Source organism: Eptesicus fuscus, chromosome 13 (genome assembly GCF_027574615.1).
Source record: "Eptesicus fuscus isolate TK198812 chromosome 13, DD_ASM_mEF_20220401, whole genome shotgun sequence".
Classification (NCBI taxonomy): Eukaryota; Metazoa; Chordata; class Mammalia; order Chiroptera; family Vespertilionidae; genus Eptesicus; species Eptesicus fuscus.
In genome coordinates, this window is record NC_072485.1 from 1,962,895 (window position 1) to 2,102,345 (window position 139,451).

General features: G+C 53.8%; 4 protein-coding genes across 7 annotated transcripts; all 4 read left to right on the top strand.

Annotated features, from left to right (window-relative positions):
- Positions 1-24,456: 24,456 nt before the first annotated feature.
- MPZL2 (myelin protein zero like 2) lies at positions 24,457-37,799 on the top strand. Of its 2 annotated transcripts, XM_054725596.1 has the most exons (6): positions 24,462-24,908; positions 26,337-26,503; positions 26,989-27,199; positions 31,315-31,462; positions 34,399-34,480; positions 36,547-36,612. In XM_054725596.1, the coding sequence occupies exons 1-5, from the start codon at positions 24,851-24,853 to the stop codon at positions 34,460-34,462; spliced, it is 648 nt and encodes a 215-aa protein (XP_054581571.1). In that variant the 5' UTR covers positions 24,462-24,850; the 3' UTR covers positions 34,463-34,480; positions 36,547-36,612. The 2 variants fall into 2 exon arrangements, with proteins under 2 accessions (XP_054581569.1, XP_054581571.1); XM_054725594.1 differs by lacking the exon at positions 31,315-31,462 and having other exon boundaries at positions 24,457-24,908; positions 36,547-37,799.
- Positions 37,800-40,695: 2,896 nt separating this feature from the next.
- On the top strand, positions 40,696-71,641 carry MPZL3 (myelin protein zero like 3). Its single transcript, XM_054725597.1, has 6 exons — positions 40,696-41,196; positions 51,357-51,523; positions 54,857-55,067; positions 59,842-60,007; positions 67,655-67,715; positions 71,539-71,641. The coding sequence occupies exons 1-6, from the start codon at positions 41,130-41,132 to the stop codon at positions 71,563-71,565; spliced, it is 699 nt and encodes a 232-aa protein (XP_054581572.1). The 5' UTR covers positions 40,696-41,129; the 3' UTR covers positions 71,566-71,641.
- JAML (junction adhesion molecule like) lies at positions 41,162-113,713 on the top strand. Of its 3 annotated transcripts, none has more exons than XM_054725593.1 (10): positions 41,162-41,196; positions 89,648-89,709; positions 93,831-93,985; positions 98,460-98,685; positions 102,172-102,284; positions 105,640-105,877; positions 108,508-108,646; positions 109,729-109,789; positions 111,147-111,230; positions 113,248-113,713. In XM_054725593.1, the coding sequence occupies exons 2-10, from the start codon at positions 89,655-89,657 to the stop codon at positions 113,329-113,331; spliced, it is 1,155 nt and encodes a 384-aa protein (XP_054581568.1). In that variant the 5' UTR covers positions 41,162-41,196; positions 89,648-89,654; the 3' UTR covers positions 113,332-113,713. The 3 variants fall into 3 exon arrangements, with proteins under 3 accessions (XP_054581568.1, XP_008148334.2, XP_054581567.1); XM_008150112.3 differs by lacking the exon at positions 41,162-41,196 and adding an exon at positions 74,561-74,959; XM_054725592.1 differs by lacking the exon at positions 41,162-41,196 and adding an exon at positions 88,475-88,532.
- Positions 113,714-127,178: 13,465 nt separating this feature from the next.
- Positions 127,179-136,776, top strand: SCN2B (sodium voltage-gated channel beta subunit 2). The gene is made up of 4 exons (XM_008150113.3): positions 127,179-127,257; positions 135,359-135,525; positions 135,728-135,938; positions 136,577-136,776. The coding sequence occupies exons 1-4, from the start codon at positions 127,188-127,190 to the stop codon at positions 136,774-136,776; spliced, it is 648 nt and encodes a 215-aa protein (XP_008148335.2). The 5' UTR covers positions 127,179-127,187.
- The last annotated feature ends 2,675 nt before the right edge of the window (positions 136,777-139,451 follow it).

The following is a 139,451-nucleotide window of genomic DNA, read 5'->3' on the forward strand; positions in this document are numbered from 1 at the left end:
AGGAATCCTGGGAGGAGTGCCTGGAGACCTGCTAGCTGGATGCCATTTAAAATCAGAATTACCACCATGTAATCATTTTCTGTCACATTCTTCTATTTTTTATATTTCTAGATTCTTTTTTTTTAAATTTCTTTATTGATTAAGGTGTCACATATTTGTCCTCATCCCCCCATTCCCATCCCCCACCCCTCCCCACGGATGCCCCCACACCCCTGTTTTCCTTAACCATTGGTTAGGCTCATATGCATGCACACAAGTCCCTTGGTTGATCTCTCCCCCCAACCCCCACCCTCTCCTACTCTCCCTCTGAGGCCCGACATGAGCGAGATCATGTGTCACTAGAAATACACTTATAAGAACCGAATGTGAGACGAGCAATAATAGTTATGCTGACAGGCAAATGAATCAGTCCGTAGTAAGTTTCTTTCTGGACCAACAGTTCTTTTGAGACCCAATTTCAATGTCCACCAGTTCCTTATGTGTACATGTCGGCACTGACTTTTCAGCTCTGGATGGTGGACAAATGGTGGTAATGCAGGTCCGACTCTCTCTGGTTTGGTCTCGCCCAGACGCAGGGGCGCGGCTTCACCCGGACCTGGGACCCAGCATCACCCAGGCCCCGGGGCGTGTGGCCTCACCCGGACCCAGGTGTGTGCGGTCTCACCCGGTCCCGGGATCCAGCCTCATCCGGACCCAGGGGCACGTGGCCTCACCCAGACCCAGGGGCGCGTGGCCTCTCCCAGACCCAGGGGCGCGTGGCCTCTGCCGGATCCAGGGGCGTGGCCTCGTGGGAAACCGTGAGAAGCAATCAGGTGTATGATCCAGCAACCTTGTTTTCCCCACTTAGCTGAAGCCTTTGTTTTACGTATTTAGGTTTGAACAATGTGGCAGGGTCAAGAGTGCAGTATGTTCTCAATAACAAGAATATAGATGAGAAAGTTAGCGGAGTGAGAAGTTCCGTATGTACTCAGGGTTCTGTTGAGGTGGAAAAAACACGCTGCCCGTGCCTTGACCTCTATGCTTGCATACGCTGCTTCTGCTTATATAAAGAGCTGAGAAAATAAACTCGCGGCGGCGGCTGCAGAATCAAGCTGCACGCCCTCCCGGAAACTAATGTGTCTGTGTTCCTTAATCCTCACCCCCCTTTTCAGGTACCGTTGAACTGCAGTGCCGGCAGGCTCCGGCATGGCCTCACCCGGACCCGGGACCCAGCCTCACCTGGATCCAGGGGCGCACGGCCTCACCCGGACCCGGGATCCAGCTTCACCCGGACCCGGGACCAGCCTCACCCGGATCCAGGGGCGCACAGCCTCACCCGGACCCGGGATCCAGCTTCACACGGACCCAGGGGCGCGCGGCCTCACCCGGACCCGGGATCCAGCTACACCCGGACTCAGGGGCACGTGGCCTCACCTGGACCCCGGGGCGCATGGCCTCTCCCTGACCCAGGGGTGCACGGCCTCACCCAGACCCAGGATCCAGCTTCGCCCGGACCCGGGATCCAGCTACACCCGGATCCGGGACCCAGCCTCACCCAGATCCAGGGGCACACGGCCTCACCCAGACCCAGGATCCAGCTTCACCTGAACCCAAGGGCACTTGGCCTCACCCGGACCCTGGTGTGTGCAGCCTCACCCGGACCCGGGACCCAGCCTCTCCCAGATCCAGGGGCACACGGCCTCACCCGGACCCGGGATCCAGCTACCCCCAGACCCAGGGGCACGTGGCCTTGCCCGGACCCATGGGCGCACGGCCTCGCCCGGATCCGGGGGTGTGTGGCCTCACCCGGCCCCGGGACCCAGCCTCACCCAGATCCAGGGGCACATGGCCTCACCCGGACCCGGGATCCAGCCTCACCCGGACCCAGGGGCACATGGCCTCACCCGGACCCTGGTGTGTGCGGCCTCACCTGGTCCCGGGATCCAACCTCACCCGGACCCAGGGGCGCGTGGCCTCTCCCGGACCCAGGGGTGTGGCCTCACCTGGACCCAGGGGCACGTGGCCTCACCCGGACCCAGGGGCTCACGGCCTCACCCGGATCCAGGGGCGCACGGCCTCACCCGGACCCGGGATCCCGCTACACCCAGACCCAGGGGCACGTGGCCTCACCTGGACTCAGGGGCGCATGGCCTCGCCCAGATCTGGGGGCGTGCGGCCTCACCCGGACCTGGGACCCAGCCTCACCCGGATCCAGGGGCACACGGCCTCACCCGGACCCGGGATCCCGCTACACCCGGACCCAGGGGCACGTGGCCTCACCCGGACCCAGGGGCGCACAGCCTCGCCCAGATCTGGGGGCATGCGGCCTCACCTGGACCTGGGACCCAGCCTCACCTGGATCCAGGGGCGCACGGCCTCACCCAGACCCAGGATCCAGCTTCACCCGGACCCAGGGTTGTGTGGCCCCGCCTGGACCCGGGACCCAGCTTCACCCAAACCCAGGGGCTCGTGGCCTTGCCCGGACCCGGGTTCCAGCTTCACCCAAACCCAGGGGCACGCGGCCTCACCCGGACCCAGGATCCAGCTTCACCTGAACCCAGGGGCACGTGGCCTCGCCCGGACCCAGGGGCACGCGGCCTCACCCGGACCCGGGACCCAGCCTCACCCTGACCCAGGGGCGTGTGGCCTCACCCGGACCCAGGGGTGCGTGGCCTTGCCCGGACCCAGGGGCGCGGCCTCACCCAGACCCGGGACCCAGCGGGGCCTCGTCTTCTTGATCCCAATTCCTGTCGGTCAATTTCCTCTCAGCAATTCCCTCGGCCATTTTCTCAAAGCTCTGGGGCGGCTGCCTCGGAACTTGCTAGGCGGCAGGCTCGGCTAAGCTCCAGTGTGCCCGGTGCGCAGCGGCAGGCTGGTCCGAGGTCACTGCGGCGGCACTTGGGTCTGCAGTGGCGACCAGTCGCCGGGCGAGCGCACCTGGATCCGGGACCCAGTGGGGCCTCGTCTTCCCGATCCCAACCCCCATCGGCCAGCTCCTTCCCAGCAATTCCTCTGGCCATTGTTCTGGATGGTGTCTGCTCTGCTTTCCAGCTATAGCCTCAAAATTGTTGTGGTAGGCAACAATCAGGTGTCTACCCTATGCCGCCATCCTGGTCCTCCAGTAGATTCTCAAGTAACCTTATAAATGTGGTTCTGAACACTGTGTCTTCCATTAGTTTACTTTCCTTCATCCCTTCTATTCGTGACCTGCTTCGGTGTCTCCACCTTTTGGCTGCCTCCCTATCGCTCAGCTTCCCCAATCTCCCTAGGTGGTCGCTCTTGATACCCCCCTTTGTGGGCTGAGTGCAAAGTCTTGGTGTTGTTAAGCCTTGATTGCTGTTGGTACACTGGGAGGATTTGACCTCCAGTCTAATTGGCTGTGAGGATCAGCTGTGTCTATGCCGGGAGACAGCCTTATTCAACTAGACTTGTAAAATTGTAAAAGCCTCTGTGCTCAGCTTGGATGGGGCGGAGTTACAGGGTGGAGCCTACAACCTTGGCTTCCTGTCAGCCCCGCCCTATGAGTTTCCTGTGTCTCAGTGTCCCTCTGTACTCCCTGCAAACACCTCTGAGAGAAAAGCGCCCTGGAGTTTCGCCCACTGCCAAACAATCTAGTCTCTCCCCCAATGAATCTGGACTCCCAGATTCTCTCCCGGAACTGGGTTTCAGTGTAGTTGGAACTGGGGCTCAGCGCAGTCTGGTGCTTTTGTCTCCTTCCCGCTAGGGCAATTCAGCGGCACAGGCAACAGTCCCTCCTCTGCGCACCTTCTCGTGCGCGCCTCTGGAGCTCTGCCTTTCGCCGCTCCTCTGTGCCTCCGCCCCACAGCCCAGATTCATTCCCCCAGCCTGCGCCTGGCTTCCCAGGGTTTCGCCCGGAACTGGGGTTCAGTGCAGTCGGAGCTGGGGTTCAGCGCAATCTGGAGCTTTTATCTCCTTCCTGCTAGAGAACGCCGGCCAGGCCGTCAGCTGCCCCTTCCTCTCCGGCTCCGTCCTCCCCGCACGCGCGCGCCCGTGTCTCCGCCTGTGTCTCCATACCTCAGGCTTTTACGGCTCCTCTGATTTTCCTTGTGGTTTTCTCTTTCCTTCTAGTTGTGGGCATTTCAGTCCGCCAGCTTTCCTGTGGTTCTGGATGATGTCCGTTTTGACTTTTAGTTGTATTTTTGAAATTGTTGTGCCAGGCTGTAGGTTAGGTGTTTAACCTATGCCGCCATCTTGGTTTCTCCTCTATATTTCTAGATTCTTATCTGGCTCTTCTTTCATTTGTCCCCCACCCCCTCAATTGGCAACCGAGGGGTGAGCCCTTTGCTACTGACCTCCATGACCTTGAACAAGTCACTGTCTCTCTGGGGTTCAGCACGCCCACGTGTACAGTATAGCGCGGGCCTGTCAGTGTTTCCTAAACCAGTTTCCATAGCAAACGCCGTGCACGACGGACTGTGGTTCCAGTGCCTGTGACCAGCGCGAGGCTCACACCACACGCCTCCTGCCACGCAATGCGCACACCCATGTGTTCGCGGCCCCGCTCAGCGAGTCTTCTGCTCACCGCCTTGGATATCGTGGCAACGGCAACTGACGTTTAACAGCTTTAAACACGCGCAGGTTTTGTGTTCATCTCCTGAGGACCAGTGACCGCTTCGGGTAACCTGCAGTCCACGCATTGAGAAGCACTGTCTCTAATTTGTTCAGTGAACAGAAAGTTCCAGAAAGATTAATAGGTGATGTATGTGTAAGCGACAACAACAACCCCCAAACGTGTCCCATGTTAACAGACTGTAGAAAAAACAAAGTAAGCATCTGTTTAACGTTATTGAACCTAGCCCTGCCCTGTGAGCATAAGGTCCTGTTTCCATTCAAAGCCTCCGCAGGCCGGAGGAGTGGCCTTCGTCCCAGTGCACTTGGGGCGTGTCAGGGCCACAGTCTCCGAGTTCTTGCAGTCGCTCTGTCCCTGGGAGCAGACAGCTGCTTCTGTGGAGGAGCAGACCCCATATTCTCCCGCCTGTGACGTGATCTCACACCTGCTCCTATGCAACCCTCTCTCCCGAGACCCTGCTGCAAACACGCAGAGAGGAGCCGGTGGAGTTGCAGTGTATCAAGAAGCCTGGACGGAAGCTGCGGCGGGGGAGAGCCGTGGCGGATGCGGATTTTGAGTCAGGGTCAGGTCTTGCCGCCCCTTGCCGGCATCCTGTGAGAGTGGCTGCAGCCCACCTTCCTCCAGCAGCTCAGGCCCGTTTCCAGAGGTAAGTGCACGCCTCACGATGTTTATGGAGCAAAGTATCTGCAGGTGTTGGAAAAGGCGAAGCTTTCCCCACCCAGCCTGGCACAGCGGGTTATCCGCCACCCCTCCTGCTGTCATAACCCAGCGAATGCTTGATGCAGCCACTTCTATTTATACCGAACCCTGCCATGTGTGTAAAACTCCCTACTACTGTCTATGAAAAAGGCAAAGCCTCCTTAGCATCGCTGAAAGTCCTATTGCTTCTCTTCCCCCTCATTTAAATTTCCATTCCTTTAGAGTATAAAGTTTCTCTTACATTAGAATTTAACTGAAAAGTCATGTAATACAATGGATACAAAAGAATCTAAACTTCAGATGAAACTAGACCACCAACTTACACCAGACACAAGAATAAACTCAAAAATGGATAAAAGACTTAAATAAATGTAAGGCATGGAATCATAAAACGCTTAGAAGAAAACATAGGCAGTGAAATCTCAGACATCTCATGTAGCAGAATTTTTGCTGTTACAGCTCATAGGGCAAAGGAAACTAAGGAGAAAATAAACAAATGGGACTACATCAAAATAAAAAGCTTCCGCACAGCAAAGAAACCACCATCAAAATGAAAAGGGAACCCACTAAATGGTAGAACATATTTGCCAATGATACATCTGATAAAGGGTTAATTTCCAAAATATATGAAGTACTCATACAACTCAACAAAAGGAAGACAAACAATCAATTAAAAAATGGGCAGGAGACTTGAATAGACATTTCTCCAAAGAGGACATACAGATGGCCAAGAGACACATGAAAACATGCTCAAAGTCACTGATCATCAGAGAGATGCAAATGAAAACCACAATGAGGTATCACCTCACACCTGTCAGAACGGCTACCAGCAACAACAAGTGCTGGTGAGGATGTGGAGAAAAGGGAACCCTTGTGCACTGCTGGTGGGAATGCAGACTGTGCAGCCATTACGAAAAACAGTACGGAGTTTCCTCAAAAAATTAAAAAATGGAACTGCCATTTGATCCAGTAATCCCACTTCTAGGAATATATCCTAAAACCCCCAAAACACCAATCAGAAAGAATATATGCACCCCTATGTTCATAGCAGCACAATTTACAATAGCTAAGATTTGGAAACAGCCTAAGTGCCCATTAGCAGATGAGTGGATTAAAAACCTGTGGTACATCTATACAATGGAATACTACGCTGCTATAAAAAAGAAGGCATTCTTACCATTTGCAACAGCATTGATGGAACTGGAGAGCATTATGCTAAGCGAAATAAGCCAGTCAGAAAAGATAAATATCACATGATCTCACTCATATGTGGGATATAATGATCAACATAATTTGATGAACAAGAATAGACCCAGAGACAAATGGCAGGGGAGTTGAGGGGGGTTAGAGATCAACCAAAGGACTTGTATGCATGCATATTAGCATAACCAATGGACACAGACACTGGGGCGTGGGGTCTTGCCCTCGGAGGTGGGAATGGCTGGGTGGGGGGTGTCAATTGGGGAAAAAAGGAGACATATGTAAAACTGTAGACAATAAAAAAAGAAAAGAAAGCTAAAGTAAAAAATATATATATATATATATATATATATATATATATATATATATAACCCGAAGCATGGAGGCATGAAACAGACTGACATACCATGATATGGGTGTGGGGGATGAGAAGAGATAAACCAAATAACTTATATACTTACATGCATAGCCCATGGACACGGGCAAGAGTGTCATGAAGACCTGGGAGTGGGGGTAGGGGCTGGGAGGAGGGGAGTAAAACGGGGGAGGGGGTAAGCAGAAGACATCTGTAACATTTTCAACAATAAAAAATAAACAACAACAACAAAAAAGAATCTAACCTTCAATAGCTCATTTCCTGCTGTTCCACCTCTTACAATCTAAGCTTGTTTTGTAGAGAATGGATCATAGATGTTAGAAATAAAGCCCAGCTATACCATTTCCTAGCTGTGTGACCTTGGGCAAGTTAGTAGATCTCCCAGCCTCATTTTTCTCATCTGTGAAATGGGAATGTTAATGAGGTGCTTTCTAAGGTGGCTGTGAGATCCTAGTGTAAAGATATTAAAGGCAAGTTCTAACACAGGGAAGTTATGCCATCGCCACACTGCACTCTCCTACGTGGAGTTCCTACAGCATTGTGCCGCTTCGTCCTGACTCTAGGCCCGGCCCGGCCGGCCGGAGTGCCCTTCCCTTTCGCCAACTGGTCTTCATTTCTCAGGAGCCGTTGTCTGTTTCCCCTTCCCAGAGAAGCCCTCCCTGTGCTCCAGCCAGAGTGTCCTGATGCTTGCACTGCCGCGTGTGCCCAGCAGGTGCTTTATCACTGCACATCAACCTGCATTGCGACTGCCTTTTTCTTTTTAGCCTGATCACTCTGTAAGGGCTAAGATATTATCTTAAAAAATATTTTTATTGGTTTTAGAGAGGAAGGGAGAGGGATAGACACATAGAAACATCAATGATGAGAGAGAATCATTGATCGGCTGCCTCCTGCACACCCCGCACTGGGGACCGAGCCTGCAACCCAGGCATGTGCCCTTGGCCAGAATGGAACCCGGGACCCTTCAGTCCGCAGGCCAATGCTTTATCCACTGAGCCAAACCAGCCAGGGCGAAGATATTATCTTTTTTTTTTTTTTTTTTACCCTTGACTTTCTGAGGGCAATGGCTGACACTTAGTAGTTGCTCAAAACTACTTTTAAAAAAACAAATGAGTAATAAGACACAGAAGGAACAAAATGGTAAGATTTTTGGCACAGTCTAAACCTTACTTTAGACACAATTTACAAGTATTTCCTCATCGAATCTTTTATTTTAGGAGAGATGCTGAAAAAGGATGCTTACTGTTAATTTAAGTTCCTTTTGCTTCAAAGGGCTCCTGGGATTGCGGAAGTGGCAGTGGCTGGGAGAGAAGGAAGGTCCTACTGGTCAGAGTGCAGTTAGGGCTGACTCTGGAGAAAAGTCTAATGAGGAGGAGAGGCTGGTGCTGTAGAAAGAGTTCGCGTTGGCTCTGCCGTTGACTTGGGAGCTAGGTAGGCCTGGCTTTGATTCTGACCATGTCCCTAGTGTGAGGTTTGATGGAGCAGTTGAATCGATACCCCTCCCCTGGGAACTGACCTTCAAGCCATTTCACTGTGGACCTTCCCTTTGGCTGAGACCACAGGTCACTTGCTGAGCCGCATTCCATTATGTCCCCTCTGGACCAGCACAGAGAATTCTCCGCCCAGAAAAGCCCATGAGAACTCCTTAAAAACCCCAGACTCCCATCACTGGGCTGCAGCCATCCAGGCTCAGCCACCCGGTGTGCAGATGAGCGAGCAAATTCGTTCCCAACGCTTAGGTAGGTAACGTCGAGAGTGCTGCTTGACTCCAAGTCCCAGACTATGGCTGATTTTCGTTCTCATTCCTGTTGCCAACCCTGTCAGGCCTCCTTTTTTTTTTCTTTTTTCAGATTTCTGCTCCTTCATCTCCTTGTCTCACTCTAGTTCTCATCTAACTGAAGTAGATGTGAACTCCCCTGGGAGGGGAAAAACCACTTTATTAACACACACACACACACACACACACACACACACACACACACACACACTCCCTCCATGTTTGGTCCCGTTTACCTTCACAGATGGCCATCCCTGGGCTGGTCCCGGGTAACATACAGTGTGGAAGGGGTACTAGTAATCATTACAGCAGGACAACAGGTGTGCTCCAGCACTGATGTGAGTGACCAGAATATTCTTAACCTCTTGTTAAGAATAATTTGTATCTTTTTTCTTGTCCACAAAGAAAGAGGACTGTTGCCCCTGTTCACTGGCTCATTTCTATATGGATTCTAACACGGTAAAACATTCCCTTTAAAACCAACAAACGAGCCCCAAACTAAAAAAATGTCTTCCTCCCTCCTTTTCGGCTCTGCCCTGCAGGTCCCCTCACAGGCTCTGCTATTTGGAGATGACTTCCTCCCACGCCCCTCCCCCTGCATCTCCTGACATGGCCTCTGCCTTCGTGACTTTTCTGGTGAAACTGCTCTCACCGAAATCGCCTAGTGAGAGATCTGGTGGAGACTCCCAGTCCTTGGTTTATGTGACTCTCTCAGCATTTGCTATTTTTTAGGGTGGCTCTTTTTTTAAAAAAAAAAATAAATCTTTATTGTTGAAATTATTACATACTAGAGGCCCGATGCACGAAGATTCGTGCAAGAATGGGACTTCCTTCCCCTGGCTGCTGGCACCTGCCTTCACTCTGGCCGGAGCTGCCTTTCTGCCTTCCCACGCTGCCCAGAGGCCCTGAGCGGCTGGGGCGGTGTGGAACACCTGCGTCATCGCCATGGTGATGACGCAAGCGTCCCGCCCCTGGCCGCTCTGCACCTGTGTATGCAAATTAACCCACTATCTTTGCTGGGTTAATTTGCATACTCACTCCTGATTGGCTGGTGGGCATCGCGAAGGTACGGTCAATTTGTATCTTTCTCTTTTATTAGTGTAGATGTCCCCTTTTTTCCCTCCATTGATCTCCTCCACCCCACCCCCACCTGCCCCAGGCCCTCACCACCCCACTGTCTGTGTCCATGGGCCATTCATAGATGCACACAAGGTCCTTGGTTGATTACCACCAGTCTCCTCCGCCTTCCCTCCGAGACTCCGCACTCTGCTCCATGCTTCCATGTCTCTGGGTCCACTCCGTTCATCAGTTTATTTTATTACTTAGATTCCTCATATGAGTGAGATCATGTGATACTTGTCTTTCACTGACTGGCTTATTTCACTTAGCATGATACTCTCCAGGTCCCTCCATGCTGTCTCAAAGGGTAAGAGATCCTTCTTTTTACTGCTGCATAGTATTCCATGGTGTAAATGTCCCACAGCTTTTTACCCACTCATCTTCTGATGGGCACTTGTTTCCAGATCTCAGCTATTGTAAATTGTGCTGCTATGAACATGGGGGTACATACATTCTTTCTGATTGGTGTTTCAGGTTTCTTAGGATATATTCCTAGAAGTGGGATCCCTGGGTCAAAGGGTAGTTCCATATTTAATTTTTTGAGAAACTCCATGCTGTTTTCCATAATGGCTGCACCAGTCTGCATTCCCACCAGCAGTGCACTAGGGTTCCCTTTTCTCCACATCCTCACCAGCAGTTTCACCAGAAAAGTCATTTGTTGATTTGTTGATGGTAACCATTCTGATAGGTGTGAGGTGATACCTCATTGTCATTTTAATTTGCATCTCTCTGAGGATCAGTGACTTTGAGTATTTTTTTCATATGTCTTTTGGCCATCTGTCTGTCCACTTTGGAGAAGTGTCTGTTTAGGTCCTTTGTCCATTTTTTATTTGGAGTGTTTAACTTCTTTTTGTTAAGCTGTATGAATTCCTTATATATTTTGGGTATTAACCCTTTATCAGATGTATCATTGGATGGCTCTTTTTTGAAATATCCTCTTCCCTTAGCTTTTCTTACACCATTCTCTCCTATTTTCTCTCCCCCCCCACCTCCCTTTCTTCTGGATACACTTATTCAGTTTCTCCAGGGATCTCCTTCTCTTCTCGTCCCTTAGTGCTGCTCAGCCTGTGGATTCTGCCCTTGGACCTTGTCCGTTCTTACTCTGCAGTGGTCCTGGAACATCTTATTTCTTCTCATTCCTTCTATGAGGGCTAAAGACCTCACACATGCCCCTGTAGGAAATCCCTACCCCTACTCCCCAAAGAGAAAATATTGTTATAGTTTTGCCTGCATTAGAACTTCATAAAAATGGAATCAAAGAGTACGTAGTACTTTACGTCTGGCTAATTTTGTTCAACTTATTCTTGAGATTCGTGTATGTGGTTGTGTGTATCAAGTCGGTTCCTTCTTGTGCTGAGCAGTCTCCTGCTGCATGACTGTTCCACAGAGTATTTACCCATTTTTTTTGGTCGATGGACCCCTGAGCTGTTTCCAGTTTGGGGATGTTATGAATAAAGCTCCTACAAAACTTCTCATACAAGTCTTTTTGTGCATATATTCCTTCACTTCTCTTGGGTAAATACCTAGGAGTGGAATTGTTAAGGTGGTTAGCTTTATATTTTCATATAAACTGCCAGACCTTTCCTAAAGTGGTCATGGGAACAGTTTTCAACATCCTAAGTATAACTATGAACAGCTAGATTTACTGAGCATTTTCTGTGGGCACTGAGCATAGAGCTTTATTTATTTATGCTCTCTTTATAAAAAATCTTTGAGGGAATTACAGATGTCCCCCCTTTTCCCTTCCATTATCCCCCTCCACCCAGTTCATGCCCCACCCCAGGCCTTTACCATCCTGTATGTGTCCATAGGAAATGCATATCTATATATATATAAAAGCCTAATCAACCAGCTGACTGTTCGATCATCCGACCAGTAGTTATGATGCACACTGACCACCAGGGGGCAGACGCTTAATGCAGGAGCAGAAACCACAGGCATGGAAACAGAACAGACTGATGAATCTCAGAGGGAAGGGGAAAGGGGGGAATGGTGGGGAGAGATTAACCAAAGATCTTATATGCATATTAGAGGCCTGGTGCATGGATTCGTGCACTGGTGGGGTCCCTTGGCCTGGCCTGTGCCCTCTCGCAATCCGGGACCCTTGGGTGATATAGCAGTGCTGAAGTGGCAGGCGGCCAGGGAGAAGCCCCAGCCAGGGCTGGGCACAGCTCTGCTGCTGCTCATCCCACCCCATTGCACCTGCCACTGCCACCGCAGCCATGAGCCTGGCTTCTGGCTGAGCAGTGCTCCTGCTGTGGGAGCGCACCGACCACCAGGGGGCAGCTCCTGCATTGAGTGTCTGCCCTCTGGTGGTCAGTGCGCATCATAGTGACCAGTCAACTGGTTGTTCCAGTCATTTGGTTGTAACGTCGCTTAGGCTTTCATATATACACTAGAGGCCCGATGCACGAAGATTCGTGCAAGAAGGGCCTTCCTTCCCCTGGGTGCTAGCACCACCTTTGCTCTGGCCGGAGCCGCCTTTTCCCTCCGGCCCGGAGCTGCCTTTCTGCCTTCCCACACTGCCCAGAGGTGCAGAGCGGCTGGGGTAGTGCGGAACGCCCTCGGCTGCTCGGCACCTGCGTATGCAAATTAACCTGCCAGCTTTCTTGGGTCAATTTGCATACTCACTCCTGATTGGCTAGTGGGCGTCATGAAGGTACGGTCAATTAGCATGTTACTCTTTTATTAGTGTAGATATTAGTGACCCGGTGCACGAAATCACACAGTCCCGCCCACCCGTGTGCGCCCTGCCCACCCGCTCGCCACCTCGCCTTGACACTCTAACCTCTCCACCTAGAGCTTGAGCGTGCTTGGCCCTGCCCCTGAACCTTCCGGCCTTTTCTGGCTGCTTCAAGCCCCACCCTTGGTCCTGCGAGTCACCTCAGGCTGGTCCCGCCTCCTCCGGGCGCCTTTCCACTTCTGCCCCATCTCTGGAGCAATGCAGCGGCTCTAACCTGTCATGGTGCCAGAGGAGAGCGTGGAAGCTTCCCGCCTGGTGCAGAGTTTTGAGCACTGCTTCCTGGCAGCTCACGCGCTGCGCTCCTTCCCCTGGCAGGTGGGCGGCGGGTGCGCTGAGTGCGAATGGTGGGTGGCAAAGGACTGGTGATGGGGGCGCTATGGGCTCTCACCCCAGCTTTCCCCACCACCGGTGGTCCCACCTCCTCCAGGCACCTCCCTGCTTCCACCCTGTCTCCGGAGCAATGCAGCGGCTCTGCCCCGCCGCATATGCAGGTTCCTGCTGAATCATTATGGCATGAGGGCGTCACAACCATTAGCATATTAGCTCTTTATTATATAGGACTAGAAGCCCAATGCACAAAGATTTGTGCTAGAATGGGCTTTCCTTTCCCTGGCTGCCTTTCCACTCTGGCCCAGCCCCTTTCTGCTCAGGCCCCGGAGTCGCCTCTTTCCGCTCCAGCCCCACCTTCCCACGAGGCCCTGAGAGACTGGGGGTGGGGCAGAATGCCTGTGTCATTGCCATGGCGCCCCGTCACTTGGTGCTTGTGTATGCAAATTAACTGCCATATTTGTTGGGTTAATTTGAATATCACTCATGATTGGCTGGTGGCATAGCAGAGGTATGGTCAATTTACATGTTTGTCTATTATTAGGTAAGATGATACTGGTTTGGTGGTGATGAACTCCTTTAGCTTTTTCTTGTCTAGGAAGCTCTTTATCTCACCTTCAATTCTAAATGATAGCTTTGTTGGGTAGAGTAATCTTGGTTGTAGGTCCTTGTTGGTCATCACTTTGACTATTTCTTGCCATTCCCTTCTGACCTGCAAAGTTTCTGTTGACAAATCAGCTGAGAGTCATATGGGTGCTTTCTTGAAGGTAACTAATTGCTTTTCTCTTGATGGTTTTAAGATTCTCTCTTTGTCTTTAACCCTTGGCATTTTAATTATGTGTCTTGGTGTGGGCCTCTTTGGGTTCCTCTTGTTTGGGACTCTCTGTGCTTCCTGGACTTGTAAGTCTATTTCTTTCACCAGGTAGGGGAAGCTTTCTGTCATTATTTCTTCAAATGGGTTTTCAATATCTTGCTCTCTCTTTCTTCTGGCATTTCCTTAATAGGAACGTTGTTATGCTTAAAGTTGTCCCAGAGGCTCCTTACACTAACTTCATGTTTTTGGATTATTTTTTTCTTTTTGCTCTTCTAATTGGGTGTTTTTGCTTCCTCATATTCCAAATTGTTGATTTGATTCTCAGAATCCTCTACTCTACTGTTGAATCCCTGTAAATTATTCTTTATTTCAGTTAGTGTATGCTTAATTTCTGACTGGTCTTTTTTCAAGTCTTTGACATTCTCACTAAGATCCTTGAAAGGCTCACTAAGTCCCTTGAAGCTCTCATTAAGGTCCTTGAGTAACCTTATGACCATGGTTTTGAACTCTGTATCCAGTAGTTGGCTTGCTTCCACTTCTTTCATTTGTGACATGTTTCTTTGTCTCCGCATTTGGCTGCTTCCTTGTGTTTGTTTGTATGTATTAGGTAGAGCTGCCATGTCTCCTGGAATTGGCAGAATGGCCTTATCTAGTAGGTGTCCTGTAGGACCCAGAGCCTCAGCCTCCCCAGTCACCTGAGCTGGGCACTCTAGGTGCACCCCTATGTGGACTGTGAGCAGTCTTGTTGTACTTGAGCCTAGATTACTGTTGGCGTCACTGGGAGGAATTGACCTCTGGGCCAATTGGCTTTGAGGACTAGCTGTGACTACAGTGGAAGAGCAGCTGTGCAGGAGACACCCCTGTGGAGCAGGACTTGCTTCATTGGGGCTTTGCTGCTTACTGAGTCTGCACCTTGAGTGTGTCACTGTGGATGTGTAGAGTTGTAATCTGGTATGGTCTGAAGCTGTCCACCAGGCACACTGGCTCTGGGGCTTCTGGGAGGTGCAAAGTCAGCCACTGCCTAGGGCCACCTGGCAGGAGCTACAGAGAGGTTTGCAGATGGCTGCTACTTGTATTGGGTTTGTAAAGACAGACTGGTGTTAATGCCCAGTCTTGGTCCTTTTATTGATAGGTTTGGGGCACACCTGCTGCTTGTTTGAAAGATTTTAGCAAACTCTGAAGCCTGAACCAGGCCATTCATATGGCAAAGCCACTGCAAACAGCTTGGGTGGGGCTGAAAATTGGATGGGATGGGGTCTCAGGGCAAGCAAACAGTGTGAGCCTGGCTGATGGAAAGTCAAATATGGCTGCCAGTTAGCCCTATGATGGGGGAGGCCCCAGCACAGGAACAATGACCCCTGTGAGCACCCCTGTCTGGGAGAAAGCTGCCCCTGAGTTCCTGCCACAATGCTAGACAATCCAGTTCCTCCTTGTATGTCCTGGATCCCCCAAAGCTGCCCGGCAGTGGAGCTCAGAAGGATTGGGTCTGAGTAAGTTTGTGTGCCAGCCCTTTAAGAGGAACACCTGGGTCTCCAGCAGCTTCCGTGTCCCTCAGCCACAAGCCCCACTGGTTTCACAGCCTGCAGTTACAGAGGCTTCTCTTCCAAGCTCTGGAACCCTGGGCTGGGGGTCTGGTATGGGGCTGGGACCCCTTGCTCCTCATGGGAGGCCTCTGAAGCTGAGATATCCCTCTCGATTAAAAAAACACCAACACGTGGGTGTCGGTCCAGCCCGTTCGGTGCCTCTGCCTCTCCTACCAGTCTTGGTGTGCTTTCTTCTTTACTTCTCTAGTTGTAGGGCTTCCATTCACCCAGCTTTTAGGCAGTTCTGAATGATGGTTGCTCTGTATTTTAGTTTGTAATTTTGATGTGGTTGTGGGAGGCAGTGAGTACCTGCCTTTATCTACACTGCCATCTTGGTTCTTCATAGAGCTTTATGTAAACACAGTATTTCACAGTGATTCTTGTATGACGCCTACTGGGCAGATGTTATTATTCTCATTTCACATGTGAGATAATTAGGGCACAGAGAATCACCTAACTGCCCAAGGTCAGTGTTCAAGCTTGGATTTGGATCTAAGCAGGTCAGACTACAGCTTCTGTGCCTCATGCCTCTTGGTATTTAGTAGAAAAAAAAAAAAAGAAGTGGCTAAATCAATGATTATCTCTCGTCATTGGTGTTTGTATCTCTCTCTACCTCTCCCTTCCTCTCTGGAATCAATAAAAATATATTTTAAAAAAAGTTGCTATTTCTTTTCTCAGGAAATGAATTACTTTCCTAAGAGTAAAAAGTGGTCATGGTAACCAGGAGATACTGTGTTCATCAATAAACACAGTATAAATGTAAACTCTCACCCATTGTGTAGAAATGGTCCATATGGTGAAGAGAAAGATAGGCAAATGCATCCATCAAGGCCCTTTACTCTCCTGGGAGACTCAAAGTTGCCTTCAAAGACACACCATCGCTCTGGCCCTTTAGATTAAAGCAGCTATTAGTCAGAGAAGCTGGTTAATAGGAGCCTGGTCTTTCCTCTAATTAGGAAGGAGCCGCAGGCTCTCTTGGATGGTATCTCAGCTGCAGTGAGGGGAGGTGGGACTGGCCCTCTCAGGTCTTCTAAGCATCAGAGCTCAGGCTCAGACCCAGACCTACTCTGGAGTATCTCTAGGAAACTTGAGACAAGGAGGAGGACCAAAGGGAACATACCTTTTTTTTGGGGTCCAAGAGCCACCTCTCATCTAGGACTGTAGCATCCTCACCTCCCTCTCTCATCTTTAAAAGGCTCTCTAAACCAGAGGAAGTGTTTGTGTTTTTTTTTAAGGAGGTATAAATAGGAATTGTTGGTAAGGGAAAACTGGGAATCTCTGAGTCTTTTGAAAACTTGTGTTAAGTTTCTACTTTCATTCTGGCTCCTAGGCCAGGAGCTCCATGACTTTCATTATCCCCCCTATTTCCCCTCAGGCTTAATGAGGACCCTCATCATCTGAGCCTTGCCTCTCTCTTCTGCCTCCTGGCCTGGCCCTCCTCCATATTGAGGGATTGCTTGGATGCCCCAGGGGACACCATATTCCCACCCATTTGTCCCAACAGGAATACCTTTGTTTCTCGTCTCTTTCCAGAATTCTTTTAAAAAAATATTTTTATTGATTTTAGAGAGGAAGGGAGAGGTAGAGATAGAAAAACCAATGATGAGAGAGAATCATTGATTGGCTGCCTCCTGCATGCCTCACACTGGGGATTGAGCCAGCAACCTGGGCATGTGCCCTGATTGGGAATTAAACCGTGATCTTTTGGTTCCTAGGTCAATGCTCAACCACTGAGCCACACCGGCTGGGCATCTTTCCAGAATTCTTTTTAAAAATATATATTTTATTGGTTTTTATAGAGAGGAAGGGAGAGGGATAGAGAGTCAGAAACATCGGTGAGAGAGAAACATTGATCAGCTGCCTCCTGCACACCTTCTACTGGGGATGTGCCTGCAACCAAGGTATATGCCCTTGACCGAAATCGAACCTGGGACCCTTCAGTCCGCAGGCCGACGCTCTATCCACTGAGCCAAACCAGTTAGGGCTCTTTCCAGAATTCTTATTGGTCCTTTAGGTTCAGTTCAAAGGTCACAAATGTGTTAATTATTTATTTACATACATACTTCACTTCCTCTTTAGATTCTGATCACCCCCACCAGGCAGAAATGTCTCATTCTACTTTACATGTCTAACCCAGCATATAACAACAATTTAATAAAACTTTTACTAGTAAGAAAGACATGGACAGAAACCTTTGAATAAACACACACTTTATTTGAACTACCCAAAGAGCTAAATTTACCTTGCTTCACAGAATGCCAATTTCGTCTTGTGGTGAGGAAACCACTTGTGCCTGGGATGTTGAGACGGCCATTTTTACAAATGATGATCCAGGCCCTCTGTCCTCTGTGTCTTCTGGGCCCCTGGGAGCCCCTCCTGGCCAAGGCCGGCATCTGCTAGGAATGTGTCAGGATATGTGTGGGCTGTTGGGACAGAGGGAGGAGCTTCACTCCCCCCCCCCCCCCCCCCCCCCCCGCTTTTAGTCTCTAGAATTCCTCTTCCTTTTCTTTCATTTGCCTAGACCAGTGATGGGCAACCTTTTGAGCTTGGTGTGTCAAACTTCGCCAAAAAACTGAGCATAACTCAGGTAGAGTGTCACTTTGAGGAAAAAACATTATTTCGCGATATTTCTAGTTTAAATAACATAAATGTATAATTGTTATATATAATTGTATTTAATAAACCAAAAACTAAATATTTAACTTACCTGCTTAGTGACTTCTTTGTTCATCCGTCAGTCGGTTTCTTTTGTTGGTCTTGATATTATTTAGCTTGTGTGGGGTGCCGTGAACTAAGATAAGTGAGGGGGAGGGGGAATTCTTTAACCTGCCTATTAGTGACTTTTTTGTTGCTGAATTTCATTGGCTAAATCTTCAATTGAAGGTTGGTATTTTGTACACTTCAGGCCCAAGCAAGCGCTACTAACTTCATCTGTCAATCTGTTTCTTTTGTTGGTTTTGATATTATTTAATGCTGAGAATAAGGCCTCACAAAAGTATGTAGAGGGAAAAATTGTGAGTAAAGCCATTGCTATATTTTTCAGGGTGCTTAAAGTGTCTGGTAGTCAGTTCCAGGCACTCCAAATTTCCTGTTCGTAGCGGCACTCCTCTTGATTCTCCAAGCGGCACCTTTCCAGATTCTCAAGCTTTGACCTCAAGTCGACAAACACCTGAGCCCAGATACTGTCTTGAAATTCTGCAAGTTGTATCTCCAAATCATCAATTTGCATCCATTGGAAACCATTTAATTCCAAACTACTGTAGACTACTACATCAGGATACTTAATTATTTTCATGGTCTGTTCTAGACTTCTAAATTGACTAAATCTATCACTAAACTGGTCAAGTAACGAGTCTAAAACATGCTGGTACTTCATATGCAAGAGTTCCATTTCATTTTGTACAGCTGCACTGGCCTTCTCAAAATACTTTGTTACTCGAGGAAAATACTTGTAAGTTTTAGTTTCTACATCTCGCTTGAAAATTTTAACTTTACTTTCAAAAGCTTTTATGTATCCAAACATAACGTCAATACTTTTGCCAAAACCTTGTAACTTTAAGTTCAGTTCATTAATATGAACAGAGAGATCTGTAAAAAACATCAGGGTGTTGACCCACTTATCATCATTAAGCTGAGGAAAGTTTCCCAGATCCTTATTGTCACGAAATACCTTAATTTCTTCAAAGCACTCCACAAAGCGCTCAAGAACTTTGCCTCGGCTCAGCCATCTTACATTATTGTACATCAGCAGTCCACTGTAGGTGGAATCAACCTCCAGTAAAAGTGCCGAAAATTCTCGCTTGTGAAGGGGGCGAGCAGCTATTAAATTAACTATTTTTGTAACAACTGACATTAAGTTGTTTAAGTCGGTGAATCCTGCCTTGGCACATAAAGCCTCCTGATGGATAATACAGTGAAAAGGCACAATCGGATGTCCAATAGCTTCTGTAAACAATTGGACAAATCCGACTTTTCCTCCCACCATATTTGGTGCCCCATCTGTCATCACTGACACAACTTTAGAGATATCAATGCTTAGGTCACAAAATGTTTGTATAACAACCTTACATATTTCGCTTCCTGATTTACTTGTTGACACTGATACTAACTTTATCAACTCTTCTCTCATTGTGAGACCATCAGAATATCGACCAATAATGGCCAACTGAGCATGTGATGTGACATCAGTAGTTTCATCAAGAGACATCGAAAAATATTTACACTTCCTTGTGTCTCTCTTTAATTGATGTTGTATGTTTGTGTTCAGTCTCATTATTCGGTCTTTTATGATATTTCTACTGAGTGGTAACTCAGATATTCTCTTAATAATTGCATCTTTATTCTGCATATCATGAAATAGAACTGGTGCACATCTTAGGAGAGTTTCTTTAATAAATTCTCCCTCACTGAGCGCTTTTCCATGCTGAGCTATAGAGTGAGCAATGCTCAAACTTGCAGATGTTAAATTTGTAGAGCCTTTCATAAATTTAAGGATGGAATTAGATTGGCTCTTATAAAGGTGTAGCTTCCTGGAAATGTATTCCTTCTTTTCATCCTCACTTTTTTCCAAGAGCTGGGAATGATTAGTTTCAAAATGTCTATTTATATTCCACGTTCTGCTTACTACCGTTTCAGTACATAGAACACAAAATGATCTGCCATTTTTTTCTATAAAGCCATACATCTCAGTCCATGTCTCTTGAAAGGGTTGGCCACTGCTACTACCACTTCCTTTACTTAACCTTAGTTTTTTATTTTTTGGGTTCTCCATCAGGGGGGCAGTGACAGAAGATAGAATTATAGATAGCTTGTTAGGCCTGCAGGCAATTAGGGGTTAACTAGCCTAACTAACCACAAAATGGTGCATATAACTGTCTTTTAGGAAAGGGCAGGGTTAATGAGCAGAAATAGGGGTTAATAAGGATGCACAACAGTAATAGTGGTGAAATGGAGTCTGCACTATGGAGCAAGATGGTGTTCCTTATGTGAATTAAAATGGCTGCCGCTATTTCTAATGGCGGAAAACGGCATCCATAGCACGCCACAAACCCTCGCCTCTCCCAGCCTCCCCATCACTTATCTCAGTAATGATGGATTAGAAATCCATGACACCCCAGAACAGTAGATAATGGTTGCTGTGGTTAACTGTTATTTGGTTACTGGTAATGGCAGGGCCCCCAGAGATGCGTCCCCCGCTGCGTTCCTCTGCTCCCTGCTCTGCCGGCGCAAGTGAGAGCAAAGATCCCAGCTTAACTGGAAGTCCCAGAACTAGACGCTCTGTGCCGGACTTCTGTTGTTTTGGCCTACAGACCTCCGGCACAGAGTGTCTAATAGGGGAGGATGAAACATTTGCGACTAGAGTCTAGTCGCAAATGTTTCATCCTCCGGAGCAGCAAATGTTTCATCCTCGGCATGCGGCCGCCTCAGCGGCCGCGTGTCATCACAAATGGCTACACGTGTCAGTGCTGACACGCATGTCATAGGTTCGCCATCACTGGCCTAGACACTAACTATAACCTAGGCCTTATCTGGAGGCCGCCAGTTGTTGTTTTTAACCTTTTGCACTCGGATGTCGAGTGTGACTCGACACGGTTAGCATCGAGATTAAAATTACTCTTTGAATGTATCAATAATTTGAAATATAAAAAAATCCAAATAAATAAGTTTGTATGAAAAGAAACTCCAGTTTTTTATTCTACTGCCGTGCTTTGTAAAATCTGGGGTATTTAAAAAATTAAATCCCGAGTAGAATAAAGGAATCGAGAAAAAAGCAAGTGAGTGCAAAGGGTTAAATAATTTTTATAAATATTTTATTTTAATAACGCTAATACAGGCAATGTCCATTGAAACCCATATCCCAAAAGTAGAAATAAAATGAAAAAGAGCAGTGTCCTGTTGCACACACGGCTGCACGAATAGCTGCTCTGCTAATGGAGTCAGAGCTGCTCTGGGACCTGCTGGCTGAGCTTTCCTTCCTCTGGCAATGCCTTCTCTTTAGTGAAGCGGCTTTGGGGTCAGTCTTTATCTCACCTGTCTGTCATCGGACTCCAACCTGATGCTCCTCTTCTTTTGGTCCAGACATTCAGATTTTTATTATTTTTTTAAAATCCTCACCCAAATATATTTTCCCATTGATTTTTCAGAAAGAGGGAAAGGCAGAGAGAAACATCAATGTGAGAGAAACACATCGATTGTTGCCTCCTGCACGTGTCCCGACCAGGGACTAGGTTGGGGAGGAGCCTGCAACTACATGCCCTTGAACAGAATCAACCCAGGACCCTTCGGTCTGCAGGCCGATGCTCTATCCTCTGAGCCACACCCGCTAGGGCGAGACCTTCAAATTTTAAAAGAAGCTTCAAGTCGAGGAAAGATAATTTTCCCAGAGTTCAGGTTTCTGGGAACTTCCCCTCCCACGGGAAGTCCCAGTCCTGAAGCGAAGTCACAGGCTGGACACCGGGGCTGTTAGACGCCATTGTGAACACTTGCATCCATTCACCTTATTTATCACAAGCCAGAAAGCACCCCATCCGCCCTGGGCACTTGCAGCACATTTCAAAAGGAGAGGGCAGCCCCAGCCAGTTTGGCCCAGTGGACAGAGCGTCGGCCTGTGGACTGAAGGGTCCCGGGTTCTAGTCCAGTCAAGGGCATGTGCCTCGGTTGCAGGCTCGATACCTGGTCCTGGTCAGGGCGCGTGGAGGAGGCAGCCGATCAATGTGTCTCTCTCACATCCATGTTTCTCTCTCTGCGTCTTTCCCCCTCCCTTGCACTCTCTCTAAAAATCAATGGAAAACTATCCTTGGGTGGGGATTAAAAAAAACAAAAAAAAAGGAGAGGGCGATGTGGAGGGGCTGAGGTGTGACCTCCCAAAGTCAGCACAATGAAAACAAACGCAATGCAGAATGGGTGCTGGAATGCCAATGACCAGGTGTTTTAAAGGGATGGGGGTGAGTTTTCAATTCCATTTTGAACACCACATTACAAAAGAACGATTTTTAACAACAAAAAGGGGGAAAATAAAATAAAACAAATACCTGCATCGTTGAATGAGCCCCTGTTTGCCCCGATGGACTTCAACCCCATCGTCCCGGCCACTGCTCGTCCTCCTGGGGCCTGATTACCAGCCGTCCCGGACCTTGTGGGGCCCTGAGCTTCCTGGGCGTGTGGTCCTTTTCACTCTGAAGTGACCCTCACTGCCCTCCCGTCCAAGGACTCCGAGTTGAATGTCCTCTCCTTCCTGCTCATCCCCAAGTCCTCAGGTGACGGTCTTGCCCCCCCCCCTCCCTCGTCAGACACGGTGGACCATATTTTTCGCTCCACCGGGGTCTCCCACAGGGGGCGGTCTCTTATAGGGGGTCTCCCACATCAGGAGTCTCCAACAGGGGATCTCCCACAGCAGCGGCCTCCCCGCCCGTGGGCAGAACCCAGCCGATGCCTCCACCTTTGATCCAAGCCCTGCTGACGGGCATCCTGGGACTCTTAGGGGCAAACCTCCTTTTTTTTTTTTTTAAATATATTTTATTGATTTTTTACAGAGAGGAAGGGAGAGGGACAGAGAGTCAGAAACATCGATGAGAGAGAAACATCAATCAGCTGCCTCTTGCACACCCCCTACTGGGGATGTGCCCGCAACCAAGGTACATGCCCTTGACCAGAATCGAACCTGGGACCTTTCAGTCCGCAGGCCGACGCTCTATCCACTGAGCCAAACCGGCTTCGGCCAAACCTCCTTTTTATGTCGTGTTTTCTCTACTTAGTCCCGCCCTTGGCCTCCTCCCTCCCCACCCAGGGAGGGAAACTGGGTGACTCAAGCCACTCCTGTTAACTGGAAGGAACTGGGCGTCGCTGGGCATGAGGCCAGGCGCTTGAACTCTGCTGCACCTGGGCCCCGGGCAGCTGCTGGCCCTCCTGGCAGGGCTGGCCGTGTCCCCAGGCGGCGGGCTACCTGGGGGGCGCTCTTCTGCTCGTGACAACAGGCAGTTTGTTCAGCTTCTGGCCCTGGTTCCTCTCCTGCTGCTTCTCGTGCCTCCCGCTGTGCTGGTAACCCGACCTCACGCACACTGGGCGGCTCCGACCTCACTCTCCCTCTCCTTCAGGACTGCCTTCCTGAGCGCTGACCGCCTGCAGGGGACCCCGTTCCCTTAACCCCTTTCTTTCGGGTCCTGGAGCTGAACTCCCGGCACCTCTCCACCAGGAAAGCTCTCTTTTGTCTGCTCCCTGTTGCAAAGGCCCCCGCACCCCGATGTTAGGGCGATCGCGGGCCTGGCAGCTGACAAAGGAGCCACACACTCACTGTTTTCAGAAAGCCTCCCCACCCGCCGGCTGCGGCCTGCATCCGGGCCGCCTGGGGCCCAGTCTCACAACCCACTCTTGTTTCTTCCCTCTCCTCCGCCCGCTGCGTTGCTCTCCTCTTTTGCTTCTCTTGTCTGCACTTTTGTACCCTTCCTCTCTCGGCAGAGTTTTCTCTTTCCTTCCCCTGTTTCAGCGTTTCCAGGCGGCCGCCCCTGCCTCCGCCTCCTGGCCTGTCTCCGTCCAGGATTTCACTCGCAGGGTTTGCAGAATCACTAGCGCTTGCAGGGCAATTGGTCTGCGCTGGGGAGACCCCTGGGCAAGCGGAGCCCACGCCTTCGCTGCAGGGAACCCTTGCTCTGCCTCCCTCTCCGCTGCTGCCAGGGCTGCTGACGGCCTCCTCGGCCTTTTTCTGGAGAGGGAGGCCTTGGCGCACCGGAGTCTCTACCTGAGCTTTCTCCCACCGCAGCTGCCCTAAAAGCGGCCGGGAACTGTGAGGCCCGAGGCAGGGACCGGTTGTGCCGGCTTTCCTGGAGAGTGCTCTGCTGGCTGCTCACGCAGACGGATTTTGTAAAAAGGGCACCAGGTTTAAGACGCCCAACAGCTCCAGGTTTGCTACCTATCGGCTGTGCAGTTTGGGCAAAACATTTCCCTCCGCTGGGCTCTTCCCGGCGAGCGGGAACACGCGGGGGGATCCGGAGATGCGGTAGAGCAGGGATGCCACCCCGCTTGTCTTTAAATGCCGCAAAGCAAACATGAAGGTTGGTTGGGCCAGTTTGTGCCAGGTGGGTCTCGGGGAAGCTGGGGGCAGCAAAGGTTCAGAGCTCTCAGGGACACCTTGGCCTCAGGCTGCGGGGTGCACGTAGGACTTTGCCCACAGGGCCTGAGCGGGGAGGTGCTTCGGGCGGGCCAATCCCTGCGAGTCAGTTTCGACACTCACTTCCCAGGCGAGCCCGCCGCTGCCTGTGCAAAGCGTGTGCAGGGGCCACGCCAAGGCAGCCTGGGGCACGGCAGCCGGGCACCACCTCCCCGGCCGCTTCCGAGGGCACCCGGAGGCCAGCGCCCAGAGGAGCCGAGCCGGAGAGCGAGGCTGCCGCTGTGGGGCTCTGTGCAGACTCGCTCAGGGGAGAGGGCGGAGGGAGGGGGGGGAGGCGCTGGGAGCGGAGGCCCCACCTTCCATTCCAGCAAAGTGCACCCGCGGAGCAGGGATGAGTCACAGGCGCGGGCGCTCGGGTTCCCACAGGTGAGGGGCTGCCTCGCTCCGGACAACGCAGGGCCCGCTCCGGGGTGGCCCTGGCAGGGGGCTGCCGCCCTCCGTCTGCCCGTCTGGCCTGGGGGCCAGGGCCGGGCTTCCTCATGTCCGGCCGGAGCCTCCCGCGCGCTGCGCTGCTCCTCCTGGGCATACAGCTCACAGGTAAGGGCCGGGGAGTGTGTGTGAGTGTGAGTGTGTGTGTGTGTGTGTGAGTGTGTGTGTGTGTGTGTGTGTGTGAGTGTGTGTGTGTGTGTGTGAGTGTGTGTGTGTGAGTGTGTGTGTGTGTGTGTGTGTGTGTGTGTGTGAGTGTGTGTGTGTGTGTGAGTGTGTGTGTGAGTGTGTGTGTGTGTGTGTGAGTGTGAGTGTGTGTGTGTGTGTGTGAGTGTGTGTGTGTGAGTGTGTGTGTGTGTGTGTGTGTGTGTGTGAGTGTGTGTGTGTGAGTGTGTGTGTGAGTGTGTGTGTGTGAGTGTGTGTGTGTGTGTGTGAGTGTGAGTGTGTGTGTGTGAGTGTGTGTGTGTGAGTGTGTGTGTGTGTGTGTGTGTGTGTGTGTGAGTGTGTGTGTGTGTGTGAGTGTGTGTGTGAGTGTGTGTGTGAGTGTGTGTGTGTGTGTGTGTGTGTGAGTGTGTGTGTGTGTGTGAGTGTGTGTGTGAGTGTGTGTGTGTGTGTGTGTGTGTGAGTGTGTGTGTGTGAGTGTGTGTGTGAGTGTGTGTGTGTGTGTGTGTGTGTGTGTGTTGGGGGGGTCCCTCAGCACCCCCTCGCCGCCCACCCCGTGAAGTGAGCGAGTTGTCTAGGAAGGAGCGGAGTTTTCTCTGGAGCTGAGCCGCAGAGGCAGTGGTTGGGGGTGGACTTGACTGAAACCCAAGTCGGTGGGCACTGGGGAGGAACTGCTTTTGGACAAACAGGTTTAGGTGTGTTTCGGCTGCCAGCGGCTCGGGCACAGAGAGGGTTTTCAAATCTCGGGTTACCAACCATTTTCCTGCGCTGCTTCACCTCCAGGCAGGCGGGGCTGGGGCGGATCTCGGCGGGGTCGGGTCTGGGCCGCCGCAGCCCTGGGGCAGCCGCCCGGCTACGGAGAGGCCCCCCCCCCCCCCCCCCGCGTCCTAAGCGTGGGTACCATGCGGGGGGAAGGCCGCGAGTGTGAAGCGTCAGGTCCAGGCGAGCATGAACCGGCTGGCCTTGAACTTGACTTCTGCAGAAGACATAGCAAGGGCCCCTCTGGACAACTCCCGGCTCAAGGACCGTCCCACACAGCGCATGCCGCTGCGCTCGAACCCTCGGCCAATGCATGCTCGGATCTGTTCAGACTTCTAGGTTTCTGCTTTCCTTCCGACTTGGGATGGTTGTAGTCTCTCCCAGCAGCTGAAGTGGGTGTCAGGCGGGGGGAGAGTGAGGGCGCCAGGAGGCTCAGGCGGGGCGTCTAGTTGTTCGCAGGTTGAGGGGAGGGCCCTGCCCGGCAGGCAGGTGGCGCAGATCAGGGCAGAGAGGCTGGGCGGCCTCTCAGCTCTGCCCGCCCGCTCCCGGGGACTTTGGTGCAGGCAGCTCTCTCTGCTCGGGCCCTGTTCACCCTCCTTCCTCCTTTTCCTGTCGCAGCTCTCGGGCCTGCAGCCGCCGTGGAGATTTACACGTCCCGGGTGCTGGAGGCGGTGAACGGCACAGACGTGCGGCTCAAGTGCACTTTCTCCAGCTTCGCCCCCGTGGGCGACGCTCTGACCGTGACCTGGAATTTCCGCCCGCAGGATGGGGGCTCGGAGCAGTTTGTAAGCAGATGCGCGGCATTTTCTCAGGGGCCCTGCGTTGGGAGAACACGCCAGTCTGTTTCTCTGGCCCGTCCTGTGTCTGTGTATTCTTTTATTTTTAAATATATCTTTATTGATTTCAGAGAGGGAGAGGGAGAGAGGGATAGAAGCATCAATAATGAGGGAGAATCAGTGATCGGCTGCCTCCTGCACACCCCCACTGGGGATCGAGCCTGCAACCCGGGCATGTGCCCTGACGGGGAATCAAACCCGGGACCCTTCGGTCTGCAGGCCGATGCTCTACCCATTGAGCCAAACTGGCTAGGGCTGGTTATGTATTCATTCGTTTTTTAGCAACGAGCACAGGTAGGGATGGGAAGCAGTTCTTGGGACAGAGGCCGCTGGCAGGGAGAGCCAGGAGCTCCTGCTGCGGGGCCGCGAGGCTGGCGGGGTCTCTTCTGCTCCCGCAGCCCCTGGCCCTGAGGAAGATCTTTGCTCCTTCCCAGGTTTTCTACTACCACATGGACCCCTTCAAACCCATGAGCGGACGGTTCAAGGACCGGGTGTTCTGGGACGGGAACCCGGAGCGGTACGACGCCTCCATCATGCTCTGGAAGCTGCGGTTCGATGACAACGGGACGTACACCTGCCAGGTGAAGAACCCGCCCGACGTGGACGGGCTCGTCGGGGAGATCCGGCTCAGTGTGGTGCAGACCGGTAGGTGCCGTGGGGAAGGGTCTGGGGAAGCCTGGGAGCTTGTAGAAAAGGGAGGGCAGCCCTAGCCGGTGTGGCTCCGTGGGTAGAGCGTTGGTCTGCGGACTGAAGGGTCCCAAGTTGGATTCCCGTCAGGGCACATGCCCGGGTTGCTGGCTCCATCCCCAGTGTGGGGCATGCAGGAGGCAGCCGGTCAATGATTCTCTCTCATCAATGATATTTCTATCTCTCCCTCTCCCTTCCTCTCTCTGAAATCAATAAAAATAAAGAAAATAAAAATAATTAAAAAAAAGAAAAGAGCGGGGCCATCTTTTGTGATGGCTGAAAGTGTAGAGGGAAGGATGAGCCCTTTTAATCTGGACGCTGTGGAGGGAGGTGAGGAATCCTGGCGTGAAAGACAAAGGCTTTGCTTGTGGGGAGAAACAGAAAGGAAAGCAAGGGGATCCAAGGAATGTGTTAGGAAATGGCATGAGGCTGGGAGGGAGAGGGAGCAACTCTGGTAAAAGGGTCACCGTGGTCTGTTCCTCCAGCCACTCCTTCCAGGAGGCGCAGTGAGTGCCTGCAGCCCCTGCCGGCCGCGGGCTGGGCCGCCGGCGCTGTCTCCTGGTCCTCACAGCCCCCCTCGCCGCAGACGCCAACCAGGGGCTCTCCTTTATGGAGCGGTGTCAGGGGCTGTGTGTATCTCATTTAATCTTCACATATCACATCAGTTCGTGTGTTCTTAGAGTCACCCCCACCCCCCATTTTCCTAACGGGGACACTGAGCTCACAGAGGTGAAGGCACCTGTCCAAAGGCATGCAGCTGATGGGCGGGGCATCTTTGGCTCCAGAATGATGCTCCCAACAGGGGTGTTGGCTACATGGTCTGCGTCCCATGTAGCCAGCCGCCAGCGGTGCAGGGCGACAGCAAAGACCACGGCACTGCAGCTGTAGACGCATCTCTTCCCTCCGGGAAACTGAGAGCAATATAGCGAGAGTTATGGCGAGGATAAACGAGGTAACAAATGTAAAAACTCCCAAACTCTGATTGTGCTGAAAATTATAGTAGTTACTGTGGACTGAGTGTTTATTACGTGGAGGCACAGCCTGGAACCATTTACATGAACAATTTTATTTTTAGTAAGAACTCAAGAAATGGATATTGTTATCTCTGTTTTATACATCGCGGAAACAGACACTCAAGGAAGTCAATCACCCCAATCGCACAGCCAGTGAGCGGGGGAGCTGCCATTTAACGGAGCTTTCCCTGCTGTGCGCTCCGAACGGACACACAGCACCGCTGCCCTGTAAAGTGGTGCGATCTCCTCCTCCCTCCCCAGCAGCGGCTCCCGGCCCTGAGAGGAGAGAGCTGGGGGCTGGAGAAGCAGTCTGAGTGCTGAGAGAAGTAATGCCCTATCTTTGGACCTCAGCTTCTTCATCTGCAAACCGAACAGATTAGGCAAGACACATGGTTCTTAAACACACGGGTCACTGCTCTGAGATCTATCGAAAGCCATGGCCTGCGTCCCACAGAGAATGTACACACACAGTATGCCGTGGACTCCAGGCTGGGAACCCCCGAGCTAGACATCTCTACTGTCCTTCCTGGTTCTGCGGGTTTATTGAGTTTTAAATCAGAAATCAAGCCCTAGCCGGTGTGGCTCAGTGGATGCAGCGTCGGGCTGTGGACCAAATGGTCCCAGGTTCGATTCCGGTCAAGGGCACGTACCTCGGCTGCAGGCTCCTCCCCGGCCTGGGATCGGTGTTTCCCTCCCATTGATATTTCCTCCTGTTCCCTCTCTAAAAATCAATGGGAAAATATCCTCAGTGAGGACTGAAAAGAGCGACCGAGACCCAGACGTCACAAACGCAAGCCTGGTTTGGGCCCTGGTTTAGGGCTCCCTCGGGCATCCTTCACCCACTCGACTGTCAGTCCTGTGCCACACGACGATGCTTCGGTCACAATGGACCACGTGTGCAGTGGCGGCCACACAATGACAACAGAGCCGAAAAGCTCCCATCCCCCGGTGGTGCTGTAGCCATTTCACATCACAGCACAGAGGTTGCAAAGAGCAAGGATGTGGTGCGATGGGGAACGACTTGAGCCTCAGTGTGAGGCCGACCCGAGGAGCTCCTGGCCGTGGCTCCTGAGGGATGGACGGACGGGGAGTGGCTGGATTGGCACAGCGGGCACGGCTGCAGAGGAGGCAGAGGACGGAAACTGCAGGGCAAGAATAAGACCCTCACGAAAAGCCACAGGGAAGCTGTAGCAGGAGCTTTTGCAGACCCCAATAAGCTCCTTCAAAAGGTGGAAAACATGGGCCTGGCGGGTGTGGCGGGTGCCTGGGTGTGGTCCCATGCATCAAAGGGTCACCGGTGTGATTCCCAAATCCCCAGGTTGCAGGCTTGACCCCTGGTGGTGGGCGTGCAGGAGGCAGCCGCTTGATGCTGCACTGTCCAATCGAAGTTTTTCCCTCTCCCTCCTCTCTCTCTAAAAATCAATAAACTATTCTTTTAAAACATTTTTTATTTTTTAAAAAATATTTTTATTGATTTCAGAGAGGAAGGGAGAGGGAGAGAGAGATAGAGAGACATCAATGATGAGAGTGAATCATTGATCAGCTGCCTTCTACACGCTCGATCTCCTACTGGGGATCAGAGCCTGCAACCCAGACAAAATCGAGCCGTGACCTCCTGGTTCATAGGTTGATGTTCAACCACGGAGCCACGCTGGCCGGGCTTTTATACCATACTAGAGGCCCGGTGCACGAAATTCGTGCATGGGGGTGGGGTGTCCCTCAGCCTGGCCTGCACCCTCTCCAATCTGGGACCCCTTGGGGGATGTCTGACTGCTGGTTTAGGCCTGATCCCACAGAGATAGGGCCTAAACAGGCAGTTGGACATCCCTTTCACAGTCCGGGACTGCTGGCTCCTAACCACTCACTTGCCTGCCTGCCTGATTGCCCCTAACCACTCTGCCTGCCGGCCTGCTCGCCCCAACATCCCCCCCTTGCTGGCCTACTCTCCTCTAACCGCCTCTGCTTCAGCCCCGCCACCATGGCTTTGTCTGGAAGGACATCCAGAAGATCTCCCGGTCTAATTAGCATATTACCCTTTTATTAGTATAGATTTTTATTGCACCTTTTCTATGTGTAGATATGTTTATATGCACAAATACCACCGTGTTACAACTGCCTATGGATTTCAGACAGTAACGTGCCAGCCAGGGCCGTAGCCTGGGAGCAGTGGGCTGCACAGACAGCCGCGGTGTGCAGCAGGCTCTGCCACCCGGTGTGTAAGGCTCCTAGGATGTCTGCACGGTGACAGCATTGCCTACCGAGGCCGTTCTCAGAAGGCGTCCCTGTTGTTAAAGATGCACGACTGTAGTCACTGCTTTACTCACCTGTCTTCCCAGGGGCGTGAGTTCCTTGAAGGTGATGTCTGTTTTTGGCTTGGTGTTTCCATCAGTGCCTGGAACATGGTAGGCCCTTCATACATCTGAATAAATGACTGACTGAATGGCAGAGGGACTGAGGGGGAAGGTTTGGGCCCTCGATGTGACTAGGTCAGCAATAATCTTACTCAACCGGCCCAGTGGCGCTCCCAAGGCTAGCGTGCATCGGTCACCTGCAGGATCTGCTAGAACAAACGCCAGGCCCCACCTGCAATTCAGTAGGTCTGGGGCGGGGCCTGGTCCTTTGTGTCTCAAAGTTCTGTTGCCGCTCCTCCAGGGACACGTCTGAGAACCACCGAAGGGGTATGTCTGGCTTTCCTGTGCTACTACAGTTGACAAGGTGACATGGTGGGTGAGCAAGTCCATCTAATGACAAAAGCACCTCCCGCCTGAGGCCTGGCTCAGTGGGTGAGCGTTGACCTCTGAACCAGGAGGTCATGGTTTGATTCTGGTCAAGGGCACATGCCCAGGTTGTGGGCTTGATCCCCAGTAGGGGTCATGCAGGAGGCAGCCAGTCAATGAGTCTCTCTCATCATTGATGTTTCTATCTCTCTCTCCCTCTCCCTTCTTCTCTGAAATCAATAAAAAAAATATTTAAAAAAATGCATCCCTATTGTATCTATAGCTGACATCACAATCCTCCTCTGCTAGAGAACCCTCACTGGACCGTTTTTTCTCTCCCCAGTGCGCTTCTCCGAGATCTACTTCCTGGCCCTGGCCATTGGCTCCGCCTGCGCCCTGATGGTCATCATAGTGATCGGGGTGGTCCTGTTCCAGCATTTCCGCAAACGGCGGTGGGCCGAGAGGGCCCACAAAGTCGTGGAGATCACCCCGTAAGGCTGGGCAGCCGGGGCCCTCTCCTCGCTCTCATTTAGGGTGGCGCTTGGCACTCACAGGGAGGCTGGTCACTGTGGAGCAGGCGCTCTGCCCTTTGAGTAAATCTTAGAGGAAAGGGTTCAGAGTCACAGGATGAGCACAATGGGGTGAGACTAGTGACTTTACAAAAGGACTCTTAGTTTTACAGACTTCATGATGGCCTTTCTTCATGATGGAGGATTTGATATTGAAATCTGTTTCATCAGATGGGTATGAAGTTTATCGGGGAGATCACTTAGTAAGTTATGTAATGTCTTATCACCGGGGTGTGCACCTGAAACTAATATAATAACATATAAGAAACTAAAATCTGTTAGATAAAGCTTTTTTAGAACACTCCTGTCATGGCCAGTGTGCTCAGTGGTTACAGTATAACCTGTGCACCTAAGGGTCCAGGGTTCAATTCCCGGTCAAGAGCATGTACCTGGGTTGCAGGTTCAATCCCTGGCCCTGGTCGGGGCACTTGTGGGAGGCAACTAGTTGATGTGTCTCTCTTAGATTCATGTTGTGGTTTTTTTTCTCTCTCTTCCCTTCCCTCCCTCCTTCCCTCCCTCCCTCCCTCCCTCCCTCCCTCTCTCCCTCCCTCCCTCCCTCCCTCCCTCCCTCCCTCCCTCCCTCCTTTCTTCCTTCCCTCCCTCTTCCACTCTCTCTAAAAAATCAATGAAAAAAATATCCTCGGGTGAGGATTAATCAAAACAGAAAAAAAAGAGAAAGAAAAAAAAGAATACTCCTTACCTTTAATGTACAGCATACATTTCTAAGAACCACTGGGCAGTCAGCAGGGTCACTATGAATCAGTACCTAGGGAAGTCAGTAGGGAAGTCAGCCATGCTGCTATTAGGTGCTCAATAAATATTTTTTACTGAGATAAAATTTACACACTATAAAATTCACCCTTTTAATATTCCATAGTCACCACTAATGCCAGAACATATTCATCATCCCCAAAGAAACGCCATACCCTCTTGCTGTCACTCCCTACGTCCCCCTCTCACCGGCCCCTGCCTACTCTGCTCTCTGTCTCTGTGGATTGGCCTGCTCTGGACATTTCCTATAAATAGAATCATACAACATGTGGCCTTTGTGTCTGGATTTTTTGACTTATTATAGTGTTAACAAAGTTCATCCATGTTATAGCATGTAGTAGCACTTCATTCCACTGTATGTATATATCACATTTTGTTTATCCATTCAATTGATGGACATTTAGGTTTTCTCTACTTTTTGGCTACTATGACTAATGCTGCTATGAGCATATGTCTATAAATTTATGTGTAGACATATGTTTTCTTTTTAAAAAAATTTAAATTCTTTATTGTTGAAAGTACTACACATGTCTCCTGTTTCCCCCAGTGACCTTTCCCCGCCACTCCCGCCTAGACATATGTTTCCATTCACCTAGGAGTGAAACTGCTCACATACTTGGTAACTCTATGTTTACCTTTTCCAGGTATTCCCAGACCATTTTCCAAAACAGCTGCACCAGGTTCCATCCCCACCAGCAATGTGTGAGGATCCCAGTTTGTTCGCATCATTGACAACACTTACTACTGTCTGTCCTTTTGATTATAGCCATAGCAGGTGTCACGTGGCTTCTCATTGAGGTGGTTTTTAAAATTTTTTACTTATTGATTTGACTGAGAGAGGAAGAAGAAGAGAGAAGATTTGTTGTTCCACTAATTTATGCATTCATTGGTTGCTTCTTGTATGTGTCTTGACTGGGGATTGAACTACCAACCTTGGTGTATAGGGAAGATGCTCTAACTGAGCTACCTGGTCAGGACTCATTGAGGTTTTGATTTGTATTTTCCTAAGGACTAGTGATGCTGAACATCTTTCCATGTATTTATTGGGCCATTTGTATATCTTTTTGGAGATATATCTATTCAAATGTTTTGCCTATTTAAAAATTGGGTTGTCTTTTTATTGTTGAGCTATAAGAGCTCTTTATATATTCTGGAATATCTAAAAGTGCTTTATTAGATGTATGATTTGCAATGATTTTCTCATTCTGTGGGTTGTCTTTTCACTTCCTTCATAGTGTCTTTTGAAGCACAAAAGTTTAAAATTTTGATGAAGTCCAATTTATCTATTTTTTTCTGTTGTTGCTTATGTTATCTAAGATACCATTGCTTACCCCAACATGATGAAGATTTGTGCTTATGTTTTCTTCTAAGAGTTTTACAGTTTTAGCTCTTACATTTAGGCCTTGGATTAATTTTGAGTTAATTTTTGTAGATGGCGTGAAGTTGGAGTCCAAATTCATTCCTTTGCGCAGGTTGCAGTTTTTTGGTACTCCCAGCACCATTTGCTTCTTTTCCTCGAGAAATATTTACTGAAATAAATAGAATTGATTTTAAGGAGCCTAATGAACTCACCTCTTGGGTTCTGGTTTAAACTGAATATAATGAATAAAGATGACTTCTAGGTCAACACAAAACTTTTTCTGTCTTCTTAAAATTTTTCAGTTACAATTTACTTTCAATATTATTTTGTATTGGTTTCAGGTGTGCAATGTAGTGGCTAGACAATCATATACTTTACCTCCCCTCAGACTTTTTCTATTTTGAATAAGGAGTAGAATTAGAGGTAAGACACTAATAGTAAACTAAGGTGTCTGCTTGAAATCCCTGGAGTTCCCTAATTATATGATTTCCTTCTACACATATTCCGGAAAGTGTCTGAGTTCAGATGCCCAGGGCCATGGGAGGCACTGAGTGTGAGAGGTTAGACGGCCTGGTGCCCTGGCTCTCTGGAAGCTGGGCTCTCTATCCAGGTGCATTTAATTTTCCCCCAAATGTGGGGAGGAGTGCCTTGCCTGAAGCTGTGTAGGATTCGCCTCCCTGGCTCTGGTCTTGTTGGCTTGACATTGGTTTCTGCTTCTTTCTTACAGAAAAGAAGAAGAAAGACTCAACCCAGAGAAGAAGGTCGCTGTTTACCTGGAAGACACAGACTAACGTTCCTCAGCCTCAGCGGTGAGGTCACGGATGGGCTCCTTTCTTTCCTCAGCTCTCTTGTCCACTCATCTCGAACGTGGGTCTCCCAGATGATTGATTGTTAAGTGTTTCCTATATGAAAGGAGAGGGGCTGGGTCAGGGAGGTGAAAGTCTGTTATGGATGGCTTCTCCTTTGAATGTGATTTGTGCAAAGTCTTAGGAAGCTAGGCTGTTAAAGCTGAGAGAATTCTAAGATTTGAGAATTCTTTATTTAAGAATAATAAATTAACTTTCAACATGTAAATAAAAATATTTTTATTGATTGGTTTGAGAGAGAGAGAGAGAGACAGACAGACAGACAGACAGACATCGGTGTGTGTCCTACTTATTTATGCCTCATTGGTTGACCCTTGAATGTGTTCTGACCGGGGATGAACCTGAAACCTTGGGGTCGGGATGACACTCTAACCAACTGAGCTACCAGCCAGGGCCTAATAAATATTGCTTTAAAAAAGATAGGCCCGATGTTTCAACACAACTATTCAATTCCTCTCATGTAGTTATCGGGACCATGAATCCAGTTTTAATAGTGTGTGATTTTGTTTTTCTAGTTTTCAGGCTTAAAACATAGGATGATTTATTTTTTTATATGATCAGAATTTCTTCTATTCTCTGAAGTAGGTCCACTATTATTATTTGTAAAAAGAGTCACATTTTTATAGCCTGAGACTCCAGTGAAAGTACCTTCAGGATCTATAAAACAGACTACGGAGAGAAACGATTCTATCATAAACCCAGAAAGACAAATTTGGTATCAGAGAGATTTTGCCAAAGGCTATTTTCTTTTTAAAATCAAGCAGCTTCTCCAACATGTGGGTCATGGAAAAAGATGGGGCTCTTTTATATTCAAAGAAATGTAACGAGGTAACAGTCAAGTGCAAAGTGTGGACCCCGGACTGGATGGAGCTAGTTTGAACAGACTAGTTGTAAAAAGATTTGGGGGACAATTGGAGTCTTGAATATGAAAAATTTGAATATGGATATTAGGAAATTATTAATTTTTATTAGGTATAATAAGGGTGTTGTGGTTATATAGGAAAATGTTCCTATTCTAAAAATCGGAATATTTGTCAGGGGAAAAATGTCAGCCAAAATAAAATTTAGGTAAGGCAAAATGCTTTAAGATTAGGTGATGGGTGAATGCCTGTCTTATCTACTTTTCTGTTTATTTGATTTTGCTTACAATTAAAGGAAGAGAGGGAGGGAGGGAGAGAGGGAGAGAGAGAAAATGTGTGTGTGAGTGAGTATAGATCACCAAGTGTCCACAGGGGTCAGCGGCCGTGAATTAAGGACACTGACTCTGAGAATAAGGGTCAGGAAACCTCTTTTAAACGTTAAATTAGGGGAGAATAAATACATTTAAGAATATTTTCATTCACAATGGGCAACAGGTCTATCAATATGTATGTACAGCAAACCCTCGATGTATCAGACTAATTCGGGCGAGGGGGTGTCCGCTAAAGCCCAAAGTCCCCTCCATAAGAACGCAGGTTTTCCGAATGCGTATGCTAAGAAATGGACAAGTAGATAGTTTTCCTGTTTTTACTTATGTAGACACTTGTGTAATTGGAATTATGTAGGAAAAGTTTAACTTCGCAGGTTTCTGTGGTAGTGCTGTAACTTTCCGTGTGTGCGGGTGGGCCTAGTGGATGCGGGCGCTGCTGTCCGGCGTGAGCGATGCCCGGTGACCGGGCCGCCCTGCCGCCGGCTGCCCGCAGGAGTTAAAGACGGGATTACAGGTGGCTGTGGCTGTGGCTGTGTGACACTTACTGGCGAAATCACAGTGTTGTTTCCAGCCTGTGGCCTACTCACGAGAATTTGTTAAAAATAACAGTGAATTGATAACAACAACAACAACAAACCTGTTAACTTAACTATAAGCAAAGCTCGGTTAAAAGCGTTCGAAGGTGAACAGGGTGTTCATTTTCCCACGTGACCGTGTGTTGGTGGAGGCTCGCAGAGCCGAGGGCTGGCTGCAGGCCACGGGCGGGTCCCGCGCCCCCTTCCTTCCCAGGGCATCGCCCACCGACACGTGTGTGTTTCAGGAGGCGGAGGAGCCCAGAGCAAGACCCCGGGGGAGCTGAAGTGGACGAAGCTTTCGCTGGCTCCTGTCGGGGTGACCTTTTCCGCCCAGCTCTGCACCTGACCCCAGACAACCGCCCGAGCCCCCGCCTCCCCGGCGGACCCCGCCCCAGCACCGCTCTGCGCGCTTCCTCTGCGGGAGCCCGTGCTGCTCCCTCCGTGAGAGCCAGTCGTTTCCGGGGCCGCCGGGGCCGGTGCCCGCGCAGCAGGTCCGTGCGGAAGCAGCCCGGGAAGGACGGCTGTGGGCACCGCTGGCGCGAATGGCAGACCGGCCGCTCGTCTACCGCGGCGTTTCCTCCGCACCCGTCCGTCCGTCCGTCCGTCCGTCCGGGAGCAGCGCTCCCGCTGCAGGAGCGGTCTTCACCCTCTGCTCCCCACGGAGCCCCCGTTTCCGCGGTGGCCGGGCAGGTGGTTTCCCTGGCTCCCCTGCAATCTGGGACCCGTCTTACTGTATGACCTTCCCTTCAACGTCCCTAGATGGTGGTTTCCCCCTTATTTTTGTCAACTGATGAGAAGTTTACCAGAGAGCAAGTCTAAATCACAGAGTCGCTAAGGGAAGGTTTCCTCAGTGCTGACAGGTGGACAGATGCCACCTTGTTCCTGTTTGTGGAAAACATTCAGCAGCGCAGGTCTTTCCTGAGCAGTGAGTGGCCGAGTCTCCTGCCCCCTCCCGCCTCTGGGATCTGCAACAACAGAGCAAAGTCTGTGCTCCTTCATTTGTGGCCGGGGATCATCTAGCAGTTAAATAGAAGAATTCTGAAATGGTATTTCATGACTTTAAAATTTAGAGCTGGTGAAAAAAGCCATCCCTAAATGGTGGTAATTTTGTTCATTGGTACACAAAGCTCTGAGAACTGGAAGAGATTACCTGCTTCTTTCTTTCTTTTTTAAAAATTCACTTGTTTTGGGGGAGAATTTGGTGTGGGGCAAAGAAATGCCAAAACTGACAGAATGAAATCAACTTTACTTTTTTTTCTCTTATACTAGCAGATAAAAGAAACGTTATAAGTGAGCTACGAAAAGAAGAGAGCTTTTTAAAAAGTGTCTAGTTTTCTGGTTTATTTCCAAACTTAAGCTATAGCAGCATTTATTCAAAAGACAGAAAACATCTAAAAGTTTAGGCCTCCCCCAAATCTTTACAAAATGATATGTTCAGTTTTCACTGACGGGGCTAAAGATGTTATTTCTTTTAATAAACTGGAATTTTCAAACAGATGATCTGTGTTTAAAGACACTGAATGAAAGGTGAAATGCGGTGGTGGGCAGGCAGGCTAAACAGCCATCTCAGACGGTGAATAAAGAAAAATGGAATTTCTTTAAGGAAAGGGGCTGGAGGTTTGGATGAACAGACTGTCAATCCAAAGGGGAGGGCTGCACAGCTCTGAGCCAAAGGGTACGGGGCCCATGACGGCAGCGAAAATGGACTCAGGACAGTGGAGCAAGGACGGCAGAGAAGCAGCAACAGGAGAGCCAGGCTGGGCTGCTTTGGCTCACCGGGAAGTCAGAGCAAAGGGGCCTGGAGACGGGTTCAGGGGGTGACCCGGGACCAGCTGGCACTGCCCATGCTCCCCTGGTGGCAAGTCTCATGAGGTGGGGACACGCGCCTGTGAGGGAATGGCGGGGTGTGCTCCTTGAGGGAGAGGGCACATGGGGTCCTTCATCCTGAGCATGTTTCTCTCTCCTGCAGGTGGGAGTCTGAGGGGCGGCCTCAGGGGAGGCCTTAATAGAATATTCATCAGCTTTCCAGGTGAGCTCTTTCAGGGTCATGGTCTCCGCTGATTGGTCGGCACCAGGGCCAGGGGTCATTGGTCAGTATAGCTGGACCTGAGGCGGCCACGGTGTCACTTGTCTGGTTTTGCTGCTTTTCTGGGCCTGGAGCTGAAATGCAACTGAGGCCTCGATGCTATCTCTAGGGAGGGAAGGTCAGGGGGTCTGAACGGCCTCTCCAGGCTGTGGAAGATCTGGGGTCAAACCGCAGGACCAGTGCTGTGCTGGGGCGGAGAGGTGACCCTGGGCGCGGTTCTTGTCCCCCAGCTTGGCCCCTGGCTGGGCATCTGGAGCTTTCTGCCCTGGTGACCGGGCCCTGCCCCTTCGCCCTCGCTCTGCTCATGCCTAACACTGAACTTTGATATGTTTTTCCCCAAGAGTTCTTAAAAAAAGGGTGTAATTTACATACAAACCTTGATTCACAAATACATTCCATACCTGTCTTGTTTTGCTCATTACACAAAGTAAAGTTTCAATACCCAGTTTTGAAACTAAAAATTAGATTTAGAGTCTATATTATTTTTAATTCACATTTTCTATTTTTCTCCATAATTCACCCTTTTAACATATAAACACTGGATGTTTCTTCAAACAGATGGCCCGGATGATGTCCCACAGTGTAATGAAAGAGTAGTTACAAACTCAGGGATGTGTTTCCAGCAAAACTTGTAGCTGTGTCATGGCCAAATACCCAGTTATTCATTGTCTTCTTCCTAAACAGAACTTCTGTGATTTATAATTTTCTCCTGCCTTGAACATTTATGTAAATAACCTTTAGCAATAAAGATTTATCAGTTGTACAATTGGCTTTATATACACATCTGAATTTTAAATAGCAGGTAACAGAAAACAGATGGATATGTACGGTATTTCATCTTCACTGAAAATTTTCTTACTGGCAGGCTGGAAGTTAGTAATGGGTAGAATTAATGTCTACTGGAGAAATAAACTGATAAGGAGTTTCACAGAATTTTCACATTGCCATGGAAAACTCAGAATCCGGCACAACAAGCTACTTAGTTTGGGGATTCTTTTGTGAGAAACACTCACCTGTCTGAATTCAAATAACAGACTTGGAGACAGAGGATGGCAAACAATGAGACTTTTAATGCGGTCTTGCAAGATCGGGTGTCTGGTTGAGCAGGCACACGGGAGCGTGGATCCCAGGCAGTGTATGCCTAGTCCGGGAGAGTCCCTACCCTGGCTGCTCATTGGCTGAGTACTACGGGGTCAACAGTTTCCCCGCCTTGCCTAGGTCTCATTGTCTCCTCCTGGATTATTTTAAAAATGGGCCGAGGCCTTTCCTAGTTGCCTCCACCTCCCCTTGTCTAGTTGTGGAGGGCGATCTTCCTGGAAATGTGCTGCTGGTCACGCACACAGTTCTTCTTTTTCTTTTTTGGTATATCTTATTGATTTAAGAGAGGGAGGGAGAGGGATAGAGAGTTAGGAACATCGGATGTGCCCGAAACCAAAGTACATGCCCTTGACCGGAATCGAACCTGGGATCCTTCAGTCCGCAGGCTGATGTTCTATCCACTGAGCCAAACCGGCCAGGGTGTATGCACAGTTCTTTGTGCTTATACCCTTTCCCCTCCTCCCTACATCCTTTGCCCCCCCTCCCCGCCACCCCGAAAATTCAGTAACCAACTGGCAACATGCTGTTAGTTTTCTGCTCTGAAAGTTGACTATGCTGGAGATGGGTCACAGAGGCCTGTTTCCTATACTTTCAAGGGCAGAGCATCATCTATTCCATTTGGGACCCTTTCACTACCTTCTTAAAGGTGAAAACACCAGTTTTCACATCTAGTAGACTCTCAGTCAGTGATGGCGAACCTATGACACATGTGTCAGCACTGACACGCGTAGCCATTTCTGACGACACGTGGCTGCTGAGGCGGCCGCATGCCGGGGATGAAACATTTGCTGCTCCTGAGGATGAAACATTTGCGAAATAATGTCTTTTCCTCAAAGTGACACACTACCCGAGTTAGGCTCAGTTTTTTGGCGAAGTTTGACACACCAGGCTCAAAAGGTTGCCCATCGCTGCTCTGATAGAGGAATGAGAGTTGAAAAATGGAAAGTTATGAAAATTCCCCAAATGCTGAACAGTTTGGCTCCCCTCTTGCTTTCATTCAATATCCTGAGATTCCAGGTTGGCTGGTGATGAAAGCAGGCGCCGGTCCGTTTCTCTTCATTGGAACGTGAGGCCATCTCTTCCTCTCACGGCAGCTGTGCGAACACATCACTCTTCCCCGGCCCAGGTATCCGCCCGGCGCCTCCGCTCTGCGCTGTGACGGTGTCACGGCCACGGCCAACAGCACCTGAACGCGCAGGTCCGGCAGGGGCTGGCCGCGATGACCCGCCCGCTCCGCCGAAGGACGGAGGCGCCCGCCCACCTCCAAGGCCCAGCAGCGGGTGTTGGCCCGGCCCCGTGACCCGCAGGCCCCGGGGACGGGGTTCACGGAAGCCGGTCCTGGGCGTTGGGAGGGGGAAGGTCCCGGACCCGGCGGAGGAGACGGTCCGGCCGCAGGACCCACAGCTCCAAGGAGCACGTTTCTCCCAGGCCGCAGCCCCCCCCCCCGCCCCCATTCCGGGCAGAGAAGCCACACAGCCTGGGGGGCACGCACTCGTGCGGGTGCGGTCCCGGGAGAGCCCTTCCCGAGCCGCTCGGAATCGCCATCTTAAGCGTTTCCGCCGCCACCTGCGGCGACGCCACTTCCGGTGTCACCTGCGCCGTCGCGGGAGGTAAACCAGGTGCGCTGCGCCGGGAGCCGCCGGGATGCAGCCGCCGGGAGCCGCGGGAGGCCGCGCCCCGCTCGTGCTGCTGGGCGTCCTGCTCCTCCGGGGTGAGCGGGGTGGGGGGGGCGTCCTGCTCCTCCGGGGTGAGCGGGGGGGCGGGGGGGGGGGGGGCGTCCTGCTCCTCCGGGGTGAGCGGGGGGCGGGGGGCGTCCTGCTCCTCCGGGGTGAGCGGGGGGGCGGGGGGCGTCCTGCTCCTCCGGGGTGAGCGGGGGGCGGGGGGCGGGGGGCGTCCTGCTCCTCCGGGGTGAGCGGGGGGCGGGGGGCGTCCTGCTCCTCCGGGGTGAGCGGGGGGGCGGGGGGCGTCCTGCTCCTCCGGGGTGAGCGCACGGAGCTGGGGGCGGGCGCGGGTCCGGTTCCGCGGGGGTCCCGGGGCAGGAAGGAAGCGGGACGTGGGGAGGATGCTCGCTCCCTGCGATCACCACCCCCTCGGCTGGTCCGCACTTTGGGGAGCCCGGGACTGACGGCTGGCCGGGCCGCGAGGGTTCGGGAGGCGCGAGGGGCCCGCGGGCCCGGTTAGGGCCCCCCGCCGTCTGGTGCGGGCTCGGCGGCTCGGAGGCTGCGGGGCTGCGGGCTGTGTTAGGCTTAGGCAGGGGCAGGCCTAGCGGTCAGGCGTTTGTCCCGGGTGTTGGGGAAGAAAAACACGACTTGGTAATTTATTTTTTGGGAGGTGATTATCAGAGCCCAGCACACAAAACATGTATTAGCTACAGGGAAGATGTGCTGTGATTTGGCTCTGTAACAGAGGCGCATTCTGTTGAGGAAAAGACTTTAGCATTTTAATAGCACATTTTTTAAATACAAGAAAGGACACATGGGTTCTGTTGGAAGCTTAATGTGTAGTATTAACTGATGTCAGAAGTACAGAATCCACACTGTGACATATTCTTAAAATTTGGGTAAGTTTTGCTTTCATGCAGTTCCCAAATTGCAGAAATTTCAACCCAGCTTAATTACCTAATTTTCAGTTGCAGTTATTGGTTGAATTTTGGAAAACATGTATGTGTGTATCTTTCTGGGAAATCCTGTTAGGAGAGCTGGCGGGACTGTTCCCATGGTGACATTCCCGGTGGGTAGGGGGACCTCCTGAGGGGACCTTAGCAAGAAGACTTAAGGCTGCTACAGGTGGGGAGTTTTCATTCGCTTGGTGAGTAATATTCCTGCTGCCAGCACACCCGGTCCCTCCCGCTGACGCTGTCATTAAAGTGACCAGTTTTTCAGCTAAATTATTTTGCAATAGAATACTTAGCTGCTAGTTATACCTCATGTCACTCCTCATATCCCAGACCCCTCCCCACAGAAACGTTCACATATTGTCACACTGAGATAAACAAAAGTAGAAGTGCTGGGTGGTTTCTTAAACTTGATGTCATTTCACATCTAGCCTGCATCAAATCTGGCAGGCCAAATAATTCAAACATTAGAAGTTGATTTTATGATCTGTGTACTTTATGAATTGATTTATCTTTTGCTTTTAAATATAAGTTGTTTTTTAAAAATAAATATTTCTATTGATTTCAGAGAGGAAGGGAGAGGGAGAGAGAGAGAGAAACACCAATGATGAGAGAGAATCACTGACCGGCTGCCACCTGCATAGCCCACACTGGGGATCGAGCCCACAATCCGGGCATGTGCCCTGACCGGGAATCGAACCGTGACCTCCTGGGCCATAGGTCAACGCTCAACCACTGAGCCATGCCAGCTGGGTTATAAATAAGTTCTTTTTGAGATACAATTCACATGCCATACAATTTGTCCATTTAAAGTGTACAATTTGGTGGCTTTTGGTATATTCAGAGTTGTACAATCATTTTGGCATCATTTTCATCACTCCGAAGAGAAATCCCATATCCATGAACAGCCACTCCCCTTCCCTCCCTTCCCCCCGCTCCTGGCATACGTCAGTCTGCTTTCTATTGCGGTGGATTTCCCTGTCTGGACATTTCAGAGCCACGAAATCCTATAATATGTGGATTTGTGAGTGTGTGTGTGTGTGTGTGTGTGTGTGACTGGCTTCTTTCAATGAGTGTGTTTTCAAGGTTCAGCCTTTAAAAACAATTCTTTGAATCTGCTATGTGATACCATGTTTCATACCATGTTTGTTTGTCTTTACTCTTCGAAGATAGGACCCGTTCTTTATTAGCGTGTTTGAATTCTCCCTAGGTTATAACGCAGTCCCGCTGTATCCGTTGTCTGAGTGCTATAAACCGTAGGCACCTAAGGTTCTCACACTCTCTCTTTTTCATTTAAGCGGGCAGTTTTATGAATCAAAGGCCGACAATGTATATTTTGGAAAACTGGGTGTACAAAATTGGGAGTTTGGTCATTTAAAAAATTTCTTCCATGTCTAAAATTACTTATGTTTAACTGTGATTTCCCTGCTTTGTTCCCAGATTAAAATTTTTAAAAAAAATTTATTGATTTTAGAGAGAGAGGAAGGGAGGGAAGAGAGAGAGAGAGAGAGAGTAGGGGAGAGGAAGAGAGAGAGAGAGAGAGAGAGAGAGAGAGAGAGAGAGAGTTGATTTTTGTATGTTCCCTGACTGGGGATTGAACCTGCAACCTCGATGTATGGGGACAACGCTCTAACCAACTGAGGTACCTGGCCAGGACAAAATTAAATCTTAAAAAAGCATGGAAGTTACTTAGAGATAGGGAGTGAGGAAAACTCCAGACATACAGAGGAACATATACAAGACATGGAAGCATTGAATAACTCTCCAAGCAAATTTTCTGAAACCAACCTTTACTGGGTTAGCTCAAAGCACACAGGCTGGCCAGACATCTCTGAGGTCAGCAGGGCGGTGCCCTGGGTCAGCTCCCACGGGCTCTCGGAGCCGGGGATGCGCATTTCATCCTAACAGCCTTCGGAGACTTCACCTTTGTAGCTGGGAATTAGCCATGGTGGGAATATTTTCTCACAGAAATTGTCAAACCCTACATATTTGATTTTTTTTCTTTTTAAACTATTTTTTATGAATTTCAGAAAGGAAGGGAAAGGGAGAGAGATAGAAACATCAATGATGAGAGAGTATCATTAATTGGCTGCCTCCTGCACGCCCCTCACTGGGGATCTAGCCTGCAACCCGGGCATGTATCTGACTGGGAATCGAACCGGGACCTCCTGGTTCATAGGTCAACACTCAACCACTGAGCCATGCTGGCCGGGCTTGAATTTTTTTTCTTCTAGCTGTTTACCAGCACACCTCTGGATGGAGTGATGGTTTTAATTGATCTGGGTCCTGCCCCCACCTCCCAGGCTGGGGGTGGGGTCAGCTGCTAGTTATACCTCATTTGCTCCTCTCACCTGATCCATTCACTTCTCCGTTCTGCTCTCTCCTCCCCCGAAGGCTGACCCTTTAGAGCCGTGGTCGGCAAACTGAGGCTTGAGAGCCACATGCGGCTCTTTGGCCCCTTGAGTGTGGCTCTTCCACAAAATACCACGGCCCCGGGCGAGTCTATTTTGAAGAAGTGGTATTAGAAGAAGTTTAAGTTTAAAAAACTTGGCTCTCAAAAGAAATGTCAATCGTCGTACTGTTGGTATTTGGCTCTGTGACTAATGAGTTTGCCGACCACTGCCTTAGAGCATCAGGCAGGCTCTCTTCCGTTGGCTTCCACGCAGGTCTGGTCACTGGGTGGCACTGGCAGGAGGTGAAAGTCATCTGCCCTGCTCCCTCCTTGCCGGGGTGCCCTGGCCCGTGTGGCCGAGGCCCTCCGTGGCGACAGCCCCTAGTAGGCGGCATAGTGCCATCTCCACCCGACGCTGGTGACACCGTGTCCCCCTTTCTTCCTTCAGGCTTGGGTGGCCAAGGGCTGTGCCTGCGTCGGCTTCCTTGACCCTTTGAAAAGTGGCCCATACGCGTTGCCAAGTCTCCGCTGCCTCTGCCTCTGTGTCCTGCCCGGGCCCTGTCTGTCTGATGGAGGCATTTCCCCCGGGGGCAGCGTGGGAAGGGTGGGCATCCGAAGCAGATCTGTATTGTTAGGAAGGATGAGGGGGTGGATCCACCTCGCAACACAGTGCATTCCACTCCATTTGAGACCCTGCGGTGGCGTATTCAGGGCTGTACCCAGTCACGCGGGCACTCGGAGGCCAGTGTGGCCCGCGATACAGGTTGGGTATCATTAGCCGACTGGCAGTTGTTGCATCTATAAAAGTGGGTGGGATTATCCAGGAACGGTGTTGTATGAAGAACGTGGGCTCAGGGTGGAGCTCTAAGGAACACCAGTATTTAAGGGGTGGGCAGGACAGGAAGAGCCTTAGAAAGAGATTTTATAAAAACGGTCAGAGACGCGGGTGTGTGTGTGTGTGTGTGTGTGTGTGTAACAATCAGTGTGGAGAGTTGGTTGGAGGAGACTAATGAGATTCTGGGTTGTAACTCTAACCCATATTCTTTGCTCTAATTCAAGGTTGGCACCCTTCTGTAAAGGACCGGAGAATGCATGGCTTAGGCTTTGTGGTCGCCTGCAGTAACCGCTCCGCTCTGCTGCAGCAGCGCTGGAGCCCGGGGCAGCGCGGCGATGAGCAGTGTGGTGTGTTTCTGTGGATGTTGTGGGCTGACGTGGCCCGTGAGCCATAGTTTGCTGACCCTGCCCTCAGCCAGCTACCCGCTTGACATTATCCCTGACATACATCCAAGGCACCTTGAACTTCTCCGAAATGAAACTCGTATTCTTTCCTTCCAAGCATGGCACTGTTCTAGTCTTCCCTGAGTGTCGTGAATGGCAACCCCAAGTCAGTAACCTGAGCGTCCCGGCACCTCTCTCTCTAGCATCCACGTCGGATCTGTCACCAGTTCTGGCTGATTTTACCTCGAAAGTGCCGCCTGCCCTGCCCCCTCCATGCCCACTGCCACCAGCGTCGTTCAGCTCCCAGATTCCTCATGGACTATTGCAGTGGACTCCTAAGTCATCTTCTCTTTCCTTGTGGCTCCTCCTCATTGTCTTCCCTGGAGCAATCTTACACATGCAGACCTTGTCACGTCTGCCATCGCTCAGTCCACACTCAACCATTTCCCATGGCTTCCCATTACTCTAAGAATAAGGACTCAATTTCTAAAGTCCTACATGATCTGCTTCCTGCCTACCTCCTAGCCTCATCTCACCTTTCTCTCTCCCGCCCTTTCTCTCTCTATCTCTCCCTCCCCCCGCTTTGTGTTAAGCCATACTGCCTGTATTTCAGTTCCCTGACGGACCGTGCTCCTTGGCACAGGACCTTTGCATATGCTGTGCCTTCTGCCTGGAACGCTCTCCCTCTCTTGCTTTATTACCCTTCAGAACTCATCTCAAAAGTAGCCTTTTCAGGGATGCCTGCATTTCAGGGATGCCTGCATTAGCCACTCCCTGCTCCCTACCACACGGGGATTTCCACAGCCACGCTCTTGTCTTTTCTTCATAGTACTCACCGAAGTTTGTCGTTATGATTTGATTAATGTGTTGAATTTCTGTATTTTAAGTTCCAAAACTGGGCGTGTGTTTATTTTGCTCACGTTTAATTTCTTGCTGAGAAAGTGGCACAAAACAGATGCTCAATAAATATATGTTAAAGGTTGAGCGAATGAATGAGAGAATTTGTCCTGGGAGCCGTGGGTAGAGAAGGTCAAGTAGTCCCTGCTGCCGAGAGCCGGTAAAACCAGGAGCGAAAAGTGCCTGTTAGAGTCTTCAGTTCCTGTGTTTGGCGGTTGTCAGACGTGATGCCCTTTGCCAGAAGCGGTAGGGGAGTGCGGCTTGGGCTTCTGGGGCCCAGAAGGGGATGGGATGGGGGAAAGGGAGATGGCAGGCGGAGAACCTGGCGTAGGAAGGAGAGAGCAGTAGTTGATAATGAATAGTGTTACAGGGGCAAGGAGAGATTATTATTGTTTTTGTTGTTATTTATTGGTTCGCTTGTTTTTCAAGATGAGAGAGACTCTGTGCTTAGAGGCTGAGGGAGAGAGCGCCTCTGCTGAAAGGGAGGCTGAAGGCGCTAGAGAGGGTCTTTCTGCCGGAGCAGGGCTTGGAGGGGAGACCAGGGCTGGCAGAGGAGCTGAGGTTCCGAGGAAAAGGGGAGTGGAAGCGAGGATGGATGCAGATGTGGGGAGGTGGTGGCTGGGCCGTTTGCACGGCCTGAAGTTTCTTGAAGAAGAGGAGACATTGTCTTCTGAGAGGGAGGGGTTTGTGGGCACACAGAGGGTGAGAGAGAAGGGCAGTTTGAAGAGTCAGACAGAGGAGCTGGCCAAGGCGGGTAAAAGGGCCTGTCCTCCATTCATGAGTTTCTGCGGTAACTGCCCTGGTGTGAGTTCCTCCCTCTGCACACCAGCCACAGGCGGAGTGGCCACGGAGTGCAGGGGCTGAGAACGTTGGAAACACTGTAAAATGGCCTTTCTCCCCAGAAGAAACTGTCGTTTGAACCAGTATGACCAGCGGCATATGCGCTCGAGTAGCCTTGTGTACTCAATGCAATGAGAACATTCAGAAACACGGTGAGCTGCATCCGGGAACTCGGGCGGCCGTCAGAGGGGGCTGCTGCTGGCCGGGTTTTGAAGGTCTGTGACCTTGAGTGATGGGGGCAGCCCAGGCAGCACGCGTAGGGTGGGGAGACCCTTCCAGACAAAGACAAGGCGCGAGGAGAATGGTACATTAGGAAATGGCAGGACATTCAGGGCCCGGAAAGGGGATGGATGGGTGGGTGGGCGGGTGGAGAAGCAAAGGTTTGGGTCAGATTGTCACTATTTGGATTTTGTTCTGTGGCCCGATAGAGGATTCTTGAAGGGTTTTGATGTTGGTGACATTTATTTTAATGATAAGAACTTCCATGGAAAGCTTCTGTTCCAGGTGCCGTGTTAGCGTCTCGTGGTTATCTTACTTGATCTCATTCACCCTCACCGCGATCCGCGAAGTGGGTCTTGTTATGATCCCCATCTGCCGGCTGAGGAAACGGGTGGAGCGGGGCCGGTGACTGACCCGGGCTTCCAGCTACGAGGTGGCTGGGCTGGCAGTGAAGCCAGACCTGTCTGATTCTGAATCCACACGTTAAAATGCTGCGTTTATGTTTAGAATAAAGGACTGGGGTCTGGGAGGGCGCAGTTTACCCATTTACTCCCACCTTTCATTTTCTCAGCTGCATCTTGAGTGATGAAAGGTGGCTCAGGAGTGAGGTCCCAGGAGAGAGCTGGGCGGAGGGATGGAGGCCTCCCAGCCGCACTGCATCCCAGAGGCATCGGCAAGGGCAGCCTGGCCGGCAGAGCGGATGCTGCGGACGCCCGTCGGCACAGTCATCGTTGGGCGGGTCAGAGTCTTAGCAGCGTTGTGAGCGCAGCCTGGTCTCCTCCTTCCGGAGGAATGTGCACGGGCTGGATTGTCTGGAGAGGAGCAGGGAGAAGGGCAGGCCCTGGCTGGCTGCTCCCACTCGGCCTCCGCCTCCGCCTGCCTGGGAGCTTGGGCAGGACAGAGGTGGCCGTGATGAGGAGCTCTGACGCGCTGAGGACTCGCTCTGGGTGGGTTGGGCTTCTCAGGCTGTACGTGTCTTAACTCATGAATTCCTCACCCGAGACAGAGCGAGGAACTGAAGCAGGAAAGTAACTTGCTTAAGGGCACAGGGCCAGCAAGTGACGGGCCGGGATGCGGCCCGCCGCTGCCCGGGGCGCTTGGCTTCGGGGTCGTGCGTGGGCTGCGGCGTCAGCCTCCTGCTCTGTGAGCCCACAGCCTGGGCCTTCGCCTAGAGAAGGAGGCAGGAGACAGCCCCAGCGGCTCGCTGTCCTCAGAACCGGTGCCCACGTGGGAGACCGAGTTCCACTCACTGTTCTCCGAATGCAGACGGGATTGGTCAAAAGAAAGGGCCAACTCTTGTGGGGGGTGGAGCTTCAGAGCTGGATATGTGAGGTGGTTTTGGAAAGAGTAAGTCTCTAGAGAATTTAAAAATGTTATCTTATTTTTACTTTAAAAATATATATTTTTATTGATGTCAGAGAGGAAGAGAGAGGGAGAGGGAGAGAAACATCAGTGATGAGAGAACAATCCATCTGCTGCCTCCTGCACGCCCCCTACTGGGGATCGAGCCCACAACCCAGCATGTGCCCTGACGGAGAATTGAACTGTGACTCCTGGTTTATTGACTTGAGAGAGACACATCAGTTAGTTGCCTCTCCCACTGGCCCCAACGGGGCCTGGGGAGCCTGCAACCAAGGTACCTGAGGAATTGAACCCACCACCCTTTGATCCGCAGGCTGACAACGCTAACCATTGGGCAACTGGCCAGGGCTTTTATTTTTACACTAGAGGCCCGATGCATGAAGATTCCTGCAAGAATGGGCCTTCCTTCCCCTGGCTGCCGGCTCCGCCTTCGCTCTGGCTGGAGCCACCTTTCCGCTCTGGCCTGGAGCTGCCTTTCCGCCTTCCCACGCTGCCCAGAGGCCCGGAGTGGCTGGGGTGGTGCGGAAAACCTGCGTTGTCACCATGGCGCCTGTGTATGCAAATTAACCCACCATCTTTGTTGGGTTAATTTGCATACTCACTCCTGATTGGCTGGTGGGTGTTGCGAAGGTATGGTCAATTAGCATGTTACTCTTTTATGAGTGTAGACTAGGGGCCCAGTGCATGAATTTGTGCACCTTGAAAGGAACTGTGGGTCGCAGTGGGCACAGGGGTGGGTCTCAGCCCATCCTCTGCACCCCTGCTCGGACCCTCCTGCCATGGCCCCCGGTCCCCTGTCTGCTGGCAGCCCTGCTCCCACTGCCACTGCTCCCACGTGCTGACGGTGCTGGCCCCGCTCATACCTGCTGACAGCGCGTAGCAATTGGGGCCGGTACCAGCAGCAGGTGTGAGCGGGGCTGGCGCTGTCAGTGGGTGAGTGGTGGCTGCTGTCCCGATCACCCCTCAGGAGCAGGGGGAGGTGGAGAAGACCTCAGGGGCAATCTGGGCCGGCAGCTGCTGCTCGCACTCGCTGATGGCACCAAGTGATCGGGACCAGCGCCGGGCGCCAGCAGCGGGTGTGAGTGGGGCAGGCAGCGGGTGTGAGCAGGGCTGGCACCGGCAGCAGGTGCGAGCGTCAGGTGGGACTGTGGCTCATGGGAGCAGAGAATTTTCAGTAACCACCAGAGACTCACCCCAATGACACTGACTGGCAGCCCGCCTTGGTCTGGCACCCCCACTCACCTGCTCCACCATCCCGCCGCAGCTGACGCCGGCCATGTTCTGTGCTCTGCTGCCTGCTGCCAATGCCCGCCATGTTCTGCACGTGCCCCCTCGTGGTCAGCACATGTCATAGTGACCGGTTGTTCGGTTGTTCGGTTGTTCTGCTGTTCAGTCTATTTGCATATTAGGGTTTTAGATTTTAGAATGATTAGGTGGTTTTGTTTTCCTCCCCCTGGTTTACTTTAAAATTTTTCTTTTCTTTAATATATTTTATTGATTTCAGAGAGGAAGGGAAAGGGAGAGAGAGATAGAAACATCAATGATGAGAGAGAATCATTGATTGGCTGCCTCCTACAGGCCCTCCCACTGGGGATCCAGCCCGCAACCCAAGCATGTACCCTTGACCAGAATCGAACCCGGGACCCTTCAGCCTGCAGGCTGACGCTCTATACACTAAGCCAAACCGGCTAGGGCTCCCTGGTTTACTTATAATGGATGTGTGAGTCATTAACCCGCTTTAAGACCGGAAGAACCAAAACAAAGCTAGATAGAACCTTAGGGCAGTTTTATATGATTTTTTTTAAACATACACACACACACACACACACACACACACACACACACACACCAAAACACAGTCCTGTTCTTTCCCATCCGCATCGTGCCGGTGGGTGAGGCAGTGGTAGCTGCAGGTGGCAGCCATGCTTCCGTGGGGCAGTCCCTCAGACCACAGCGGTGACACATTCCTGGAGGAGTGTGAGGCGTGTGTGAGGGGCGTGGGTGGTGGTGCCGCTCAGCCTGCTGTGGGCGGACCCACGGTTCGCACCAGTCCAGCCACACATCTGTGGTTGGGAAAACCAGCTTTTACATTTTACTCAGCATTCCTCCTACGATTTCATATTGTAAAAGGACAGAAATACTACCTGTGATGGATGCAGATGTCCATGCCCGGTCCCCCACCCCCTCCCGGGGGGGCTGGTATGGGCAGGTGTTCGTTGCAGTGGTGTTTATGAGAGCCTGAAAAATGATAAATAGCACGTTTATGTTGTTCGGTCCTCTGTGTGTTCCACATGAACACATTTCCGGTGTCTGGGCTTGCTTTGACCAGGTGTTCACACGGCCCTTACCTTGGAGATCAAAGTGGATGCACATGTCCGGGGTTACGTTGGAGAGAAGATCAAGCTGAAATGCATTTTCAAGTCGACGTCGTCTGTCACTGACAAGCTCACCATAGACTGGACCTACCGGCCCCCCGGCAGCAGCCGCACCGAGTCAGTAAGTGTGTGGCAAACAGATGTCCTCACGTCTCCTGTGCTCCACCGCTGGGGACCCTTTCATCCCAGTCCAGGCGCCCCTCCGCCGTCCGTCTCGGACTAGAGGATGTGTGTCAGCCGCCTGACCTTCACGGAGTCACGTGAGGCCGTTCGCTCTTCCTGCGAGAGCTCTGCAAATAAGCGATAGAAAAAGCTTGTCAGGAGTTGAGAGGAAATGTACTCAGTGGTCCCGCCAGGACCGGCGGGCGGGTAGAAAGGTTCTCTGGGTCCAGCCGCAGGCATCCTTCTCTGACAGCTGCTCACTTCCGCCGCCCAGGTGGCCGGTGGGCGGGTGTGCTCTGGACCTGTGCTCTGTGGATTCAGCGGGCCGCGCCCGTCGTGTAAACCTCAGCACTGATTTAGGTGGTTCCTTTGATGACTGACAGGTGCTGTCGGTGACAGATGGTCTGTCCATAGTAGAAGCAATATCCTTGTGTCACACATATAAACTGCATTTATGGTTCAGATCCCATGTGGATGTCTAATTGAAGGTGGCAGTGCTTAAAAAGCCCTTTCTCTTGCCCTGGCCAGTTTGGCTCAGTGGATAGAGCATCGGCCCTTGGACTGAAGGGTCACAGGTTCGATTCCGGTCAAGGGCACGTACTGCAGTTAAAGACTCCTCCCGGCCTGGGCCCTGGTCGGGGCATGTGCAGGAGGCAACCAATCGATGTGTCTCTCTCACAATGTTTCTCTCTGTCTTTTCCTCTCTCTCCCACTCTCTCTAAAAGATCAAAGGAAAAAATCCTCCGGTGAGGATTGCCAACAACAACCAAACAAACAAAACCCCCTTTCTTGTATGTTTCCAGCAGCATCCTCAGCTCAGGATAGCTGCTGTCCGAGTGTGGATGTCATAGCTGTGTTCAAGACCGTGCTTTTGGAAGTCCCTTTAATCTGCGTTCCTGTTTCCTTCATTGGGAAAACTTTCCGTTTGATTTTAACGTGTAGCTTTGCATTTTGTGTTAGGAGTCCTTGTTGAAAGGAAGCTCGGGGCTAGGCAGGTGAAGGAAACCAGGTTGTGTTCATGGTCCTTTTTTTCTTTAGACTTAAAATAGTTCACTTGATTTGAGTGGTTGGAAACTGTGGCTGGCCTTGTTTCTCTCTGCCCCCGGGGCCAAAAGTAGGACAGAAGAAGCAAGGGGGATTTTCTTGGGTCAGAAACCTCAGATGCTAACAGCAAGCGGTTCTCGTGTGGCACTTCCTGTGAGTGGGTCAGGAAGCCCGTTCACCAGCTCGGAGTTCCGGAGTTCCCGGCCTTTAAAGGCACACGAAGTGATGCTGCAGTTATGGGGTCGGTCGGGGTCCTGGCAGACTAACCAGGATTTGCACCTCAACTGAACTTGGAATCGAGGTCACATCCATCTCCAAGTGCACAGCAGGCCTTGTTTGGTCAGTAAGGAGTTTCAGACCCTTTCTTTTATGTTGATGCTGATCATCAGCAGCAAGCATTCTTTCTTTTAAATCCTCACCCAAGGGTATTTTTCTAGAAAGTGTAAGAGAGGGAAGGACAGAGAGAAATATGGAAACACATTGATTGGTTGCCTCCTGCATGCGCCCTGACCAGGGCCTGGGCTGGGGAGGAGCCTGCAACCGAGATTCGTGACCTTGCCCGGAATAGAGCCTGGGAGCCTTTGATCCGCAGGCTGACACTCTATCCACTGAGCCACACCAGCCAGGGCAGCAGTAGGCGTTCTCTGCGTCCCTTTGTGGAACACAAAGCACACATGTTCTTATTCATTAATGTCTGTATTTCCCACCGGACTGCAGACTCCATGAGAGCAGGGCCTGTGCTTCTGAGGCTCCCATTATCTCCTTTGGCGTAGCACACAGTAGGTGTGCAGTACGTAGTTGTTGGATGAATGCATGAACAAATGAACCCATAAGTGATTCAGCGTCTTCTTTGGGAAGTTGCTCTTCACAATTGGGCAGTGGTTCCAAAGTGGGGAGGTGCCAAGCAAGCAGAGAAGGGACGGCCGGACTCCCGCGTGAGACGATCGTGTGGTGTCGCAGGACCCGCCGGGCCACCAGCAGGCGCACGTAGGTGCTTTGCTGGGAAGCGTCCGGCCCCCCAGCAGCGGTGCTGTGACTCAGCGCACGTCTTATCCCCTGCCCCCGGCCCAGCGCAGGGCGGAGTGCTGATCATGCATCAGCCGGATGTTTGTTAACTGCCAAGATAGGTAACCTGAGAGAGGCCTGGTGATAGTATACCCGCCTGGTGATTTTGAAAATATACGAAAACCCCCTCTTTTTACTTGGTAGCCAGGTGCCTTTGATAACTCACTTAGTTTTTCTGTACTTGGCCTGTTTCCCTTTCTGTAAATCGGGAAGAATTACTAGTATACTTGCCCCAAATGTATGAGGCTCAAATGAGCAAATGCATAGGAGTCACTTGTAAACCCTACAGTGTTATAGGAATACTAGAGGCCCAGTGCATGAATTTGTGCACGGGTGGGGTCTGGCCTGCCCACCCCAATCGGGCAGATGGGGCCAGGCCGAGGGGGGTGTGGGTCGAGGGCGGCTGGCCGGCCCCATCCCCTGGTCGAACTCCCGGTCGAGGGGTCAATTTGCATGTTAGCTTTTTATTACATAGGATTAGATGCTACTTTAGAATAGGGTTTCTCAACTTTGGCACTGCTGCCATTCTGAGCTAGAGGATTTTTTGTGGTGTTGGCTGTTCTACGCATCATAGGATTGTATTTTATTTTTGTTTATAAGTATATTTTTTATTGATTTCAGAGAGGAAGGGAGAGGGAGAGGGAGAGAGAGATAGGAACATCAATGATGAGAGAGAATCATTGATTGGCTGCCTCCTGCACGCCCCACACTGGGGATTGAGCCTGCCATCCAGGCCTGTGCCCTGACCGGGAATCGAACTGTGACCTCCTGATTCATAGGTCGATGCTCAATCACTGAGCCACGCTGGACGGGCCATCGCAGGATTTTAGTAAGATCCTGGCCTCCATCCACTGGATGCAGCAGCACTCCCCGTTGTGACAAGCAGAACTGTCTCCAAACATTGCCCGGTGCCTCTGGGGCACGATCGCCCCGTGGAGAGCTCCTGCCTCAGGCCTTGAGGAGACGTAGAGGAGGCTGCAGAGTGAGGGTGGAGTCTTCGTCAGGCCTTCCTCTGTGCTCCTTGGCCCGTCTTGGAACCTGCAGGATGGAGGCAAACCAAGTATAAAACGGTGCTCAACGGAGAAGACCCCTGACACACGGATGTTTTACTTTAGACCTACTAAGCTTTCCGTTGTTGTGCGTTTTCCGAATTAACTGTTTCCCTCCTGTGCTGCTTTCTCAGATTTTCCACTACCAGTCCTTCCAGTACCCCAGCACCGCAGGCACGTTTCGCGACCGGATCTCCTGGGTCGGAGACGTGTACAAAGGGGACGCGTCCATAAGCATAAGCAACCCCACCACCAGGGACAACGGGACCTTCAGCTGCGCCGTGAAGAACCCCCCAGACGTGCACCATAACATTCCCGTGACGGAGCTCACAGTCACAGAGAGAGGTGAGCCTCCAGCCCCTGAGGGCTCACAGTCAGAGAGGGGTGATCCTCCAGCCCCTGAGGGCTCACAGTCAGAGAGGGGTGAGACTCCAGCCCCTGAGGGCTCACAGTCAGAGCGGGGTGAGACTCCAGCCCCTGAGGGCTCACAGTCAGAGAGGGGTGAGACTCCAGCCCCTGAGGGCTCACAGTCAGAGCGGGGTGAGACTCCAGCCCCTGAGGGCTCACAGTCAGAGAGGGGTGAGACTCCAGCCCCTGAGGGCTCACAGTCAGAGAGGGGTGAGCCTCCTCCAGCCCTTGAGGGCTCATAGTCAGAGAGGGGTGAGCTGCCAGCCCCTGAGGGCTCACAGTCAGAGAGGGGTGAGCCTCCTCCAGCCCCTGAGGGCTCACAGTCAGAGAGGGGTGAGCCTCCAGCCCCTGAGGGCTCACAGTCAGAGAGGGGTGATCCTCCAGCCCCTGAGGGCTCACAGTCAGAGAGGGGTGAGCCTCCTCCAGCCCCTGAGGGCTCACAGTCAGAGAGAGGTGAGCCTCCAGCCCCTGAGGGCTCACAGTCAGAGAGGGGTGAGCCTCCTCCAGCCCCTGAGGGCTCACAGTCAGAGAGAGGTGAGCCTCCTCCAGCCCCTGAGGGCTCACAGTCAGAGAGGGGTGAGCCTCCAGCCCCTGAGGGCTCACAGTCAGAGAGGGGTGATCCTCCAGCCCCTGAGGGCTCACAGTCAGAGAGGGGTGAGCCTCCTCCAGCCCCTGAGGGCTCACAGTCAGAGAGGGGTGAGCCTCCAGCCCCTGAGGGCTCACAGTCAGAGAGGGGTGAGCCTCCAGCCCCTGAGGGCTCACAGTCAGAGAGGGGTGATCCTCCAGCCCCTGAGGGCTCACAGTCAGAGAGGGGTGATCCTCCAGCCCCTGAGGGCTCACAGTCAGAGCGGGGTGAGCCTCCAGCCCCTGAGGGCTCACAGTCAGAGAGGGGTGAGCTGCCAGCCCCTGAGGGCTCACAGTCAGAGAGGGGTGATCCTCCAGCCCCTGAGGGCTCACAGTCAGAGAGAGGTGAGCCTCCAGCCCCTGAGGGCTCACAGTCAGAGAGAGGTGAGCCTCCAGCCCCTGAGGGCTCACAGTCAGAGAGAGGTGAGCCTCCAGCCCCTGAGGGCTCACAGTCAGAGAGAGGTGAGCCTCCTCCAGCCCCTGAGGGCTCACAGTCAGAGAGAGGTGAGCCTCCAGCCCCTGAGGGCTCACAGTCAGAGAGAGGTGAGCCTCCAGCCCCTGAGGGCTCACAGTCAGAGCGGGGTGAGCCTCCAGCCCCTGAGGGCTCACAGTCAGAGAGGGGTGAGCTGCCAGCCCCTGAGGGCTCACAGTCAGAGAGGGGTGAGCCTCCTCCAGCCCCTGAGGGCTCACAGTCAGAGAGAGGTGAGCCTCCAGCCCCTGAGGGCTCACAGTCAGAGAGAGGTGAGCCTCCAGCCCCTGAGGGCTCACAGTCAGAGAGAGGTGAGCCTCCTCCAGCCCCTGAGGGCTCACAGTCAGAGAGGGGTGAGCCTCCAGCCCCTGAGGGCTCACAGTCAGAGAGGGGTGAGCCTCCAGCCCCTGAGGGCTCACAGTCAGAGAGGGGTGAGCCTCCAGCCCCTGAGGGCTCACAGTCAGAGAGGGGTGAGCCTCCTCCAGCCCCTGAGGGCTCACAGTCAGAGAGAGGTGAGCCTCCAGCCCCTGAGGGCTCACAGTCAGAGAGAGGTGAGCCTCCAGCCCCTGAGGGCTCACAGTCAGAGAGAGGTGAGCCTCCAGCCCCTGAGGGCTCACAGTCAGAGAGAGGTGAGCCTCCAGCCCCTGAGGGCTCACAGTCAGAGAGAGGTGAGCCTCCAGCCCCTGAGGGCTCACAGTCAGAGAGAGGTGAGCCTCCAGCCCCTGAGGGCTCACAGTCAGAGAGAGGTGAGCCTCCTCCAGCCCCTGAGGGCTCACAGTCAGAGAGGGGTGAGCTGCCAGCCCCTGAGGGGGAGGGGCTGCCACTCTCGCTCTTGGGAGAGACCTGTGACAGCAAAGCCAACTGAATTTTCGATTTGGATGCACTTTTTAATCTTTATTCTGCAAACTGACGTTTTTCTTTTTCTTTTTTTTGTTAATCCTCACCCAAGGATATTTTCCCATTGATTTTTAGCGAGAGTGGAAGGGAGGGAGGGAGAGAGACAGAGAGAGAGAGAAACATTGATGTGAGAGAGACACATGGATTGGTTGAATCCAGCCTGCAGCCGAGGCATGTGCCCTTGACTGGAATTGAACCCGGGACCCTTCAGTCCGCGGCCGATGCCAAACTGAAGTTTTTCTTCAAACGTCATAGTTTCTCCATTTTCCTCTATTGTTTTTAGACTCAGGCGACCAGGGGTCTTGTGGACAATGCGGGACAAACCCTCTGCTAAAGGGAGGGTTGTTGTCCCTGTGAAGTGGAAGCCGCCTGGTTTCCCTAATGTGCTCACGCCCTCAGTGATGAGACAGTGTGCTTGCCTGGGTCTTGAAGAGGTCCCCCCACCCCAGTGATAGAGGGTCCCCCACCCCGTGGTGGAGGGTCCCCCGCCCCGTGATGGAGGGTCCCCCGCCCCGTGATGGAGGGTCCCCCCACCCCAGTGATGGAGGGTCCCCCGCCCCGTGATGGAGGGTCCCCCGCCCCGTGATGGAGGGTCCCCCCGCCCCGTGATGGAGGGTCCCCCGCCCCGTGATGGAGGGTCCCCCCACCCCAGTGATGGAGGGTCCCCCCACCCCAGTGATAGAGGGTCCCCCGCCCCGTGGTGGAGGGTCCCCCGCCCTGTGATGGAGGGTCCCCCCACCCCAGTGATGGAGGGTCCCCCCGCCCCGTGATGGAGGGTCCCCTGCCCCATGATGGAGGGTCCCCCCACCCCCGTGATAGAGGGTCCCCCGCCCTGTGATGGAGGGTCCCCCCGCCCCGTGATGGAGGGTCCCCCACCCCAGTGATGGAGGGTCCCCCCACCCCAGTGATGGAGGGTCCCCCGCCCCGTGATGGAGGGTCCCCCGCCCCATGATGGAGGGTCCCCCCACCCCAGTGATAGAGGGTCCCCCACCCCGTGATGGAGGGTACCCCCACCCCAGTGATGGAGGGTCCCCCCGCCCCGTGATGGAGGGTCCCCCGCCCCATGATGGAGGGTCCCCCCACCCCAGTGATAGAGGGTCCCCCGCCCCGTGATGGAGGGTCCCCCGCCCCGTGATGGAGGGTCCCCCGCCCTGTGATGGAGGGTCCCCCGCCCCGTGATGGAGGGTCCCCCCACCCCAGTGATAGAGGGTCCCCCGCCCCGTGATGGAGGGTCCCCCGCCCCGTGATGGAGGGTCCCCCCACCCCAGTGATGGAGGGCCCCCCGCCCCGTGATGGAGGGTCCCCCCACCCCAGTGATGGAGGGCCCCCCGCCCCGTGATGGAGGGTCCCCCCACCCCAGTGATGGAGGGCCCCCCCGCCCCGTGATGGAGGGTCCCCCCGCCCCGTGGTGGAGGGCCCCCTCGCCCTGTGATGGAGGGCCCCCCGCCCCGTGATGGAGGGTCCCCCCACCCCAGTGATGGAGGGTCCCCCCACCCCAGTGATGGAGGGTCCCCCGCCCCGTGGTGGAGGGTCCCCCGCCCCGTGGTGGAGGGTCCCCCCACCCCAGTGATGGAGGGTCCCCCGCCCCGTGGTGGAGGGTCCCCCCACCCCAGTGATGGAGGGTCCCCCGCCCCGTGGTGGAGGGTCCCCCGCCCCAGTGATGGAGGGTCCCCCGCCCCGTGGTGGAGGGTCCCCCGCCCCGTGGTGGAGGCAGCTCATGTCTGTGCTGTGAGGACCAGCAGTTGCCATTTGGTGGCCAGCAGAGCAGGCGAAGGACTCACCTTTTCACCCACCTTCCTCCTGGGACTAGTGAGGGGTCGTTCCAGCCCTTGGTTGGATTTGAACCAAAGACTTAGACAGGACTGCATCATTTTTTTGAAGACCATCACCCATAAATTTCCAAGACATGTGAGCACATTCCACTGGTGGAGGAGAAACTGGGGCGGTGTTTCTGGGAGACAGCCGCAGTGTAATCAGGGGTCTTGAAGGTGTGCACTCTTTCATCCGGAATTCCAGTTTAAGAAGTTATCTTAAAGGAACAGAGCTCAGCATGAAGGTTTAGGGACAAGGACGATCATGTAATGCATAGCTTCAGGGAATTGGGGGGACCTGAATGCCGAGCACTCGAGCACTGAGTCCTTCAACCACGCAGGGTGATAGACTGCTACGCAGCCGTTACAAAGGTCTCGCCCGGCCGGGGTGGCTCAGCAGTTGAACGTCAGCCTAGAAACCAAGAGGTCACCAGTTCGGTTCCTGGTCAGGGCACATGCCGGGTTGCAGGCTCAGTCCCCAGTGCAGGAGGCAGCCCATCGATGTTTCTTTCTCTCTCCCTTCTATCTCTAAAGATCAATAAAAAATATTTTTAAAAAGGGTCCGATCTGGAAGGAACCTCTAATGACATGAAAAGTACTTATGTAGTAAGTAAATAGGGGTTAGGAGTGATACGTAAAATACGACTCACACTTTTAAAAACATGCACCGTGCTCCCTGCTGCAGACCCTAGTCACGTGCTTACAAAGAAGATGGAGTGGGTGGGTGGCCAAGTGTTACTCTAGGTAGTAGGATTCCGGGTCAGTTTTTATCCTTTCTGCGTGTTTAGTTCTTACCTTTTTGTATGTTGAATCTATGCCTTTTGTAACGAGAAGAGATGTGAGAGCAAAAGTGAGACCCTTCTCCTGTCAAAGAAACATCTCTGCGGGGCTCCCCCCCTTCCCCCCCCAGGCTTCGGCACCATGCTGTCCTCCGTGGCCCTTCTTTCCATCCTCGTCTTCGTCCCCTCGGCGGTGGTGGCGCTGCTGCTGCTGGTGAGGATGGCGAGGAAGTCTGCGGGCCTGAGGAAGAGGGGCAGGCCTGGCTACAAGAAGTCCTCCATCGAGGTGTCAGATGAGTAAGTGCAGAATCCCACCCTCTCAGACCCCCGCCCGCCCTGCCTGTGGGTGGTCCCTGCCTTGTGGGTGGTGCCCCTGCCTTGTGGGTGGTGCCCCTGCCTTGTGGGTGGTGCCCCTGCCTTGTGGGTGGTCCCTGCCTGTGGGTGGTGCCCCCTGCCTTGTGGGTGGTGCCCCTGCCTTGTGGGTGGTGCCCCTGCCTTGTGGGTGGTCCCTGCCTGTGGGTGGTGCCCCCTGCCTTGTGGGTGGTGCCCCCTGCCTGTGGGTGGTGCCCCTGCCTTGTGGGTGGTGCCCCTGCCTTGTGGGTGGTGCCCGGTCCCTGCATCCGTGCTTTTCTTACTTCCAGGCTAGCTTAGTTCTGCTGGTGAAATGTCCTTTTTTTCCTTTTAAGTATATTTTTAATTGTTGATGGTATTACGGATCGCTCCCATTTCCCCCCTTCTCCCCTCCTCTCTTCCCCCCCCCCCCCCGGGTCTTCACCACCCTATGGCCGTGTCCATGGGCTACACGGGCTGTGCATTAGACATAAGTTCTTTGTCTCTCTCTCGCCCGCCCACATGGGGGTGGCAGCCTGTCCGTGCCCCTGCTTCGTCTCACTGGGCTGGTCCGTGCCCTTGTTCATTAGGTTCTGCAAGGAAGCGAGACCACGTGGTGTTTGTCTTCGCGGTTTGGCTTACGAAATCTCCTCTTTTCTTTCTTTTTTTTTTATTGTTTACAGTATTACAAATAGTAGTACATATGTCTCCTTCCCCCCCCCCCCGCCCCCATTGACCTTCCCCCCGCCTCCCCTACCCCCCCCCCCCGCACATGCCCTCACCCCTCCGCCCCCCAGTGTCTTGCGTCCGTTGGTTATGCTTATATGCATGCATACAAGCCCTTCAGTTGATCTCTTACCCCCCCACCCCAACAACTCCCCAGCCTTCCCGCTGTAGTTTGACAGTCTGTTCGATGTTTCTCTGCCTCTGTAGCTATTTTTGTTCACTAGGTTATAATGTTCTTTATTATCCATAAATGAGTGAGATCATGTGGTATTTATCTTTCTCCAACTGGCTTATTTCACTTAGCATTATGCTCTCCAGATCCATCCATGCTGCTGCAAATGGTAAGAATTCCTTCTTTCTTATAGCAGAGTAGTATTCCATTGTGTAGATGTACCACAGTTTTCTGATCCACTCATCTGCTGATGGGCACCTAGGCTATTTCCAAATCTTAGCTATGGTGAATTGTGCTGCTATGAACATAGGGGTGCAAATATCCTTTCTGATTGGTGTTTCTGGTTTCTTGGGATATATTCCTAGAAGTGAGATCACTGGGTCAAATGGGAGTTCCATTTTTAAATTTTTGAGGAAACTCCATACTGTTCTCCACAGTGGCTGCACCAGTCTGCATTCCCACCAGCAGTGCACGAGGGTTCCTTTTTCTCTGCATCCTCGCCAGCACTTGTCATTTGTTGATTTGTTGATGATTGCCATTCTGACAGCCATCTGCATCTCTCGGATAATTAGTGACTCTGAGCATGTTTTCACGTGTCTCTTGGCTTTCTGAATGTCCTCTTTCGAAAAGTGTCTACTTAGGTCCTTTGCCCATTTTTTGATTGGGTTGTTTATCTTCCTTTTGTTAAGTTGTATGAGTTCCCTGTAAATGTTGGAGATTAAACCCTTATAGGAGATAACATTGGCAAATATGTTCTCCCATGCAGTGGGCTTTCTTGTTGTTTTGTTGATGATTTCTCTTGCTGTGCAGAAGCTTTTTATTTTGATGTAGTCCCATTTGTTTATTTTCTCCTTAGTCTCCATTGCCCTAGGATCTGTGTCTGTAAAGATATTGCTACGACATATGTCTGCAATTTTGCTGCCTATGGAGTCTTGTAGAATTTTTATGGTTTCCCATCTTACATTCAAGTCCTTTAGCCATTTTGAGTTTGTTTTTGTATATGGTGTAAGTTGGTGATCTAGTTTCATTTTTTTGCATGTATCTGACTAGAATTCCCAGCATCATTTATTAAATAGGCTGTTTTGACTCCATTGTATGCTCTTGCCTCCTTTGTAAAATATTGAGTATAATGGCTTGGGTCCATTTCTGGGTCCTCTATTCTGTTCCATTGGTCTATATGTCTGTTCTTGTGCCAGTACCAGGCAGTTTTGAGAACCGTGGCTTGGTAATATAGTTTGATGTCTGGTATTGTGATCCCTCCAACTTTGTTCTTCTTTCTCAGGATTGCTGTGGCTATTTGGGGTCTTTTTTTGTTCCAGATGAATTTTTGGAGAGTTTTTTCTAGATCTTTGAAGTATGCTATTGGTGTTTTAATAGGTATTGCATTGATTCTGTAGATTGCTTTAGGTGGTATGGACATTTTAATGATGTTGATTCTACCAATCCATGAACATGGTAAGTTCTTCCATTTGTGTATGTCTTCCTCTATCTCTTTTTTCAATGTCTGAAGTTTTCTGAGTACAGGTCTTTTACGTCCTTGGTTAAGTTTATTCCTAAGTATCTTAATTTTTTTGGTGCAGTGGTAAATGGGATTTTTTTTTCATTTCTCTTTCTGTGAGTACATTATTGGTGTATAAAAAGGCCGTAGATTTCTGGGCATTAATTTTGTATACTGCTATATTGCCAAATTCATTTATTAGGTGTAGTAGTTTTTTGATGGAGTCTTTGGGGTTTTCTATGTATAGTATCATGTCATCTGTGAATAAGGACAGTTTTACTTCTTCTTTTCCAATTTGGATGCCTTTTATTTCTTCTTGTCTGATCGCTATGGCTAGTACTTCTAAACTTCTAATACTATGTTGAACTGGAGTGGGCATCCTTGTCTTGTTCCTGTTCTTAGGGGAAATGAGTTTAGTTTTTGCCCATTGAGTATGATGTTGGCTGTAGGTTTGTCATATAGGGCTTTTATAATGTTGAGGTATGATCCCTCTATTCCCACTTTACTGAGAGTTTTTATCAAGAAATGGTGTTGGATTTTGTCAAATGCTTTTTCTGCATCAATTGATATGATTATGTGATTTTTGTCTCAGTTTGTTTATGTGATGTATCACGTTTATTGATTTGTGGATATTGTACCATCCTTGCATCCCTGGTATAAATCCCACTTGGTCATGGTGTATGATCTTTCTAATGTATTGCTGAATCCGATTTGCTAGAATTTTGTTGAGGATTTTGGCATCTATGTTCATGAGGGATATTGGCCTGTAATTCTCTTTTTTTGTGGTGTCTTTATCTGGTTTTGGGAATAGGGTAATGCTGGCTTCATAGAAAGAGCTTGGAAGAGTTTATCCTTTCAAAGAACAATCTCTCTTTTGATATCCTCCAGAAGTTTTTTGATGTATTTGGGTGCTCCTGTATTGGGTGCGTATATGTTTACCAGTATTATTTCTTCCTGTTGGATTTCTCCCTTTAGTGTTATGAAGTGGCCTTCCTTATCTCTTGTTATGTCCTTCACTTTGAGATCTAATTTGTCAGATATAAGTATTGCCTTCCTCTTGAATTTTTTTGGAATAGTCTGAGGAGGATAGGTTTTAGTTTTTCTTTGAATGCTTGGTAGAACTCCCCTGTAAAGCCATCCGGACCAGGGCTTTTGTTTGCTGGAAGATTTTTGATCACTGTTTCAATTTCTTCAGTAGTTATCGGCCTATTCAGGTTTTTTTATTCTTCTTGGTTGAGTTTTGGGAGCTTGTATTTTTCTAGGAATATGTCCATTTCATCTAGGTTGTCCATTTTGTTGAAATAGAGTTGTTCATAGTATTTTTTCATAATAGTTTGTATTTCTGTGGGGTTGGTTGTTATTTCACCTCTTTCATTTCTGATTTTGTTTATTTGGGTCCTCCCTCTTTGCTTCTTGGTGAGCCTGGCTAGAGGTTCATTAATCTTGTTTATCCTTTCAAAGAACCAGCTTTGGTTTTGTTGATCTTATGTGTGTTTTTTTTTGTCTCTATTTCATTTATCTCCGCTCTGATCTTTGTTGTTTCCTTCCTTCTGCTTACGCTGAGCTTTTCTTGTTGCTCTCTTTCTAACTCTTTGTGTTGTAGGGTTAGGTAATTTATTACCATTGTTTCTTGTGTTTTTGCAGTAGGCCTGTAGAGCTATGAACTTCCCTCTCAAGATCGCTTTCATTGTGTCCCATAGATTTTGGATCGTTGTGTTTTCATTGTTATTTGTTGCCATGATGCTTTTTATTTCTTCTTTGACCTCTCTGGTAACCCAGTCATTGTTTAATAGCATGTTATTTATTCTCCAGGTGTTTGATTTTTTAAATTGTTTTTATTGTAGTTTATTTCTAGTTTTATGCCATTGTGATGTGAGAAGATGCTTGATTTCTATCTTCTTGAATTTGAAGAGACTTTGCCTGTGACCCAATATATGGTCTATCTTTGAAAATGACCCATGTGCACTTGAGAAGAATGTATATTCTGTGGCCTTGGGGGGAAATGTTCTGAAGATGTCAATGAATTCCATCTGATATAGAGTCATTTAGGGTTGATGTTTCTTTGCTGATTTTTTGTTTAGAGGATTTGTCCAATGGTGATAGTGGGGTATTAAAGTCCCCTACTATGACTGTATTGCTGTCAATCTCTCTTTTGATATCCTCCAGAAGTTTTTTGATGTATTTGGGTGCTCCTGTATTGGGTGCGTATATGTTTACCAGTATTATTTTTTCCTGTTGGATTTCTCCCTTTAGTGTTATGAAGTGGCCTTCCTTATCTCTTGTTATGTCCTTCACTTTGAGATCTAATTTGTCAGATATAAGTATTGTTACCCCAGCTTTTTTTTCATTTCCATTCGCCTGAAAAACCTTTTTCCATCCCTTCACCATCAGTCTGTGTGAGTCCTTTTTTCTGAGGTGGGTTTCCTGTAGATAGCAGATATATGGTTCATGTTTTCTTATCCACTCAGCTATCCTATGTCTTTTAATTGGGACATTTAATTCATTTACATTTATAGTTATTATTGATAGGTACTTGTTTGTCGCCATTTTTATTCTTTACCGCCTGTGTTCCTTCTTCGCTTCCTATTTCTTCTTTTTACAGCAGACCATTTAGCATTTCTTGCATTGATGGTTTGGTGGTAATAAACTCCCTTAGTCCTTTTTTGTCTGTGAAGTTCTGATTTCCCCCTCAATTTTGATTGATAGCCTTGCTGGGTACAGTATTCTTGGATTCAGACCCATCCTTTGCATGACTTTGTATATATCATTCCATTTGCTTCTGGCCTGATGTGTTTCTGTTGAGAAATCAGTCCCTAGTCTGATGGGGGATCCTTTGTAGGTAACTTTCTGTCTCTCTCTGGCCGCTTTTAAGATTCTTACTTTGTCGTTGGTGTTTGCCAATTTAATTATAATGTGCCTTGGTGTCGATCTTTTGGGGTTCATTTTGTTTGGGACTTTGTGAGCTTCTTGGATTTGTGTGAATTTTTTCTTCCTTATATCAGGGAAGTTTTCTGTCATTATTTCTTCAAACAGGTTTTCTATTCCTTGCTCAGTTTCCTCTCCTTCTGGCACCCCTATTATGCGGATGTTGTTTCGTTTCATGTTGTCCCAAAATTCCCTTAGGCCAGTGGTTCTCAACCTTTCTAATGCGGCGACCCTTTAATACAGTTCCTCATGTTCTGGTGACTCCCAACCATAAAATTATTTTCGTTGCTACTTCGTAATGTAATTTTGCTACTGTTAATGAATTGTAATGTAAATATCTGTGTTTTCCGATGGTCTTAGGTGACCCTGCTAGCGGTTCTACAACCTGCTGTAGAGCCTAAGACCATCAGAAAACACAGATATTTACATTACGATTCATTAACAGTAGCAAAATTACAGTTATGAAGTAGCAACGAAAGTAATTTTATGGTTGGGAGTCACCAGAACATGAGGAACTGTATTAAAGGGTTGCGGCATTAGAAAGGTTGAGAACCACTGCCTTAGGCTCTCCTCCTGTTTTTTAAGTCTTTTTACTAGATACTGCTCGGCTTGGGTATTTTTTTCTACCTTGTCTTCTAGTTCACTGATGCAGTCCTCTGCTTCTTCTAGTCTACTGTTGATGCTTTCTATTGAGTTCTTTATAGCAGCAATGTCATTTTTCATTTCTTCTTGGTTCTTCATTTCCTCTTGGTTCTTACACATATTGTTGAATTTGTCTTCCATTCTTTTCAGCCACCTTATGACCATTTCTCTGAATTCTTTCTCTGACATATTACTTGCCTCCATTTCATTTACTTCATTTTCTGGTAATGCCTCCTTTTCTTTCATATGTGGGCTGTTTCTTTATCTCCCTATGATCTCTCTTCTCTGGTTATCTGTTTATGTAGTTCTCTCTCTCCTTTTCCTCGGTGAAATCTGACCTTTCTGTGAGAGGGTGCAGAGCTCATCTGAGTCTGCATATTCATGCTGCTTGAGGTCGTGTTCCTGGGTTCACAGCTGTTCCCTGGGTGTTGATAACAGCCACTCTCTCTGAAATCTCCTCTTGAAGAGGCTGGTTCTGCGGAGCAGTACTGGACAGGAGGTTGAAAGTGAAACCTGGGGTGTGGATTTGGGGAAAGATTGGGGGTTGATAGCAGGTACTAACTTCCTGCTCTGGAAATCAGATGATATGATCCTTTGGTTCTGAACATAAATTCTGAAGTAGAGGCCTCATTCCTTCAAAATCAGCGGAATTCCCACAGCCACTTTGTTTCCTGCCACTCGTCATTCGCTCTGCATTCCAGCCACAGCGAGCTTCTTCTATTCTCTCAACAAGCTGTACTTAGGCACACCCTGACTCCCCGCCACACACTTCTCTCTCCCCTGGGGTCCCCTCCTTCTTTCTCTCTTTTGCCGGGAATACTCTTCCTTATTCTCTGAGACCCAGTGGAGATGTCCCTTCTCTTTAGTTTCCTGAGTCTCACAAGGAGACATGGCCATTCCCTCCTCTGCTGCAGCAGTGACCCCTCGTTCACACCTCTATCGCCTTGTATGAGAGCGTGCTTGCTACGGTTCAGCAGGCCTCTCCCCCAGGAGCTGGGACACTCCCAGGAGCTGTGCTTTATCATGTCCTCATCCCCCGCCAGCATGAGGCCTCAGGCATGCCTGGTGCTCAGTACATTTCTAAAGAAGTGGCTGTGACCAGCTCCCATTTATTGAGCACTTACTTGTGCCAGGCACTGTGGTATGTGTTTGATGTGTGTTTATTTTTTTATTTACTCCTAACCACTATGCTTGAAGCATAGATGTAATATCTGCATTTTATTTATTTATTTTTATTTTTTAAAGCCAATAATTTTTTGGATTACATCTTTTTTATTGCTTTCAGAGAGGAAGGGAGAGGGAGAGAGAGCGCAAAGCATCAGTGATGAGAGAGAATCATGGATCAGCTGCCTCCTGCACACACCACACTGGGGACAGAGCCCACAACGCAGGCATGTGCCCTGACGGGGAATCAAACCATGACCTTCTGGTTCATAGGTCGACGCTCAACCCCTGAGCCACGCCGGCCGGGCTGATATCTGCATTTTATAGATGAGGAAACAGTCCCGGAGCTGAAGTAACCTGCCCAGTCACCCTGCCGATAGGTGGCAGAGCTGGCTCTGACAGCCGAGCTGTCCCTTCAGGCCTGTGCTGTGCCTGCTGTGCCGAACAGAGCCAGTGATGGTTTTGGGTGGGGTGTCCTGTTTTGCAGCACTGACCAAGAGGAGGATGACTGCATGGCGAGGCTCTGCGTCCGCTGTGCCGAGTGCTTGGTAAGCCACGCCCTTTTTCTGTGCCCTGTTCCTGGGTCACTTGTTGGCTCATTTATGGGGACTCTTTGCCTTTGGTGGCTGCAGAGGGTCATGCGGGAGGTCCAGAGCATGGTGGTAACTGAGGTCTGTTAGGGTTCAGGGGGCTCCCTCAGCTCTAACCGTTGTTTTCTGTTTTCTGTCTCCTGGGAACAGAGTGGTGGCTTTGGACTGGGGTAGGGAACTCCGTGGAGCAGTCTCCGCTGGGTGACAGGGGGCCTGCTGATGGGGGGTGTCCTTTGCCCTGTGGTCACTCTAGGAGACTTCGACCGGCTGCATCCAGAGCCCTTAATCGAACTTTTCTGCAGACCCTTGGGTTTTTTCCTTCAATACATGGCTTTCATTGCATCTTTTTTTTTTTTTTAAACGTTTTTTTTATTGATTTCAGAGAGGAAGGGAGAGGGAGAGAGAGAGAGAAACATCAGTGATGAGAGAGAATCATTGGTCGGCTGCCTCATGCATGCCTCCCACTGGGGATCGAGCCCACAATCCAGGCATGTGCCCTGACCTGGAATCGAACCGTGATGCTTAGCCACTGAACCACGCCGGCCAGGCATTGCATCTTTAAAATATTGCAAATACGTCTGAGGAATCATCTGGCATCTTGCTGTTTCTATAGCTGGACAACTTAGATCTTATTTATCAGCCTGCGGAACTGGTCCTTTTTAAAGAAACATAGATACCACCCAAACATTTTCTGATCTCCTTGCTTTAACTGTGTGGCTCACTGAATCAAAGCAGCTGAATTTGACACAAGTTCAATGCCATTTCCTTCAAGAATCGACTAATCTTTCTGGGCTTGAGATACTGAACAAGCAATGCCTGACCCCATTTGAACCCTGTGGGTGTATTACCCCCCCAGGAAACTTCTGATTTCAACAAAAGAACCATCTTCCTGAATAACGACACTGATGGGGCAGTGCATGTGCACAACCGCATCTTGTCAGGGACGCCCGTGTGACACCTCCCTCACGTCTGTACGTGACTGTGGACGGTGCAAACACCGGCTCCTCTCTGCTTCCCCCCACATGGCAACCCAAGCCTCTTCTTTTCCTTCCCAGTGAGACTGAGCTCTGCACTGAGGAGGTTGAAGTCCCTCCTCAGGGACCTCTGAGGCCTCCCAGGAACTGTGTCCCCATCAGAGTGAGAGCAACATTTCCTGGGGTGCCAACAGTCTGATTGGTTATAGGTTCTTACTTCTCATCACTTTGAATATTTCTTGCCTTGGCCTTCTGCCTGCAAAGTTTCTGTTGAGAAATCAGCTGACAGTCATACGGGCTCCCTTGTAGTAACTAACTGCTTTTCTCTTGCTGCTTTTAAGATTCTCTCTTTGTCTTTAGCCCTTGGCATTTTAATTGTGATGTGTCTTGGTGTGGGTCTCTTTGGGTTCCTCTTGTTTGGGCCTCTCTGTGCTTCCTGGATTTGTATGTCAGTTTCCTTCACCAGGTTAAGCAACTTTTCTGTCATTATTTTGCAAATAGGTTTTCAATTTCTTGCTCTCTCTCTCTCTCCTTCTGGCACCCCCCAGGATGTTTAAGTTTCCACTTTTGTTGGTCATTGTTGAAATTACCAGTCATCATTACCTAACAGATAAATCATAAGTAAGAATATAAAAAATAATAATACTATCATACTTAATAGATAAATAACAATACAAGAATAAACTGTTTTATGTGCTCACAACAGTAAACCTCCTTTGCCCACCTCTGTTTTTCTTCAGAGACATGATGTCATATCTTATAGAACGTTGTAGGGATTATAATGACTTGGATGTTTGTTTTTAATGACATAGAATCCATTGGAGGTTTTTGACAGACTGTGAACTGATGTATGTTTTAAAAGGCTCATTCTGGCATCTGGGTTGAGAATAGGTGGTAAGGGACCACAAAGGAGCCAGTGAGCCCGGTTAGGGGACTTTAGCAATAATGCCAGTGAGAGGAGAGGGTGTTGGTTCAGATCAGGGTGGTGGTGGTAGAAGTGGTCAGAAGTGACTGTGCTCTGATTATAGCTTGAAGGTAAAGCCAGTGGCGTTACTGGTGGGTCATATATATATATATATGTACATGTGTGTGTGTATATATGTATATGTGTGTGTGTGTGTGTGTGTGTGTGTGTGTATATATATATATATATGAATGAGGGGAGTCAAGGAGTATTCCAAGGTTATGGACTTGAACAAGTAGTGGAATAGAGTTGCTGTTTTCTAATATGTACAAGTCTGAGAGTGCCACAGGCTTTAGGAGGAAGAGCCAGAGCTGAGTTTGGATAGGTTAAGTTTGAAATGCTTGTTAGACACCCAAGGTGAGATGTGGAGTAGGAAACTGGTTATCTAGGTGTGTATTCTGAAGAGAGATCCAGACTGGCGATATAGATGTAGGCGTCAATAGCAGATAGAGGCTGGGAGAGCTATTGCCACAGGGAAATGAGTATGGATAGAGGGGCCTGAGGCCTGAGGTTCTCCAAGGCGGAGAGCGTGGGGAGAGGAAGGGGAATCCGCAAAGGAGGCTGGGAAGGACTGTGCACTGAGGTACGGGAGGACCAGCAGAGTGTGGAATCCTGGGAGCCAGTGAAGAGCGCGTTTGAAAAGGAAAAGAGAACGATGGTGCCAGTTGCTCCCGAGTTGGCTGAGTAACATGAGCGTTGATTCTTGGATGACCTGGGGTTGTGGAGGTTACGGGTGACTTTGGCCAAAGCAGCTTTAGGGAAAAGTCGGGTGAAAGTTGGACCAGGGATATTTGCTGGTTACACTGGGTGTACAGTGTTTCATGGTTTTTTTTCCATGGAGGGAGGCCTCAAAATAGGGTACTAGGTGAGGGAGGTGTGTGTCGAGAGTTGCTTTCCTTTTAAGATGGGAGAAATGATAGCACATTTGTATGCGAAAGGAGAGGAAGTGGCAGAGAAGGAAAAATAGGCTCTGCCCTTGAGAGGGAAGGACCCTGGAGGACTCCAGGCTCTGGTGTGCCAGTGAAGATGTTGGCTTAGATAAGAGCAGGGCGAGTATATCCTTCAGCAGAGCTGGGAAAGGCAAGTAGGTGGGTCTAGATGCAGGTGGTCGGTAACTATGGTGATGGGAGCTTGCGGAAGTTCACTGCCAACTGCTTCTCTGTTCCCATGAAGGGGGGAAGCAAGATCACCAGCTGCAAAGGGAGTTGAGGAGGCGATTTTGGAGGTCTGGGAGCGGGGAAGGTATGGGGCAGTCACCTAGAAGAACAGGAGAATGAATGGATTGCAGAAGTGTGGTGCCGGGGAGCGCTAATCAGCCCACTTGAAGTCCAAAGCAGTGAGTACAAGTTGGAATACGGTGCTTAGCGTACCAAGAGCCAGGCCAGTGTTTAGTGATTTACAGACATCGTCTCATTCAGTTCTCAGAGCTGTTCTATGTGCTGTCAGTATTTTTATTATCCCCATTTTACAGATGAAACGGGCTTAGAGAAGTTAAAGAGTGTGACTCAAGGTCACAGCCAGCAAGGGATTGAAACTCAGAGGGAGACTGACTCCTGGCCTAAGCGCCAGCCACAGCCCTGCGTGTTCTGCAGCCTTCGGGCGCCTTTCGATGAGTGTTGAGGTTGTAGAAAGTTTTCACCGAGGAAGAGGAAACGCTTAGGGTTTCAAAGCAGAAATTCGCCAGGAGACCATGGGAATGTAGGTGTGCTGAGCCAGTGCCACCTCATGTTGATGTTGCTCCAAACTGGGTTCTTTTGGGGGGGTCCTAGTATGTGGCCATTGGCTAAATTCTGACTTATTATACTTCCCATACTCACCACAGCTGCTGTTCCTTCCTCTCCAGGATTCAGACTATGAAGACACGTATTGAGGGAAGTTTGCATAACGTAGGAAGAATCGGTGAATCACAGAGAAGTATTGCCGCCGGCACGGAAGCCTCTCGGAGGAGTGGAACCGACCGGACAGTTGGATGGAGGGTTCTGGAACCCATCAGTAAAGACTTTAGGAGCCATTTACTGATTGACGAGATTTCTTGTTGTATTTATAAACTGTTCAGGAACTTTCAGAAGAGACTCCTAACGACCCCCTTTAATAACGTATCCTCTAATTGATGAAGGAATCCTTTTCCTGAGGAGAAAGAGACTTTATTTCACCTTGCTCTTGAATGTATTACATGTTCTCTTCCCGTTGTTTGAGGGAGAACCTGAATGTTAGCCACACGGCTGATGCCAGAGTCTTTTATTTGGAAGGAAGTGGAGCTCGGTCCCGACGTGCTTGCGGGTGGGGCGTGTTGGGGATCAGTATTCTCCGGGAACATTCCAGCTGTGAGTTAGCACACGGCGTGCACTCGCGCTCATCTGTGTCCCTGCTGCTCGGACCAGGAGCCACGCTGTGCCCCGGCCTCCCGGCGCCATCAGTTTACAGCCAAGTAAAGGCGCGAGGCAGAGGGAGGCCTGCCTTCTGTCTTGCCACGCGGTGTTCATTTCACTCTTACCGCTGGCTTCCTGCTTGACTTTTAAGATCCGAGGCAAGAAAACCCTTCCACAGAGTCTGGGGACTTGTAGAGTGCTCTCACCAGTTACTCACAATGAAATGCTCTTTCCACCCGAGCCCTTCTTCAGGCGTCTTTGCTTCCCAAAATGCCCCACGTCCGCGCGCGCTGAGGCACTGACAGGCGGTGTGTGTAACGCGCGATAAGGCCGTGGTGTGCGTAAGCTACACTCCCTTCTGGTCTCCCGAAACCGTTCAGAGCCCCGCTTCCTACCGACGCCCATTGGCGTTTCTCTAAGCCGTTAGGGAGCGTGCTGGCCCGTCAGGAAGAACCTGCGCCGGAGCGAGGGTTCAGGTCTGGGTTCTGACGGCGAAACCATGCCTCCTCCCTCCCTCGTTTCACAGGCGCTCCCTCCACGCCGCCGCGCAGGGGCGGGCGTGTCCCTGGGACGGGCAGTGTCCGCACTGCGGGTGCATGGAAAGCCACGGGGACGGTTTTGCCCAGGTCTGGTTGTAAAATTGTGGGCGATAGCGCTGCCTCTTGGACCTGCCCGCCCTCCTTTGTTCCCTGGTCCACAGGTGAGCGTCCGGCTGGGTCATAGGCATCACGATGGACCCTGGTCAGGCGAGGAGGTCGAAGAGGCGAGGCGGGGTTTGCCGTTCACATTTCCAGCGGTGACACCTCCGTCCGGGGCTGCTTGGGGAGGTGGCGGTCAGAGGCCCAGCTGGTGGGCCGGTTGGCCGCTCAGCAGGGAGGAGAGCAGGCTGGGCGGTAAGGACAAGTCCCGGGACACTGGGAGCTTGGGAGGTAGAGCTCTCACGGCGAGGCGGCCTTCCTGTGGGTCCTCATTCCTCCGATAACGAGTTGCGGTGACGGGACCCCGCCGGATCCACATCCCATTGAAGGAGGAACCCGTTTTCGCTGCGTTTGCTTGTCATTTCCTCCGGGCCTGTGGGGAGCACGTTCCCGTGTGCTGTGTCTGTCACGTCAGACAAGGGCGCCGGGGTTCCTCAGTCGTGTTGTTTTGTGGCCTTGGTGGTGGTTTGAACCAGTTCCTTCCTTCAGAAATGACGAACAACAGCGCCCTTCACGGGGGAGAGCAGGCTGGAGGCGCAGGCTGCTGCCGGGGCCTGTGGCCCTCACAGCAGGCCGCCCGCTCCCTCCTCCCCGGCGGGAGCAGGGCCGCGGGACGGCGCTTCCTCAGGGCGGGAGGGGGCAGGGCTGGTCTCACCGCGGCTCTGACCTGGCCTGGGTGCTGGTCTCCTCTTCTGTTCTCCCGATGCCCACGGGTTTGGTCACGCTGGGAGCCAGCTGGCCTAGAAAGGGAGTCAGTCCTGCAATGGGCAGGGCTTACGGCCTCAGCAGTGTTCTCTGGCCGGTGAAGCCTTGCTGTGCGGGTAGTGACTGGGTGCGTGTTGTGCACTGAGCTCTCGGGCCGTCAGTGTGAGCTTACTCAGCCCGGGCCAGAGGCCTCTTGGGCAGCAGCCGTTCTCTGCACGGGGGCTCCGAGGGGCACGTTCCTGCCTTGAAAACTGGAGGCCGCATCCCGAGGCGGCCGGTTCTGGGTTCTGGGCGTCGCTCCGTTAGGGTCCCAGGGGGCGGTGGAGAGGGCACGGGGCGGTCCGGGCTGCCATCTCAGCGCACAGCGCACACCTCGTGGCCAGAAGAGGCAGCTCCGTCCGTGGCCCGCGCTGCCTGTCGGACTGGAGTTGCCATCTCAGTGCGGTTTTTGTTTCTGTGTTTTTGTAGGAGGATGTGCCGTGTGCGCAGACACCGTAGCCCTTGATCTCTTTGCCACATCAGAGTTAGTGACCGTCTCGGCACTTGCTGGCGCACGGTGACATGTGAGAGGAGGGCTGCCATGTGAAAGGGGCAGGTTTGTGGTTTCCAGCATCAGCAGCGGCTCCTCTGAGCTGCTCCCCGGCGAGGTCTGCACGGACGCGGAGCAGCGAGGCCGCTCGGGGGCCTGGAGCGGCTGCTAAGGTTCAGGGTTTAAATCCTCGGTCGGTGTCTCAGTGTCGGCAGCTTGCAGTGGGCCATGCGGGCGATTAGGAAAACGCTGGCTTCCCAGCACCGCGTCTCGGGACCCGCGGAGCAGAGTCCTTGAGGAGAGCAAGCACTCGATGACTTTTAAGCGGCGCGGGACGCGTGGCAAAGAACAAGCGTGCCGAGTGCGGCCCTCGGGTCCGGCCGGGAGAAGGCCTGTGCGCCGAGAACACTGATTGGGAAGCGGTGAAAAGAGTCCTGAAGCGAAGAAGCCTTGAGTTCTTACCTGGGTGTGCAAGGCACCCCGGGCCTCGGGGTCACGTGCTGTCCCACGTGCGGCCAGAGGAAGCGGGCAGGTGGGTGGTGAGCGGGCACTGGGTGTCGAGGGGGAAGTCAGAGAGGTTGGCATGTTTTAAACACGTTTGTGTTCGTCTTAAATGTATTGAAAGTTGTTCGCACGAGGCTGGTTGCTTTCTCGGGGTTGCTTGCCCGACGCCGCTCAGGACCCCCTCGGGGAGCTGGTGACTGGCCGAGGGGCCCCTGCAGGGCCTGGGCAGGCGCTGCTGCTCTCTCAGTGGGATCTGCCGAGAGCATTCATGAAAACGGGGTAACGGGCCAGAGGACGGAAAGCAGAACCTGCACACAGAGGTTCCTGTTTTGCCCCGCGGCCACCTCGGGACGCACGCATCTGCCTGCTCTGACCGGACCTCCCCGGCGCCGGCTGCATCAGACCCGAGCGGCCGCGGCGAGCGGCTGGCTGTCAGACACTCGGGCGGCCTCGTCTCGGGTAAGTGGCTGCTTTGTGTTTCCTGAGCAGCAATTGCACTTTCTTCCCCGGAGGAGCTGAAACCTTAGCGGCAGCCCTTTGGGATGGCGGGGCCTCGATCGCAGACCTCAGGCTCCGGGGGCCCATCAGAGGTCGTCTGGGGGGGATGCAGTTGCCTGTCTGCAGTGGAGAGTGACTTCTGTGAAGATCTCAGCGAAAAGGGGAGTGAGGTTTGCTCTTAACAAGAGAGTACATGGTGGCGATAAGCTTTTAAGTTCAACTCGATGCAGAAAACCACACACCTGCGGCTGCAGGCAGACGCTCCCTCCCTGTTGCTCCCTCTCAGCCCGAGACAGATGAACATTTAACCCTAAGAAGCCAGGGTCTCAGACCTCGCAGGAGAGCCAGGCTGCTGTCCGTGCCGGTCACCCCGTGTGGCCCTGGCCTCGGGAACCACTGCTGTGGCCGGGGTGGGTCACCGGGTCGGGCGGGTGAGCAGGAGTGTGACTTCCAGGTCCCCTTCTGCCACCGGACGGGACCGGGCGGAGCGGGTCTGCTGAGGCTGGCCTGGAGGGTGTGGGTTCGGGGAAGACCTCACAGCGCGCGTCCAGGGGATTGTGAGAGTGTGTTCATTAAAGCGGGGTCAGTGAGACAGGAAGGCTCGGGGTGGGTAGAAGCAGCAACGGGAGAGCCGGGCGGGGCTGTGCGTAGCTCCCTGGAGAGCAGGGAAGAAGCAAGCCACGCTGGGCTGCGCGAATTCACCGGGAAACCAGTCACGGGGACAGCAGTGAGCCACGCCGGCTGCTGCCGCTCGCGGGGAGTCAGGAAAGGGGGGCCGTGGAGACAGGTTCAGCTGGGGTAAGCTGGGGATGAACTGCTGCTGCCTGCTCCACCCCAGGGAGCCAGTCTTGTGGGGACCCTTAGAGTTTAGGAGAAAAAGTAAAAAGTTCACGCCCGAGAAAAGGCCGGGCAGGCTCCAAAGTCCGTGCTGGGCTTTGTTTTGAGGGTGTTTTATCTTCCTTCTGCTGGTGGAGTCCTAGGGCGGCCTCAGGGGAGAGTCTTACAGAACCGTCATGTTTCCCAGGAGTGTCCTTCGAAATGTGGCTACTTCACAACAGCCTAGAGGGGAGTGTGGGGTTATTCTCTGGTCGGTTTCACTGCCTTACTCCTATCCTGGGTCTGTCTGGCTCTGATTGTTGTTGTTTTGGCTATTTGTTCCCCTGACTTCATCTGTCCTTGGGTTTGGCTGGCACCAATGGCATAAATTGGGTCTCTGTTATCTGTCTGCCTGACCAGCGTGATTTAAGCTCTGTGTTCTCTGGTTAGGGAGGGGAGGGATAAACATTTGCTCTCAAGTGGCCTTGGTTAGGGAACTGTAAAGGGTTAATTGTTTGGCACTGTTTAACGATCTTGCCTCAGTTTCCCCGTCCCACTTGCCAGGAGTTTTCCCAGCTGCTCCTGCTCCTGCCTCACTTATAGAAGGGAGTCGACGGGTGGAACCAGACTGTGTTGCAAGAAGCCTTGTAACCCCTCAGTCTGCATTAAATGGTCTGAATAGGGAAAATGAGGACATGTTTTAAGAGGTTCATGCCTCATGGTTGTTGTGTGGACTCACGTATCTAACGCCATCGGAGCCCCCGAAGGCGCAGCCACGGGTCGCTGTGGGCACGCGGAGCTGCAGGCGGACGGCACCTCTCCCGGTTCTGTCTGGTAATGAAATATGTGGGGGTTCTCTCCACATCCGGAGTGGGGTCTTATTGTTCTGAGTCTCTTTTCTGAAGATTTTTTTCTGTCATAATTGGGTCAAAGATATTAATCCCCTACACGATTAATAATAGGAAAGTGGATCCTGAGTTACAGCTCCCCAGGAGTGATAGATATTTGCCAGGTATTATAAGTGCAAGAGCCATGAGCTCAGGTCGGAACATTTAGCCAAGAAAGGAGATAACTTACTCTGTAGAATTATCTCAAGAACACCTGCTGAGGAGCTAAATCAGTCTGTGGAGAAGGAAGCAGGGTAGCAGGTGAGAATTCAAAGGGAGCCTGTTATTATTAAGGTGCGTCTGAATGCTTTGCTGGATTTTTAAAGACTGAGATTTATTTTATATACTGTATATCCTTACTTCCTGTCATCAATAAGTTCTTGGAAACTGTGACTTTAAAGGAAATGATGTATACTGAGACTGATCTTCTGTAGATTGATATAACCAAGAGTTACATTCTTACAGCATATCCCTACTCACAAAAGCATCACCAAACTTCTAACTAAAGACCCGAACACTTCGGATACTAAACACTGAAGTAAAAGTGAGCTGTACATACGTTTAGGAAAGATGAACAAAAACTGGTAAAATAATTACTTCCCAGTTCACTTTCCCCAGTTCCGGTCGCGGGTGGCTGGTGTCTCTCTCTGCAGCTCACGGGCAAGGAAGGAACCCACCCTGGACAGGACAGCCTCCCATCACAGGACCACTCACACCCACACCCACCCACGCAGCGTGGGACGATGGAGATGTGGGAGGAAACCGGACTCCCTAGAGAAAACCTGCACGGATATGGGGAGAAGTACAAACTTCACAGACAGTGGCCCTGGCTGGGAATCATTTTTTTTTAATATACATATTTTTATTGATTTCAGAGAGGAAGGGAGAGGGAGAGAGATTGAAACATCAATGATGAGAGAGAATCATTGATTGGCTGCCTCCTGCACGCCCCACACTGGGGACCGAGCCCACAACCTGGGCCTGTGCCCTGTCTGGGAATAGAACCATGACCTCCTGGTTCATAGGTCGATGCTCAACCACTGAGCCACACTGGACAGGTGGGAATCATTTTTAAAAAATCAGCATTATAAATGAAATGATGTTGAAAAAATGAGGTTATTTGAGGGCTGATGTATATAAATAGTTAACCCCTGAACAACATGAACTTGGACTGTGTGGGTCCACTTATATGTAGTCTTTAAAATAAATATGTATAGAGCTGTAAATATGTTTTCTCTTTCTTATTTTTACTAGCACTTTTTAATAACATAAACAGTTGATTAATACATACTTTGTATGTTATAAAAATGCTATTAATAGTTAAGTTTTGGGGGAGTCAAAAGTTATACTTGGATTTTTGAGTGTCTGTACCCTCAACCCGCACGTAAAATTCAGAATTTTATTAGTCAGATATATAATCCTGAATTTATATATACACACATGTGTATTCAGAAATTCCTGAGGCAGACTAAGATGGTGGCAGATTAGGTGGAAGTTACACTCACCTCCTCCCAGCACCAAACTGGAATTACACCTAAATTATAGAGTAATCATCCTGAATAACCAACTGAAGACTAGCCGGAGAGAAGCCATATAACCACGCACTTACAGAAGGAGCCCCGTTGAGACTGGAAGAAGTGCAGAGGTGTAAGCGGGCTGGCCGGGCTGCATGGGCAGCAGCTGAAGTTCTGGAGGGGTATCTCAGCTGTGGGGGGTCTAAACTCCAAGCCAGGCTCCCCAGCCTAGAGCCCCAGAACTGGGAAAGGAGCCCACGTAGCATCCAGCTGTGAAAAGCAGTGGGGTCTCTGTCCACTAGGGAGAGATGGTTAGTGACACAGACACCCTCTTAAAGGGCCAATGCCCCAAATTTTGTTTTTAGTCACTTACCCTGGGCTCTGGCAGAGGGAGGGCAGAGTGGACTAGAGCTGCATGAGGAGAGTCTGAGGTTGTGGCTCTGGGGAGAGAGCTAAGTGGTCAGCCACCAGGACCCCTGTGCTGAGTCATTCCTCTGTACTGCAGAAGCCATCTTTCTTGGGCAGGGCCGTCTGGTCCATGCACATAGCCCGCGGGCCAGCAATAGCCCCACCTCCTGGAGTGCCTCTCCCCCCCCCCCAGCCCCCCAGGGAGCTAGGCCTTGCCGAGGAGTGAGCAGAGGCTCTAAGTCCAACCGGAGCCTGCGGGTGGAGGCAGAGCTCCGTGAGCTTTGAAACACTTGCTGACCTGCCCCCAGGCCTGGTGCTGGTGAAAGCCAGGCTTGGTGCGCAGCTTCGTGCTTTCCACATGCAACCAGGCCTAGCAGAGGGAGCCACAAGCTGTGCATCACTGGTAGCTCCAAACAGGCTGCCCAGGGCCAGTCACAGGCAGTGTCTGAAATTGGCGTGCACTGGAGTCTCTCTAAAAAGGCCCAGAACCAATACACCTGGTGGTTCAGACAACAACAGAACAGGGATCCAGTAAGCTTCACAAGCAGCATATCTGCAGGGAAATCTCAACAGACACCAAACCCTGCTGAGGGAACTCCGCTTTGTGTGATCAGCACCTGCACAGCAGCTTGCACACCATGGTCAGGGTTGAGCATCACAGTCAGCCAGCCAGAGGGGCGATCCCATGCACAAATGGGCCAATAGCAATCAAGACTCAATTATAAGAGGAGGGCCCACATTATATACACAAGGGGCATTCCAGAGCTCAGGTGATCAGGGAAACTGTGCTACTGGGTCTCACAAGACACCTACTATATAAGGCCACTCTAACAAGACTGGGAGTAATAGCAGATCTATTTAATACACAGAAACAAACACAAAGAGGCAGCCAAAATGGGGAGACAAAGGAACAGACCCCAAATGAAAGAACAAGAGGATTCTTCAGGAGAAGAGCTAAATGAAATGGACCCAAGCAATTTATCTGCTAAAGAGTTCAAAGTAATGATTATCAGGATGATCAACAGCATGAAAAAGGACATAGATACCACAAAAAAGGACCAGTCAGAAATGAAGAATGCAATATCCAAAATCAAGAATACACTGGAAGGAATAAACAGTAGGTTGGATGAAGTGGAAGATCAAATCAGTGATTTGGAAGACAAGGTAGGGAAAAACACCCAATCAGAGGAGTAAAAAGAAAAGAGAATTAAAAAAAAAATAAGCATAGTTTAAGGGACCTTTGGGATGTGAAGTGTAACAACATTCGCAACATAGGGATACCAGAAGGAGAAGAGAGAGAACAAGGGATTAACAACTATTTAAAGAAATAATGACTGAAAACTTCCCTAACCTAGTGAAGGAAAAGACACACAAGTCCAAGAAGCTCAGAGAGTTCCAAACAAGATGGACTCAAAGAGGTTCATACCAAGACATAGCATAATTAAAATGCCAAAGGTTAAAGACAAAGAGAAATCTTAAAACCACAAGAGAAAGGCAGTTAATTACCTACAAGGGAACTCCCATAAGACTGTCAGCTGATTTTTCAACAGAAACATTTCATGCCAAAAGTGATTGGCATTACATATTCAACATGATGAAAAACAAGGACCTACAACCAAGGCTACTTTACCCAGCAAGGCTATCATTTAAAATTAAGAGAGAAGTGTTTTTTTTGTTTTTTTTTTAGTCTAAAACAAAAGCTAAAGGTGTTTGTTACCACCACACCAGTAGTACAGGAAATGTTAAAGGGCTTGCTTTAAGAAGAAGAAGGAGGAGGGATAGGAGGAAGGAAGAGGAAAGAGGAAGGAGGAGAAAGGAGAAGAAGAAGAGGAAAAAGAAAAAAAACAAACAGGAACACAGTTAAAAAGTAAAATAATAGTAAATATGTACCTAGCAATAATCACTTTAAATGTAAATGGCTTAAATGTTTCAATCAAAAGACATAGGGTAGCTGAATGGATAAGAAAACAAGATCCATATATATGCTGTCTTCAAGAGACCCACCTGAGAACGAAAGATAGACACAGACTAAAAATAAAGGATGGAAAAAGATATTTCATGCAAATGGAAAGGAAAAAAAATCTGGGGTAGCAATACTTATATCTGACAAAATAGACTTTAAAAGCAAGCCTATAGTAAGAGACAAAGAAGGCCACTGCATAACGATAAAGGGAGCAGCGCAGCAGGAGGTTATAACCCTTGTAAACACTATGCACCCAACACAGAGCACCTAAGTATGTAAACCAAATCTTGATGGACATAAAGGGACAGATTGACAGTAATACAGTTATAGTAGCGATTTTAACACCCCATTAACATCAATGGATAGATTTTCCAGACATAAAATCAGCAAGGAGATGGCAGCTTTAAATGATGCTCTAGATCAAATGGATTTAATTGATATCTTCAAAGCATTTCACCCCAAAGCAGCAGGATATACATTTTTTTCAAGTGCACATGTAACATTTTCTAGGATAGACCACATGTTAGGAACATAAAAGTCTCAAAATATTTAAGAAAATTGAAATATCAAGCATCTTCTCTGACTATAATGTTATGAAGCTAGAAATCAATCACAAGAAGAAAACTGAAAAACACACAAAGACATGGAGGCTAACTAACATTTTACTAAACAATGAATGGGCTAACAATGAGATCAAGGAAGAAATCAAAAGATACCTTGAAACAAAGGAAAATAAGAATAAAACTACCCCAAATCTGTGGGACACAGGAAGAGCAATCTTAAGAGGGAAATTCATAGCATTACAGGCCTATCTCAAGAAACAAGAAAAAGCCCAAATAAGCAATCTAACTTGACAATTACAGGAACTTGAAAAATAACAACGAACAATTTCCAAAGTGAGCAGAAGGAAGGAAAAGATCAGAGCAGAGTAAACAAAACAGAGTCTGAAAAAACAATATAAAAGATCAGTGAGACCAAGAGCAGGTTCTTTGAAGGGATAAACAAGATTGACAAACCTTTAACCAGACTCAACAAGAAAAAAGAGAGAGGACCCAAAAAAATAAAATGAGAAATCAAAGAGGAGAAGTAACAACTGACACCAAAGAAATACAAACACTGGTAAGAAAATATTATGAGCAGCTAAATGCCAACACATTGGACAATCTGGACGAAATGGATAAAATCCTAGAAACATAGTCTTTCAAAATGAATCAGGAAGAATCAGATGATCTGAATAGACAGATGCAACTACTGAAATTAAACAGTAATAAAAAAACTCCCAACAAACAATAGTCCTGGACCACTGGCTTTCATGGGCGAATTTTACCAAACATTCAAAGAATAACACCTATCCTTCTCAAGCTATTCCAAATAATTCAAGAGGAGGGAAGACTCCCAAGCTCATTTGCGAGGCCAGCATGATACTAATTCTAAAACCAGATAAAGACACTACAAAAAATTAAAATCATAGGCCAATATCTGATGAACATAGATGCTAAAATCCTTAACAAATTATTCGCAAACCGAGTCCAGCAATACATTAAAAAGATCATACACCATGATCAAGTGGGATTTATTCTGGGGATGCAAGTTTGGTACAATATCTGCAAATCAATAAATGTGATATACCACATAAACAAAATTCAGGATAAAAACCACATGATCATATCAATAGATGCAGAAAAAGTATTTGATAAAATCCAGCACCCATTTATGATAAAAACTCTCAGAAGAGTGGGAATAGGGGGAACATACCTCAATGTAATAAAGGCCATATATGACAAACCCACCTCCAATATCATTCTCAATGGGCAAAAACGACAGGTGTTCCCCTTAAGATCAGGAACAAGACAGGGATGCCCACTTTGACCACTCTTACTCAACATGGTACTGGAAGTCCTAGCCACAGCAATCAGACAAGAAGATGAAATAAAAGGCATCCACATTGGAAAGGAAGAATAATAAAACTGTCATTATTTGCAGATGACATGATACTGTATATAGAGAGCCCTAGAGATGCCGCCAAAAAAATACTAGAACTGATTAATGAATTCTGTAAAGTAGCAGGATACAAAAGAAATATCCAGAAATAATTTTTATACAACAATAATGCACTGTTAGAAAGGGAAACTAAGAAAACAATTCCATTTCCAGTGCTTAAAAAAGAATAAAATACCTAGGAATGAAATTTAACCAAGGATGTATAAGACCTGCACTTGGGAAATACTAAGACACTGGAAAAAGAAACCGAAAAAGATACAAATAAGTGGAAACATACCTGTTCATGGATAGGAAGAATTACACCTTAAAATGCCCATACTACCCAAGGCAATCTATAGATTCAATGCAATTCCCGTCAAGACACCAGGGTTATCACAAATATTCCACAAATTTATACAGAACCACAAAAGACCCCGAATAGCAACAGCGATCTTGAGAAAGAAGAACAAATTTGAAGGAATCATGCTACCTAATATCAAACTGTACTGCAATGCCATCCTATATAATAAAAGCCTAATATGCAAATCAACTGAACGGCAGAACGACAGGTGGAACAACTGGTTGCTGTGACGTACACTGACCACCAGGGGGCAGACGCTCAATGCAGGAGCTGCCCCCAGCCCAGAGATCCCAGTCCAGCCAAGGCAGATGCCAATGGGGGGCTCCCCCCCCCCCCGAGTGCCCTGCTGGTTGCTCCCTCTGTGGGAGGCGACCGGCGGTGGTGGCAGGGGGTGGGGCTGGTGAGTGGGTGGCGCCAGGCCAGCCAAGGCAGGTGCCAGTGGGGGGCCCCCCCAATTGCCCCACAGATGGGCCCTGATTGCCAGGCAGGCCTAGGGACCCTACCAGTGCACAAATTTCATGCACTGGGCCTCTAGTAGTAAATAAAACAGCTTGGCACTGGCATAAAAACAGACACATAGATCAATGGAACAGAATACAGAGCCCAGAAATAAGCCCACACCTTTACAGTTAATTAATATTTTATAACGGAGGCAAAAACATAAATGGGAAACGACAGTCTATTCAATAAATAGTGTTGGGGAATTTGGACAAATGTGTGCAAAAGAGTGAAACTAGACCACCTTTTTACACCACACACAAGACTAAACTCAAACTGAAATAAAGACTTAAATGTTAGACTTGGAACCATAAGACTCCTAGAAGAAAGCATAGCAGTAAAATCTTGGACATTTCTATAGCAATATTTTTTTTTCTGATATATCTCCTCAGGCAAGGGAAACAAAAGAAGAAATAAACAAATGGAACTACATCAAACTAAGTTTTTGCACAGCAAAGCAAACCATCAACAAAATGAAAAGATAGCCCACCGAAAGGGAGAACATATTCACCAATAACACATCTGATAAGACTTAATATCCAAAATTTATAAAGAACTTATAAAACAACACCAAGAAACAATCCAATTTAAAAATGGGCAAAGGATCTAAATAGACACTTCTCCAAAGAGGACACACAGATGGCCAATAGAGATGAAAAGATGCTCAAGGTCACTGGTCATCTGAGAGATGCAAACTAAAATTACAATGAGGTACCATCTCACACCTGTCAGAATGGCCATCATCAGTAAATCACAAACGACAATGTTGGTGAGGATGTGGAGAAAAAGGAACCCTTGTGCACTGTTAGTGGGGATGCAGAGTGGTGCAGCCACTGTGGGAAACTGTGGAGGTTCCTCAAAAAATTAAAAATGGAACTGCCTTATGGCCTAGTGATTCCACTTCTGGGAATTTAAAGAAACGTGCAACACTGATTTGAAAGGATATGTGCACCCCTATGTCCATAGCAGCGTTGTTTACAATAGCCAAGATTCGGAAGCAGCCCAAGTGCCCCTGAGCAGATGAGTGGATAAAACAGCTGTGGTACATTTGCACAGTGGAACACCACTCAGCCATAAAAATGGAAGAAAATGTTACCCATTGAGACAGCTTGGATGGATCTGGAGAGCATTATGCTAACAAGTGAAATATCCAGTCAGAGAAAGACAAATACCATATTGTCTCACTATGTGGAATCTAATGAACAAACTGAATAACAAGCAAAATACAGACGCATAGACAGAGAGCAGGCAGACAGCTCTCAGGAGGTGGGGGAAGGCAGGGGGAATGAGGGATTGAGCAAAAAAGAAGAAACAGAAGGAACTCATGGACACGGACAACTGTCTGGTGATTATGGGGGTGGGTGGAGGTGGAGGGGGTGTATGGGGAAAAATAAGCTAAAGAGAAAAAAATAAATTCCTATCATATACATATGTGATATATACTGAATAATTATAAAGGCAACGTTTATTAAAATACATTTCGTTTTCAAGATGTACCTGACTTCTCCTCCAGGTTGAGACCCAGGTTGGACCTTCTTGGACAGTTGAACCCTGGTTCTCCTTGTGGAGGCTGTGGTTGATTAGAATACAGGTAAGGGTTCTTTTAGGAGATCTTTGTTTAAAATCCTCACCTGAGGATATTTTTCCATTGGTTTTTAGAGAGAGTGGAAGAGAGAGGGAAAGACAGAACATCCATTTCCAGTTTTTAGAGAAGTGGAAGAGAGAGGGAAAGACAGAACATCCATTTCCAGTATACACTTTTGGGACACCTGTATATGTGATACGAATTTCTGAGTAATTGCCAACTAACTAGGACATTGAAACTTGACTAGCGCGTCCCTGGCCCTGTGCCACTGCCTCCTGGGACAGTGGCCACCGGCCCTCCTGGGCCTTCCCCATGCGGGCACTGGGGAGGGGCGGCACACAGCACAGCGCTGTTCTCCTGGAGCTTATAGTCTTGGATGGGTGAGGCTGGAGAGCAAGGCTTTAATCAAACAAGCATACACAGCAATGGATCATTAGAATGGTGACAAATGCCCTAGGGCCGTGGTCGGCAAACTGCGGCTCGAGAGCCACATGCAGCTCTTTGGCCCCTTGAGTGTGGCTCTTCCACAAAATTCCACGGCCTGGGCGAGTCTATTTTGAAGAAGTGGCGTTAGAAGAAGTTGAAGTTTAAAAAATTTGGCTCTCAAAAGAAATTTCAATCGTTGTGCTGTTGATATTTGGCTCTGTTGACTAATGAGTTTGCCGACCACTGTGCTAGAGGATTGATCAATAGCGCTATTAAAAACTGAGCCTATTGAGACAGCATGGAGGGGCCTGGAGAGTCTCATGCTAAGTGAAGTAAGTCAGTCAGAGAAAGACAAGTATCACATGATCTCACTCATATGAGGAATCTAAGTAACAAAATAAGCTGATGAATGGAGAGGACCCAGAGACATGGAAGCATGGAGCAGAGTGCGGAGTCTTGGAGAGGAGATGGGGGAGGGTGAGTGGGTGGGAGGTGATCAACCAAAGACCCCGTATGCATCTATGCATAACCCATGGACAGACAGTGGGGTGGTGAGGGCCTGGGGCGGGGCGGGCTGGAAGGGGCCAATGGGGGGAAAAGGGGACATATGTAATACTTTCAACAGTAAAGAATTATTAAAAACAACAACAGAATAGAAACAGAAAAAACAAAAACAAAAAAACCTGGGCCCAGGCCTCTGACCTAGGAAGGGTGGTCGGAGCGGGTTCCCTGAGGAAGTGACATTTAACTCGAGGCAGAGGGGGTGGAACAGCGTTGAAGCGGGGAGCCAGTTGTGCTCAGAGGAGTGTTGCCCGGAACGTTGGTTCCTCTCCCAGACATGAAGGTGCAGGGAGGGGCGGGCGCTGGGCCAGAGGCCCGTGTTCGAATCCTCGTTCTGCCACTTGGTATGTGTTGGCAGGCAAGTCACCCACCAGTCTGCGCCTTAGTGTCCTCCTCTGTAACACCCCATGGGGCTGCTTGAGCGTTAAACACCTGGCTGGAACGCACTCTGGTTTATTGCATATTGACTACCGATGTCTAGTGGGTGCTACACTAATGAGGGGGGCAAAAGAGGCCGAGCCTTTGCCTACTGTGGTGGCTCAGTAGTTGGAGTGTCGGCCCTTGCACCAAAGGGTCACGGGTTCAATCCCTGGTCAAGAGCACGTACCTGGGTTGCAGGCTTGATCCCTAACCCCGATTGCCCCGGTTGGGGCACCTGCAGGAGGCAACCGATCAATGTGTCTCTCTTACATTGATGTTTCTCTCTCTCTCTCTTTCTCCTTTTCCCCCCACCTCCCGCTCCACTCTCTTTAAAAATCAATGGAAAAAATATCCTTGAGTGAGGATTAACAACAACGAAAAAGTCCGAGCCTTTACTGTGAAGGAAGAGACACACATAGATTGATTTCCCAAAGATCAAAGAATTAGCTAACGGAAGATCTGACCTGGGACAATAATTTTCAAAAAATTCATTTTGTGCTTTTTTTCTTCATTAAATCATGCTTCTTTGTTCACTTATACAGCGAGTGATGCATCTGAGTATTTAGAACTGAAATGGCTCTGTTATTCATCAGATGGTTTTTCACAGTTCCTAGGGTTTGTTTGAAAATGGTTTGGGTGTGGCTCTGAGTGACGTGAGTTTGGTGATCAGATCCGGGGTCCTTTGGGGGTTGCTGGTTTCCTCTGACAATGGCGGGGTGCAGTTGCAGGGGAATCTAAGGTGATTTCCATCTGATGGTCTTTGTGGCAGCTGTCGCCCTTTCCCCGGTGGTCCTGCCCTCAGGCGTGTAGACGGAATGTGGTTGGTGTTAGTCACGGACAGCGAGCACCACCTCTCCGTGCAGATGGTGCCGTGTGTGGGGAGCTTCCGAGAGCTGCTTGCTGGGACTCCGTGGAGGTCCCAGGTGACGTGCTACAGGTATGGCACGCTGTGAAGGCCCCCCTTTATCATGCTCACCATGTGTGTGGGGTGAGGTGGGGGTCACGGAGCAGGAATAGGGCTGTGGCGACCTTGAGGGGTCTGTGTTTGCATTAGATGTGCTGTGTTGGGGGAAACTTACCGTCACTTTTGGTGCATCTGCGTCAGTGTAGTCATTATCGACATTGCTGGGATGGGATTCAGAAATGGAAACTTACAAGTTTCCAGTTCATTTAAATCCCTTATTTGCTATTCTTCTAAAAGTAGGTGCTCTAAACGCATCCTCTCCCCTGAAAGCTACAGACTATTTCCTTCCAGGTTATAAAAAATAGGATCTTATGTGGTTACTAGGGGCCCAGTACACGAATTCGTGCACCTTGAAAGGAACTGTGGGCTGCGAGGCTGTGGTGGGCACAGGGGCGGGTCTCAGCCCATCCTCCGCGCCCCTGCCCAGCCCCCGGTCTCCTGTCTGCTGGCAGTCCCCACCGCCACCACAGCTCCCACGCACAGACAGCGCCGGCCCTGATTGCACCCACTGATGTCGTGGAGTGATTGGGGCCAGCGCCAGCAGTGGGTGTAAGCGGGACCAGCGCCATCAGTGGGTGCGAGCAGCGGCTGCTGCCCCTATCGCCCCTCAGGAGCAGGGGGAGGTGGAGAAGCCATGAGGGGCAATCGGGGCAGCAGCCACCACTCTCACCCACTGATAATGCCGAGTGATCGGGGCCGGCACCGGCAGCAGGTGCGAGTGCCCGGCGGGACTGTGGCGTGGGAGCAAAGACTTTTCAGTAACCACCAGAGGCTCGCCCCAATAACCGTGACGGGTGCCCTGCCTTGGTCTGGCGCCCCTGCTCATCTGCTCCACCATCCCACCGCGGCCGATGTCCGCCATGTTCTGCGTGCGCCTCCTGGTGGTCAGTGCACATCATACCAACTGGTTGTTCGGTTGTTTGGTTGTTCTGCCATTCGGTCTATTTGCACATTAGGGTTTTATATATATAGATGCTTTATATTTTTCAAAGCATGATTACTTTATCAGCGGTGGTCCTTGCATTAGTAGCTGATGTTATAGATGAGAAACAGAGGTTCAGGATTTCACCTGACTTCTCCTCCAGGTTGGACCTTCTTGGACAGTTGAACCCTGGTTCTCCTTGTGGAGGCTGTGGTTGATTAGAATACAGGTAAGGGTTCTTTTAGGAGATCTTTTTTTAAAATCCTCACCTGAGGATATTTTTCCATTGGTTTTTAGAGAGAGTGGAAGAGAGAGGGAAAGACAGAGAGAACATCCATGTGAGAGAAACACATTGATTGGTTGCTTCCTGCAGGAGCCCCAACCAGGGTCCGGGCTGGGGAGGAGCTTGTAACCGAGGTATGTGCCCTTGACCAGAATAGAACCCGGGACCCTTGCCAATGCTCTATCCACTGAGCCAAACCAGCAAGGGCTGTTTATGGGTTTTTAAAAAAAATACATTTTACTGATTTTTTTTTACAGAGAGGAAGGGAGAGAGATAGAGAGCTAGAAACATCGATGAGAGAGAAACATCAACCAGCTGCCTCCTGCACACCCCCCACTGGGGATGTGCCCGCAACCACAGTACATGCCCTTGACCGGAATCGAACTCGGGACCCTCCAGTCCGCAGGCCGACGCTCTATCCACTGAGCCAAACCGGTTTCGGCTGTTTATGGATTTCAGAGAGAGAAACATCGATGTGAGAGAGAAACACCTACGGGATGGTGCTCCAACCGAGCCACACCGGCCAGGGCTGCCCAGCTCTCATTCTGCGCAGGCGGCCCCGTCTCAGGAAGCGTCACGAGAGAAAGCGGAAGGCTTTCCTGTGGCTTCTGCGCCATAGAGCTGAGTGGCCTGGACCAGGCACAGGCCCCCTCTCTGCCACGGCCTGGGCAGTCTTCATCTGTTCACAGGCACTTTCAGGCCGAGGGTCCGTCACCGCTTGTTCAGGTGACACTCCGGCTGCCGAATGCCCAGGGCTGTCCTCGCCAGGGTAGTTAGCACCATGTGCTTTTCTCTCTTGAAAAGCAGCTTTCATCCATCTCCCCTTCCAGCTCAGCTCCCGCAGCCCCAGCGCCTCTCCGGGCATCGCAGCAGCCCCCACCCTGCTCTGTGGTTCCTCCTTTGCTTCTTTCCGCCTCTGGCCCCCCACAGAGCCGCTGCCTGTCTCCCCGCCAGCGCCGCGCCCTGGAGCCTGGCGGCGGCCCGGGGGTCTCGCTGTTGGTGTGGGGCGTGAGTGAACTTCTCTTGAAACTGTGCTCTGACGTTTTCCCTTTTATCTTCAGGCTGAAGATGGAGAGCAGCGTGCTCTGCCTCCTGACCCTCGCGCTGAGGCCAGTGTTGCTGGGTAAGTGGAGCCAGTGGGGGCGGGCGGGGGTGATTCTCAGAAGTCTCGTGAGCAATGGAGAAGCCATCTGGGGTGTTTTCATTTCCCCTCGGTGTGCTGGAAATGGAAACCCAGAGCTGGAACTGCAGTCTGTGGGGACCGTGGTTTCAGAAGCCGCTGTCGGCCCCGAAGGCCCAGGCTCCTGTGTGATACAGAGAAACCTCCCTCTGCCTTCCTGCCCTTCAATCACCGTCTTCTCATTTGTTTTTTATTTTTTATCCTCACCCGAGGATGTTTTCCATTGGTTCTTAGGGAGAGTGGCAGAGAGAGGGAAAGACAGAGAGAAATATCGATGTGAGAGAGACACATCGATTGGTTGCCCCCTGCACGTCCCCTGACCAGGGCCCGGACAGGGGAGGAGCCTGCAACCAAGGTACATGCCCTTGACCGGAATCCAACCCGGGACCCTGTGGTCCACAGGCCGATGCTCTGTCCACTGAGCCACACCGGCCAGGGCTCATATTGTCATCTTTAAATTCACCGCTGGTGTCAGATCAGGAAATGAAATCACCAAAGAAAGTCCCAGAATCCCTGTCGTTGCTTCATGCTTCAGCCAGGGTAGCCTCCTGTGGTTCCTCTTCCTGATTTGGGTGGTTTCTGTGCCGGAGCCTCTCCCCGCCTGCCCGAGGCGCCTGCCCGAGGCACCCTTGTCCTCCAGGTCCCCACGCCTGCTGGCTGCCTCCGCCACCAGGCGGCCTCCCTGTTGCAGGTGCTGAGAGCTCAGGTGCTCTTGCCCGTCTCATGTCCAACCTTCCCATCGCTCCCGTCTTTCTTACCGTCCCAGGCGTCTCTGCGGAGAACAAATGACGGCTGCTCTGCTCGCATGGCCTTTCCCCTTTCTCCATCCGTGTTTTTACCTGGGATGGTGACCTAAACACACACTCAGCGGGCACACGAAAGAGCTGCCTTGGCTCTAGTTCCAGGCAACAGGGTGCACGTGCACACACATGGACACACGTGCGTGCAACACGTGCACATGTACATACCTGGATACATGCGCACACACGCACAAGTACACACATGTGCACACATATCTACACATGCTTGAGCACACATACGCACAAACACACACGTGCACACACACGTGCACATGCCTGGACACACATATGCGTGCACATAAAGCGCACAGGCACGCACGTGCACACACGGAAGTGTATGTGTCAGAGAGCTTTTCAGAGGTCCTGCGTCATTTCCCAGGGGTGTGCCCGCAGCCCGAGGAGGCCGCCGCCCGCTGTGTTACTTGCTGGCGGGTTCGTGCCAGGGCTTCCCCCTTAGAAAGTCTCCTTTTCCTCGGCCTTTTCTCTACGGAGGTTCCCCAATGGCTCTAAGCTTCCCTTTGCTTAGGCTGCCGCTCCTGCCTTCCTACAAACACGTTTTACCCTGCACACAGCATGCTTAATGCTAATTACAGTCCCTCCTTACAGCATCACCCACACGCAAACTTGCTCAGTTCTTCCTGACAGGAAACTTCCAAACTGTTTTTGGAGCTCATTTTTATTTCTTTCCAAATAATTCTCTGCAGAGGGTCTGGAGTCCCCATTTCCTTTTCCGTCTCCCCGCTGTGTGCCCGCTATTTCCGTCTCGCTGCTGTGTGCCCGCTGTCTCCAATTCCCCACTGTGTGCCCGCTGTCTCCGTCTCTCCACTGTGTGTCCGCTGTCTCTGTCTCCCCACTGTGTGTCCGCTGTCTCGGTCTCCCCACTGTGTGCCCGCTGTCTCCATCTCCCCACTGTGTGTCCCCTGTCTGCCGGCAGCCCCACTCTCTGTCTCCCCACTGTGTGCCCGCTGTCTCCATCTCCCCACTGTGTGCCCGCTGTCTCCATCTCCCCACTGTGTGCCCGCTGTCTCCATCTCCCCACTGTGTGCCCGCTGTCTCCATCTCTCCACTGTGTGCCCGCTGTCTCCATCTCCCCACTGTGCCCCGCTATCTCTGTCTCCCCACTGTGTACCCACTGTTGGCAGGGCAGCAGCACTTGCCCTCGGCCGCAGTGTGGCTGAAAAGCCCACACAGTCTTCATTCCCCGTGTGTGCACTTGGTTCTTCTCTGATAGAAACTGGCCAGTATCTAAGCTTGTCTTTCTTTTTCTTTTCCCTTTAATTTAAATTTCATCTTTCCGTTGTAATTCACAGCATCGTGCTCAGACAATCATATATTTTAGGAAGGGTGCCCCCAGATCTTCCCAATGCCACCTGGCAGCATACATAGTTTTACAACACCAGGGGCCCAGTGCACAAACTCGTGCACCTTGAAAGGAACTGTGGGCCGTGAGGCTGCGGTGGGCACAGGGGCGGCCTCAGCCCCTCCTCTGCGCTCTGCCCAGCCCCTCCCACTACTGCCGCTCCCACGTGCTGATGGCGACGGCCCCTCGCACCCGCTGACGGCGTGGAGCAACTGTGGCTGGTGCCAGCACCGGGTGCGAGCAGGGCCAGCGCCGACAGCAGGTGCGAGCGCCGGGCGGGACTGGCATGCGGGAGCAAAGAATTTTCAGTAACCACCAGAGGCTCACCCCGATGACAGCGACCGGTGCCCCGCCTTGGTCTGGCGCCCCACTCACCTGCTCCACCCTCCTGCCATGGCCGATGGCCGCCAGGTTCTGTGCTCTGCCACCTGCTGCCGATGCCCACCATGTTCCATGTGCACCCCCTGGTGGTCAGCGCCCGTCACAGCAACCGATGGTTTGGTTCCTTTATTCAGTCTATTTGCATATTGGAGTTTTATATAGATAGACTAGAGGCCTGGTGCACAAAATTCGTGCACAGCGGGTGTCCCTCAGCCCAACCTGCACCCTCTCCAATCTGGGACCCCTGGGGGATGTCCGACTGCCGGTTTAGGCCCGACCCCACCAGCAGTTGGACATCCCTCTCACAATCCGGGACCGCTGGCTCCTAATCACTTGCCTCCCTGCCTGCCTGATCACCCCTAACTGCCTCTGCCTGCCTGCCTGATTGTCCCCAACTGCCCTCCCCTGCCCACCTGATCACCCCCAACTGCCCTCCCCTGCTGGCCTGATTGCCCCCTAACTGCTTGCTCCCCCATGCCAGCCTGATCTCGCCCATAACTGCTTGCTCCCCTGCCAGCCTCATTGCCCCTAACAGCCTCTGCCTCGGCCCCCGCCACCGTGGCTTTGTCCGGAAGGAAGTTGGATGTCTGGAGGATGTCCGGTTGACCTGGTCTAATTAGCATATTGTCCTTTTATTAGTATAGATCACTGTGTTTCCTGTGCTGTACCTCCCATCCCCGGGGCTGTTCTGTAACAGCCAATCGGTGGTCCTCAGTCCCTTCCCCTCTCCCAGCCTCCCCCTCCCCTCTGTCAGCATCGTCTCTAAAGGTGTCTTTCTTGGCGACGTTGTCTCTTTCTTGTGAAAACAGCATATCTTCTGAAAACAGGAGTGTCCATCTAACGGTTCTCCCTGTGAGTGAAGAGGAATGACTGGAGCAGGTGCAGGGAGAGTGGGCTGGTACCTTGCGTGCCACGCCCTGGAGGCTGGGCGCCAGGGCTGCTGGTGGGGCTGGGGTGGGGGGCGGGGTGGGAGGAGGCAGGCACAAAGGCCGCGCAGGGGAGAGCTGTGCCTGCGCTGGCCTCGTTCCGAGGACTTGCACGCACAGCAGCCAGAAGCAGCGGCGAATGCAGAGATGAGCTTCTGTGAAGGAACCAAAGAACAGAGCAGACAGGAAGGAAGGGAAAATACCTGGGAGTTGCTTTGTCCATGGGGAACGGTTGGCTAACCGAGAACAAGGGACATCCCGTTCCTGTGCGTGGGCGTTTAAGTGCCCGCCGGAAAGCAGGGACCACAGGGTTTCTCTTCCTTCTTTGGAAAGGAGGGGGGGTGGATTCTGGGAAGGGGAAGGGCCGATAGGAGAAGGCCAGGTAGCCTGTGTCGCAGAGCCCTTATCTGATCCCTGGGGTGACCAGAGGGTGTCCCCCTCCCGGGAAGGCCATGCTGCTTCGAGCGCGGGCCTCTGCACACGTGTCCACGTTGGGTCAGCTGGGAGGGCAGGTGTGTGGCCCGTGGTGATGGATACCGGTCTGTGCGTCCAGGGCACTTTCCTAACGGTGCCTCCTCTGGCCCTTGGCTCCTGCAGGCTGTTTCTTGGGCCTGAACGACCTGCTCGTGTCCTCCCTGGAGCTGACAGTGCATGCGGGTGAGCCCGCCCTGCTGGGCTGCGTGTTCCAGAGCGTGGAAGGGAAACGCGTGACCAAGGTCGACTGGACATTCTCACCCAGGGAGGACGCCAAGGTAACGAGGACACAGGACCGAGGTCGGGACACGAGGGAGGGGGGTCAGGTCTCCGGGGCCGGGAGGTGAGTGTTAGGAGCTCGGGCTCTGGAGCGCGTCAGGACCCCGCTCTGCTGGACGTTCAGCCTCGCGGCGCGCCCGCCTCCGTCTGCAAGGGCGAAGCGATGTCCTCCTGAGGAGCCGAGGGGAGGCGTGCGCCTCACGTTTCAGTTCCTCTCCTCAGTGTTGTCCTCTTAGAGCAGCGCAGGTGCCTGGGAGGGGAGTGAGCTGGTGAGAGGCCTTGGTCTGCACAGTCGGTTGTGGCCTCGGCATGTATGTGCGGGAGAATCTGCTAGGCCTCCTTCCCAGCTGCGGGCCACGTGGGGGTGGCAGGTGCAGCACAGCTATGGGGGGTGGCAGGTCAGCACAGCTGTGGGCCCCATGGGGTATGGCAGGTCAGCACAGCTGTGGGCCACGTGGGGGTGGCAGGTCAGCACAGCTGTGGGCCATGTGGGGGGTGGCAGGTCAGCACAGCTGTGGGCCACGTGGGGTGGGCAGGTCAGCACAGCTGTGGGCCACGTGGGGGGTGGCAGGTCAGCACAGCTGTGGGGGGTGGCAGGTCAGCACAGCTGTGGGCCACGTGGGGGTGGCAGGTCAGCACAGCTGTGGGGGGTGGGCAGGTCAGCACAGCTGTGGGCCACGTGGGGTGGGCAGGTCAGCACAGCTGTGGGCCACGTGGGGGTGGCAGGTGCAGCATAGCTGTGGGCCATGTGGGGGTGGGGAGGTCAGCACAGCTGGGGGCCACGTGGGGGTGGCAGGTCAGCACAGCTGTGGGCCCCGTGGGGGTGGCAGCTCAGCACAGCTGTGGGCCACGTGGGGGTGGCAGGTCAGCACAGCTGTGGGCCACGTGGGGGTGGCAGGTCAGCACAGCTGTGGGCCCCATGGGGGTGGCAGGTCAGCACAGCTGTGGGCCACGTGGGGGTGGCAGGTCAGCACAGCTGTGGGCCACGTGGGGGTGGCAGGTCAGCACAGCTGTGAGCCACGTGGGGGGTGGCAGGTCAGCACAGCTGTGGGCCACGTGGGGTATGGCAGGTCAGCACAGCTGTGGGCCACGTGGGGGTGGCAGGTCAGCACAGCTGTGGGCCACGTGGGGGTGGGCAGGTCAGCACAGCTGTGGGCCACGTGGGGGTGGCAGGTCAGCACAGCTGTGGGCCCCATGGGGGTGGCAGGTCAGCACAGCTGTGGGCCCCATGGGGGTGGCAGGTCAGCACAGCTGTGGGCCACGTGGGGTGGGGAGGTGCAGCACAGCTGTGGGCCACGTGGGGGTGGCAGGTCAGCACAGCTGTGGGCCACGTGGGGGTGGCAGGTCAGCACAGCGGTGGGCCACGTGGGGGTGGGCAGGTCAGCACAGCTGTGGGCCACGTGGGGGTGTGGCAGGTCAGCACAGCTGTGGGCCACGTGGGGGTGGGCAGGTCAGCACAGCTGTGGGCCCCATGGGGGTGGCAGGTCAGCACAGCTGTGGGCCACGTGGGGGTGTGGCAGGTGCAGCACAGCTGTGGGCCACGTGGGGGTGGGCAGGTGCAGCACAGCTATGGGGGGGGGCAGGTCAGCACAGCTGTGGGCCACGTGGGGGTGGGGAGGTGCAGCACCGCTGTGGGCCATGTGGGGGGGTGGCAGGTCAGCACAGCTGTGGGCCACGTGGGGGTGGGGAGGTGCAGCACCGCTGTGGGCCATGTGGGGGGTGGCAGGTCAGCACAGCTGTGGGCCACGTGGGGGTGGGGAGGTGCAGCACCGCTGTGGGCCATGTGGGGGGTGGCAGGTCAGCACAGCTGTGGGCCACGTGGGGGTGGGGAGGTGCAGCACCGCTGTGGGCCATGTGGGGGGGTGGCAGGTCAGCACAGCTGTGGGCCACGTGGGGGTGGGGAGGTGCAGCACAGCTGTGGGCCATGTGGGGGGTGGCAGGTCAGCACAGCTGTGGGCCACGTGGGGGTGGGGAGGTGCAGCACCGCTGTGGGCCATGTGGGGGGTGGCAGGTCAGCACAGCTGTGGGCCACGTGGGGGTGGGGAGGTGCAGCACAGCTGTGGGCCATGTGGGGGGTGGCAGGTCAGCACAGCTGTGGGCCACGTGGGGGTGGGGAGGTGCAGCACCGCTGTGGGCCATGTGGGGGGTGGCAGGTCAGCACAGCTGTGGGCCACGTGGGGGTGGGGAGGTGCAGCACAGCTGTGGGCCATGTGGGGGGTGGCAGGTCAGCACAGCTGTGGGCCACGTGGGGGTGGGGAGGTGCAGCACCGCTGTGGGCCATGTGGGGGGTGGCAGGTCAGCACAGCTGTGGGCCACGTGGGGGTGGGGAGGTGCAGCACAGCTGTGGGCCATGTGGGGGGTGGCAGGTCAGCACAGCTGTGGGCCACGTGGGGGGTGGCAGGTCAGCACAGCTGTGGGCCACGTGGGGGGTGGCAGGTCAGCACAGCTGTGGGCCACGTGGGGGGTGGCAGGTCAGCACAGCTGTGGGCCCCATGGGGGTGGCAGGTGCAGCATAGCTGTGGGCCACGTGGGGGTGGGCAGGTCAGCACAGCTGTGGGCCACGTGGGGTGGGCAGGTCAGCACAGCTGTGGGCCACGTGGGGGGTGGCAGGTCAGCACAGCTGTGGGCCACGTGGGGGTGGGGAGGTGCAGCACCGCTGTGGGCCACGTGGGGTGGGCAGGTCAGCACAGCTGTGGGCCACGTGGGGGGTGGCAGGTCAGCACCGCTGTGAGCCACGTGGGGGTGGCAGGTCAGCACAGCTGTGGGCCACGTGGGGGTGGGCAGGTCAGCACAGCTGTGGGCCACGTGGGGGTGGGCAGGTGCAGCACAGCTGTGGGGGGTGGCAGGTCAGCACAGCTGGGGGCCACGTGGAGATGGGGAGGTCTGCACAGCTGTGGGCCACGTGGGGGGTGGCAGGTCAGCACCGCTGTGGGCCACGTGGGGGGGTGGCAGGTCAGCACCGCTGTGGGCCACGTGGGGGGTGGCAGGTCAGCACAGCTGTGGGCCACGTGGGGTGGGCAGGTCAGCACAGCTGTGGGCCACGTGGGGGTGGCAGGTCAGCACAGCTGTGGGCCATGTGGGGGTGGCAGGTCAGCACAGCTGTGGGCCATGTGGGGGTGGCAGGTCAGCACAGCTGTGGGCCACGTGGGGGTGGCAGGTCAGCACAACTGTGGGCCACGTGGGGTGGGCAGGTCAGCACAGCTGTGGGCCACGTGGTGTTGGCAGGTCAGCACAGCTGTGGGCCACGTGGGGGTGGCAGGTCAGCACAGCTGTGGGCCACGTGGGGGTGGCAGGTCAGCACAGCTGTGGGGGGTGGCAGGTCAGCACAGCTGTAGGGGGTGGCAGGTCAGCACAGCTGTGGGCCACGTGGGGTGGGCAGGTCAGCACAGCTGTGGGCCACGTGGGGGTGGCAGGTCAGCACAGCTGTGGGCCACGTGGGGGTGGCAGGTCAGCACACCTGCAGAGGATGTTTCGTGGGCTCTTCAGTGGTGGAAGTGGAGCTTCTGTGGAGATGTTCTATGTCAGGATCATTTGGGGAAAATGTCCTTGTAGCATGTTATTAACAACAAGCTCACAATGTTTGCAAATGAAATATTATTTGTGAAGCTCAGGACATGCTATTCCCAGAATGCTGTGCTCACTCCAATGCTCATGACTGTTAGTATTGTAAGAGGGAGCCCCGTGGTGTAAGTACAACCAAGGACTCTCCAGGCCCGCCCCTCCGGCCTGTGCGGCACTTCCTGTTGATGCCTCCTCGTGCCTCACTGGCAGCTGCCGAGAGGCGGGTAGACGGGGGAGTGACAGCCACAGGCTGGGACCCTCACGGCAGCCAGCGGGGCTTCCCATCGGGCCTCCGATTGCCAGCTAGTCCTGGGGCTGTGGCAGAGGACGGGGTGAAGATGGGAGGTGGTTTCCACGAGCTGTGAGTCTGAACCCCCAGAGCGATCTTCAGAGTGGGTACTGCATTGCACCCCAAGGTCAGGGCTCAAAGCTGTGGCCCCTCTTTCTCCATCGGGCTCTGTCTGCGTGAGCCATGGAGCCGTGTGCAAGAGATGCTTTCTGGCACATGATGATTTTTTAAAATCCTATTCAAAATGTTTCACTTTTGTCCTGGCCGGTTCGGCTCAGTGGATAGAGCATCGGCCTGCGGACTGTAGGGTACCGGGTTCGATTCCAGTCAGGGCGATTCCAGCCTGGGCTGGGGGCTCCCCAGTGGAGGGCGGGCAGGAGGCAGCTGATCAATGATTCTCTCTCATCGTTGATGTTTCTATCTCTCCCTCTCCCTTCCTCTCTGAAATCCATAAAAAATTAAATGGAAAAAAATAATAGCAAAATATTTCCCTTCGAATGAGCACCTTCTGATGATTCACAAGTGTTTTCTGGTCACGTGACGGTGGCCGCGCCGCCCGCAGGGCAGGGCGCTGAGCCCGGCCGGTCTGGAGCCGGACTCAGGCCCGATGCCGTGCCTTCCAGGTGGACTACGTGCTGTACTATTACTCCAACCTCAGCGTGCCCGTGGGGCGCTTCCTGCACCGGGCGCGCCTGGCGGGGGGCCTCGCGCACAACGACGGTTCCCTGCTGCTCCAAGACGTGCAGGAGGCCGACCAGGGAACCTACACCTGCGAGATCCGCCTGGAACTGGAGAGCCGCGTGTTCAAAACCCAAGTGGCGCTGCACGTGCTGCCGGCGGAACCCCGAGGTGCGTGGCCGCCGCTCAGGGGGGAGGGGGCTGGAGACCTGAGGGCGACCAGGGCAGGGGACGGATTTTGCGTAAATGCAGCCCGGGCTCCGTGCTCACCTCAGCGCGAGCTGCAGGCCGTAGTGCTCTCCAGTTAAAGTGAGGCGTTCCCTAGCCAGCGTGGCTCAGTGGATAGAGCGTGGGCCTGCGGACTGTAGGGTCCCGGGTTCGATTCCAGTCAGGGCGATTCCAGCCTGGGCTGGGGGCTCGATCCCTAGGAGGGGGCCCGCAGGAGGCAGCCAATCCATGACTCTCTCTCTCATCATTGATGTTTCTATCTCTCTCTCTCCCTCTCCCTTCCTCTCTGAAATCAATAAGAATATATTTTAAAAACAAATAAAATGGGGATGACCGATATTATCACTTTAGACATCTTTCATGCTCTTGAGAGTGCTGCCGAGGAAGTGCGGCTCTCCACTCGCAGAGGCCGTCGCCGAGGCTCAGAGAGGGCAGTGACGGCGTCAGGCCCCGTATGTATTAAATGTCAGGTCCAGGGCTTGATCCTCGTGGCCTCTGACAACATGTCCTTGTCACTGTGCCCGACCCTTCGGCGCTGCCCACGCTGCTGCCACACGGTGTGCTGTAGGCTGTCGTCAGCGCTCTGGGACGTGGAGGACACGAGCAGACGTCCCTGACTTCTTTGGCTTTCAGTTGCCCAGCTGTAAACGGAGGGAGTGGCTGCGGCAGATGGTGGTGTGAGAACTGCGCTGTGGGGCCCCCAGGTCCGGGGAACCTGGGGGCGCTCGAAGGATGAGAGCAGGGAGGGTGGATGGAGGGCCTGGCCAGGTAGGACCTCAGGCTCCCACCTCCCCTGCACACTCAGCCCTTATCTTGTTCCTGATGTATTGAGGGGCCGCCAGGTAAGATTTTGTTTGAAGAAAGAATTCTGCTGCTTTCAAAGGTTTGGAAACCCCAGATTTCTACACGTTTTTTGAAAGTGCGAGACAGAAGGAACAGTCTGTGGCCTCAGGAACGCTCACGGTCTAGAGGGGGCGCTGAGTGTGCTCCCCCTTTCACCCCCCATCCGGCTGGTTTGGGCCCCTCCTTTAGAGAGCTCCTCCCCGGCACCCCGCCTCCCGCTGGTGACGCTCATCCCTGCTCAGCTGTCTCTGCCGGGTCACCTGGGTCTGTGTTCTTTGTCGCCTGCCCGGCACAGAGGGAGCGATCAACAAACGCTTACGAATGAATGAGATTCTTGAATGTGCCCCTCACGAGTTTGTCGTCTGAAAACTGGAGTTGTAGACGGTAGCTTCTGGCCTCTCCCCTAATTTACTTATTTATTTTCTTTACTTTTCTTCAATTGTCATTTTTCCCTTGATGCCCAAGCTGTGGCCTCTGGGAAGAGGGCAGCGATCAGCCGCCGGTGCTCCCTGGGGTGCCGTGGGGCCGCGGCTCTCTGCTCTGTCTTCTGATGCCACGCCAACACGTGTCCACACAGCGTGGCCCACAGAACGGGGCCTCTTCCTGTTTAGAGGAAATGCGGAGGGAGCGAACCAAGAGGAGCGGATTTCAGGCGTTGAATCCGTCCACGCAGCCGGGACAATTGTCGGGTGGTGAGGTGTCCCCAGAGCTTGTGTCTGCCTTTCCCTCCCGCCCGGGTGGGAGGAGACCCAGCTCCTGGGGGAGGCGTCCTCTCCCCTGTGACAGCGCCTCTGTGCGGGGCCCTGATCTCTCCGCCAAGTCACCCTTCAGCTGGTAATTTCCCGATTCTAGTTCTTTAGTTCTTCTTTTCACAGTTCTCATTTAAACACCACAGACAATATTCTTACAAATAAAACAATACCAATTCCTGTTTGGCTGCTCTGGGGTGTGGAGTGAGGGAGTGGGGAGCTGGGCGTGGGCCCACTCAGGCGGCTCTGGGCTGCCTGGTCTTCCTGGTGGCTCTGGTCTCCCACGTTCATCCTCTGCGCATGGGGAGGGTCAGAGGATTCATTATTATATTGCCTTTAAAAAACAGAGTTTAGTTTTAAAAAATTTACACATTTTTATTATTGATTTCAGAGAGGAAGGGAGAGGGAGGGAGAGAGAGAGAAACATTAATGATCAGAGAGAATCATGGAGCGGCTGCCTCCTGCACGCCCCACACTGGGGATCGAGCCCACACCCCTGGCGTGTGCCCTGACCGGGAATCGAGCTGCGACCTCCTGGTTCATAGATCGACTGAACTGTGGAGCCACGCCAGCCGGGCTGGAGTTCAGTTTGTAATGCATTGCTGGAATTCGAGCGCGTTCCCTCCTCTCCTGGTATTCTTTGGAGTGAATTTTGATGACTTTCAAAACAATTCCCTCTGTAGAGTTTCGAGTTCATAATATTTTCTTTTGCTTCCCTCCCGTTCTGCGTTTGTCCTGCTGGGCAGGAAGCTCGTTCTCCGGGGAAACGTGGGGGTGAAGGGTCGGCCTGTGCGCTGTTGCTCCTTCCTGAACTTCGCCTGGTGATCTTCGGAAGGAGCCTTGTCCAGTGAAGACCTGGGCTCGTGCCTCCCTGAACACCACCCTCGCGTCCCTCTCTGCATTGGCTTTGCGCTGGATTTGTGCAGAGCAGCATCGAAAAATCAGACACCTCTTCCTCGTTGTTTTCTCTTCCAAGGCCTCTCGCCGTGACTCACGCAGTACACGCGCGATGGGGTCAGCTGCTCACAGAAAGAGGACTTGCAAAGCCAGAAGCAGGGGAAGGGGGAGAGGCTGGGGTTTGGGGCAGGGAGTGAAACAGAAACAACATCCAGAGGAAAATGACCTAATTAGTAAGGAGTCCTGTGACCTGCTCTGTAGCCAGAACTGTCCTAAGCAGGTCCTAAGGCAACTCGTAGAAAGGAAGGAAGTTGAGGAGAGCCACCTGTGACTCAGTTCTTCAGCAGGGTCCGGGGGTTGTCCTATATAATAAAGGGCTAATATGCAAATTGTCCCCTCGACCGGGACTTCAACCGGGAGTTTGACCAGGGGGCGGGGCCGCCGGCCAACTGGCCCAATCTGCCCTGACCGGGGCGGGCCGGCCGGACCCTGCCCGTGCATGGATTTGTGCACCAGGCCTCTAGTATATGTACAAGGATGAGAGTGCTGTACCTTCCCACTTCCTGTTTATTCGAAGCAGAGGTGGGGCCCTCAGGAGGGGACAGAGGGGTGGGCTTCAGTCTCGTACGGTCTTCACTATGAACTGGGTGGAGTGGGGCCGTGGGAGGGAGAAGGGGACTGAAGACCAGGAGGTGTTTGTCGCACGAAGACAGCAGGACTCGTGCCTGGATGCGCATGGGCGGCTGGAGGGCTCTCCTTCTTGGGAGCGCCGTGTGGTGTGAGGGAGCTTCTGGATTCGTGTCTGCACAGATGTGTGCCATGTTGGTTGGTAACGTTGATCTTACTGTGAGGATCTGCAGCCAATATTATCTCTTCTCGAAGTTCTTTGGCCTCTATTGAGCATATCTTGGGTTTGACCTGATTTATCCTCTTATCCCAGAGCTCATGGTCCATGTGGGTGATTCAGCTTCAATGGGCTGTGCTTTCCAGAGCACGGAAGAGAAGCTCATGACCAAGGTCGAGTGGACGTTCTCACCAGAGAAGCACGCCAAGGTAACGAGGAGGGACCGCCTCTGTGGTAGGAGCCGCTGGTGACAGTAGCAGGGGAGTGGGGGAATCCAGGCATCCGGTGCCATGTGGTGGCACACCGGGCCACTTGGCTGGGCCACTTCAGCTTTTTGGTGGGAAAAATAACTCTAATGAATATGATAAGATAAGGAAGGAGCCCTGGCTGGTGTGGCTCAGTGGATATAGCATCAGCCTGCAGCCCAAAGGGTCCCGGGTTCGATTCCAGTCAAGGGCAGTACCTCGGTTGCAGGCTCCTCCCCGGCCTGGGCCCTGGTCAGTGTGCGTGCAAGAGGCAGCCAGTCAATGTGTCTCTCACATCGATGTTTCTCTCTGTCTTTCCCTCTCCCTTCCACTCTCCCTAAAAATCCATGGAAAAATGTCCTCGGGTGAGGATTAAAAAAAAAAAAGATGATGAGGAAGAAGAAGGAGGGCGAGGAGGAGGAGGAGGAGGAGGAGGAGGAGGAGGAGGAGGAGGAGGAGACGCCTGACTGGTGTGGCAGCGGAGATGTGTATGAGGTGGTGTGTGTGCGGCATCTGCATGGCTCGGCCACTGCATACAGCCCGTCGTCCCTGCTTCTCTTCGTAGAGTTCCTGGGAGAACCAGGCAGGGTCCTGGGGCCCAGGCAGGAACGCTCTGGGCCAGAGAGAAGCACAATGACAACTGTGCTCTTATGTGGGTTACTTTTGTGAGTTTTCTCTGCGCCCCTCGCCCCACTCATGTGGTGGAGACAGCCCCCTGTCGCGAGGGGGCTTCAGGGGCTGGGATTGCAGCTCCCAGGGGCCGGGGCGAGCAGCGGGTCCTGCGAACTCGGAAGCTGTAAAACAGCACGTTCGTTCACGAGACCAGGATGTCACTGTGGCGGGCGAGGTACTCCCGGGCCACGCTGTGTGGCTGGGGGCCTCCCAAAGGCCTTCCTGTTAATATAGGTGAAGCTGGAAGCTTTATGCGAGTTTCAGCTTTTATAAACTAAGACAGAGGTCATCCCTGAGAAAAGCCACTGAAATCACTGTTCCTCTCTGCTCTGAGGGGTCAGGAAGGGCGGCATCGAGTGGACACGGGGAGTCCCTGGAGTCTCAGGCCACCGCTGGGAGCTTGTCACGCATTTACATGTCAGCCACCAGTGAGGCCCCACAGCACACAGGGCGAGAACGGGCATTCCCAGCTGTGAGTCTGCGTCACAGAGAGCAGAGTCAGGGGCGAGGCCTTTTTATTCATCTTTGTGTCTGCACGGCCATCCCCGTTTCTTTTCTTAAAAGCTTTTAAAAATGCGAATGTTTATGTTCCTTACTTTAAAAATGCCAACACATCCTCATTTAATGAGTATTTTTTGGGCATCTGCTGTGCAGTGAAAGCCCCGCCCTGACAGGGACCCACATCTGGGGGAGGAGCCAGAGTCAGCTAATGCGGGAGCAGCCTCAGCACACAGTGAGGACGCCCTGGAGGGGCCGCCGGGTGCTGCTGCTACCTAAACAGGCCCCGGGAGGCCTCCCGAGCAGGTGGCATTGGGGCAGGGGGTCCGAGGAAGGAAGGGACCGAGCCATGTGCATGTCTGGGGAGAGGAGGGTCCAGGCACACAGAGCAACACATGCAAAGGCCCTGAGGCTGCGACTCAAGGGCAGCAAGGAGGTCAGTGAGGCTGGAGCGCAGTGACCCAAGTAGGCGAGAGGGCAGGTGGGAGATGGGCTCAGAGGAAAGGGCCGCGCCGAGGGCGCACTGCAGGGTGTGAGAGAGGAGGACATGCTCTAACTCATATTTCTAACGACTCGTCTCCTGGGAGGGCACTGCTTGGGAGGAAGTGGGGAGACCAGTGAGGAAGCTCCTGGCAGGAGTCTGGGTGAGCAGTGGTCCTTGACCCGGTGGCGAGTGGAGGAGGTGGGAAGGGGCTGGAGTTGAGGTGCCGGGGGAGGGCTCAGTGATGGGATTTGCTGCTATGTGAGTGGTGCGAGGAGGATGGGGCGAGGGTGCCTGCGGGAGGTGCAGCCTGAGCCCTGAGGAAGGCACCGCTCACAGGCCAGATGGGGGAGGGTGGGGGTGTGGGGGAGGGTGGGGGAGGGTGGGGGGGTGGGGGGGACAGGGGGGATAGGGGAGGGTGGGGGGGAGGGTGGGTTGGGAGGATGGGGGATGGGGGGATGGGGGAGGAAGGGGGAGCATAGGGGAGGGAGGATGGGGGAGGATGGGGGGATGGGGGAGGATGGGGGGATGGGGAGGATGGGGGAGGATGAGGGAGGGTGGGGGGGGATGGGGAGGTGGGGGATGGGGAGGAAGGGGGAGCATAGGGGAGGGAGGATGGGGGGATGGGGAGGGTGGGGGAGGGTGGAGGGATGGGGGAGGGTGGGGGAGGTTGGGGGAGGATGGGGGGATGGGGGAGGGTGGGGGAGGGTGGGGGGATGGAGGAGGATGGGGAGGGTGGGGGAGGGTGGAGGAGGAGGATGGGGGGAGGATGGGGGAGGGTGGGGGAGGGTGGGGGAGATGGGGAGGATGGGGGAGGATGGGGGAAGGTGGGGGAGGATGGGGGAGGGTGGGGGAGGAGGGGGGAGATGGGGAGGATGGGGGAGGATGGGGGAAGGTGGGGGAGGATGGGGGAGGGTGGGGGAGGAGGGGGGAGATGGGGAGGGTGGGGGAGGATGGGGAGGGTGGGGGAGGGTGGGGGAGGGTGGGGGAGGATGGGGGGAGGATGGGGGGATGTGGGACGGTGGGGGGATGGGGAAGGATGGGGGAGGGTGGGGGAGGGTGGGGGAAGGTAGGGGAGGGTGGGGGGATGGGGGTAGGTGGGGGAGGGTGGGGGAGGGTGGGGGAGGATGAGGGGAGGGTGGGGGAGGATGGGAGGGTGGGCGGATGGGGAAGGATGGGGGAGGGTGGGGGAGGGTGGGGGAAGGTAGGGGAGGGTGGGGGGATGGGGGAGGGTGGGGGGATGGGGGAGGGTGGGGGAGGGTGGGGGAGATGGGGAGGGTGGGGAGGGTGGGGGAAGGTGGGGGAGGATGGGGGAGGGTGGGGGAGGGTGGGGGAGGCCTGGGCGGGCGCCCGGAGCGCAGTGCTAGTCCTGCCCCCGGTTCCCGGTTCCCGGGAACCCCACCCGCACAGCTGGGAGAGTGAGGCTGGCTTTCCCTCTCTGGCCCGTAGAAGAGTGAAAAGCGAAAGGCCCATCCTCACTTCCGCATCGCTCTCTCCCGAGGGAACGTTGCCGGTGATGTGGGAGCGTCCTTCCCAACGCCACGTGCCCGCACACGCCTGCGTGCGCACCGTCCTCGCTGACAACACCTGTGCTGCTTACACATCTGGGGGCCTCCCCCTCCCCCACCCACCCCCCTGGCGAGCTCACATTTCGCCTTTCCCCTCTAGGAGGAGGTGGTGCTGCACTATTCCGCCAAACGCAGAGGACCTGCGGGGTACTCCCCGAGCGGGGGCCGCTTCCGGAACCGCCTCACGCTGGCGGGGGACACGGCGCACAACGACGGCTCCGTCCTGCTCCAGGGAGTGCGGGAATCCGACACGGGAAGCTACACCTGCAGCATCCAGCTGGGGGACCTGACTTTCAGGAAAACCTTTGTGCTGCACGTGATTCAGAGAGAGCCCCAAAGTGTGTAACACGTGGCTGGGGGCGGGAGGGCCCGTGGCTGGGTAGCGTGGCCAGGACGGGCGAGGCCCGGGAGGCCTGCGGGCGCGAAAGGTCAGGAGGCATCACTCTCGGGGGCTGACCCCGTGCTGGCCCGGCCCTGAGGCTGGTGCCTCTTTAGACGTGTGGCCCTGGGCAGCGTGGTGGCCTCACCCTGGTTCTGGCCTTGCCGGCGGGTCAGTGAAAAGGAGCCAGTACGTTCAGGGAGCCCGGCCCCCGGCCAGACCTCCCCGTGGCCAGCGCAGTCTGCCAGCTTGAAGGTCCGGGACGCAGATGGCCTGGAGTTGAAGTTCAGACCGTTTGTGTGCTCTGGGGTGGAGGGTGAAGGGACCCTGAGCCGGTGGGAGCAGCAAAGAACCGAGAGACAGGAAGGCACCAGACCAGAAGTAGGTGGGGGTTTCTGATCAAAGGCGCTGTGTTCTGGGAAACAGCAGGGAGGCCGGCGTGGAGGAGGCCGGAGGCCGGCCGTGTTGACTGAGAGGTTGCTAAGTGAGGGTTAGAGGTAAACCTTAACCCAGTTAGCAGCCAGGATGTGGCTGTGGAGTCTGCATTGCACCAGGGCCTCAGGGCTTGGCTGTGGTTGGCTGGAGGGGGCTGGGGGCAGGATGGAGCTGCCTTGATGCCTGGCCTGGGACTTCAGTCTGTGGAGGCACCTTCTTGTCTGCAGCAGAGTCCCAGCTGCCGGGAAGCAGGACAGAGCCTTTCTCACCCTCCGGAGCCTGACCCTAGCCTCACAGACAGAGGACTGGCCAGTGGGAGCTCGGTCACCTTCCAGCCCTCCCCCACAGCGGCTCGGTCGCCCCACCGCCCCTGGCCCTGCCCTCCACCCAGCCCTGCGCGCAGGTGCCGCCCCCTCTCCTTCCCCCCGCACTGTCAGTGACTCCTAAGGTTCCGTGAATAAACATGCTCACCTCTCCTCCTACCTCACCTTCTTGTCTGCTTAGCTCTCATCCTATGGCTTTCTTCTTTCTTTTGTTAATCTACCCGAGGATATTTTTCCATTGATTTTTAGAGAGAGAGGAAGAGAGAAATATTGATGTGAGAGAAACACATTGATCGGTTGCCTCCTGCAAGCCTCCAACCAGGGCCCAGGCCGGGGAGGAGCCTGCAACCGAGTTACATGCCCTTGACCGAAATCGAACCCGGGACCCTTGGGTCCGCAGGATGCCGCTCTATCCACTGAGCCACACCGGCAGGGCCCTTACTTTTCCCTAAAACAGCTTTATTGAGATAGGAAAACAGCTCAGGGTGCTGGGCGTGTGCAGAGCTGTGCAGCCTGACCACACCAGGGGGCGGTTTGACGTGGCCGGATGCTGGCTGCAGGGCCGCGTGCGGCGTCTCTCATCTCACTTCCCATCGTCTCGTCCCTCCATGCACCGCATTCTGGCGGCCGCTGCTGCCTCGCTAGGTTTCGATCCCGACGGCACTGGCACATCCCGCCTCCTTTCCTCAGCGGGATGGGACGCCACACACTCTGTGTGGGACACAGTCTGTCCATCTCTGTAGAGCTGTATGCGGTCCACCCCAATGCCCCCCAAGTCCTTCAAATACAAGACATCCAGCCGCGGACACCTCTTCCCGGCCCACCTCCTCCACCCCGCCCATCGCCTCCACTCGCACCCCCCACCCCAGCGAACGGCGCCCCCTACCCGTTGTACTCGCTGCTGCCCGTTCCCAGGACCCCGTCTAACCGATGACCGGTCCTGTCGTTTCTGTGCCTGACTCTGGATCTGCCTTCTTCCCCGTCCATCCCACCGCCTTCGTGCTGGTGTCTTTATCTCTGTCTTGAACTCAGGCCTCTGACTGGTCTCTGCTCTCTTGCTTGGCTGGGGCTCCCTCTTCCTGCAGCAGCCGGTCCGTCTTCCTCAGCCACAGGTCCCAGCACTCAGTCCCATCGTGATGACCTCTCAGCGCTTCTCCTGCTCCAGGACAAAAGCCAGATCCGTATTTGTGTGTGATTAGAATGAATCGAGGAAACGAGCTGGGTACCGCCCAGGACCTCGGGTACCCGGTGCGGGAAAGTGCCTCAAGGCCTCACGTGGCGTCCTGCCGGTGGGCTGAGCTGTGTAGCATAGAGCCTTTGGAAAAGAATCACTTTCGCTCGCCCGCCGCGGCTCAGGGGTTGAGCACTGACCTATGAACAGGAGGTCACAGTTGATTCCCAGTCAGGGTACATGCTCAGGTTGTGGGCTTGATCCCCAGTGTGGGGCGTGCAGGAGGCAGCCGATCCATGGCTCTCTCATCATTGATGTTTCTTTCTCTCTCTCCCCCTCTGAAATCAATAAAATATATTTTAAAAAACAATCACTTTCCCGTAGAAAGATCAGTAGCCTCTAGGAGTCTGTTATGTCAACGTCATTTGTGACCCAAGTTTGAAGATAGAATTGTTAATGCAAAAGGGGACTCTAGGTGAGGTCGCCTCTCCTGCCACCTACGCAAGGGCATCAGGCTTCGGTTCTCAGTCTATGGGGACAGCAGGAGTCCTAGTGCTTCAACACGGGTGGAGTCGGCCCTCTCCCCACTTCCGGCCTGGCTGTGGCTGCTGTGCCTGTAACTGGGGGTCTCAGCCCTTTCCCCATCGCTTCCTCCCCCAGCGCTGGTGACCGCCGTGGCCCGCACACCCGAGGTCCTGGGCGGTACCCAGCTGGTGATCATCGTGGGCATCGTCTGCGCCACTGTCCTGCTGCTTCCGGTGCTCATCCTGACTGCGAGGAGGATCCAGGGGAGTAAGAGGTACAGGTCGCTCTCGCCTGAGACGGGGGCTGGTGGTGCCAGGCTGCTTCTACCCGAGGGGGGGAGGACCGGCCCGAGCGGTGCCCTCTTCCAGAAGGGCTGTTTCAGAAGGGAACGTCCTCTGTGCACGATGTGGGGTCAGATGCCCCGGCAGAGTGACCGCCCCTGCTCCCGGGCCGTGAGCATCCCCACACCCGCCTCCTTGGTGTCGGTGTTTTACAAAGACCAGCAGCTCCTTAAAAAGGTGTCTAGGTGCAGCAGAATTAAGAGTCTAAATCTTGCCCGGCCAGTGAGGCTCAGTGGTTGAGCATCGACCTATGAACCAGGAGGTCATAGTTCGATTCCCAGTCAGGGCACAGGCCAGGGTTGTGGGCTCAATGCCTAGTAGGGGGCGTGCAGGAGGCAGCCCATCGATGATTCTCTCTTATTGATGTTTCTATTTCTCTCTCCCTCTCCCTTCCTCTCTGAAATCAATAAAAACATACTTAAAAAACTTTGTAAAGAGTATAAATCTTAAGCACAAAGTATAATGGTGCCGTTCAATGCCAGAGATAAACTATTTAAAAAATTTTTTTATTGATTTTCAGAGAGAAAGAGGGAGAGGGAGAGAGTGAAAATAGAAAATAGGCCAAAATAGAAAAAAGTGTCTTCAATGGCAAACGCAGAAGGCAAATGGCCAAGACATCAAAGGCCAAGGAGTGGGAAGGGGCCAGAGCATTCAGTGGGGTGCTTGTGGGGTGATTCGATTGGGCCTTTGACCTGCTGTCGTGCTGGCCCTGCCTCCCCTGCCGGCCCAGCAGCACCGCCTGGTCCTGGGAGATGAGCACGTGACCCGTGGCCCAGCTCTGTGCATCCACTGACCTGTCACAGACAGAAAGCCAGGGTGATGGGGACGCGGGAGCTGCTGCCAGGCCTCAGGTCTCCCGGATGCTCTCTGCTCGCCGGGAGGCGCCGCGGCCTTCGGGGTGAGCTGGGAGGAGTCCAGGGAGAACAGCCCGGCTCTGGTGCCTCTTCCCCAAGCGCCGAGGGCACCTGGACTGGCCAGTCCTGGCCGCTAACCGCCCGCATCTCCTGCCTTGCAGTTCCGGGACGTCCAAGGCCCCGGTGAAGAGGCTGGAGGACAGGGACAGGGCTCGCCCCGAGGTAAGAGGAGGCTCTGCCGCTTGGCTGTGCCCGGCCAGGCCAGGTGAGCCCTGGGCCTCTCAGGGCGGCGGCCTCACTCATCCTGTGTCTCAGCACGTGGGCCGGCGGCTGGACCAGAGCCCGGCTCGGGCCTCTCACCGCTGGACTGACGCCCCCAGGGGGCGTGGGATGGGGGCGTGTGTGGGCAGCTGGGCCGCCCAGTGTGTGACCATGTCTGGGGGGCGGCTGAGCAGGGAGCACTGGACTCGGGGCCCCACAGTCCCGGTGCGGGCCCAGCCCTGTGCCCGCCCTGAGCCTGTTTGCTCATCAGTAAAAGCAGGACCAGGGCCCCTGGACCCGCCCTGCGTGGGCTCAGGTCTCGGGGTGACACGCAGGCGCTTCCTAACGCACGAGGCTCTGTGCACAGGAGGCGGAATCTGGGCTCCTTGGGAGTGTGTGGGGAGCCCCGGCTAAGGGGAAAACGCAGGCCCGTTAGACAGCGAGGACCCTCAGCCCGTTTCCTCCGTGTTCGCTGTAACAGCTGTGATGGCTACGCCCAGGGGCTGAGAAATGGACTCGTTCCTTTGAGCTCCTTTTTCTTTCTTTCTTTTTTTAACTTTTAAACTCCCTTTGGGATGTGGGCCTTCCCATCTCTGGTCTGTCTGGGCCCGGAGTGGGGTTCCCTCACAGTGCAGGGGCCTCCAGCGCCCCAGAGTCTCCCACGGGATGACACTGCTTCCCCAAGTAAAGACGGAGATGGGCATCGCCAGGTGCGCCCAGCCTCCCGGTGAGGGGCTCCGAGAGGCCGTCCCACCACGAAGCCTGAGAGGCTGGCGGCAGGTCAGGGGCTGGCTGGTGCCGGCCTCCCCCAGGACTGAGGAGGTAACCACGGAGCAGATCCAATTTGGCGAGAGAAGGATTCAAACAAAGACTGCTTGGCAAAGAATTTGGTTCCTAAGATAGGGCTCTTTGCTGAGGCGTTAATTTTCTGGAACATTGATGATGGAATTGTCGTTATTGATGGTAATTCTCTAGCTTTCAGTGACCTCTACGCCTGCCCGTGTGGGTGGCTGATGCCATGTGAATCGTAGCAGGTGGCCTTTTCTCTGTCATAGAACCACTGAGCCCAGTGGGGGTGGCTCAGCAATTGAGTATCAACCCAGGAACCAAGAGGTCAGGGTTCAATTCCAGTCAGGGCACATGCCCCGATGGCAGGCTCGATCCCCAGTGTGGGTGTGCCTGAGGCAGCCGATCAATGATTCTTTCTCATTGATGTTTCTGTCTCTCTCCCTCTCCCTTGCCCTCTGAAATCAATACAAATATATATTTAAAAAGCAGAACCACTGATTTTCAGGAATGTTTTACCATTTCCCCACAGAAGCACATTTACTCCTCACTCACCGTGCGGGGGGTGACCAAGGAAGAGCCAAGTGAGAGACCAGAGGCCACCTACATGACCATGGTGAGGAGGGGCCAGGTGTCTGGAGGTGGAGGACCTGGGGGGGAGGTACAGCTGGGACCTGGGGGGAGGAGATGGCCCAGGACCTGGGGGGGAGGAAATAGGGGAGGAGATGGCCAGGACTTGGAGGGGTGGGATACAGCCGGGACCTGGGGTGGGGGGAGCTGCTGAGGGCAGAGTCTTCTAAGCGGCAGGGAAGTCAGATGCTGAAGCTCTGCCGGGTAGAAGACTCATTCCAAGGTGCCTTCATGCCCAGCCTCGAGTCCTAGGGGCACGAAGGCCGAGGTGATGGATTTTAGGGGTGAAGAGGGGCCTTCAATGTGGGATGACAGGGTGCCTCTGCCCCATCAGTAGGGCCTGATGAAGAGGGCGCCAGGGGTCCTTGCTTAGGCCCGATGTGAGGTTAAATACCTAATAAGGGGCGCCGTTGATCCTTGCACAGTGCTGTTGCAAGGGCAGACTCGCAGACAGCGGGCAGGCACACAGCACTGTTGGCTGGGGAGGCGGAGGGTCTGGGGCGGGGGGAGATGGAGAGAAAAGAAGAGAACTCATGGCCATGGACTGCCGTGTGGCGATGCCGGGGAGGGTGGTGGAGATGGAGGAGGGCAGAGGGGATGAATGGCGATGGAAGACAGATGCTTTCCAAAAGGTCCCTCCCAACTCCTAGATTCCTTTATTCTAAGAGCGACTTCTTATGCGCTGGCCTAACCTAACTGCCGGGAAGGCTGGTTCCTTCTCGCTCTTGGCTCAGTTCCCCAGGGGAGCATAGCAGCCGGAGGAGGCACCTGCGGTGCCGGGGCGGAGCAGGACAGGAGGGTGAGCGCAGGACAGGCGGCTGCTTGTGGACTAATCATAGGCCCAGGCCCCGGGGGCGCAGGTTTTGCTGTGCGGCGGGTGATGGCTGTGCGCTTCCTGCTGACCCGGGGCTGAGGACACATGACTCCCCGAGGACACAGCCTGGGAGGCTCTCCAGGGACACGAGGTCAGGGCCTGGCTTGGTGCCGCCGGCTGGAACAGGAGCTCCTCTCTGGAGCTGTAGTCGGATAGAGTCACCCCCTCGGCCCTCACTGCCGTGTGATCTGCCGTGCGGTCTGCAGGGACCCAGCTGCCCTGAGACCTGCTGACGCAGCCGCCCTGGCTCCTGCCCCGCGGGCCCGGGGTTCGCAGAGGCCGTGAGGTAGAGAGGAGGGGGGTGCGAGTTGTCTTCGAAGCTCCTTGCCCAGGTTCAGTCGTAGGTGCTTCTAATTTATTCTGTTATTTTCACTTTTTTTTACTTTTTTATTTTTACTTTTATCACCTGAGGATATTTCCCCATTGACTTTTAGAAGGAGTGGATGGATGGAAGACAGAAAGAGAGACAGAGAGAAACACCAAAGGATTGGTTGCCTCCCGATGCCCCTGAGCAGGGCCGGGAGCCTGCGACCGAGGTGTGTGCCCTTGACCGGAATCGAAGCCGGGACCTTCAGTCCACAGGCTGAGCCACACCGGCTAGAGTGGTGGCTTATAATTTAAACTCCGCAGGAAATAGCACCTCAGTCCTCCTGAAATGGGCCGCCGGCGCCCAGGCCTCAGGGCGGCAGGCTGTGGCGCAGCATCGGCACCAATGCCACAAGCGCGTGGTGCACCCCGCCTGCGGCCTCTCGTGTGGACCTGGGGTAGGAGCAGGGGGAGCACGGACCTTTGGTTTTGGTGTTGAGTTGGTTTAGACGACGGGGCCGCATGCTGTGGTGGCTAAGCCACAGCTTTGGAGCTGGGCTGACCCACAGGTCCAAATCCTGACCCTGACTTAGAAGCGAGGTGACCTTGGGCAGGTAACTCAGCATCTCTGAGCCTCAGTTTTCTCATCCTTAAAATGGGAATACTATTACCGACTTCCCGGGTGGCGAGGATCAAAAGAGACAGTACACGTGACATTCAGAATGGGGCCGGATGGGCGGAAAGAGCTCAGCGCATGGTGACTGTTCAGATGGAAATACGTTTCGCAAACGTGCTTTGTGCTGCTTTCTTCCCTTCCCGGCAGCGCCCAGTGTGGCCTTCAGCGCCGAGTAACCCACCTGAGAAAAAGTGGGCCGAGGGAGGGCCCCGCACAGGGCAAGCCTTTTAAGAAGAGAGTCCCCTCACCTTCTGGAGGCAGAGGAGCCCCTGTGTGGCCGGTCCCGGTGCCAGCCATGCAGACCCCCTCCCAGCTGTCCTGCCTCCCTGGCTGGTCAGAGGCTGAAGATGGGGGGTTCGGAGCCTGGCAGGAGGATGGGGCACCTCTGGACCCAGGCCCTGATGGGGGAAGCACGGACATGGGCCCTCTGGAGCAGACCCTGGCCCTGGGACCCTGGCTGAGCTGCCCAGCTGCACCAAGCACCCCATCCGGGCAATCCCTCAGGTTGGAGGGCGTCTTTGTGGATGTGATCCTGGGAAGAATCGCAGTGAAAACCAACCCGAATGTTTCCTTTGGCACATGGTCCCTAAATAAATGTGATTTGTGGATGTCATCCTGTCGTCATACTCTGGCTGGGTGCGAGAGGAGTGGACTCTTCAATCAGCTGAGGGGACTGAGAAAGTTTTGGAGGGTTGGAAGTGGGGTATGAATACACCTCTAGGATTTAAGCCAGTGCTTCTTTAAAAAAGATTATACACACACACACACACATACTGAGTGGCCAGATTATTATGATCTCTGAATGCATAATAATCTGGCCACTCAGTGTATATCCTATATAATAAAAGGCTAATATGCAAATTGTCCCCTTGACCAGGAGTTCAATCAGCAGGCAGGCCAGCCAAGCGCCCATGTCCCCTCCAACTGATCAGGCTGGCTGGACCCCACCCATGCACAAATTCATGCACCGGGCCTCTAATACACACACACACACACACACACACACACACACACACACACACACACACACTAGAGGCCCGGTACATGAAATTTGTGCACCGGGAGGTGTGTGTGTCCATCAGCCCAGCCTGCACCCTCTCCAATCTGGGACATCCCTCTCACAATCCAGGACTGCTGGCTCCCAACTGCTCGCCTGCCTGCCTTCCTGATTGCCCCTAACCGCTTCTGCCTGCCAGTCTGATCACCCCCTAGCCACACCTCTGCCAGCCTGATTGATGCCTAACTGCTCCCCTGCCAGCTTGATTGCCCCTAACTGCCCTCCCCTGCAGGCCTGGTCCCCCCACAACTGCCCTTCCCTGCAGGCCCGGTTGCCCCCAACTTCCCTCTCTGCCGGCCTGGTCACCCCTAACTGCTCTCCCCTGCTGGCCTAATTGCCCACAACTGCCTTCCCTTGCAGACCTGGTCCTTCCCAACTGCCCTCCCCTGTTGGCCATCTTGTGGTGGCCATCTTGTGTCCACATGGGGGCAGCCATCTTTGACCACATAGGGGCAGCCATCTTGTGTGTTGGAGTGACGGTCAATTTGCATATTACTCTTTTGTTAGATAGGATAGATGCCTGGTGCACGGGTCGGGGCCGGCTGGTTTGCCCTCAAGGGTGTCCCGGATCAGGATGGGGGTTCCCTTGGGGTGTGGGGTGGCATGGGCAAGGGGCCTGTGGTGGTTTGCAGGCCAGCCATGCCCCCCGGTGACCCAAGCGGAGGCCCTGGTATCTGGGATTTATTTACCTTCTATAATTAAAACTTTGTAGCCTTGAGCAGAGGCCAGGGCAGGCCAGGAAGCTTGGCTTCCTCCATCACCAGGGAAACCCAAGCCTCATGCTCACTCCGTGGCTGCAGCCATCTTGGTTGGGTTAATTTGCATACTCGCTCCTGATTGGCTGGTGGACGTGGCTTGTGGGCATAGTGGAGGTATGGTCATTTTGCATATTACTATTTTATTAGATAGGATGTGTGTGTGTGTGTGTGTGTGTGTGTGTGTGTGTGTGTGTGTATGAAAGGAAGTGAGAGGGAGAGAGAGAATCATTGATGGGCTGTCTCCTGTAGGCCCACACTGGGGATCAAGCCCATAGCCGGGCATGTGCCCTGACTGGAAATTGAACCCTGACCTCCTGGTTCATAAGTCAATGCTCAACCACTGGGCCATGCCAGCTGGGCGGACCAGTGCTTCCTAACTCTGGCTGGGTTCAGAGTGGCTGGTGGCTCTGTGGAGCCTCACAGAGGCTCCCGTACGTCCCAGGTGGGGCGTGGGCATTTCTTTGTCTTTTTCAGAAGCGACACTCACAGGTTGCCAAGGTAAGTAGCCATCGACTTAACTCTTGATTTGAAATGCGAGGTTCCTATACCTTTTGGTTAGCTTTAGAAGGTTCACTACGGTTAGTTTTTAAAATCTCTGGTTCTGGGCTCCGATTTCTAGCCTGGGCTCAGCTCACGTCCCCTCGAGATTCCTGTGGGCCCCTCCTCGTCCTCTGTACCCGTCCTCCCCTTGGGCTATCAGGGCAGGTAGAGGCGTGTATGCTTCTCTACTGCTGGTACAAGTTCGAGTGGAGCTGCCTTTTCAGAGCTTCCTCTAACTCTCACCATCAGGACCCTCTCGTCACCACCCACTAGTAACGCCTCTTTCCCGGCTGTTCTGGGGCCTCCGCTTGGAGGCCTGTGGCCTCTTGTTGCTCTTCCTCAGCCATGGTTAAGGGTCATTAAATATTGTCTTCTTGCCCAGGCCAGTTTGGCTCTGCCTAGAGCGTTGGCCTGCCGACCGCAGGGTCCCAGGTTGGATTCTGACTGGTCAAGGGCGCGTACCTCGGTTGCAGGTTCCTGGTCAGGGCTCGTGTAGGAGGCAACCAATCGATCGATGTGTTACCCTCACATCGATGTTTCTCTCTGTCTTTCCCTCTCTCTAAAAATCAATGGAAAAATATCCTCGGGTGAGGATTACAAAAAATAAAAAATATTGTCTTCTTACCTTTAACTCTAAATGAGGACAGTGTCAATAATTTCACTACGTGTATTGAAGGCAATACCCTGAGGGGACACATGGTGACATGAGGAAGTGGCTTCCTTTCTGGGCTATTAAGCAATGTGTTGTCCGGCTAGGTGGCCCTTTTCTACTTCCTCAAACCCTGGCTGCATAAGGTTAGTTGGGGGGACGGTGGTTTCACAACTGCTGCTCTGGGTCAAAGAGAATAACTGGGATGAGAGCTGGCGGGGAGGGGGTGGGGCGGGGGGTGAGCAGCTACCCACAGGCTCCGCCCTGTGAGCACGCCCTCCAGGGTCTGACTTGCCCAGATTTGAATTTGATTCACTCAAAGTTTGGCTTTTATTCTGGGTTCAGCAGCTGTAACTGAGGAGGAGGAGAAGGAGCAAGCCCACTCCCCCATCCTACCTCCCCATGAACCTCCCTCTTGTCCCAGGACAGAGTCAAGGTTGAGAGGAAGCCCACAGCTCTCAGCAATGAACCCTGCCTAAAACCAAAACTCCCTCCGGGGCCATGGGAAAGACCTGCCACCCCTGCGCCTTCTCCAGGGATTGCCTAGCACCTGCAGGAGCCTGGAGGCCGAGGCGCAGGGAATGGGCTTTGTGGTTAAACGAGCCTAGTTGGAGTCCTGCTCTCTGCAGCATTGCAGCGTTGACATCAACTCTGGGAGGCTGTTCCCCTGCACAGGCAGTGGGGGCTCGGGCATTCTGGGGGGACTACACGAGGTTCCTTAGGGACAGTGCTGGTCTGAGCCTCCACCGCTCCAGTGTAGTTTCCCCACGGGTTGTTTCTTCTGCTGACTCAGTCCCCATCTCTCATTCATCTTTTTATTTTTTATTAAAAAATATTTTTTTATTGATTTCAAAGAGGAAGGGAAAGGGAGAGAGAGATAGAAGGATCAATGAGGGAGAGAGTCATCAATCAGCTGCCTCCTGTACACGCCACACTGGGCATCGAGCCACATCACAGGCATGTGCCCTGACCGGAATCGAACTGAGACCTCCTGGTTCACAAGTTGACGCTCAATCACTGCGCCACACTGGCTGGGCTCTCACTCATTTTTTATTCTTTGTGCAGGAAGTTCTTTAGCCAAAAATACCCAAGTCCCTCTTCCCATCCGGAGAGAGAGAATTAGGAGCTGAGTTCAGGGAGAGCTTTGCACACTCAGCGTGACCTTCCGAAGGGCAGGAGGCCACGGAGGTGGGGCAGCCTGGCCTGTCGTAGGACCTTCCGCAGCAGTTTTCTACATCAATTTGCTGTATTTTAAGTTCCTAGAAGCACTCGGATATTTGCCAATAGAAAGCAGCCTAAAGGTGGAGAGGGTGGGGCCGCCCATAAATAATGAAGAATCCAGCCCTCGCCAGTGTGGCTCAGTGGTTGGAGGGTTGACCTGTGGACTGAAGGGTTGTGGCTTCGATTCTGGTCAAGGGCAAGTGCCTGGGTTGCAGGTTTGATCCCCAGCACCGGTCGGGGCCTGTGCAGGAGGCAACCAGTCGATGCATCTCTCTCACATCCATGTTTCTCTCTGTCTCTCCCCCGTCTTCCACTCTCTCTAAAAATCAATGGGAAATATCCTCGGGCGAGGATCACAGAAAAATAACGAAGAATCTAGTAGCACCAGAGTTTGGCTGCCGCGCCGCGTTCGTTGCTCGCTGCCACCCCATTCGTCTTTCCCGTTGCCTGGTCAGTGTGCGGACATGTCTACATTAGCCTTTTTATAAAAATCGTTTTTTATTTTATTTTATTTTTTCAATCTTTAATTTTTTTTATTGATGAAGGTATTACATATGTGTCCTTATCCCCTCTCCATTGCCCCCCCCCCCTCATGCCCTCACCCCCTGGTGTCTGTGTCCATTGGTTAGGCTTTATGCATGCATACAAGTCCTCTGGTTGATCTCTGCCCCTCACCCCCACCCTCCCCTACCTTCCCTCTGAGGTTTGACGGTCTGATCGATGCTTCTCTGTCTCTGGATCTGTTTTTGTTCATCAGTTTATGTTGTTCGTTATATTCCATAAATGAGTGAGATCAAGTGATATTTATCTTTCTCTGACTGGCTTATTTCGCTTAGCATAATGCTCTCCAGTTCCATCCATGCTTTTTTTGGTTAATTCTCACTGAGGATATTTTTTGTTGATTTCTAGAGAGAGTGGAAGGGAGAGGGAGAGACAGGGAGAGAGACACCGATGTGAGAGAGACTCCACATCAATTGGTTGCCTCCTGGGCCGGGGAACCTGCAACCAAGGTACGTGCCCTTGACCAGAATCGAACCTGGGATCCCTCAGTCCGAAGGCTGATGCTCTATCCACTGAACCAAGCCAGCTAGGGCTACATTAGCCTTTAAACACACACACACACACACACACACACACACACACACACACACACACCCCACTGTGTGAGTGTGTGTGTGTGTGTGTTCGGCAGGGGTCAGGCAGCTGTGGAATCAGCTCAGTGACTTAGACCCAAAGCACCTTGGGTTGCAAGTTCTCTCCCCACGCAGACCAGCGACTCTCTCACTAAGATAAACCCAGTTTCCCAAGACGACCGTCCCGTCCTGGCCAGGGGGTTTGCAAATGTGGTCTGGTCTTCCGCAAGGGGGGTCAGGCAATTGTTACCACTTCTGTAAAACCAGCTCTCAAGGTGTCTCTTCTCTCTTAGAAAATGAGGGAACTCTGCATTTTCTCAGAAAGCAAGGACCTTCGTGTGAGAGCAGCAGCGGCATGCCCGTCCGGGAACCTTCGCAGCGCCTGCCTGAGCGCCGCCTCGGGTGCTGCGCCTCCTGGAGGCAGGTGCCGTCTGTCAGCCCAGCCGTGCCTTCCTCTGTTTTCGTGGCAGGAATCTTCTTTTTAAAAAAAATATTTTTATTGATTTCAGAGAGGAAGGGAGCGGGAAGGGAGAGAGAGAAACATCGATGATGAGAGAGAATCATTGATGGGCTGCCTCCTGCATGCCCCCTACTGGGGATCAAGCCTGCAACCCGGGCATGTGCCCTTGATGGGAATCAAACCCAGGACCCTTTAGTCCACAGGCCGACTCTCTATCCACTGAGCCACACTGGCCAGGGCCATGGCAGGACCTTCTGGTACAAACACCTTTGTCTTTCCTGCCCCTGCGCCTGAGCTCTTGGAGCCCTGCCTGGATTCCCTTGCCCTCCTGCCGGCCGTCAGCAGGCCTTCAGGTGCGGGGTCCTGCCTGCCGGGCCCAGCTCCTGCTTCTCGCATTTTCTGGATGTTTCTGCTTTCCAGATGGCATCTTCTGAAGCTCTCTAGTTCTTTTTATGGGTGTGAGGCTTTACTTTCTAAGCTCTTTGAGACCCTATGTCGGATCTGCAGGGACTCCGTGGGGGACAATCCATCCTTGAACAGTTCCCAGGGCCGATGAGGCCCCACGTACCCAGGAGCCGCACCTCCTCCCACCTGGCCCGCCTGTGCGAGGCTGCGTGAGGCCAGGCTGGCGGGGTCTCCCTGTCTCTGGATGTCAAACCGGCGTTCGTTCATGCACATCTGCTGGGGGACCAGGCCAGGCCCAGCACGGACTCAGAACAATAAGACACATCCCTGTGCTCACAGAGCTGCAGTCTGCCTGGGAGGTGGGGAGTGTCAAGGAGGACAGTGCTCTCCGCTGGTCGGCACGGGCTCGAGAAACGCCGGGGCGCCTGTGCTCCGTCCCTCGGCGACGGGACTGCGCTCCTCACGCCCTGTGGAGCGCTGAGGCCTTTGTCTCCCCATCTGGACTGGGAGCTCTCGGCTGAGCTGTGGCTCATTCGTTGCTGGGTCTCCAGCTTCTAGCTGGGTGCCTGGCACATACGGGGCATTAAATAGATACTTGAGTTTATGAATGAGGGACTTGATAAGCAAGTGAGTGAGTGTACCCAGGGTCTCAGGAGCAAAGAGAGAAGAGGGAAGTGGAAGATAGCACGCTGGTGACTCTGTAGCAGATACTTAAAGAAAGACTAGGAGTTGGCTGAGCAGGCAAGAGCGTGTTACCGGGACACCCCCGGGCGGGCTCGGCTGCCTGTGGCTGTGTCCAATCACGAAGGCGGGTTGAACATATGAGGCGTTTACTGAGGCCAGCCCACCAAGAAGACAGGGCGCTCACGAGCATCCAATCCTGCCTCCAGCAGGTGCAGGGAACAGGGTTATACAGGGGAAGGGGCCGGGGTGAGGAGACAGCTAGTGCAGGACTGGGGCCCGCAGACGTCAGCTATTGTAATTCGTCATCAGGCGACCAGATGATGTTGATGAGATGATGGTTTGTCTCCTAACCTTGACCCTGCTTATCGGTTCTGCTTGCTGGATTCACAGCTGAGTCACCTCCCCAATCGCTTCCCAAAGGTCTTGAAAAGGAAACTCTAAGGAAAACTTAACCCCCTATCCTATATGATAAAGAGCTAACATGCTAATTAGACTGGACGGTGGAACAACCTTCTGGAATGTCCAGTGGGCGGGGCTGCAGCCGAGGCGGCCGGGGCTGCGAAGGCCTACCCTCACACGAATTTCGTGCATCGGGCCTCTAGTTCATATATAAGAAACTTAAGCCCCTAGTCACTAAGTATATGTGTTCTAAGATCTAAATAAAAGATTATGTTTCAGGTTAATTCAGGCTGTAGGTCGCCCTCTCGAGAGGAAGGTGCTCCTGGAGGACGGAGCTGCCAAGACACGGACACCAGAGGTGACGCCCCTCGTGGGCGAGAGAACCTCCCCTGGAACGGGGTGGCTTGGGACGGGCGTGGGACAGAGAGGAGGCGGGCGAGCCGGATCCCCGCCAAGCCGCCACGAGCCAGCGCGGTGTCTGCACGTCCCCGAGGCCAGCATTTCACCCTCAGCTTGCTCCTGCTCACCAGTCCCGTCTCTCCAACCCCCACACCGGGCCCCTTGCTCCGGGATGCCAACCTTTTCATAGTCGCTGAAGGCAATACTTCTCAGACTTGACTGTGCTCAAGCGTCACCTGGAGCTCTTGTTAGAGATGAAGATCCTGATTGGCTGGGTCTGCGCGGGCGTCATGACTCACTCTTTCCAAGGAGCTTCCAGGTGATGCTGGCAGTGCCGGTCGGGGACCGCGCTCTGAGAGTGAGGCTGGAGGCCAGAGCCATGAGGGAGGCGCTCTGTGGCCTCAGGCAGGCATTCTGAAGGCCACAGCAGCCATCTTCCCCCGGGTTAAGGGTAAGACTGCTTCTCCCCGCAGAGCAGGTACTGAGTGCCGTCTGGTAAGAGCTGCAGGATGTGTGGTACTTGGAAGAAATGCCAAAAATAAGGCTTCACTACCAAAATAGCCCATTTTGGTGTTGGCGTTTCATTCTGCAAAGTAACTCTGACTTCCTGCCTCCCCGGGTTTCACTGGCTCCTGGGAAGACCTACTCTTCAGGGCAAATGGGCATCCGGAGGCTGAAGTGAGGGGGGGGGGAGGGGAGGGGGTACTGGGGAGCCCTCCGCCTGTGCCACACTGCGAGGGACCTCACCCCGACTCAGCACCTTCTGACCCTCCTGTTTACATCACATACCTGGTTTCTCTTGGTCCAACACTGGATGGAAGCAGAGGCAACTTCTGGACCCACTTCTTCTTTTTTCTTTTTTAAATTAAAATAATGTTTTTATTGATTTTAGAGAGAGAGGAAGGGAGAGGGAGAGAGAAACATCAATTGGCTGCCTCCTGCATGCTCCCTACTGGGCATCAAGCCTGCAACCTGGGCACGTGGCCTGACCAGGAATGGAACCGGCAACTTTTTGGTGCACAGGATGATGCGCAACCAAACTGAGCCACACCCTGACCTGGGTTGGATCCACTTCTTATCGCAAATGTCCCCAAATGGAAGCTCCTGGACCCAGTGTGAGACCAAGTGAGCTGGAGAAGCGGCTTCCCTGGGCCGCCAGGCACCCTCAGCTGCATTTCGAAAAAGGAGGAGGCCGGCCACGTCAAACCAAAACTCTCCGGCTGACATGTGCCTGCGGCAGCTTGGGTGGCTGGGTGTAGCCTGAGACCTGAAGGAGGCTGAGCCTTAGCAAGGCCCTGGTTGTGCCAGGCTCCCCCCTGGTTGTGCCAGGCTCCCCCCTGGTTGTGCCAGGCTGCCCCCGCCTCCTGCAGCCCAGCTCCTGCTGCCTGCGCAGGAGGCTGGGTGGCGGGGGAGGAGGGGCAACCGGGAGGAGCCTGCTTTGGCCACGGAGTAGGGATGGGGGGCATTTCTCCCTGGGTTGCCCCCTTTCTCCTTCCCTGATTTTCATTCCCATGAACTGTGCGTCCTGGGATGAGCCAGTGGGGGCCGTAGGCTAGCATGTGGATGAGGTACCCTGAGGACAGAGTGTATATGAGGTCCAGGCACGGACACCCCTCGGAGGAGAGAGAGCCCAGCAGTTTCCCCGTCAGCCCTCTGGCTCCAGCACCTGCCACCCACACCTGGCCTCCTTCCCTCCTCCCCGCCCAGCGCAGCTCCAGAGGCCGAGGCTGGGCCCCACCCCTTCACCATGATGGCTGCTTCCCCTCACTCCCTCTCCAGATCCATTCATTCACTCACTCGGGGCCCCGTGCAGCCTGAGCCGAGCCCTGAGCCGAGCCCTGTACCTGTAGGCCCTGCCCTGGCACCCTCCTCTTCAGCACAGGCCTCCCTGTGGCCCCAGACAACCCGGGGCAAGGCCCCCCTCGTGATGGGCAGTGTGGCATGCTGGGAATGGCCAGTGCTCCGCATAGATTCCCATGCACCCCAGCTCTGACCCTGCCCTGACTACTGTACACATGTCAAACTGGTGGCTAGGACTGGCCAGTCAGTGGTTAAGCATCGACCTATGAACCAGGAGGTCACTGGTTCAATTCCAGGTCAGGGCATGTGCCCTGGTTGTGGGCTTGATCCCCAGTGGGGGGCGTGCAGGAGGCAGGTGATCAATGATCCTCTCTCATCATTGATGTTACTATCTCTCTCTCTCTCTCTCTCTCTCCCTTCCTCTCTGAAAAAAATAAAAATTAAAACACACACACACACACACACACACACACACACACTCGGTGGTTAAGACCTGCCAACCGCTGTTTCCTCATTGGCAATAAAAACAAAAAACAAACAAAAAAAATGAAGAAGAAGCCACCTTTCCCGGGGCTACAAGTGAGGAACCGCACGGAAGGAGCGTGGTGCAGCGTGAATGCTCAGAACAGCAGCTGCTCCCGCAGAGCGCTGGCCGCCCGTCAGGCCGCACGTGGCTGCCGCCTGAGAACCGACTTCAATGTCTCCCAGAAAGTGGGGTGACCTTCTCTGCTTAGGGGCCCTTGGGACTCGACCCCAAGTTCTCCTACTCTTGGTATTAGCCTGTTTTCCTTCCTTTTTAAAGAAAAACTTCCAGCGTACGCAACAGAAGAGAGAACTGTGTCGTGAACCCCTCGCACACACCACCGGTTCCAGCAATTGAACCACCTCCCTCCCCGGCCTTGTTCCCCTGGAATATTTCCAAGCCCATCCCAGCCATCATCTCATCTTACTGTAAACACTGGGCGGGTGGCAGATACAGCTCTTGGCGCACACGGCCACAGCTTCTTTTCCCACCTGACAACATTAATAAACGTACATCAACAGAACCCATTACACAGTCCGTATGCGTTTTCCCCAATTGTCTCAGAGGTGTCCTCCTACTGCCCACGTGAGACACATTCAAACCTGTGGAGAACTTTTGAGTTTATTTGAGCCAAACTGTCGACAGGGAAGCAAAATCTCACGTCATGGAGATAGTGCCCCAGGGAATGGCAGTTCCCACCTTATTTTATACCTTACAATCAAAAGAGGAGACGTAGTGGGTTACAGGAGATCCATTGGTGATAGGTTAGGGCGGTGGGAGGAAGCAAAGTGGGAGGAGAGGGGATCTCTGGGATTGGATAAAAAGTAAAATGATAGACGGACACATACTTCTCTTACACAGGGGGTGAAAGGTTAAAGTCGGTGGTGCGCGGCAGGCTAAACAGCCATCTCAGGCGGTGACTAAAGAAAATTGAATTTATTTAAGGAAAAGGGGATGGGAAATGGGGATATCCAAAGGGCAGGGCTGGAGACAGGTTCAGGGGTTTAGCCGGGACTAGCGACCACCGCCCACTGCTCCCCTGGTTGCAGTCTCATGGGGTCCCTTAGAGGTTGGGGGATAGTGCCTGTCGGGGAAGGAGAGGGGGAGGGAAGGGCACAGGTGTGCTCCTTGGAGGGAGAGTGCCCCCTGGGCCCTTTGCTCTGAGCATGTTTCTCTCTCCTGCAGGTGGGAGTCTGAGGGGCGGCCTCAGGGGAGGCCTTAATAGAATATTCATCAGCTTTCCAGGTGAGCTCTTTCAGGGTCGTGGTCTCCGCTGATTGGTCGGCACCAGGGCCAGGGGTCATTGGTCAGTATAGCTGGACCTGAGGCAGCCACGGTGTCACTTGTCTGGTTTTGCTGCTTTTCTGGGCCTGGAGCTGAAATGCAACTGAGGCCTCGATGCTATCTCTAGGGAGGGAAGGTCAGGGGGTCTGAACGGCCTCTCCAGGCTGTGAAAGATCTGGGGTCAAACCGCAGGACCAGCGCTGTGCTGGGGCGGAGAGGTGACCCTGGGCGCGGTTCTTGTCCCCCAGCTTGGCCCCTGGCTGGGCATCTGGAGCTTTCTGTACCTGGCCCTTCGCCCTCGCTCGGGGGTCTAACAGCGGGTACAGGATAGTAGTTAGCAGTTAGCAACATAAAATAACAGCAAGGGGATTTGCAGTCTCCCTCTGGTGCAGTGGCTGTGCCCTGAGGGGTCTGAGAAAGGGCAGTTACCTGACATTCCAAAGGTATGTTGTCTTAGATGCAAAAGACAATAGACAGGCTCAGTTAAGGTAAAGGTGACCTTTTTTTGAGCATGGAAACCATTGGAGAGTGGTTGTTTTTTTTTAGTTGATTTCAGAGAGAGGAAGGGAGAGCGAGAGATAGTAACATCAATGATGGGAGAGGATAATTGATCCATTGCCTCCTGCACGCCCCCTATTGGGGATTGAGCTCAAAACCCAGGCATGTGCCCTGACCAGGAATGGAACCATGACCTCCAGGTTCATGGGTTGATGCTCAACTACTGAGCCACGCTGGCTGGGCTGTTTGTTTTTTACAACAAATGTATTATCTTGCTGTTCTGTGGGCCAGGAGGCTGGCACTGGCCTCACGGCACTGAAATCAAGGCAGAGGCAGAGCTGCTTTCCTTTCCGGAGGCTGTAGGGGAGAATCCCTTGCCTTTCCCATTCCAAACACGGCCATATGCCTTGGCTTATTACCCCTTTCCTCTGTCTTTAAAAAATGTTGCTGATACAGCTTCTAGGGCAAGAGAAACAGAGGGAAAATAAACCCATGGGACGACATCAAGCTTTAAGCTTCTGCACAGCAAACAACGAAAACACACCGTCCACAGAGTGAACAGACAGCCCTGCAGGGGAGAACAGGTTTGCCACTGACACATCTGATAGGGTCCATTTCCAAAGTATAGAAAGGACTGATACAGCTCAACAAAAGGAAGACAAATAGCCCAACTAAAAAAAACGGGCAAAAGACCTGAATAGACACTTCTCCAAAGAGAATGTACAGAACATGAAAAAATGCTCAAAGTCACTGATCATCAGAGAGATGCAAATTAAAACCACAATGAGGTACCACCTCACACCTGTCAGAACGGCTACCATCAATAAATCTATAAATGACAAGTGCTGGCGAGGATGCGGAGAAAAGGGAACCCTCGTGCACTGCTGGTGGGAATGCAGACTGGTGCAACCACTGTGGAGAACAGTATGGAGTTTCCTCAAAAAATTAAATATGGAACTTCCATTGACCCAGTGATCTCACTTCTAGGAATACATCCCAAGAAACACCAATCAGAAAGGATATATGCACCCCCATGTTCATAGCAGCACAATTCACCATAGCTAAGATTTGGAAACAGCCTAGGTGCCCATCAGCAGATGAGTGGGTAAAAAAGCTGTGGTACATCTACACAATGGAATACTGTGCAGCAGTAAGAATGAAGGATCTCTGGCCTAGAGAGCATTATGCTAAGTACGTCAGTCAGAGAAAGACAAGTATCACATGATCTCCCTCATATGTGGAACCTAATGAATAAAAGACACTGACAAATAGCTCCAGAGGCACGGAAGCCTGGAGCAGACTGACAGCTCGGAGGGAGGGGTGGGTGTGGAGGGATTAACCAAGGTCGTCCGTGCATGCAGAGCCACAGACACAGACCTGAGTGTGGCGAAGGCCTGGGGTGGGCGGGAGCTGGCAGAGGGGCAAAGGGGAGGAAAATGGGGAACAGGTGTGTTCTCTCAACAATAAAAAGATTGACCTTCATCAGGGAAGAGTCTAGCCTAGGACATGACCACCTGCCGTAAACGGCTTTTATTTAAGGGTTTTCATTCCAGACCATCTTTTGGTTCTGGGTCTCCAGGTGGCAAGGACGCCTCGCAGGCCTCCCCGAGCGTCAGGGTAGCAAGGCCCCTTCACCCGCCGGGGGGATTTGCACTCGTTCCGCTGGAAGCCCGCTTCGGTGCGTTGGCGCCAGCTTGCTTTGACAGATTCTGATTTCAGTGAAAACGCCAGGATAATGAGGAAGTCCCTACTTCCCCAAAGTCTCCTGACTCACTTCCCCGAACGCTTTCCAAATAACAGGAACCAGTATCTCCTTTTTTGGGGTGTTTTTAAATGATGAAAGGAGTCCCCTCACCCTCACAGCAGCTTTGAAATAAAGGGGTTCCTTTAACAGCTTTCAAAACCCAACAATTATCCAAGTTAAGAAAAAAGGCAGGGTCTGCTTTAGTTCTTGTTTTCTAGGGTAAACATTTCCAGGGAACTTGCTTCTTTTCAGAAAGACTTTTTACGCCCTCCCACCTGCTTTTTGAAATCCAACAACCACAAGATTTACTCCATCCCCCTTTTTTCTCTCTCCCTCACACACTCCCTCGTTCTTTTTAGCAGCAACATACAGGCCAGCCATATTAGAGAGATGGAAATAAAGCTTCCTTAATGCTGTATGTGTCATTGAAGTACACCCGTGTGTCCTATTTTATTTTTTTGGCACCTAACAATTCCTCCCGTGTAGCCCTCAGCCACCCTCTCCCACATCCCGAGTGATCCCAGGCTCTGGAAATGCTCAGAGATGCCTGGCTCCCTCGCCCTGCCTTCGGCCTCACGGGGCTCAGTCTCTTTTTCTCTCTGGGTAAGTCAGATTGCACATCGCGCATCGCATGCTTGGAGGGTCCCCAGCGCAGCCCCGGAGGAGGCCGGGCCGGGCAGACCTGCCTCGCCTCCCTGTCCTTGGGAATGGGGTGTGGGAAGAGGAGAGGCTGCTGCGGACTGCGCAGCGCTGGCGCTCAGAAGTGCTGAGTGTTGCTCAGGGATGACAGTCGTCTGGGGAGGCAGTTTGTGTTTGGATAGCTTTGCAGTGGACCTGTGTGTGTGTGTGTGGGGGGGCTCCAGGTGCAGAGTCTGTGGGTTTCTGGAAGCTGCTGCACAGGTGGGGTGCTGAGACTTAATGGTCCCTTCAGGGGCTCCTCCTGGGGCCCCTGGCCCTTGGAATCTGGTGGGTCACGACATTGGGGGTAGGGGGGCAGCAAGTTGAATCTGTCTGGCTTCCTAAAACCTGAACCGCTGATGTTTTGAAACGTGTGTGTGTGTGTGTGTGTGTGTGTGTGTGTGTAGAGAGAGAGAGAGACAGAGAGGTGGGGGGCGGGAGCTGGCTGAGGCACGGTCTCTGGGTGGGAGGAGGCTTGCTGCTCAGCACTGGCCTGAGGGAGCAGAGGAGGGGTCAGGTGAAGGAATCAGGGGGAAAAAATTAAAAAATTAAAAAAAGAAGAAAGCCACGGGCCAGTGAATTTGTGGCCCTTTCAGAATGGCCCAGCCGGGCATGCCGAGTGCCCTGTTCAGGGATCCAAATGCTCATTTCCCAGCAGACCGTTCATGGACCTTCTGGTGGGAGGGGGCGGGAGAGTTATGCGCGAGATTGCTTTAGGGGAGTTTCCTGCTTGCTCCTAAAGGGCGCCATTGCTGGTGTAGCAGCTGGCCGTGCGTCCAGGGCTGTCTGCCGGTCTCCCGCGCAGTCCCTCTGGGTGCTGGGCCGGCTTATTTGGCAGGAGTGCGGGACAGAGGTGTGGGCCCGGGAGCCGGTGCCGTGAGACCCGGCAGCTCTGCCGAGTTACTGGACATCTTACCAACAGAGCAAGAGCATGTGACCGTGCCAAGAGCATGAACTGCGGAAGCTGATCTGGGTTCCAGGCCGCCTTGGTCATTTACTTCATCTCCATAGACAGGTTACTGGGTCGCCCTGGGCTCAGTTCCTTCCTGGGGAGCCCGGAGAGCGCCTGCCGCCTGGGTCTCTGTGAGTCTGACGATAGCGAGCAGGCGCTCAGTACCAGGGGACCCCGATGCAAGCATGGCCTGTGCCCGGGCCTGTCCATCATGGTGGTCGGTGATCGGAGGAGTAGAAACCGTTGTCACCCTCGTGTTACAGTGAGGAAACAGGTACAGAGAAGTTAAGCCACGTGCCCACTGAGGTCACAGGACAAGGGTGAGGCCCGCTGAGATTTGAACACCTGCTTGTCTGACTTCAGCCAGTTCTGAACTGTTGACCTCTGCTGCCCCCGGTGTTCAAGAAGCGTAACTGCTACATTAGCCTAATGGGTCCAAAGCATCTCAACAGCAGGAAAGAGCTGGGGGTGAGCTGGGGGTGGAGGAAGGCGGCCTCCACAGGGAGTGGGGGCTCCCTGCGGGGAGGCAGCCTGGAGAGCCCGTCCACGAGGAAAGGAGGGCTCATGACCCGGACTAGGTGGCTCAGGGGAAGATGGATTCTGGGGTGAAGAGGTCAGGCCCGGGCTGCGGCAGGTGGTGGGAGGAGGCCGGAGCCTCTGCAAACCTGGGTGGAAGAGGAGGAGGAAGGAGACCTGGCCGGCCTGAGGCGCTGTGAGGAGGCCGCCCGGCTCCGCGCTGAGGGCCAAGGTGGACAGCGGGCTCCGGAGGCCGTGGCAGCATCGCCCTCAGCTGGAAGGGACGAGAGAGGAGACGGCCAGGGGCTGTGCGTGGGGAGGGCAGAGCTGGCAGAGCGGACCGCCGGGCACCGCTGCACCGCGGCAGCAGCACGCCAGACAGCTTCCCACGAGAAATGCTCCACGTGGCTGGGCGTCCCGGGAGCTGCCTCCAGCCTTGGCTCTGCCGTCACTGGCGTGCTTACCGAAGTCTGGGTGGTGCTAGGCGAGGCCCAAAGTGGAGGGTGGTCCCGCTCAAGCCCCTTGCGTGTGTCTGCTGCTGAGCGGGGACCCCGGCTCGGCGGGCCGGATAGTGCCTTCCTTCCTCCTGCAGATGTCCGTCAGTGCCCACCGGGTGCCGCCTGGTGAACAGGATGCCAAGGTGAATAGGAATCGGCCCAGTGGTTGAGCATCAACCTATGAACCTGGAGGTCCCGGTTCGATTCCTGGTCAGGGTACATGCCCAGGTTGCAGGCTCAATCCCCAGTGGGGGGCGTGCAGGAGGCAGCAGAGCTATGATTCTCTCTCATCACTGATGTTTCTCTCCCTCTCCCCCTCCCTCCCCTCTCCCCTCCCCCTCCCTTTCCCTCTCCCCCTCCCTCCCCTTTCCCCCTCCCCCTCCCTTTCCCCCTCCCTTTCCCCCTTCCTCTCCCTCTCCCTCCCCTCTCTTCGCTCCCTCTCGCTTTCCCTCTCTCTCTCTTTCCCTTCCTCTCTGAAATCATTAAAAACATATATTTTTTAAAAAGATGCAGTTCCTCAGAGCCTCTGGTGGGACCCAAGCACAGACAAACAGCAGCCCAGCATTGAAATGCTGTGACAAGAGCAATAATAACGATAAGAAGAGCAGCTAACCCCTGGCCAGTGTGGCTCAGTGGACAGAGTGCCGGCCTGTGAACCAAAGGGTCCCAGGTTCTATTCCGGTCAAGGGCATGTACCTTGGTTGCAGGCTCCTCCCTGGCCTGGGCCCTGGTCGGGGCTCATGCAGGAGGCAACCAATCAGTGTGTTTCTCTCACGTGGATGTTTCTCTCTACTAAAAATCAATAGAAAAAATATCCTTGGGTGAGGATTAAAAATAACAATAAAAGAAAAAACAGAATAGCAGCCTTCGTGGAGAACTGACATACCGGCGCTGCAGCGAGCTTCCTGCTAGTGAGTGAGGGAACCTCCCAGCAGCCGGGGGCCGCTCTGCTACTGTCCCCACTGACAGGCGAGGACACGGGCGCTGGGGGCTGGCCACGCTGCGGAGGCCGCTCGGGCACTGGAGCCGGTCTGCCCTGTGCCATGCGGACTCCGTCCTGTGAGGCGGGGCGGGGCTCAGTGTGGGCACAGGCAGTGGGGAGGCCGTCACCGAGGACGCCTGCTTAGCTGTCACCTGCAGGGTGCGTGGGAGGCCCCAGGCGCGGAGGTGAGCTCGCTCCCAGCTGGAAGCAGTCACGGGTGAAGGTGTGAGGGGAGCGTGAAGGAAGGCGGTGTTTCCAGGCAAAGCCGAAGCCGGCCTGGCCTGGAGGAAGCAGGGGCGTGCCGTGCGCAGCACCTGGACGTGGTCCAGGCACGGGAGCCGGGGGGGGGGGGGGGGGTGTCTGGGGTGAATTGTCTCTTGGCTGAGGGGGCGGGTGGGCGGAGGGAGAGTCTGAATGGAGGGGCTGGGCCCCACTCACCTGAGAGGCAGGGACTGCCCCAGGAGACTGTGGTCCAGAAGGTCGGGGAGGCAAGGTCTCTGATTAGACTCTTCCTTCCTTCCTTCCCCCCTCCCCCCTCCCCCCTCCCTCCCTCCCTCCCTCCCTCCCTCCCTTCCTCCTTCCTTCCTTCCTTCCTTAAATATACTAGAGGCTCAGGTCACGGATTCGTGCACCAGTGGGGTCCCTCAGTCTGGCCTGTGCCCTCTTGCAATCCAGTACCCCTCTGGGAATGTCGGGCTGCCGGTTTCGGCCTGACCCCTGGGTATCAGGCCTAAACTGGCAGTCCGACATCCCCCGAGGGATGTAGCGGTGTGCGAAGCGGCAGGCGACCAGGGAGGAGCCCGAGCTGGGACCGGCGCCGTGCTGCTCCAGCTCATCCTGGCCCAGCCCCGCTGTGCCTGCCGCCGCCGTGGTAGTGCTGCCGTGGAGGCGGGAGAGTCTCATGCTGTCCGGTCCCGGCTTCTGGCTGAGCGGCACTCCTGCTGTGGGAGTGCACTGACCACCAAGGGCGAGCTCCTGCGTTAAGCATCTGCCCCCTGGTGGTCAGTGCGCGTCATAGCTACCTATTGACTGGTCGTCTGGTCATAACGGTTGCTTAGGTTTTTATATATATAGATGTTTATTGATTTCTGAGAGAATGGGAGAGGGATAGAAACATCAACGATGAGAGAAAATCATTGATTGGCTACCCCCTGCATGCCCCACACTGGGGATCGAACCCACAACCCGGACATGTGTCCTGACCGGGAACTAACCATGACCTCCTGGTTCATAGGTTGATGCTCAACCACGAGCATGCGGCCGGGCCTCTCTTTTTAACCAAAAAGAAAATAAACCCCCTCATCGTTTGCTGTGGGTTGGGAAGAGGAGTGGAGAGAAGTAACGTCTAGCCTCTGCAGGGGGCTGTGAGCCAGCAGATGAGCACAGCGGTGCGTGTTGTGTGCTCTCTGGACGGGCCGGTGAGGACAGGGGGGGACAGGGGCCCGGGGGGCCGATGCGTCTTGGAGGAAATGGGGAGCACAGCACCAGGGATGTTTTGGAACTAAGATCAGAAGCTGTACGCTCACTGCACCCTGTTAAGCATCATTTCCTTTCTGAGGCTTGGAACTCAGGAGACCCAGGCCCCGAACCTGGTCCCAATCAGACCACCGGCAAGACTGCGGGCGGCCCCGGTAGGGAGGTTCCTGAAACAGAGCCGCTCCCTCTGGCAGCCTGCCCGGACGGGGCACGCCTGCTGGGTAGACAGCGGGAGGTCTGGTCCCTGGGACACCTCGAGAAACAGCCACCCGCACCAGCCTCAGCCCCTCAGCCCTCTGTCAGGGGCCTGGCGGCCTGGGTTCAACTCGAACTTGGCCACTTCCTAACTCGGCTGCTCATGGACCTGCTCTGCGTAGCTTTCTCCTCTGGAAGACGGAGGTGGCAGTGCTGTGAGGACTGCGGGGCTGGGCGGGCCTGGGACACAGTGGCGGGTCGCTGCCTCCTCGCCTGGCCCTGGCGGGGACTCGCTCTCCCTGACATTCCGGCTTCAGCAGCCCAGGGTTCTCCTACGGCTCCCACCAGGTGGGGGCGGCTCCTGAGTTTCACGAGGGCCTGGCCTGGTGACAGGCCCGCCGCCCCTCCCCGTGAGGCTGGCTGGCGCGGGTCCTGGACTAGGAGCCGGAACCGTGGCTCTGGCCCCAGCTCGCCACATCCTCCGTGTCTCTCTCAGGGCCTCCCTTTCCCTGATGGCAGGACAACGGCTGGATCCCCCATTCTGAGGTCCCTCTGGCGTCCTCTGAGTTGGGACCTGGTGTTGTCCTCTCTGGCCATTGCTTTCCGCAGTACCCGCTGTCAGGGTTTGGGGAGGGACCCCGCTTTCTGCCTCTCTGTCTGCCCCTCCTGACAGCCCCTCACCTCGCGCTCCGCCCTCCTACGTGGCAAGGTCCCGGCTCTTTGGGCATCTAGGTGCTGCCTAGGGGCTCCCGTTCTAACTGGGACAGTGTCCTGGCTGCTGTCGGGGGCTGGGGCAGGATTGGGGGCCCGGCGGGTGGGGGCGGGCAGCCAGACTGTCACCTGCTTCTGGAGGCTCCTTTGATGGGGTGGGGTGGGGGCGGTACTGGGACGTGGCAGCCTTTCCAGGGAAGGTGCCAGCGACGGGAGCTCCTGGGAGGGAGGTTAGCTCAGGACCAGGCCGCCAGGCCCCTCTGCGCTCCCTCCCTCCGCAGGGGTGGGAGGCGTGGTGGGCGCCCTCCTCCCTGCCTGGAGCAAGCCAGCTCTTCCCTCCGGGCTGTGACGTGGGGAGAGGGGACGGGCTTTGTTCTCGGTGGGTCCACTCAGCCGCCCCAGCTCGTGCTCCCTAGGGGCGTGCCTGGCAGGCGGTCTGCGTGACCCCTCCCCTCCGTCTGGGCCTATCTGACCTCCTGGGCCAGCAGCTCGGGAGCACCGCCTGGTCTCAGGTCCTGCCCTGGGTCCTCTTCCGGAGGGCGGGCTGAGCCAGGGCTGCAGCGCTGCTGGGGGCGGGGGGCACCTTTGCACAACAGAGCAGCTTGGAAACAGTCCCGAGGGGTCGTGCCCAAGGCGCCCTCGCAGGGGACTGTCCCGAAGCCCTTCCCGTCTAGGGGAGCAGGGCTGCGCGCCCTTTGCTGCGCACTCGCTGGCGGGCAGACCGCGCCCTGCTCGGTACACTTCATCTTTAATTCTCCCAACAACCGGCGCTGCGTTCCTCAGGGGCGGGGAGGGGCTGGGATTGAACCCACAACTGGTCACGTCTCCACGTCTGTGCCCTGTGCCGTCCCCACAGAGACCCCTACTCCCAGGGCCCTGCCCCCAGTCCCCGTGGCTTCCTGTCTCACTCCCAGGAATTCAACCCTAAGTCCTGTCTGGCCCGCGGACCCTGTGCCTCGGTCCCTGCCTGACCCTGGGCCTCAGTCTCCCCATCTGCCCCTTGGTCGCTCTGCTCCTGGAGCCTCAGAGACAGGAAGCTCAGTCCAGCCACTGGGAACGCCCACGGACGTCCGCAGCCTTGGGACTGATCCCTTCAGCATGTCAAGCGGCTCCCTCGCTCCCTGCAGACAGGGGCACCCCCACACCCTCCAGGCAGCCTTCCCGGACCACAGACATACCCCTCCCCTCGCTTTATTTCTTCACCTGTGCCAGGCACGGCCTCATTCCCTTTCCTCCCTAGCGGACAAGCTCGGACAAGCTCCGGGCGGCCACTGGGCCGGCCTTGTCCACAGAGTCTCCCCAGGCCTGGCCTCAGGGCACAGTAGGTGGTTGATCAACTTCGGCAAAGGAGTGAGAGGGACTGATGCCGAAGGTCACTGTTTGTCCTCTAGGGTACGTTAAGCTTTGGGGGTGAGGTTTTGACAATATTGGCAAAGAATCTTACAATTAAGGCCAGGATTAGGCCCGACTGGCATGGCTTGGTGGTTGAGCGTCGGCCTATGAACCAGGAGGACATGGTTCGATTCCCGGTCGGGGCGCATGCCCAGGTATTGAGCAAATAGGAGGCAGCCGATCAATGACTCTCTCAGCGTTGATGTTTCTCTCTCTCTCCACCTCCCTTCTTCTCTGAAATCAATAAAAAAATATTTTTTAAAAAAGGCCAGGATTAGAGTGAGGCAAGTGAGGTGCCTGGGGTGCAAAATGTAAGGAGGTGTTGCCTGACCCGCTGGGGACACTGGGCTCCAGCCCAAGGGCTCCGTGGAGATGGTTGAAAGTGCTGGAGAAGAGGGGAAACTGAGGCCAGCACAAGCAAACTTTTCTCCAGGGTCTGCAGCTAGCAGAGCAGGCAGCACGAGGGGCAGAGGCAGGTGGCGGGCGGAGGGCTGCTGCCCGGTCTGTCCCTGGCGTGGCAGGGGATCGGGTCTCTCTACCCCAGCCTTGTGCTGCCCCACTTTACCCCCAGGCCACACCGATTACCCCTTGTGAGTATTGCCGCCCCCACCCTCCCTGAACCCCCGACTACTTCAGCCAAAAGGGACGCCTCTGCATAGCTCTGCAGCTCCCACCACGTGCAGCGGGCGAGCCCCCTCCCGGCCCCACTCCCACCAGGTGCAGCGGGCGAGCCCCCTCCCGGCCCCACTCCCACCAGGTGCAGCGGACATGTCCCTCCCGGCCCCACTCCCACCAGGTGCAGCGGACATGTCCCTCCCGGCCCCACTCCCACCAGGTGCAGCGGGCGAGCCCCCTCCTGGCCCCACTCCCACCAGGTGCAGCGGACATGTCCCTCCCGGCCCCACTCCCACCAGGTGCAGCGGGCGAGCCCCCTCCCGGCCCCACTCCCACCAGGTGCAGCGGACATGTCCCTCCCGGCCCCACTCCCACCAGGTGCAGCGGACATGTCCCTCCCGGCCCCACTCCCACCAGGTGCAGCGGGCATGTCCCTCCCGGCCCCACTCCCACCAGGTGCAGCGGGCGTGTCCCTCCCGGCCCCACTCCCACCAGGTGCAGCGGGCGAGCCCCCTCCCGGCCCCACTCCCACCAGGTGCAGCGGACATGTCCCTCCCGGCCCCACTCCCACCAGGTGCAGCGGACATGTCCCTCCCGGCCCCACTCCCACCAGGTGCAGCGGGCGTGCCCCCCCCCCCCCCCCCCCCGCCCCACCAGCCGGAGCCCTCACCACGTGTGCTCTGCCTGCAGTGCGGCCAGGGCTCGGCATGGAAGTCACGGTGCCCACCACCCTCAACGTGCTCAACGGCTCCGACGCGCGCCTGCCCTGCACCTTCAACTCCTGCTACACCGTGAGCCACAAGCACTTCTCCCTGAACTGGACCTACCAGGAGTGCGGCAACTGCTCTGAGGAGATGGTGAGTCCCGGTGGGCGTGGAGCCGGCCTGCCTGGCCCGGGGCCTGGGGGCCGTCTGCTCGGGCAGAAGGTGTGCTGTCCTGCGGGGCCTGGGGAGGGGTGGCGATCTGGAGGTAACAGCCTGTCTCCACGTAAGAATGCTGGGAGGAGGCACCCGCTCCCCAGGGCTTGCCACCCTCTCAGCCTGCCCCTCGCCACCCCAGTTCCTCCAGTTCCGCATGAAGATCATCAACCTGAAGCTGGAGCGGTTCCGGGACCGCGTGGAGTTCTCGGGGAACCCCAGCAAGTACGACGTGTCCGTGACGCTGCGGAACGTGCAGCCGGAGGATGAGGGCCTCTACAGCTGCTACATCCTGAACCCGCCCGACCGCCACCGCGGCCACGGCAGGATCCGGCTGCGGGTCCTCATGGAGGGTGAGCGGGGCTGCAGGGCCATGGCTGGTCCTGGCAGTTACTCTCCGCCTGCGCCCAGGGAGGCGTCTCGGGGAGGCTGTCCTGCGGGGGGCGCTGGGGAGCCGCAGCTGAGGGTGGGCCCAGCACTGCTCTCTTCCCTCCAGTCCTTAGGGACCTGGGAGCGTGACTCCGAGAGTCCTTCTGATCAGGATGTTCAGAATCATTCTAGCAGCTTCCATTGATCGGGCACTCGATGTGTCTCAGGTCCAGGACCAAGCTCTAGCTGCAGCCTCTCACTCATCCCCAGGAGGCCTTAGGAGGGAGGAGCTGCGATTTCATAAGTGAGGAGGCAGAGGCTTGGAGAGGATAAGTATCTGCGATCAACCAGCTCATAAGGAATACAGTCAGGCCGCGAATTGGGTCTGTTTGACCTCAGAGTCCATGCCCTCCCCTGCTGCACCCTCCTGCTTCCCCTGGCTGTCAGGGGCCTGGGATTCAGGGTGGGGACTCAGAGGCCAATGGCCGTGGCTGATTTTGGCTTTGACTAAAGTTCTTCCCACGAGGAGAGGGGAGTTGGGACCGCCCGCACCCCGGGAGCGGGGACGGGGGACGGCCCTTGCGGCCCTGACCCTCAGCGTCCGTCTCCTGTTCTCCCCCAGAGCCCCCCGAGCGGGACTCCACGGTGGCCGTGGTCGTGGGCGCCTCGGTCGGAGGCTTCCTGGCCGTGGTCATCTTGGTGCTGATGGTTGTGAAGTGTGTGAGGAGGAAGAAGGAGCAGAAGCTGAGCACCGATGACCTGAAGACGGAGGAGGAGGGCAAGACGGACGGCGAGGGCCACGCTGAGGACGGTGCCAAGTAGCGGCCGGCCTGCGGCCCCCCCGCCCCCCCCCCCGCCTGCACAGTGCCCCCTGCCTCTCGGTGTGTGTGCTTCTCTTGACCAGGTCCCAGGGCCGGCCTGCGCCTCCTGACCCCTCACTCTGTCCCCCCTCTGCACCAGTCACCCCCTCTTTCATGGGAGAAACCCGCTGTGGAGTATGGGATGTGAGGGCCCTGGAGGAGGGAGGAGGGGGTCCCGCTGCCCCTGAGAGGAGGGGGAGGCCGTGTGAGCGCCCCGGGGGCGGGGGTGAGTGGTGGAGGGGTCCAGCGGTCTGCCTGCTCGCACGGGGATTCATCTGGGAGCAGCTTCAGAGGCACCTGTGGGGGGCGGGGCTCCCCTGAGCCCCCAGCTCCTGCTGGCCGCCCTGCAGGCTGGGTGCTGATGGGCTCCTGGAAATCGGGGTGGGCATGAGCAAGGGCCTCGAAGGGAAGCCGAGATGGAGGCGAGTGGAGACGGCGGTCCCGGGCGCCCAGCTCCGCCCGCTCCTCCATGCGGTCTCTATTGGCTGGTGATGCCTGCGGTTTGGGCGAGAACAGCCCTGAAGGGCCGGCGCTGCTCACGGTCATGGTCACGGGCGGCGTGTGCTCCAGGTGGTGGTCATTTCCTGCCCAGAGTGCCCACCAGCAGGAGGCACATGCCAGTGCGGGGAGGGACCGGAGGGGGCGCCACTGTGAGCCGGGCCTGGGCACGGGGGGGGGGGGGCCGCCTCGCAGCCCCTCCCAGGCCCCCAGCAGTTTTCCTCGGGCTGGACTGGAGTGCGAAGGGAGGGCCGGGGAGGCGTGAGGGGAGCCTGTGGCCATGGCCGGGTCGGGTCTAGAGCTCCCCCCCCCCCCCGCCGGCTCCCTGGGGAGAAGGGGGCGTTGGTGGGAGCAGTTTCCCTCCATGTTCCTCACATTGGGGGGCTCTCAGGAGAGGGAGCCGAGGTGAGAGGCCTTGGAAGACCCCAGAGGCCAACGAGCCACATCACTCCTGCTGCACACGGGAAACTGAGGCTCCAGGGACAGAAAGGAGGGCCCTGCCCCTCCTCGGGCTGTCAGCCTCCAGTTTGAATGAACAGCCAGTTGTCCTGGCGGGAGAGGAGGGGAGGGGGTGCCCTGCTCCTCCCCCTGAGAGGGGATGCCCGAGGCAGGGGTGGGGTGATGCCTGAGGCAGGGGTGGGGTGATGCCTGAGGCAGGGGTGGGGTGATGCCTGAGGCAGGGGTGGGTGATGCCTGAGGCAGGGGTGGGTGATGCCTGAGGCAGGGATGGGTGATGCCTGAGGCAGGGATGGGGTGATGCCTGAGGCAGGGGGTGATGCCTGAGGCAGGGATGGGTGATGCCTGAGGCAGGGATGGGGTGATGCCTGAGGCAGGGATGGGGTGATGCCTGAGGCAGGGGTGGGGTGATGCCTGAGGCAGGGGTGGGGTGATGCCTGAGGCAGGGGTGGGGTGATGCCTGAGGCAGGGGGGGGTGATGCCTGAGGCAGGGGGTGATGCCTGAGGCAGGGATGGGTGATGCCTGAGGCAGGGGTGGGGTGATGCCTGAGGCAGGGATGGGGTGATGTCTGAGGCAGGGATGGGGTGATGCCTGAGGCAGGGGTGGGTGATGCCTGAGGCAGGGATGGGTGATGTCTGAGGCAGGGGTGGGGTGATGCCTGAGGCAGGGGTGGGGTGATGCCTGAGGCAGGGGTGGGGTGATGCCTGAGGCAGGGATGGGGTGATGCCTGAGGCAGGGATGGGGTGATGCCTGAGGCAGGGGTGGGGTGATGCCTGAGGCGGGGGTGGGGTGATGCCTGAGGCAGGGATGGGGTGATGCCTGAGGCAGGGGTGGGGTGATGCCTGAGGCAGGGGGTGGGTGATGCCTGAGGCAGGGGTGGGGTGATGCCTGAGGCAGGGGTGGGGTGATGCCTGAGGCAGGGGTGGGGTGATGCCTGAGGCAGGGGTGGGGTGATGCCTGAGGCAGGGGTGGGGTGATGCCTGAGGCAGGGATGGGGTGATGCCTGAGGCAGGGATGGGGTGATGCCTGAGGCAGGGGTGGGGTGTGGGAATGGGCACAGAGACACTGGCATGCCCCTCCCGTGCCCCAGGTGGGCCTCCTCCGGGGGTTCTGGGAGCTCAGGTCCTGCACAGACTCAGGGAGGCGGAGCTCAGGGCGGGAAGGAGCCTGGGGAGGGTGGGGACAGGACAGTGACCCTCAGGGACCACTCTCTGCCTCTGCCCGTCAGAAGGCCAATCAGGGGAGTGAGCATCTGGGAGATTCAGTTTAATTCACTTCCATTTACCATCCGTGTACTGAGCATCTGCCATGTGCCAGGCCTGGGAGGTGCTGGTGTTGTACACAAAGCCATATGGAGCTGGGCGGCCAGGCCAGCACGTGGGACCACGATGAATTGGTGCATCGAATTCCCGTGTGCAGCCGCTGCTCCCGGGGCTGGAGGGAGGGAGGAAGAGTCCGGGAAGGGGCTGGAGGCCAGGCGCAGGGGGGTGGGCAGCCAGCCCGGTGCGTCCTGGGGTGGGTTGGGGGGGTCCCGCCCACCAGGAAATTCTAACTCTGCTGCTCAGTACCCACCTGCCAACCCACACACTGCCGACGGGGTGGGCGAAGCCACCAGCATGCCCGGGCCAACCAGCCGAGAGGGGAGAGGGGGCGGTGGGCGCCTCGCGCCGCGGGAACCAGGG

Coding starts and splice junctions, on each gene's coding strand:
- MPZL2 (XM_054725594.1), top strand. CDS start 24,851: ATGTCCGGCCGGAGCCTCCCGCGCGCTGCGCTGCTCCTCCTGGGCATA. Junction 24,909..26,336: donor CCTGGGCATACAGCTCACAG/GTAAGGGCCGGG, acceptor TTCCTGTCGCAG/CTCTCGGGCCTGCAGCCGCC. Junction 27,200..34,398: donor GCTCAGTGTGGTGCAGACCG/GTAGGTGCCGTG, acceptor TCTTTCTTACAG/AAAAGAAGAAGAAAGACTCA.
- MPZL3 (XM_054725597.1), top strand. CDS start 41,130: ATGCAGCCGCCGGGAGCCGCGGGAGGCCGCGCCCCGCTCGTGCTGCTG. Junction 41,197..51,356: donor GGGCGTCCTGCTCCTCCGGG/GTGAGCGGGGTG, acceptor TGCTTTGACCAG/GTGTTCACACGGCCCTTACC. Junction 51,524..54,856: donor GCAGCAGCCGCACCGAGTCA/GTAAGTGTGTGG, acceptor CTGCTTTCTCAG/ATTTTCCACTACCAGTCCTT.
- JAML (XM_054725593.1), top strand. CDS start 89,655: ATGGAGAGCAGCGTGCTCTGCCTCCTGACCCTCGCGCTGAGGCCAGTG. Junction 89,710..93,830: donor GCTGAGGCCAGTGTTGCTGG/GTAAGTGGAGCC, acceptor TGGCTCCTGCAG/GCTGTTTCTTGGGCCTGAAC. Junction 111,231..113,247: donor AGGCCACCTACATGACCATG/GTGAGGAGGGGC, acceptor CCTTCCCGGCAG/CGCCCAGTGTGGCCTTCAGC.
- SCN2B (XM_008150113.3), top strand. CDS start 127,188: ATGCTCAGAGATGCCTGGCTCCCTCGCCCTGCCTTCGGCCTCACGGGG. Junction 127,258..135,358: donor CAGTCTCTTTTTCTCTCTGG/GTAAGTCAGATT, acceptor CTCTGCCTGCAG/TGCGGCCAGGGCTCGGCATG. Junction 135,939..136,576: donor GCTGCGGGTCCTCATGGAGG/GTGAGCGGGGCT, acceptor GTTCTCCCCCAG/AGCCCCCCGAGCGGGACTCC.